Consider the following 114870-nt stretch of genomic DNA (forward strand, 5'->3'; position numbering starts at 1 on the left):
ATAGGCACGCGAGGTTTGTACTACGAAGTTCACAGCATGGCTTCCATATAGGTATGCCAGCTTGCTAAAAAGTGATGCGAACGATAGGGTTTTCATCCTCACACCAATCAAACATCGTCCGAATTAGGTCATGCATTGCTCTGTATGTGTTGCTTAAGATTCGTAATGCTTATTTTCTTTCTACTCCACAGTCGCTGGTATATATCTACCCCCACAGCTTATCACGCTTTCTCCGCTCAGCTATTAATATCAGACATGGCGGCACCATTAACTGCAATGTATTTTTTTATGTTTTTCAATCACGCAGGTAATAGTGCGTATGCGCGCTACAAGTCAGACACACATGAAACCTTTGCTTTCCTGCTTAGAAGGGACTCGACTCAAACAAACATCGGGTAAGCTGCCCGTCCATCTGACGTTCCTCGCATTCCAGATACCTCATATACGCGTCGCAAGGCGAAGTGAAACTGCCTGAGCGGCAGCGAAGGCACGGAAAGGACGCCAGTTTGGACGCGTCGGTGATCCGTGAACCTCTCCTTGACAATAGTGCAAACAATACTAGGTCGAAAAATACCAGAAGCTACACGTACAGCTCTGTGTGCGTGTGTGTCTTCCACATGCTCCTCGGTGCCTGTATGGTCCTCGTGCGCGCCTGTCACCAATTTTTTGTCTTCATCTGTTGCTTGCGCTATTGTCAAGTACAGGGATGGAAGGCTCGGAACCCAGATGCGCCAAAGTGCGCTAACGGGGACTTTCGGTTCCGACTCGCACAAAAGTACGCACGAGAACATGCGACTGCTGCACTGACGCGGCAAAGTAATGGTCATCACGAAAGAGTCGGTACCATGCCGTCCAGCTTGCACGGAGCAGTAATTTCCGTGCTCTATGCAGTAATCACCCCAAATGGCATCAAATCCTCGAAAAGTAGTATCCGATAACAAAGCGTCTGCACCCAGTGTCAACCGCCAATAACCAGCACGTCTTTCGTGAACCCAATAGTTACGTGTCCTGAATGTCGCGCTCGGTACGCGCATTTACAGTCACATTTCAAGCGCAAATGCGCTGTGTTGCTCCATGTAAACACATATTTATTTACGCACGCATATCAGGCGTCCACTGGCATTCCCTGATATCTGGGGCGAGGTCGGCCTATAAATGTGACGAAAGGAAGGACCGTATATAGCCACCGCAAACATCTGCTATGGGAAGTTTCTTTGGATCGCGTGAATCTGCCTTTCACGGCAGAGACAGCTTCGAGCTTGCGTGCAACGGGAGCGACACCATGAAGCCCAAGAAACCCTCATTGCGAGGCTGTAACTATGCCGAAATAACCCTCTATAACTAGCAGAAACACCACCCCCTTAATTACATGTACTCTCGCTCGATGTCCGTAGAGAGAGCTACATATACAACTAGGTGAAAAGTCAGATGGTGGCCAGCCCCGTAGCGGACAAACGCAACATGCGTCCGTCGCTTCATTGCGTTGTGGATGCGTGATTGGTCATGCGCAATGCCCAGCTGCGTGCGAACCGGAACCGAAAGGTGCTTGAAAACCACTGTGGGGGCAAACAGCTGTGACGCGAAAGTGGAATAGATAGAAAAAAAAAGAATAGAGAGAGAGAGAGAAAAAAAAAAGTCGCAGAAGATGTTTCTCCGGTCCCCAAATGATGTGACGGCCTGCTTCGCCCGATGTTCAGGCCTTTGCTGCGATGCCACGTCCTATGAACTTGTCCATGACCTCGAATCCGCCGAGACCCCGGGAGAGCGCCACAATCGCGCTGACCGGTAGTATCCTGCGAGCAGAGACCGAGAAGACACAGGTATGTGTGTGAATGGAAGAGCTTTACATATACGGCAAGGCCTCAATATAACAAAATCATCGGCATAAAAACCGAAGTACGTTATACGGAGTATTTCGCTAAACGCCAATAGGCAAGCCAGTAACGCGGTAAGCGTACTCTATAGCTGCGCCTGCACGCACGTAAAGCGTAGTACATCGAAACGAAGCAGTGCTCTATAGGGGCGACTCGATACGAGGGACGTTCCGACAGTAATTTTCGTCAGTTACTTTCACACGCAAACTTTATTGCAAAAAAGAAAACAAATACACCATGGCATTATGAACTATGCACCTTACACAATTATTCCACATAGACGCCACCGACATTGAGACATTTGTCGTAGCGTGCAATCAGTTTGAAAAAAAAAAAAACCGCTCTGGTAAAACTCGGTGCCCTGGGGTGCAAGGCTTGAGGCATGACCTCTACACCATACACGACCTGTAGGCCTTCAGGGATGACGGGCATATTAGTCCCACGTGCCTATTCATGCAGGAAAACAGCAAGCGCTTCCACCGGCGACCCAGCTGTCAGCGCACGTCTTTCTGCCACCGTGATTTGTACTCGAATAACCTCAGGCCACGCCAGTCTGCGGCCACTCTCTCTTCTTCGGCGCTCTGCGCGTGCGTCCTTCCTCATCCGCCGACGCTCCTTCCGTCGTTGAGCCAGCAACGGGTGTGGATTCCCATGGCGATTGTTTCACCTGGTCTACCATCTTCTCTTTAAAGGAAATTACGAAACTTACTATCGGAACATCCCTCGTAGCAGCCGGATTATGATGATTCCTGACACCTCGTAGAACTTGGAATAAAGCGATTTCATTATGACGAGGGTTTGCTGTAGTCGGCGTAAAGTGACATGACGTCAACTCCCATGCGCGCAAGTAAAAAAAAATTAACTTTCTGCGCATGCTTGGTGCCGCCACACACACACACACAAACCCGCCGTGGTTGCTCAGTGGCTATAGTGTTAGGCTGCTGAGCACGAGGTCGCGGGATCGAATCCCGGCCACGGCGGCCGCCTATCGATGGGGGCGAAATGCGAAAACATCCGTGTACTTAAATTTAGGTGCACGTTAAAGAACCCCAGGTGGTCAAAATTTCCGGAGTCCCCCCCTACGGCGTGCCTCATAAAGTGGTTTTGGCACGTAAAACCCCATATATTATTATTACACACACATATATATATATATATATATATATATATATATATATATATATATATATATATATATATATATATATATATATATATATATATATATATATATATATATATATATCATTACTAGCTTGATTTTCTTTATTGTCCGGTCGACGGCTGCTGGTGTTCTTGAATTATGTTCTGCTTGCAGTGGTATACGTGCAGAGCACCACAGAATGTTTAACGTGGCAGCAGGTCTCCCGCTGATACAAAAACGCCCGTCAATACATTTGCGCTCGCTCACAGGAGCGACATACGAGGCCTCGCCTCGAACTTTCTATGGGAAAAACACGGCACAGCTGCCAGCCGCTCCAATTAGAACCTTATCTGATGGATTATAAAACGCTCCGAAGGTGAACGTTCTCGTGACACGCGAACAAGAGTGACGCCAATCACTGGCTGCGGCGCTGTGCCTTATGAAAGCTGGTTTTTTTCGGAGGGGGGCAGCACAGGCAGGAGGCAATCGCGATTATATACTTTTTTTTTTGCGTCGCTCGAACATCTTAATCTTTTTTTTTTCCAGATTTTTTTTTCCAGATGATCAAAGATTTCCTAACCAATAGAGCAACAACTATCCGGATAGGAAATGAACGGTCAGAGCCTGTGGAGCTCGGAGACAGGGGTACCCCACAGGGGTCTGTCCTGTCGCCTCTGCTTTTCAACCTAGCACTCCTGCCCCTGCCCGAACTACTCAATCAGATCGAGGGCGTGGACCACGCGTTCTATGCCGACGATATAACGGTGTGGACGAACCGCGCGGGTTCCGATGCCTGGGTGGAGGAAGCCCTGCAGAGAGCGGCAACGACCGTCCACGAGTATGCCAGGACCTGTGGCCTGAGCTGCGCTCCACAGAAATCGGAGCTGCTCATGGTACAGCCCGGAAGACCGAAGAAAGAGCCGCCGCCAAACATAATCATCACCATCGACGGCACAGAGATCAAACCAACGCAGCAGATCCGGATACTGGGCCTGCTGTTGTGCAGCGACGGCAAGGCGCACGCAGCCGTCAACAAAATCAAGACCACATCCGAGCAAGTCCTCAGCATGATCCGGAGAGTCACCAACCGGAACAGAGGAATCAAAGAAGAAGACGCACTGCGCCTGGTGCAGGCATTCGTCGTGTCACGCGTAACGTACTCCGCCCCGTACCTCCAGCTTGCGAAGGTGAACCGCGAAACGCTGAACACGACGATAAGGAAAGCAGTAAAACTCGCCATGGGCATCCCAGTCTACTCGTCAACGCAGAAGCTGCTGGAAATGGGTGCCCACAACACGGTGGAAGAGCTGGTGGAAGCACACCTATCCCACCAGAGGGTAAGGCTGAGCCGGACAGAGCACGGTCGGGCCGTCCTACGCAAGATAGGATGGCAAATTGAACAGCTACCGACAACGGAGCCGCTCCCCACAACGTGGAGAGACATTATTAAGACCAAGCCCCTCCCCCGGAACATGCAGCCGGGGAGGAACAACGAGAGACGCTCTGCGCGGGCCAAGGCACTGGCTCGACAGCTGGAAGAGGACCCCGAGGTCCTCTACGCGGACGCCTCACTTCCCAAGCACGGAACCAGAGCAACGGCGGTCGTCACCACCATAGATAAACTTGTCACAGGCGCGTCGATACGGACGACGAATACAGCCGAAGCAGAAGAAGTGGCCGTGGCCCTCGCACTCGCACAACCGGGAGTGAGGACCGTTGTCACAGACTCCCAGACCGCCTACGCAAGCTACCGCAAGGGGAACATCTCTTCCGTGGCACTAGCGATCCTCAACAAATGCAAATCACCGGGGCGGGCCGTTGAGCTCGTGTGGGTCCCGGCTCACTCGCAAGTGGAAGGCAACGCACTCGCCGACCACTATGCCCGAGAACTATCGATCCGGGCCGAGGACGAGCCAGGGCTACCGCACCCCGTGACAAGCTACAAAGACATCACGCAAATGTACAGAAGCGGCAGATGTAGGCTTCCCCGTCCGCATCCGCAACTCAACCGAATTCAGCAAACGATCGTGCGACGCATGCAAGCGGGGTCGCTAGCGCATCCAGTGCTCTTGCATAAGATGTTCCCAACAGAGCATGACACTTCATGCCCTTTTTGCAGACGGTCAAAAGGCACTCTAGCACACATCCTTGCAGAGTGCACTAAGCTCAAGAACCCCCCACCACCCCTACCCCCCACCCTCCCCAGCCCCAACCCCCCCGAGCGATGGGAGACCTTGTTGTCCAGCCCCGACCTACCGACCCAGCTCGCGCTGGCGGCTAGGGGCCAGGAACTGCTGGACACATATGGGACCTGAGAATAAGGTTCCACCCCATCTGGTGCAAGCGCGCACCACCCGTCACTAAGGGCTCAGCACAAAAGTTGATTCTCTCTCTCCAGATCAATCGTTGCTACCTAAGTGTTCTCTTTTTCGGTTGCCGTTTGACCTGACTGTATAAATTCTGCGTACCTGATTATAATAAAACCTAAGTTGGATGTATAGGCGCGTGTCCTTGTCTCGTCTCTTTCCTTGCTCTCCCGTATTGCGCAGCAAGAACGCCAGACACACGACGGATCACCTGCGGTAGCCCAATCAGCCAACCCACAGATCAATAACTGGAAGACGTCACGCGCACGCATTTGCACAAGTAGCGACGGGCCTCTTCGCGGCCTCCACGAGAACGGGCGGTTGGTGGACGAGCAGATGAAGGAAGCGAACGGCTTCGGGGCCGCGCGCAATATGCACACGTGGCGCGCGCTTTCATCGCCTGGCACCCGTGTGCGATCATCGCGCGACGACCAGGAAATCGACGGCGATCGGGAGAACCTCGATCCATCGTTAAGAGAAGAAGGAACAGGGAGAGGCCGGTGCAGCCGGGGCCACGACGACGTCATCGGCCGCTGGCAGTGGCAACAACCATTCGCCCGCATGCATGCCTCCGCAGGGTCAGCCGTGGCACGCGTCCACTTCTTCCTCGTGGGATTTCGCTGGCATCCCTCGATAAACGCAGGCCAGGCAGGACTTTCACCAGAGAGGCTGTCGGTGGCGACCGTGTAGTATACGTCGAATTCGATTGGCGCGCCTATGTTTATTCACACTGATAGTGCAATTACCGTCCGTATTTCTCTCCCTTTCTTCTTGCTTCTCTTGTTTTTTGGGGGGGAACATGCCTGCACGATTATTGCAGCCGAGGTCGCGTGCTTAGAGTTAAGAAAAGGAACAGCGGCAGTGTGACAAGGTCACTCGTACTCTGTTTCACTCAAAGTCGGACACGACGTTTACTTCGGTCCACGCTGGATGTTCTTGAGTTCGCGTCGACATGGATTCTATAAAAGCTTCGCCATCGAAGCAGGAACTTTGTAGACGAAAGGAGACAGCGGCGTCTGCAAAATATATCGCAAACACGATAAAAACGCAACGCATTTCTACCGATACTGCTTCTCAACTAGAAGCTTCGCAAGTTTTAAATTAAATGTGTTACTTCTCTATCGCTGACTTCCTATTTTTTTCGCGATAAAGTATAGTACAGGTACTCACTCAAGACTTCTAAGCCTGATCGCCCGATTACAGTGATGCCGCCAATGACATCCGCTATGAACACCTCGTACTTCGTCCTTTTCTTCTACCGCCTATAGCTGACGTCATTGCACGATACATCGCTTCGCCAACTGGTGGAAACGTTGGAGTGGTTGGTGGAATCGCTACTATGCTACTCAGACAAGTGGTGTGTCGCACAACGACGTCAGCTATCGGCGGCTAGAAAAAAAAAAAAGACAAGTATGATGATATGTTCCAGCGAGTCGTGCGTGATGAGAGATGTTTAGTGGCTTGTAGTACTACACTGAGGAAGTTCTTATGCACTATATAGACTAAAGGTAAGCGACTAAAGACTGTAACATTTTCTCGAAAATCTGCTGTCGTACACCGGCTCAGCACCACGTGGAGAGCGCACAGCTGGCACCGCAAAGCTTACAAAAAAGCGTTGGCATAGACGTACATTGTGCATAGTATCGCGCATTACACTGGGCCGAATACATTCCAGAAGGTAAGTTTTGAAACAGCATTTTCGCAGTTTATAATATTGAGTTGATTTTTTTTTTATGCAGCTAAAGCTCTTACGACAATATGTAAAAGACGTCGAATTTCGAACTTTTCTCACTGTTGACTGCAATTCTACAAATTCCTTTTAACGGAGGAAGCATAGCGGAGATCAAATGATCGGGGATTCAATGCATGGGGGAAAACCAACGCGTAAGAAAAAGAAAGAAAAAAGAAAGAAAAAAATGCCTGGAAGTTGGCACTGCATACAGCTGGCGAATTGTCCGTCTGCTCGTCAAGCGGTTATTCTTTCCGCACCCTTGTGGTCGTTTTCCCGATTTGCCTCGCAAGTCACTGTAGATGGAATGTGCGACCGCTTGGGGAAGCTTGTATCCTCCCAGAGAAACGCGTTTGCAGTCTTTCACAGTGCAGCGAATTTGCTCGCAGTCAACGCAAGGACGTCTGCCGACGCAAACCAATCGTTTTACTCGAAGTACGTTTGAAGAGAAAGCGGTGGTGCTGCACCTGTCTCGCTGCTTGAAGTTGGACAGCGCTTTAGCGCAGGCCCATCTGGGGACAATAAGTATTTTGCCACAGTGCAGGTGCCATATTTTGAGCGTTTATTCTCTGGAAATTCGCACACTCATGTACCATGTGCTCGATTCGCCCATCACCTGTCCCCACCCCCACCGCTTCCACAACCCCGCTAGAAACGTCACCCTACCGTATACTTGTAAAGAGGCCTTCTCTGTTAAAGATAAAGAGAAGGCCTTTTTTTTACAAACAGTCTGCGAATTTACCCAGAATAAACGCTTGAAGCATGGCATATAGACATTATGGTGTCCGGGTCGTGTTCTTGTCCCTGTACGGGGCCTGCGTTAAAGCGCTTTGTGCATGCATTTACCAACCTGCCAGACACCCTGCTGTTCTGCATGACGTTTAGCTTGTCCCAGTATATTCGTCTCACATTTTATATCTGTGACATATCCACTGCTCCTATTTTGCAAGAATCGCGATTGAGCGTCGACGTCCGTGCAGAGAACTGTAACGTCAAATTAGTCGACAACTGATTGAGACAAAATTAGATAGACGCTCACAGGCTTCTTCGAGTGAGAAGACAAGAGAGGGGACACAAGCACACCTCACCGGCGAAAGGCGTAGCTCCTTTTCCATCCGGCAAGTAACGTGATTCGATTCACAACGTCAGCGCAAACTGCTTGACAAACATTTAATGCCATTCGTTCAGAATAAACAAAGCGCAACAAGTGTAAAGTGACGAGTCTGAAGTGAAAACAACAACAACAACAACAACAAAAGAAAGAAATGCCCTGGAGAAAGCGCTCTTCAGAGAAGAAAATAAGTACAATATCACTGGATACATACCGGGCGTCCTACGTAACTTGTGCCAAATTTGAGCCAAACTTTACACATATGCAAATGCCACGTAATTGGACAGAACCAAGGTGATGTTGTTTGCTGCCGCATGGAGATATTCAGATTATTTTTTGCATTACGCCTAATTACATAATTAGTCTTAATTAATTATTAAACTTCTCAAATATATTTCGATTAAAGGTGCCAATGAGAAAATTGTAGACCGACATGATAAACTCCAGCAAAGTGCCTCGAGCGGCCAGTCGCGCGGCAATTTTTCGTGCACTCGCGGACTTCTTTCATGCTTGTAAAAACACTTATGTCGCAAGTATTGAGTAACAGAAAGCTGTATCGGGAGCCTCTTCGTGTTGCTGTAAGACGTTTTTCGTTGAGAGAGAGAGAGAGAAAGGCAAAGGAAAGACAGGGAGGTTAACCAGAGATTATCTCCGGTTGGCTACCCTGTACTGGGGGAGGGGACTTTTCATGTAACTATAGTATTTGAGAAGTTGATTCATCATTTAAGACTAATTATGTAATTAGGCAGTATGCCAAAAAATAATAATCTGAGTATCTCTAAGCGACGGCAAACAACATTACCTTGGTTCTGACCACCTATGGGGCATTTGCATATACTTAAGGTTCGGTTCAAGTTACGTGGGACACCCTGTATGTGATATACAAAAATGCGTGGGAGTGTCTCGAGTGGCTTTCCAAAGCGTGCCCATCTTTCAAACTTTACACGCTTCGAGCAAACGTCGCTAGGCGAAGCAAGTCCAAAGCGGCAGAGGCTGGTTCCTTCTCCGAACACAGTGAATACAATGCGCGAGGCACTCCACAGGATCGACTCGTGCGTGTCAACACGTGCGTGAGCACAACAACAACAACAACAACAACAACAACAACAACAACAACAACAACAACAACAACAACAACAACAACAACAACAACAACAACAACAACAAAACATTGCCACCCAGATGTACGCACCGGTAACCATTGATCACTTTGTGCAACCGCGTGCATGTGTGAAGTGAAATTTGAGCAAGAAAGTGCCTTGTTTCTATGCAAGTACAACTATACGGGTGTCGCATGATACATGTTGAGCAGCAACACCGGTGGAAGACGCTTTGCGAAAGGAAGTGTTTCACTTGCAATTGCACTGTCGACATTCATACGCAAAACAAGACTCAATGCACTTCATCGCACCACCGTCCTGCAGTTTCCATTCCTCGTTAGCCGTAGCCCGTTAGCGAAAAAAGTACAACAACAACAACAACAACAACAACAACAACAACATTATGGCCAACAGCCATAGATACCTTTTTATGTATATCTTGGTCATCTTTATATCTAGATACTGCATCTACAAACGTTGATTACGGCTTCACGAGCAACTCGAATACTTCTAGCTTAGCAATGCCGTTCTAACGGTATACAGCTACCGCTTGCCCCCCTAACTGCGCATGGACAGTATAAGACCCGTGGATGTGCGCTTTTGACAGCGTCTGCAGCAACGGCAGCGGTGCAACGATAACGCTATACTCCTTAATATACCGTGGAATGTTGGCAGTGCGCCTTCCTCAGAGCGCGATATATGGTGCGGTGAAGTAACGAAGAAAGACGTGCCCTTATCACAGTGCTGCTTGACGCAAGTTGCAATGCGCGATCAGTTATGCGCAGATATATTATTATGGTTTAAAAGATTTCAAAAAGATACGTACATATATACAGCAGAGTGCAGACGTATTAAATGTACGCAAGTAAAGCCGGCGTGCCCCCATAAGGCAGTGAGTACAAAGTATGCGAAGCATGGATAAGCGAGGCAAATCACGTATCGGCAAGAGTTCGCTAATTCGTACGAGAAACGCTTTGATGTGTCCACATGTACTATCCTGGACAAAGATTTATCGTGGAAGTAGCCAAAGAGAGAGAGAAGCAATGGACGAGCACAAAATACTTTCTCTGGTAATGCTTCGCCCTCAAAACATGTAACGGCGGCACCCTTCAAATAGAGAGAAAAGGATGCATAGAAAAGCAGGGAGGTTAACCAGAGGCAGTTCCGGTTGGCTACCCTGCACGGGGGCAAGGGTGATAAAAAGAGAAAGAGAGCGGAAAGGGGAGATAGAGAGAAATAGAGAAGAGCACGACCAAACCGCGTAAACTACAAAGCGGTAGGGGGCGGCGATCTTACAGTCTATTGTGAAGCCCCACAGACCGCAGGAACCTTAATAAAGCGAGTAATGCCTTTAGCGTGGATGTCCGTGCGGGAGTACTGACCTAAATCTTTGGATTCTGATAGTGGACGATTGTCCAAATGATCCAGTACTCTGCACAGCACTTCTCTCTGGGCACTATATCGCGGGCAGACACAGATATTATGTGCGAGAGTCTCATCGATGTTGCATGTGGCGCGCGTGGGGCTGTTGGCCATTCCAATAAGGAAAGCATACGAGTTCGTAAATGCAACGCCCGGTAGTTAGCGAACGGAAGCTCACCGCATTCACTTTCTTTCTTTCTTTCTTTCTTTCTTTCTTTCTTTCTTTCTTTCTTTCTTTCTTTCTTTCTTTCTTTCTTTCTTTCTTCACAGGACACGAACGAGGTTACTTACAACAGCCAAACATTTATGACACACACTCGTCCACATTGGCAACCTGAAATCCCGAAGGGTGTTTCTGTTTCCCTGTAATCGGTATACTAACACTTTGCCTCCATAAATTCCTTGGTTCTAATTTAAATCGTTCACATTAAAAAAATAAAAGCTGTACATGAGGCTCATAGCGTCAACGCGTTCATGAAGACTTAAAGGTAAGCTTAAAGATAAATTTTAAAAATAAAATTGGAGGTTGAGAGTGCCAGAACCACGATCTGATTATGAGGCACGCCGTTGTGGCACACAACCTGGGGGTTCATCGACCTGCGCCTGAATCTAAGTACACGAGCATTCCCGCATTCGGCCTACATCGAAATGCGGCCGCCGCGGGGGCCCGGATTGAACCCAAGACCTCGACCTCAGCGCGCCAACGCCGTAGCCAGTGAGTCACAGCGGCGGGTGTTTTGCGAGCGGCTGACTCCGAGAGACGAACGGGCGAACATTTCGCAGACACAGTAATTATGGCACAGAACTTCACGGTGTCATTAAAGCAGGCAATGCGCCCGGCTGTCCGTTTTTTCGGCTGAATACCCCGGGACACCACCCAACAAGCGACCGCTTCGTATACCGTCCGTATACCGCATACCGGACGCACTCATCTGCTACCGCAGCTGTGAGAACAATGGACAAAGGGCCGCAGCGGACGCGTGCATTGCACGCTTCGTTCCAAGCCGGCTTGCTGTTCTTCGCCTCGCTTCCTTTCTGTACGTCCTTTCCTTTCATCTGCTTCATTGTGCTTTCGGGTAGCGACATATTTATTGGTTTCCGTTGATAGAGAGTTCCTTTGTTTTCCCTCCATCTACAACCTGCCTTCAGAAACTCGATGGCCATCAATTTTTGGTACCAATTTCAGCTACACGTTGTTCCCTTACGACAGCTGCAGTGTAGCTGCAATGGTGACTATCGGGTTCTGCTGCCGAGCACCGGGGTTGCGGATTCAACTTCCGGTCGCGGCGGCTGTGTTATCGCTGTAGCGAAATATCTTTTTTTTTTTAAAGATGTTTTGTTCGTGCACTTTTATTTGCGGCGGCTTAAAAAGAAGCCCCAGGCGGTAAAAACTAATCCGTAGCAGTAAACTAATCCGTAAACTAATCCGTAGTTGGTCGTGGTTCATAACGGCGGTGTTTGCGTATAGTTTACGACAGTACATAGAAAGGAAGCGCCCCTTCCACTGTTCCGTCACCACCTCAGCAAGGTTGCCTGCCTAGCACAGTGCGATCCTGGGCGCGTGAAGCGATTTGAGTTATCTATGATGTGCTGGTTCAGCGTATCCCTCCTTTACTCTGTGTGTTGTCCTGTTTGCAGCGCATACATATTATGCTCGTCCGCAAATAAATATCAGTTGGAGGTTTGCGCTCTTTACTCGTCTCTGTCCTTCCTTTCCTACTTTCGTGCGCTACTCGAAACACCGCCGCTGTACGAGAGCTTTGACACTCGAAACGCTGCCTATCGTTAGTACTCATTCGACACACATATAAGTTAGTGCTGCAAGTTCGTGCTTCGACAAATGGCGCGCACTGCGCTTCCGTCGGCCGAAAGCACGTGATCGTGAATGCCGCCGTCGCAGTTGTTACAACACATAACTTGAGGTGTTCGAAAGTACTTGTTGCAAGAAAGAGTCCTATATATAACGAACGTCGATTATCGCTCCCACGCGAGGCGCGCTGGCGTCCCACATTAGCTTTGCTAATGCGTTATGTTGCGTTATGAAAAGCGCGCATTCCCCATCAGAGCTCGAGATGTTTACAGTGCGGAGCGTCTCGGAGAAGGATAATGCCGATGAAATCTTTATTAGGCTCAAGAAAGAAGAAAAAAAAGCAGCACTGGTTTGCGACCTAAACGGGGAAGCGGGGCAACGCTATAAAAGAACATCGCTGACGGGAGCCCAGGTGCACGCGTGATGGACGAGTGACATTATATAGCTGTCTACTTGCACGCCGCATACACTGTCTCTTAAAGGCTAGTCATCTCGCAAAGTTTCTTTGTGACCGAGGTTACGTCACCACCGGCACACATTTAATTTTAAATTTAGAGCAGTTTAGTCAGACACTGCTTGGGCGGAGGAGCAGGGCATTGTCAGCTGTTGGCCCCTGCCCACTGCATTTCCACCTGTTCCTCCCACCTGTCTTCTGTGCCTGTGGAGCTCTTTCGTCACTGCCAGCGCTTTTCGACAGCTTCCCGCTGGTCATTCTTTCCATTTCAAAAGCTTTGTGCACTGAGCACCCCCCCCCCTTCCCCCCTCATGACCTTTTCTCAGAATCTGTAACGGAACAGAGGTAACCGCTCTATAGCAGACACTTGTACCTCCGTCTTCTTTCGCTTGTTTCAAATAAGATGAAAGCGAGTTGTCGTAAGAACGCTGTACAGGTGCGTAGCTTTAGCGCTCGCCTGCACTGATTCTGAAATATCAAATAGACACGCGCCTTCGCCTTTCCTTTGTCCTCAATTATATATATATATATATATATATATATATATATATATATATATATATATATATATATATATATATATATATATATATATATATATATATATATATATATATCGTGGCTGCTTGCCGTTGGAGCTAAGAACTTTGTACAAGAACAAAAAGAGTGTCTGATACGCTAAGCAAATCAATCACCTCGATTTCACCGGAACGTTCCACGTAGTAACTTTACGAGGTGTCAGCTCTACAACCGAATGATAAAGATACAACGAGAAAACAACAAACGGATATCACCAGAAGCAATGCGAAGGAATGACAGAACAATAAGAACGTTAGCAGTGTTCTATTCTTCCGCTTTGCCCCTCCTCAAGAGTAAGGTAAGCAACCGGGCACGTCCTTGGTTAAAGAGGCAGACAACCGTTCAGAACATGAATCGAAGTAACCCCACTGATGGAATGATTCCCTATCGTAGTGGCTAAAACGAGCCATTTTTTTTTTGCTTTTTCTCATTAAACATGGACTTATATTTTTAAACCATCACTAAAAGTAGCGAAAAATGACCTTTGGTGCTCCGCGCGGCAAAAACATGATGCTGCATAAGAGATCCCCCACGTGACCTTCTACTAGTGTACGCGGTAACTGGTCTCTTTATTAGTACTGAGATGCAGTATATTTGTTATTGTTATAAGTTGTTCCTGGCTTACAATGCGCAGATAAGCCTTCGTCTTATAGTGAGACGAAAAGTGGTGCTGTGCTGCCTTCGCCTTCGTTTTCACTGAGTTGGCTTGGCTCGTCTATCGACCTATCGACAGAACAACGACGACGGGGGCCAGCCAGTCATGACGTAGGCGTGCACTCTGTGGAAAACGCGGTACAATTACAAGAAATGTCTGTACGACAACGCGAACTTATTGCGCCAGCTTTTTATTTTCAAAAGCGGTTTGTAAAGGTCAGAATGTAGGTGGTTCACCAGTTACACTCACTCCTGTGAAAGCAGTGCGATCGGTGGCTTTGACAATTTGCGAGGCGGGCTATCGACATCGTTCTCACTTCTCAGCGTTGCTGGAGGAGCGACTCTTACTTCTTTAGAGGCTGCTAATCCTGCTTACTAAATACCCACGCGCTTTTGGAAGTAGCCGCTGCAGATGTGAACATTGCCGAGGATGAGCTTTGCGTTGCGCCATCGAAAACTAGGTCCTTAAAAATCGGTTGTCAATCGCTTTGACTTCCTATACCTTTTCCTTTTCGTTTCTCTCTCTCTCGCTCTATTTTAGCAGTGCTCAGCAAACTCGTGCTCAATCAGGCCGCTATGTCTGGCCTTCGAACATGTATCGCATAAGGCGATCACCGCTGTCGTGTGCACTCAGGCAATCCATGCACTCGGGATTTCTTGCAGGCATAAATGCGCGCCGAGGCATTGCGCCCGGTCAAGGTGAAACAAGGGGAACGACTCCTCGTCTTTTCCGAGTCACGCGTCACCAATTAATTACTTGCGACAGTCACCGAACATGTCGTTGACCAAGGTCGACGCAAGGAGGGTTCATTAGCATGTATCTACAAATCCATCGCGCCATATTCGCGTCCCTATATTATCCCATCCTTCGACCACTCTATTCGGAGATAAAAAAAAAGAAAGAAACGAGCGCTTTCGGAGGAAATTTGCACAGGGCATAACAGCCGACAGTCATTTATTCAAACTAAGTTTTTCTTTTCTTTCTCTTTTTTTCTGTTGGAGTAAATTAACGATTTTTTTTTTTTTTTGCTTCTGACGCAGCTAGCAGGGGCGCCATCGGAGACCGTTGTTCGAAATGCGCGTTCAGTTCGCATTCAGTTTCACCTCACGCGATTGGCCGCGTGAGGCAGCCAATCGCTTGAGGTGAAAGGGAGAGGCAGCCAATCGCTTGAAATGAAACTGAACGTAAACTGAACGCGCATTTCGAACAACGATCTCTGATCGCGCCCCTGGTCACAGATAAGGATGCGCAGCCGCAACATAGACGGGATTTGCGGTTGCTGCCGTCCTCGAAAAACGCGTTACAACAGAAAAGCACAAAATCGGAAATTCTCGCGCGCACACACACGGCACCGCAGTGCATGGTGAGAAGCGCGGTACAATGCTTTTGCAGGCGTGCGCACTGTAAAATAATTTACGCCTTTAAAAGTGAATGAGGGTGTTAATGTGGATTTACAAACGGATTTATACACTTACACAGTTTTAAGGGTCTAAGTTATACTACAGAGAATGATTCGACTCGTGGCGTGTTGGCAAGTTCGTTTCTCCTCTACACGGAGCCATTGTGCTAGCAAAGTGTTTCTCCGAAAGTGCAACCAGAAAATAGGAAAACCGGGATATATAGGCAACATGACTGAAGAAAAAAAAAAGAAAAGAAAAGAAGGACGCTTCGGGAAACTATGGGAAGCAGGCGTGTGTGGCGCAGAATCCACAGGAAAGAAAAACGCACACAGAAGCAAGCCGCGAAAATGCCCGTAGGTATGGTATAATGCCTGTTTCACATGTTTCACACATATTGCGCTGCGTTTTCTTTTTCTTTTTCATGGCTGCGATTTTCGCGAATGTGAACTTTGCGTGTTGCCAGTTTCACACGTACACGATCGCGGCGGTTATGAATTTCGCGTTCAGTCTTTCTCAAAACGTTTCGAAGCCACTGGGCAAATCACGAGATCTGTCATCCAAGCCACGTCGCAGGGCTCCCAACACGCCTCTCCGACGCTCAGAATGGTGAGTATATATATATATATATATATATATATATATATATATATATATATATATATATATATATAGCACTGTTTATCTCAACGCACCCCACCTTACTTTAAACGTAGGTACACGTTTAGCGCGCGATGACCTCCAGCTACCTGAGCCAGGTGAGAAAATCACGTCTACTGTCACATATCTATTCGAGCAAGAAAAATAAACAGGCACAGAACGCGTACCTCACAGGTCGGACCATGGCCGCTCGATGACCATCCGTGGTCGGACTAAAAGAATGACAGCCCCCTTGCCTTCTTCCTTCGTTCAACGTTTCGCACAACTAAAGAGAGAGCTCCCTTGTCTGAAGTAATAAAAGAATCTCGGTGTGTCCAGCGAGGTCGCTGCCCAGGTCGTGACGATGGTTTCTATTCCATTTAACGAAATTATCACCTGAAAATTTTCCGCATTCATTATTAATGAGGCTGATTTCTAGCTGCTATACATAGTGACGCAGGCTGACGCTGTTTCGTTTGTGTGTCTTTGCAGCCTAATAATACTGTAATGAATTCTGTTCCATTCCGGTCTCCGAGACTTCGGAGCAGCGAGAGTTCTTCAAACGACCCTGATTGGCACTCTGACGACAGGTCCGGTCTAGTCCAGGCGTATATAGGTCTCGGAACCTTTTACCAAGATTGCACTTCGGATCAAAAAGAAAGAAAAGAAGAAATAGTGTACGTCGAGTGATGAGGACAGGAGAAGAATGAGAAGTAAAAGAAAAAGGCGCACAAAAAGACGGGCATGCGTGTTTGGGGGTTCTAAGGCTCATGCGAGCGCAGCTCATCTTCTTGTAGAGTTCAGCGCGCAATATTGCCGAGAGCACAAAAAAGAAAAAGGAAAAATAAAAAGGAACGCACGGGCAGACGCGGCGAGCTTTTGTCTTTTGTCATTTGTGTGCGCTGAATTCTACAAGACGAAACCGTACCAACTCGCCCAAAGTTTATGTTCTGCATGCTCCACAAACTCAGCTCACCAATGCTGTTTTTTTTTTTCGCCTTCCAGTGCAGAAGGCCTTGCGAGCTACAATATTTTGTGTTTTTTTTTCCTTCTTTAAACTTCCTTGGTCTGCTCGTGCGCAAGGATGACAATGGCTACTTATCGGGCTGCCAGCGTTATAGACCGAAGCAACACAAACGCTTGAGTGCAGTGGGGTCGTGCGGGGGCCCGGGAGCCTGCTTGCCCCAAACTCCTCAGTCTGTACAATAAAGTTTTTCTGGTGATGATGATGACGAATCGCACGATGCCGGCTGGTTTGCGCGGGTAGGGCTCCTCGCAGAAGAGGGCGGTGACCACGTGACACAAGCGCGCATGCGCACGCGGACGGCCGCCGCCTCGTCGACGAGGCACGTGTGTGGGGTGCGTCGCAGCCGCCGCCGTTCTACGACCGGCCGTAGTAGTGGATCATGGCCTTTTGCGTGTTCATGAGTCGGGCCGCGATGAGCAGCACCCCCGCGGGAACAATTCTGCGAGAGGAGAACAGGCCGCGACACACACACACTCAGGCTCACACAGAGACACGACTCACGAAAAGCAACAAAAACATGCAACACGGCGCGGGCAGACAAAAAAAAAGGTGACCACGACCAGAAAGGAAGCGGATACAGAGAGAGAGAGGGGGGGGGGGGGGGGGGCATCAGGCGAGGCGTTTTCATTGTAAATGAACTTTTATATTAAATTATGGGGTTTTACGTGCCAAAACTAGTTTCTGATTATGAGGCACGCCGTAGTGAAGGACTCCGGAAATTTCGACCCCCTGGGGTTCTTTAAGGTGCGCGTAAATCTAAGTACACGGGTGTTTTCGCATTTCTCCCCGATCGAAATGCGGCCGCCGTGACCGGGATACGATATCGCGACTTCGTGCTCAGCAGCCTAACACCATAGCCACTGAGCAACCACGGCGGGTTAAATGAACTTTTAAAAGACTGTTTACGCGGCTCATACCAATGTCCTGTTTTTACTCATGCTTTCAAACAAGATCGCATGTTTATTTTGCCCGCATGTACCGCTAGCTGATTGCTCGATTGATTTCAACGCCCCAAAGCAACGCTGGGGCTCTGAAGGACGCCGTAGTGAGAAGGGGGAGGGGGGGGAAGGGGTGCTTGGATTAATTATAATCTAAGCACGCGAGCGTTATCTTCTTTTTCCTGTCTCCTTTCTTTTCTTTTTTTCTTACTGCTATTATGATTATTTTTTTCCAATTTTACGTTGATAGGATGGCGACCGCTGGAGCCGTGGAATAAAACCCGGGCCGCGGCGTTGTGATCAGCACCAGGAGTTCCAGGCCACTGAGCCAGCGCTGCGGACGGGCCCCCGGACGTTCACTAAAGCATTTGACATCTGTGCCTGCCTGCTCTGTATGGGGTGAGAAATACAGCGAGAAAACTGTCGTCATGTGCGCACCTCGTCGCCGGAGAAGCGTGCTGCTGTTACAGCGACGTCAGGTGGGTCTTGCTGACTGTCGGCAAATAAGAGCCCAGGTGAACCAGACTGGCAACGAGCCAAGTGCTTGAGTGACCGTGCCGGGTGTATTCAATGCGGAGCGAAAGGAAACGGCATCTTGGCGAAAATTACGAACGGGTACGAAACAGGCGGTAAGATTTAAATGTCCTATTTTTAAAGTTGTTAATGTAAAAAAGATTCAAACTGGTGTATAATATACAATATGGTCTACGTTGAAGCTACAGCGGACACAAGGCTGCGCCAATGATTTCCCAAGTGGCCGTCTTCTCAGCTGATGAGGGGGTGAGTGCGCTGTCCGAACGAGGAATGCCACATCAAAAAACAGTGTTTCGGGAACTTATTCCACCGTTCACCGATCACTAACAACTGTTTTCATATCTTTGTAGCCCTCGCGGTTCAAAACAAGCCGTGTTCTATATAAGCTGGAACTTTTCATCGCTCTGTGGCGTATTCAGTTGCTTAGGGACGTCGCCGGTGTCCAAAAAGCAAGCGCGACCACATAGACGCCCTAAATAAGAACATTTCATTAACTAATTAATTAATTAATTAATTCATAGCTTACACTTCGCACTACCGAACAACTGTTTGTCGGACTATTGTGTGTACACAGTTGAAAAAAGTTCGCGCTGCTACTCACGCACATCGTGTATGCCGAGGCGGAATCATAATGTAAAAAAAAAGTACTGTCAGCTCCCCACTCCCGAAGGTCAGGCCTTACTAAAAATCACCGGCCAAGCAATCCGTACAGATGGTTAACCAGCGAAGCTGACACGTGCGGTCCGCGTGTTTATCACTGGGTTAATCCCGACGGCTGAATAAACGACAGCTGGGCAGGCTGCCGGATCCTCGGTACGCAGCTGCTGCTTGCGCTCGGCTGCACGAGCCTGTTCTTGTGCACTGGCTGCAGCATCGGCACGTACGGCGTAGACGAGCTCGTTCCTGGTTCTACTCGCGGCGTTGCTGATCGAAGGCTGCTTGTCCTCAGGAGTACGTATGACGCGTGGCCTACCCATTTCGGAGCCGGAGAGAAACTGCTGCGCGCGCGCTCGGCTGCGACGGAGAACAATGACGTCATGATTGGTACAGCCAATCGCGCGTCTCTCCCTCTTTTTTTTTCTTCGCGCATGCGCATGGGGTTGCGCCGGAGGAGTTTTCGTACAGGCGACGGTCGACTTACAGGTGACAGATGGACGGACGAAGCGGCTAGCCATATACAGCTTAGCTGTAGAAGCTAAACCTTTCGTTTTGCAGACACAAAGCGCGTGTCTGCATGCCTATAGCTGACCTGAAAGAGTATGCGAAGTCTGCGATTGATTCGTCAAAAAAAAAAAACTGCAGAAACTTTCTGGCACTTCTGGCACCTTCAAAAGCTTTAACAGTCCGTGTATACGGCCTGTATGGTGTACGGACATGGTGAACGATGATATTGTTTTACACTTTTTAATAGACCGAAAATATTCAAGATAAAAGGCACGCGCTCAAAATGAAATGTTTGATGACCTTTCCTTGCGGGCTGCAATTCTAAAACATTATGAGGAATAATTCAGTCAAAAACTAAAGACCTGGACGTGGTTTGAGCAACTTTGTAGGTTTAATAGTATATATAGCATCTATCTTCCATATACATACACCTAAATATATGCCGAACATCGCGGTAACGCCGATGGCGAAAACTCGCCCGGGGTGTCGACGTACGTATTGGTATCGCAATAGCAAAAGGTGTACCGGCACCGAGATGAGCCGAAGAAAGCAGGAGAGAAGGCCGAGGCGCACACGTGATACTCGGAAGGAGGAGGAATAAACTTTTATTTTGGAAACAGTTTTGCAGGGTAAGCCCTGGTTCAACTCTCGGTGGGAGGTCTCCTCATTCCAGGAACCCTCTGGCCTTCGCTGCTTCCTTGGCCCTGGCAACGAGACGTCGTTGTTGTTCCAGGTCCTCGGAGACTAGCTTGGCCTCCCACGTTTCCATGAGGTCTTCGCTTTGTCTGGCGTTGCAACAGTCTCTCGGTGAAGGCAATGCGTCTTTGTCTATATGCCATGGACATTCGATGATCAGGTGCGCTAAGGTGTCCGGTACGCCGCACATTGGGCAGTGGTATCCTTGTAGCGTTGGGTACAGTCTATGCATGATGATTCCGTGGATATAAGTATTATCGAAAAAAAAAACTCTACTTCAGAAATCGTGGAGAGATTGATTTGATTTGGTTGATTGATTGCGTCTAACTTTCCAAAGCAACACTGGAGTTACGAACGACACCGTAGTATATACGCACGAAATAAGCGCGCAAATGGAAGACATCAACCGCACATGACGAACGGCTTTACTTTGGCGGATCGCTCTGGTTTATGCACACCGGCTCGCGTATTCATACATATACGCATCGATTCGAAGCGCATCGATGAGTTTACAGGCTAGGGCGTTTCGATTCGCTGTCCTCGGGAGCGCATCAGGGAATCCTATACTGCAGATTTATCGGCTGACGCAGTCACTGCAGTCCAGTAACGGTCTGCGACTCCTGTATGTTACCGGGGACATTCCCGCGATGACGAGTTTCTCAAGGAATTAAACTCCGCTCGATCCTTCCTAGGTAGACGCTGATGGAAGGAAGGAAAGTGTGGAGAAGGAAAGGAGGGGAGGTTAAGCAGTTTAGCTTAACCGGTTTGCTACCCTACACATGGGAGCGGGATGGGGGGGCATGAAGGATGGGGAAGGGAGAGAGAGAGCTGAAAGCGCCTCATAACGAAAGTGCAGCCCAGCAACCGTGCCGCAATGTCATCGAAGCGCACAAGACCGGACAGCGCTGCTCAGTTACTCGACACTACGTCTGCATGGTCGAGATACCTTGCAACTCGGAGAAATAGATTAGGGACTCTGAATCGAGGCTTATTTGTTAGCGCCATGGTGAGTTCCGCGTCTCATGTCTTGGGATTGCGTTCTAGGAGCACAAGCCCCTGTGCAGAAGTTTTTTTTTTTTTTCACTCAGACTCGTCGACGTCTATGCGGCGGCAGGACGGGAGACAAGAGAAGTTATTTTTTTACGGCATATTCTTGTCAGCTATAAAATTAGACAACATATTCAAACTGATTTTCTTACGAACAGAAACCCTTCTTTACGCGTCCCTTTGAAATACACTCTTACGATCCGCAGTTCAGCTGGCTAACAGTTTCAGTGTATAGCGTCATGTTATACTGCGTTATATATACGGTGCTGTCAGGTCAGGCCTCTACAAGCTGCCGTTGTGGTCCGTGCAAATAAGCGACACGACAGGGTGCAGGGTCGACATCTTTCAAAACACCTGCGGCTGCTAGCGATATCTCGCGTCTTTTCTTTCCTCTGCTGGACCTTCTCTGAGGGTGGTAGCATAAACTACGCGCCAGTACAACTCGCCGAACGAACTGTACGCGAACCTTGAACCACGCCTTGACCAGCTTAGCCTTTCGAGCCCGGATGACTCTCACAAAGGCAAAATGCAGCTCATATATAGAAAGCGGGTCACTGACTTCGCCGTATGCTCGGGTAACCACGTGTTCCAGCTCACGTCGTTAGCCTGCCACCAGAGCCGCCAAAGGAAGGACTGGCGCCTTGCACGGTGGCATAACGAAGTCCAAAAGCAAAGGCACTGGCCGCCTGGCTTAACCCGTTCGCATTGATGCGGTGTCGATAAGCGGCAGACCCGCAAGTAATGAGGTTAGAGTCACGCTTCGCACGGGCTGCTTTTTCTTGGCTCATTTTTCTTTACTGTATAATAATATCGGAATCACCAAGTCAATTCCTCCGTTCAATGCGCGCGCGCGCGCGCGCACACACACACACGCATACACACACACACACACACACACACACACACACACACACACACACACGCACACGCACGCACGCACGCACGCACACACACACACACACACACACACACACACACACACACACACACACACACACAGCGTAATGCTTGAAGGAGGCTGGTCGTCTAACTTCCACAAAGTTCTTCGGTTGTGTCCCTTTTATGCCGTCCTTTCTCACTCTTTTTTGCGGATTTCAGTAATTCCTTCTTTGGTCGATTTCCGACAACCGGTTGCGGCAAGCTGAAATGGAAACGTGACTTGCACGCGGATATGTTATTTTTCAGCTGCGCGCTACGCCCTCTGTCACTTGTATTTCATTCTGGACGCTAAGACCATCGGCTGGACATCTACATATAAGCTTGCGAATGCAAAGTCGACTGAAACGATTTACGCAGCCTCAGACTTGCTCTAACGCCACGTATCATCAAGGCAGAAGGATACAGCGCAAGATGGAGATATGTGGTTGGCTGTTCGCCCGCAGTTAGTTGGTCACACGCAATCGGAGAGATACGCGCATATTAGAGGAAGCACTCATGCATTTGTCTTCAAGGGTCCCGCTGTGACTTTTAATGGGAACCTTCTGTTCAGTACAGTGCCTGTTGGTGCAGAATGACGTGGCGGAGAAGCCCCAAAAGGCACGTTCCCGACACATTTCCCGAATAACCAGCTCGAGACTTATTTGGATATATTTACAGATGGCTGCCTTTTCTGCTACAAACCTCGAGGCCTGACACTGAGCTCAAACAACGGCAATTGCAGCGACGCCTCTGAGGTACTGACTCTCATGTACATCTTGAAAGCTATGGTGAGACAAATGAATAAAGCCCTGCAATACCTGCTTAAAAGCCTAAAGGCGTCTCTACAGAGCAGCCGTTTGAAATTATTAACGCTGCTAAGCTGCCTCACCGCAACGTATAGAGCTGTCATGCGCTATCCACCGAGAAGCACAGTGAAACATGTGCACATGTTGCGATCATCATCCTACACCGTGCCTCATCGACGTCCCCTGAGACGTCCAATCTCCATCGCCCAGACGCATATATAACGTGCTCCGAAAACTATAAAGTCCACCGAGGCCGGCCCCCTATACTTTCCTGGGCTAAAGTTTGCTGAACTTTTGACAAAGTGTAGCAGGCCCGACTGCCAGCGCTCTGAAGCTACATTACTGCGAGGAGTACAATGAACACTGGGCGCACGCGCCGTCCGGGCACAAAACTCGGCTGACCAGCTTGCCCGCGAGACTTGGACATGTAGGCCGCCGGTAATCCCCTGGCCCTCCCTGCCCATGGCGGATGAGGCACACGTTTATAATAAGATCGAGGATAGGCGGCGTACAGGGGGCAACGACACGGAAAATACGAGACGGGACGAAGCGCTGACCTCCAGTTAAGTTTAATGATAGGCGATGAAAATATATGCATGGACCAAGGGGCATGGGCAGGTGCAAAAAACCTCAAGGACACAAAAAACCGAATGAGCGCATGAGATAAGAAAAAGTAACAGAAACATCAAGCTGACCAAAAAAAAAAAAAACGTGTGAGTTTAGAAGTACGCGTCTCGTTTCTCTTTTTTTTTTCGTGTCGTTACCCCTGTGGATTACCATCATGGATTACCATCATGGATCACCATCAAAGCAAAAACGCGCTGCAGTGCTTGAGGTAAGACGAAGGACTGGCTATATATAGGCAACGAGAGGAAACACAGAAAAAGTGATGCTTAACTCAAGCAGAGCGCTTAGCCTCGGGGTCAAACCAATCATTCTCCGCAGCAGCCTTACGAAAATTGATTATCAACATGCCCACTCGCACATCCTTTCAGTTTATACAAGAACACCGCTAATCTGTAACATTACGCCCAACACCAAATTCAGACACAACTTCCGCGTTTCTTCCAGCTAACTGTATATCTCACAAAAAAAAAGCGCACACTAAAAGCCATTCAAATAAACACAGTACTGCACCTAAGCCTGTCGTCACAGCAACGAACTGCCTTTGTAGCAAAAGGCTTCTAAGGCCGAGGACCTACATATATACATACACCTAGCTCTGTCTTTCAGCTCCCGATTATTGCACATTTCCTTGCTAATTAATCCTGCAATCCTGTAATCCCATTATTGCTGTAATTGCAACTAATTGTTAAAATAAATCGGAGCCAGCCATTCTGTTTCTTGTATCTACATCAGACTCAAGGGACGGCCTGTTTGTTACTGGAGGAATGTTCATAAGAAAAAAGAAAAAAAGCGGCAAGGCAAGGGAAGGAGCAGACGCGTTTACGAAAGTAAACCGCAAAATAAAACATGCAGACGGTGAAGAGGAAAACTTCAGTCCTGCCGCACATGAACTACAGTAAGAAAAAAAAGAGAGAAAGAGAAAAATTTAGGAGGAAAGATGGCCGAAGGCCGGGTTCGGGGCAACGGCGGGACCAAATTAAACGCTGACCGACGCCGAAGCTATTATGTATAGTATCATTTTTTCCTTGACGCAGATCAAGCGCACGAAGACACGGACGTCGAAAAGAAGACAAACAAGGCGCTGTTTGTCGTCCGTGTCTCTGCGCGCTTGACCTGCCTTAAGGAAAATGATGCCGTACCAACAAGCTCGGATCCAGACCCTTGTTCATTACATGTATTCATGTGCACGAGCGAGCCGAAGGTGTCCATCACGCAGACGCAGTGTGACGAGCGATCGTCGCGTAGTTCGCGCGAAGCCTCAATCCAGCTAATGCTTCAGGTGTCGCTTTTGCCGCCTTCGCCTTCTCACCGTTGTCGAACGGGCCTGAGAAAGTGCGCGTCTGCAACTAACAGACCAACAAGGAGGGGGGCAAAAAGAAAGTACTGATTGTTGCTAAACATGCCGAAGCGTTTCTTGTTTACTGTGGTTTTGTTCATTTTTATTTTCATTTCTTACCCACCAAGGAAAATGAAAAGTAACACTAAAGAATAAGAAAACACGCGTCACCCTTCTCACTGCCGAGTATTCAACGAATATATATATATATATATATATATATATATATATATATATATATATATATATATATATTGACAACTGAGCTGCATATAAGCATGGTGATAAGGGTAGAATATATTGCCTGCGCTTACTTGCTCTGTCTATAAAGATTGTCAATAAACGTGCAGCGCAAAATTAACCTTGTACTGCGCCCTTCTGTCTCTCTTTTTACTTTTCTATTAATGAAATTTGTTGCATAAGGCTGACTCCACGAGCAGTTTATTTTATTCTCTGCAAATAGTCAGTCGACCGTTTAAAGACAGCCCGTCGAGCAATGATTAAAAAAAAGACCGTAATTGATAAAATGCGCGTCGGAGTCTGCTATCTCTGCAAAGCAATCAACACATATATAAAGTACACACGGACACAACACGAAAGGACGAATAGCAACAAGGTCACAGGCACGCATACACAGATGCATTATAACAAACGCTTTGGCCAGGGCAGTGCAAAGAAGCAATACAGAAACGAACAAAAAATGGGAGGACGCTTAAGCTTCGCCTTCAAGAGTGGAACGCGATAGCGTTCCCGTCGACCCGCCAATGGGTGTAAGACAATGGGCTACAGGGCAGCCATCACTTACGAGGCGCCCCGCATCAGACGCGGTGAGCGTCGAGCCATATGGTCGAGCAACGCGGCGTTCGGCGCAGCAACGAAACGTGCGCCTGAGCAAGCGGAGCGAACCAAAGAACTCGGTATCCCGGAGGGGGAAATGATGCACGCCAGCCAAACGCCGTGATCGGCACGGGCAGAGAGATAGAGAGACAGTGATCTAAAGAAAGGAAGGACGCTTGATTCTACAGAGGGAGCAAGGCGAAGCGTTGTCAGGGGAGAGAGTCCGAGCCGCGACTGCTCCAATGCGCGCGTGGCGCGCCATCTGTCGGGGCAGCGCCGTACATGGAGAGGAGGGGGTCTTCTGTGTTTGCCGCAAGATGGCTCTCCGTGTGCGGAAAGCGCAGAAGAAATGCAGCGAAACGCACTTCGCTACTCGTGTAATTGCGACTTCTGTAAGTTACATGTTCATAATTACCGATATACACCATAGTATAACTTTCCACGGCTCGTTTCGAAGGCAACACCGCATTCACTAGAGGCGCGTTTGTACCTTTTGGAAGCATCGAAATCGTGGCTGAGTGACAATACCGTGGCTAAAGGAAAAAGGGTTGTTGGTACCATGGTCGGTTGACTGTGTAATATGCAAAAGGCCTGAAACAATCGAGCACATGTTTCTCGATTGTTGGGATGCCGTATTCTTATGGGACATCTTGCAAAGAACCCTGAAAAAGGAACTGCCGCTTACACCCTACGGCATTCGATTTCTTCCCGTCGAAAGCGAAGGTGTGCCGTACGATATGCTAATGATTCTAGTAATGCACAGTGTTTGGAAAACCAGAATGTCAGTGCGTAATGCGGACGTCAACGCGAGGTCAGCCCGGGACAACTTCAACGAAAGCATCGCATATTTACGAGATGTGTACAAACAGAAGGAAGAAAAGCCAGATTGGTGTGTTTATCTGGACGAACTCCTGACCGTAAAGCGTTTTTTACCCACTTATGCTAGCCAGACACAAGCTAGCATTTTTAATGTGATGTTATGATGGTGTTTTTCACTGTATTGTGCCAAGTTGGCAATAAAGAAAAAAAAATCGTGGCTGAGTGGTAGCGTCTCCGTCTCACACTCCGGAGACCCTGGTTCGATTCCCACCCAGCCAATCTTGGAAGTTGCTTTTTATTTATGGAGTGCCTGCCGTGATTTATCGCTCACGGTCAACGCCGCAAAACGCCGACACCCGACGCCGACGCCGACGACACCGGCTTTTCTGCGACACGAGCTCCTTAACGCTATCGCGTTAAAAAGCACCCAGTCAAGCGGACGATCACACAAACAAACAAACAAACAAATGCGCATGGCAAAACGCAGTTTTCCGCGGTTCTACACAGAGGCATGCTTGTATCGCCGCCATCTGCTAAGATGCAAAGGCTACGCTGTCCTTGGTTATCCTCCCTACCTTTCCCTCTTCGTGTTTTTTTTTTCTCTCTCTCTGTTGTTGGCCGTTTACTTTGCGTTCGTGGTTTTGGAATGCAGCCTTGAAAGAGGAATATTAAAAGGAATAAACACGTGACAAAGCGGGTTTTTGTAGGAAGCCCAAACAAGCCGCTTGTTTCTATTCGATAAGGAGCCGTACTTAAAGTATGTAAGGAAGATTTCAGCTTGCAAAAACTACTGGGCAGTGTCCGGCTACGTTCCTGAATTTAGCACGGGCGATTTACTATATGCGGGCTCCTCACTACATACACCAGCGGCGTTGTTATTATTGTTTTTTTTTAAATAAAATATTTTCCTTTTTTACCGTCCTCTCGACAGATCACTGCTGCTCAAGACGCCCCACTACAGTGGAGACTACGCAAAACTGCGTCAAGCAGACAGTGGGCAAAGCAATAACAGTGCTGAAAAAAAAAAAAAAACACTTACGAAGGTGAGACGGAGGAAGGGAGGTGGAGCAATCTGTTCAATGCGTGACGTCACGAGGAAGCACAGGTAGGATTGGGCGCAGCTTCTGGGCGGACGCATCTCGTCGGCGACGTGGCTCGGCAAGACACAGTAAGCACAGTGCATGGTGTGGCTTATGCAGGGCGCATTCCCTATAAAGCTGGAATCCAAGCTGGTGTGCGAGGTATTGATAAGCGTGGGTATAAGCAAAGAAATACGCGCAAAAGCAGATTGACATGCATCTTCGTTGACTTATTCTTGTTCCCTAGGGAAATTATGCAAGCCACTCTTCAGGATCGGCCATGAATCGGGCGGTGAAGGAACTGTTATCGCTTTTTTTTTTCAACCCGAAACCTCGCTGCGATGATCACATGTGAACCTCTGTCGTGGGTCGCACCTACTAAGGGGGATAGGCTCAGAATCGGGCAGTTGGAGGCAGCTGAAGTAAATTCTTATTTGAAGATGATGAACGCAAAGTAAATAAAAAAAGGAGACGTTTCAATCACTAGACTAGTATGCGAGTGAGCAGTCAGACTAACTGAAAGGTGAATGTTAATATAGGCTACAATCAAAGCGAAATTAATGTTAGCAAAGAATTTAGAGAAACCACTTTATGTGAAGTGAATGCAAATTTGATATCTAGAATAAAGATACAATTTCTTTCATGTTCGTAAATTTTTGTTCATATTCTATCTCCTCTTTTGTCCCATGCACTGGGGGCACGTTAAAGATCCCCTGGTGGTCAAAATCAAATCCCCCCCAGTACCGTGTGCCTCATCGTCAGATCGTGGTTTTGGCACGTAAAACTCCAGAATTCAATTCAATTATACTCCTTCTTTGTTTTGTAAACGTCGATTGCATGTTTTTATTTCCCGGTATGACAAGAAGAAGCCGGCACCACTTTCCGATTCGAACATCTCCTACGTAATTAATTTAGTACATAAAAAAAAGTCACAATTGCAATGTCCCATGCCACTCTTTAGGGCTGCCTTTCCTGTTTCTTTCCTATCATCCGTATCGCGTTATTAATTACATGTTATCACCCTGACAATAACATCGCGTGAGTGACCATCAGTGAACCGGTTGCTCTACGGTTATCGTGTTCGTTTGTAAGCATCATTGCTGAAAGGATGTAACCACCGACTCGCACACCGTCAATGCAATGGACCAGTGGTAAGAAAAGAAAATGAATTACTAAAGAAAATAAAGATAATCAACCTGCCAGCTTATGTGTTTCCGGCTGAAAAAGAAGCGAGAACGCCGCGAAAGCTGGGCCATCACGATTTCACCGAAGACGCTGCGATTTGGGCTTGAAATTCAATTGAGGAATGTTTCGCACTTTATTTATTCAGCCGAAATGCAACGCAGAGGTACTTCTCAAAGCGCAGTTTCGCAAACTATTTTCGATTTAGCGTTTGTTCTGACATACTGTTCTGTTAGACGCCGTATCACCGGCGGTACACGAACTGCCTTTTACTGTGTGCGTCAGACTAATAAAGTGCTTGCACCTGATCGCATCCCTCATTCTGTGTGGCAAAGGGTTAAACGCAAGCATGCGTGTGCGCCAAATTAAGAAGGTACAAGCGAGCGTGCGGTGCAAAGGACGAGTGCAGTGTCGTCCAGTGAAGTGCAACGTACAGGCACACACACACAAAAAAAAAAAAGATGTTCAGATGCGCAGCGACTCCCTGCTTTCGAAGCGGTCACGTCCCCAGTGCTGTGTGAGGCTTAGGCCACCGTCGCAGTACAGGTACTCTTCGAGCGTCTCGCAAACGCAATGCGAAGAGTCTTACAGGCACATTCATTAAAAGTCCACCTTCCGAATGATGAAAGCTGGCAATCGGCCCACCGGCCTGCCCACAGATACACAGTTGCGCTGCGTTCCAGACCTCTGCTGGAAAATTGCGCAGCTTTACTTTGAAGCCTAGCCCTGAGGCGAAGCGTTCTTAGCGTTTGCGTAACACGTCCTCATGGCGACAACACTTCGCATTTCCCAACTGTTTCCTCAGTCTTCTCGTAAGGCGAGCTGCCGATATAAAGGCGGCGCATGTACGGCAGTTCTGACATCAGTATGCTGCAGCAATAAAAGGCATTGCGTACAATTCTGGAATTTACGTAAGCAGCGAATCACTGACTTCCAGTGCATATTATGAGTCGAATGTTAACGACGCGGCTCGCATAATTACATCACGTTCGACGGCAAATATTTAGCGCCCGCCGTTTACTTCGCCGTCTTCGTTTGGAATGTGAAAAAAAAAAAAACGGCTTGTAGAAATCAGTACTTGCGGCCCTTCCTTCTTTTTTTTTCGACTGCCGCAGACTGCGAATGCGTCTATTTTCGTCTGTTTTCTGAAGCGCCTGCTATGAAGCAATGTTCTCGGTGACCAACACTATGCCTGCGGTAAATGCACACTGCGTTCAACAGATTCGCATTGGCTGTCGCCGTCATAGTTTCGCAAGAGCGCTATACCGTGAGAGCACGGCTCTACAATTAGGAAAGGGAACCTACATCGGTCGTGCTTTCTTCGAGGGTGTGCCAATATAGAAAAAAAAGTAGACAGACATAAAAACCAAAGATGCTTTGCGGTGGCGCTGTAGGCGGGAACATGGCGACCGCGTGTCCTACACACCGCCTTCTCCAAATCTCTTTGAACCAAATCGTAGGTTAAAAGAAGTCGTTCCGGTATAGCTTTTAGAATAAATTGTTCTCAGCGCCGTGACCTCTACAGCTTCCAAGTTGTCGCGACGTTTCTGCATGCACGCTTCCACCTTTTTGGTGTCATGACCAATACCAGTTGATGGTTGAGCGCCAGTGGTGTTCTATGCCTTGTCCTTATCTCTTTTAATTTCTTAACTATACCAAGTAGTTCACCAGTGAACACATGCGGTCTTGTGAAACCGGCATGCATGAAATCCGAGCTATATAGAAGAAAGAGCGCGTGAATAAGTGCGCGTGACTCAAGTTTCCCCGGTCTAATAGACGAGAGAGCGCGCCGCGTCCGAGATTGTGCTGCCGGACACTCACGTCTTGAGCGCGACTAGCGAGTAGAAGATCCTGGGCATGATGAGGAGAGGCTTGTCCCTGAGCACCGCTTCGATCGTCTCGTCGGCCACGTACTCGGGCCGCAGGAAGCCGAACACGCCCGGCTCCACGCCGGCGAACATGCCCGTGTTGATGAAGAAGGGGCACACGGTGGTGAAGCGAATGCCAGTGCAGCCCTCGGTGGCCATCTCCATGGCAAGCGACTCCTGGAAGCCCACCGCGGCGAACTTGGAGCCGCAGTAGTCGGTCAGTCGGCACACACCGCCCAGTCCGGCCAGCGACGCGATCGACACGATGTGGCCGTGATTCGCGGCCATCATGTCCGGAAGGAACGCCTTCACCACCTGCGCAGACAAGGAGGAAAGGAAACGGCTTGAACAAGGGGATTGATTGATTGATTGATTGATTGATTGATTGATTGATTGATTGATTGATTGATTGATTGATTGATTTTAATGTCCAAAAGCACTTCGTGGTCCATGAGACAGGCCGTAGCAAATGGCTTCGGGTAAATTTTGACCACCTGAGGTTCTGTAACTTGCACTTAAATCTACGTGCACGAGCGCTTTTGCATTTCACCCCATCGAAATGCGGCCGCCGCTGCCAGGAATGGACCCCGCGACCTCGGGCTCAGCGCCAGGACGCCTCAGCCACTGAGTTACCGCGGCAGGTCGGTTTTCTATCGCGGTGGGGGAAAAAAAAAAAGATGTAGTCACGTATACAGCGACAACAATGTGGACATGCAATAAAGCACACAAAATCACCGTGTGAGGAACGGGGTTTCGGAGCTTCGGCCGACGCTTTTTCCCAAAGTGTCAGCAAGCTTGAGGGACACTTTGAGCGGCTCAAGGTGATGTGCATGTGGGTAGTTCGAGACGCACATCCCCTGATCACGACGTGACATGACGTATGTCGCATAGCGAAAGTGGCTAGGCACCTAGTGAAACCTGGCACATATATTGCAACCAAGCCACTATTTGTGGGGAAAAAAGGCTAATTGTATATTCATAAAAGATTTTTAGAAAAATTTCTAGAGCGCATAAAAGAAAAAGAGAATTGGGAAAGATGTAGAGGAGGACGGAATACTTTGAAGCAAGAAACTTTGGCGCGGTGCAGTTTCTTCGTCGATATCTGTGCTATCTGGTTCTTGGTCAATTTCTAAATGAGGTGCATGCCATTTTCGCACAGGAGACTACACTAAAAGTACACAACATAATTTCGTGAGGAACAAAGTGAAAAGGGGAACAGAAATATCCACAATATTACAGGCGGAGGCTCTCCAGAGTTGCACCATCCAGCTATCTTGGTCACTGCTTCGCGCCCTACTCGAGACTGCTCACAATTTTGTTTTACTGCACTGTGTTAGTAACGTTGCCTTCGACTAGCCAGCGAGCCTTGCGTTCGGCCTGTTTCGCGCCCTCCTCCCACGGCGAGCGCTCTCAGGAACTCCGAGCCCCACATTGTCGGAGGAGTCGCCCGGATGAGGGCGTTTCTGGTCACGGCCATAACAAAGCGTGCACGCGTCACCACTGTGGGCGGCGGTCCCTCGTAATCCAGGCGACCGCTATCCGGCGCACCGCGAACCCTCGTCCAGAGTCCTTCAATTTTTTTTTTTCAAAACATGGAAGGACTCTGGCTCTTCCCATAGGTGCCTCCGCAGCATTTTTCCCGGAAGAGTCACGAACATTGGTTGGGCTTCGGCGACAGCTTCGACGCGAAATTGGATTTTGCACTATAGTCACGTTATCTTGCCGCTGTCATTTGATACTCCACAGTGAGTCGCACGTTTGGCTTGCGTACTTGTTCTATGCCTCTGAGTTGGATCAACGCCACATCCGCCCGACTCGTAGGACGGACGCGACCAGTCGAGGATGTCGTAATGAAGACTGCTCACGGAGATCTCGAAAGGGACACCGGAGGCCGAGGTTCCCTTAGGCCATGCAGACATACTCGCGAGGACAAGTGTTGCGAAAGAAGGGACTGTATGTGAAACACGACGTGGACGCTTGGCATCCGACCTATCGCTGCAGGCACGGGACGCGTCATTTCTACCAGGCAGCGACGTCACCAAAAGCAGCAACATATGCACGCACTCTTTGGCGGCAAACACCGTTTATATAGAGAAATAGGCACGGGTTCTCCCATGCTTGCTATCTACAGAAACACATGCACGCACATTAGAAAAGCCGGCGAGTCGTTGCATAACGACGAGTCACTACATCCGACTCGCCTATCAATGCCTTCGCTCACGCCTCGTCCTCACCCACAACTGGGTGAGGATGAGTACCTATCTCTTCGTGCGCCTATCTCTTCATGCCATATGCGCCATTGCCGCCCAGAAATGCCTGAAATGTCGTCTCTTCAATGGCGCACGGTGTGCTCTTCTCCTCACAATTCAATAGGCACATTCCCTACAAGTTAGGTGCACCTCCTATCAACGGTGTTACATGGAACTCCCTATAATAGTATCTGAATAGCCAGTAAAATACATCGTAACTGTTTTGTGGTTATAAGGAAAGTCGTTCAATGAGGTGGAAAACAAAGTCTTATCGTAAATGACACCCCTTGGCTTATGTTTGTATCAGTAAGGCATTTAGCATCGTAAGGGTAGCAGAAAATAGCGCCCACTTCCTTTCTTCTGAACCACTATACGTATATGTTTAGCGTGGCTGCTACGGCGAAGCGCATGTATAACATGAAGTACATGGGCCGCAACACGTTGTTCCCAAACTCAGACGCATAAGAAAGTAGCCCAAGTTGAGGAAAAAGAAGTGCGGAAGTGCTGCATGCGTAGCAGCTACGGCTGAACATAAGAAAGACCCAGCCGCAGACATAAACGCCAAATGCAAGTTGTATATGACATTGTTAATGGCAGCTGAAAGAAACTAGTTATGTATATGGGGCTATGCCGCAATGCAAAAAAAAAGAAGACATCGTTATTCAGTACAAGTTTTCCCGACCTAATAAACCCGACCGAATATATATTTGAATGTTAGCTGACCATACCTAACTGGCGTTAGTCCAACCGGAGTCCTCGCGCTAAAATGCAATAAAGAAAGAACAAAAATTCTTTTGCATCGCTAGTTAAAACGTTTGCTTGCGAAACATAAAGGCGGTCATGCGAACAGAAAGACGGCAGCGCGTGTGTCTTGCATACGCTTCTACACGCTGAAAGCGAAAGGCCCTCTGGCGGCAATAAAGTTACTGGCACTGTGCACGAGACTATGCTTCGAGAATAGCGAAGACTCCGCAGCGTCCTCTCGATATTTTCATTAAAAAATCTATGGTCGATATTCTTTTTTTTCTGAACATGGTCTGTGTACGTAGAAAGCCTGCATACGCGAACTTACAATCTTTTTCCACTAAGTTCATTAAGCTGCTCGAGAAAATCAAAGAGAAAAAAAGAAAGAAAGGAAGAAGACGTTCGAAACTTTATTGATCAGAACGAATTCGAATAAAAAATAATGATATTACTATAAAAAAAGGAGTGGTTAACGACTTTTGTAGACTGTGCGCATACTTTGTCGGTGGCAGCAGGATACGCCTACACGATTGAGAATTTACCGTTTTGCCCGGGGCCTGGTCCTGGTCAAATTCACGATGAGTCTTGCTCTACAGAAAGCGAGAAAGAAACACACAAAGGAAAGGAACGCGCACTACTAAAGTTTCAATTGTATGCGTTTCAGTTGTATGCGTTTCTCATGCGTCGCCACACACAAGAAAGAGAACGAAAACGCACAGAACGAAGGCACCGACACAAACCGCCCTGAGATAACGAGCGGCAAGGCAGGAAATCATTCCTCACATAATCGCGTATCTGGTTTACGCATGTATAGTGTCGGTTAACGCGAGCGCTGTTCAAGCGAGAGAGAGAGAGAGAGAGAGAGAGGGAGGGAGGGAGGAAGGAATAACTGGGAGGTTAATCAGACTGAGTCCAGTTTGTTACCCTAAACGTGGGGAGGGGGAGTGAAAGAAAGAAAGAGAGAGAGAGAAGCGAAGGAGGAAAAATATGGAGGTTAATCAGACTGAGTCCAGTTTGTTACCCTAAACGTGGGGAAGGGGAGTGAAAGAAAGAAAGAAAGAGAGAGAGAGAGAGAAGACGAGCGTATATCGCCCTTTCACATGCACTAAGCTAGGCGCGGCATGTCTACAGTCGGGCACTCAAGTTTGTCGCCTTCAGGTACTGAAGAAGCGCTCGAATGGCTTTCTGAGCTGATGAACTGCGAGGTCAGGCTCCCAAGTCCGAGATATTTTCGCTGATGCGGTGCCAAGCGTAAACATGAATATCTAATGTGGCGGGCACCGACAAGAATCCATCGATTCGTTACGGCCCGTCGACCGGCGACTCGGGTATAGCAACCCGACCATTTACCGCACTCCTTGCGTGTATAAACGAGCAGGAGCTGTCTCGCTTCCTCCCTAGATACCGGCCATTAAGTATGCACCCGCGTCTGAGCGTGCGCTTCGGCGACGCCACTACTTCGCTAAACGGTGGAAGGATATGCGAGTTCCTTCATGGTTTTCCTGCTCGTGGCGGTGCGAATTCCTTTCCGAACGGGAAAGAAGCTCGGGGAAAAATATGTAACTAAAACGCCGTGCCTGATGGAGATAGAAGAGTAAGATACAGACGCGAGAACTACGCGGATAAGCTGGAATAAAAACAAATCGGGGGATATTTGTACACGCCACACTGCACACGGCGTGCCTAACTGGCTCACCGTGGAACGCTAGCAACACGAAAGCACTCCGTGAGCCGGGCTGTTAACCAAGGAATTTGGGAAAGAAAGTAACGGAACGTGACCCTCGCTCCTTTCATGTCTCTGTATACTCGAGTTACATTTGCTTATCTTTATTTTTGTCTGAGCGTGTAGGATAATGTCGTGGCAGAGACTTCTGTCATGCTTTGCCTCAGTTTGTCACCTGAGTCACCAGCCAATGAGTCAGAGATGCACTGGTGCATCGAAAAAAGTGTGCGTGTGTTCGCGTGTGTGTGTGACAGAGAGAGAGAGGGAGAGAGAGAAAGTGAGTGAGTGAGTGAGTGAGTGAGTGAGTGAGTGAGTGAGTGAGTGAGTGAGTGAGTGAGTGAGTGAGTGAGTGAGTGAGTGAGTGAGTGAGTGAGTGAGTGAGTGAGTGAGTGAGTGAGTGAGTGAGTGAGTGAGTGAGTGAGTGAGTGAGTGAAGGAAAGAAATGCAGAAATTCGAAAGCACGAGCAAGGAGTCAGCCCAGCGTGTCAAACACGCGTGAGACACGGCGGCGAACTAACCGATGTTTATGGAAGATACGCATCGCGCGAGTAGTTTCAATCGTGCGCCGTTAATCATTCCTTCTTCTTCCTCCCGCTCTCTCTTTCCACATGTAATCGACGGTCGCGAAGCATTCGTTAGCGGCACGGCTGAGGGAATCAAGTACACATTTGGGCGTGCCACGTGTCACGCAAGATCTGAGCCCTGTGAAAAAGAGCTAGTCGGCCCCGCCGAAACGTATACAGAACACCATCCGAGCGTTTCTTTTTTTCTCCGCAACCACCAAACGCTCGGAAAGAAGCCGGACTTATGATAAACTCTTGAAGTACAGCTCGCCTCAAAATCGTGCAGACCATTTAGCGCGCTAAATGTGGCACGCAGTCAATCGCTATATTTGCACTCAGCTCGAAAATAAAGGTGAGAGACAGAAAGAAAAGCACGCTGGTTAAGTATGCAGCTGTATGCCGACACGTTCGACTTGCTTCGAACCTGTCGTCAGGCACGTTGATTTGCTGGGGCTCGTTTTATCATGAGGCAAACCCTAATAAGGGACTTTAAAACTGATTGTAGCGATAAAACGGACGAACACACGGTGAAAAGACGGCACTACGATGAAGGAACGTTCCCTCGTCGCGTGTGTTCCACCGTGTGTTCGTCCCATTTTAGCGCTACCATCAGTTTTAAAGAATGCATCCCCAACTTGCCCAGCACCAATTTTTATTGAATAATAAGAGACGATCGTTTTCGTTCGATTCTGATTCGCTCGTATTGTCCCGCCGTTCACCCGCCCGCCAAAGCCATATTATCGTATCACCGTAGTTTTCTAAGCTAACGCGGGCGGTGCCACAGTTCAGTGGCGACGGCGTCCTATTGCTGAGCACGAGTTGGCGGGTTTCTTTTCTTTTTAGTCGCGACGATTTAGACGCGATGCTAAAACCGTTTGTTGCACACTAAAGAAACCCAGCTGGCAAAAAATATTGCCGGAACCTTCCACTAGGTCTTCCTTCGTGATAAAACGTGCGTGCCTTCGGGAAGTCGCAACACACCGATCGATTATGTCGGTGTCATCGAGCCTAATCACTGGCCGAATTCGCAAAACTCTTTCGTTCTTAAGTCCTGCTTTGTCATTGGCCGGCCACCTTCGCTAGTATGTCCAGCATCACGATTGGCTAGCATCCGCTCTTGCGCCCGGCTTCAGCGTAAGAACATTTTTTGTGAATACCGTGCCAAGTTTACAAAAGATATTCCTAAAGTGGCGAGTCAGAACGCTGGGACACCGTGAGAGAACCGCGTTTCACTCATTTGTCGGGGAACGTGTCACGTGGTACAGCTTTAATCCGCGGGTATGAAAAGACAGTGTTTTAGCGACATATAAAGCCGTATTCTACATAGAGCTCGCAACACCAAACTCTTTCGAGGAAAAAAAAAAAACAGAGGAACTCGAACGGAAGCCCCTCGATGCTATCCACACTTGTGTGGAACGATGCAGGAAAGCGAAGATGACCATGCGTCAAGGCTATGCACCGAGCTCCCGTGGCTGTCGCTCCAGCAGTTCACCCGAAATGACCGCGAGATGGTGTATTGACGACTCATACCTCACCGGTATACAGGCAGGAAATGGCACGCTGCAGGCCACGCGCGCGACTACTCATGGACAGTGACACGATGCCGCGGGAACACAAGCGATCGCCTAGCACGTCCAACTATATGCAAGTACATACGCGAGATACGCACAACGGTACTGATCGCTGCGCAGCAAACGATCGAAGTTGTCCGTTCGTGTATGTGAGGACGCTTATTATAATGTCATTATCGACTTCCTCCACCCGTGCGTGGAAGAGACAACATGCGTGATTATCGAAGGTGCACCGATTCCTGCAGCTCGTCCTGACATGAGTGAGTCCCTACATTCTGCTCGTCTAACCGAAGCTATGACCGACGGGACACGCAAGTCTGCTCGATCTCCTCCGTCTTTCCTCGATTCCGTCATCTCCATAAGCGAGGTAAGATTGCGTGAGGAAAAAAATGTAATAATAATAATAAGAAGAAAAACTAAGAGGTGCAATTTCGGCCCAACCGCAGAAGGAAAACAAAAGTGCACGCGAACGAAGCCATTAGCGGAGACTCGCGGCGGCTTCTAAAGTCGCAGAGGAAAAAAAAAAAAGGTAAAAACGCGCCGATGACGCACGAAATCGCAAGCGCAGCATGCGCAGTGACAGACAGAAACGCATATGGATGCAGTGACACACAAACGGAATATCAAAAAGCAATTAGAGGCATCCGCGTCCCCAAATTCCTGTAAATATTTCATATCATAAGAAGCCAACAGACACTGACGCCAAGGACAACATAGGGGAAATTGTGCTTAATAAATAAAATGAAGAAACGATAAATTTAATGGAAATGAAAGTGGATGAAGAAAAAAACAACTTGCCGCAGGTGGGGTAACGATCGCACAACCTTCGCATATTTCACTCATTCAATTATCCCTCTACATTCCCGAGTGTAAGACAGGTGGCTTAAAAATCTTATAAAGCTTTAGAAATAGCGGACAACAAGTTTGCAAATGCTGACAGCCTCGGGCACAAAAATAAAAAAAAAATAAAAGAAAGGAGGCAGAGTGTTGGCTTTGTGCAAGTGCAGCGTCGCTATCATCATCATCATCATCATCATCATCATCATCATCATCATCATCATCATCATCATCAGCCTAGTTACGCCCACTGCAGGGCAAAGGCCTCTCCCATACTTCTCCAACTACCCCGTTCATGTACTAACTGTGGCCATGTTGTCCCTGCAAACGTCTTAATGTCATCCGCCCACCTAACTTTCTGCCGCCCCCTGCTACGCTTCCCTTCCCTTGGAATCCAGTCCGTAACCCTTAATGACCATCGGTTATCTTCCCTCCTCATTACATGTCCGGCCCATGCCCATTTCTTTTTCTTGATTTCAACTAAGATGTCGTTTACCCGCGTTTGTTGCCTCACCCCATCTGCTCTTTTCTTATCCCTTAACGTTACACCCATCATTCTTTCCATAGCTCGTTGCGTCGTCCTCAATTTCAGCAGAACCCTTTTCGTAAGCCTCCAGGTTTCTGCCGCATATGTGAGTACTGGTAACACACAGCTGTTATACACTTTCCTTTTGAGGGATAGTGGCAACCTGCTGTTCATGATTTGAGAATGCCTGCCAAACGCACCCCAACCCATTCTTATTCTTCTGGCTATTTCAGTCTCATGATCCGGATCCGTGGTCACTACCTGCCCTAAGTAGATGTATTCCCTTACCACTTCCAGTGCTTCGCTACCTATCGTAAACTGCTGTTCTCTTCCGAGACTGTTAAACAATACTTTAGTTTTCTGCAGATTAATTTTCAGACCCACCCTTCTGCTTTGCCTCTCCAGGTCAGCGAGCATGCATTGCAATTGGTCTCCTGAGTTACTAAGCAAGGCAATATCATCAGCGAATCTCAAGTTGCTGAGGTATTCTCCATCAACTTTCATGCCCAATTCTTCCCACTCCAGGCCTCTGAATACCTCCTGTAAACATGCTGTGAATAGCATTGGGGATATCGTATCTCCCTGCCTGACGCCTTTCTTTATAGGGATTTTGTTGCTTTCTTTGTGGAGGACTACGATGGCTGTGGAGCCGCTATAGATATCTTCCAGTATTTTTACATATGGCTCATCTACACCCTGATTCCGTAATGCCTCCATGACTGCTGAGGTTTCGACTGAATCAAACGCTTTCTCGTAATCAATGAAAGCTATATATAAGGGTTGGTTATATTCTGCACATTTCTCTATCACTTGATTGATAGTGTGAATATGGTCTATTGTTGAGTAGCCTTTACGGAATCCTGCCTGGTCCTTTGGTTGACAGAAGTCTAAGGTGTTCCTGATTCTATTTGCGATTACCTTAGTAAATACTTTGTAGGCGACGGACAGTAAGCTGATCGGTCTATAATTTTTCAAGTCTTTGGCGTCCCCTTTCTTATGGATTAGGATTATGTTAGCGTTCTTCCAAGATTCCGGTACGCTCGAGGTTATGAGGCATTGCGTATACAGGGTGGCCAGTTTCTCTAGAACAATCTGACCACCATCCTTCAACAAATCTGCTGTTACCTGATCCTCCCCAGCTGCCTTCCCCCTTTGCATAGCTCCTAAGGCGTCGCTATAGAGGTACTTGAATATGCCCTGCAGCCGCTTGAGTCTCCTATTTCTGAAGCTATCTTGTGAGGGGACATCGTGCAGAGCATAGACGATAGCACTACTTTCTAAATACCACCCGGTTCTCAGGTAAACAAATTTCGTTTTTTTACCTTTCTTCTAAGACTTTTCTCTCTTTCTCTCTTTCGCTTCTTCTTTTTCTTTCTTTCTTTCTTTCTTTCTTTCTTTCTTTCTTTCTTTCTTTCTTTCTTTCTTTCTTTCTTTCTTTCTTTCATTTTCTCTTTTTTCCTCTTTTTTTTGTTACATTAGCGAATGATGTGCCGTGAGTGTTTCCAATCAGCGTCGTCTATCAGGGGAAAATCCACTTGGACAGACCGGTAGTTCGTCTATTTGCGAAAACAGGCAAAGCTGGTGCAACGAGGCGAACTTTCTTTTCCAGCTCTTTCGTTTTTTTCTAATTTTGTTTCTTGTTTTTTTTTTCCTTGCAGTGATTCATGACGATGTTCTGTAGACACAGCTGACGGCAATTGGGAGCCTGGGTAAGCACAGAGAGGTCGCATTCGTTCTTAGCAAATGATCTACGCCGACCTGCATACACAATAAGGTTGCAGAAATTAAAAAAAAACAGAAAAGCAGAACCATGCTCGTCGCGACGCTATTGAGAATAATGCGTTCACGAAAGATCACGAAGCGCTGCATGGATTCGGGAAGGCCGCTAAAGGAAGGCCTCTAAGCGCCAGCCGAGCTGGAAAAGTTGATGGAACAGCAGGCAAACGAAACGTATTAAAGATGCCGTCGTGACCACCGCGGCCATTTGGGTGCCGGTCTACCTTGAGAAGCGCGTGCTCATGCGTTTTCCTTTCCACTGCTTATTTTCCACCGTCGATCAAAACACAACGGCGATCCAGGTAATAGAACGCGTTCGATTACGGGACGCAAGTGGCCTGCGTCCGCAAAGCAGTGCTACGCAAGTCTGTTCGCGTCTTGAAGCGTAAAACTACTTGGGTAGGTTTCGCGCTATGTGGAAGCCGCGTGTGAACAGTACGCATAAGACGACGATGCTCGCGAGCACGGTAAAGAGCGATAACTTTATTTTTCGAGAGGAACGTTGCAAGGCGCTATTTCAAGACACATAGAACAGGAAGGATAAGAAACTAGAGATGCATAAACGGCAACAAATTCAAACGGCAAGTCCAGACTAGATATGCGATGGTGCTTATTTCAATTCCGAGAGTTTCCCATTCGAGGTTCAGGAGTTTCGAATTTGTTGAGTTCGCAAGCAAGCGGTATCGCTCCTCCAAGCGACCGTATTTGGTTTTCCTCTTATCGAACTTTCCCGTCTCTTTTCATACAATCAAACTGAGCTCTCTCTGGCTTGTTCACCTGCTTTCGCGCTGAGTAAACGTTCAATGCTTAATGTCCTATATCCTTACTAACATCATTATGGCGCTGCAAATATTTCAGGACATGTGACGCAGCACACGTTGCAGGCGACGCGCCATGAGCGCCCCTCTAACATGGTTGAAAACACGCTGTCTTTAACGGTGTGTCCCTCCTGACCATCCGAGCGCCACAAGCCCACGCCCATCACGCCATCACGACGTCGCCAACATTCGTGGGTCCTCTGTACCGGCGTAGTGCGTCTCATTCTACCCGTGCTTGAATGTAAAGCATACTAACTATGAATCCCTGCTTAGTGACATCGCCGTATGGGTTTATGCCCTCTGTAGACTGCTTCTCGAAAATTGTCATTCTATGGACTGGATGTAACTAAAGTTTGATGAACAGGATCTGCAGTCGTTCAGCACGTTTCAGCGTCAACAAAATTAGTGAACCACATATTCGCCGAAAAAGGAAAACCTGGTATACGTTTACACGCGAAATATTATTCGCCCGAGAAAATGCAGTGACAGCTTGATTTGACTGATCTGTTGGCGTCATCAAGGTGTGGGTATATTGACAAGTGGGCAGCATGTGTAGCAGTAGTAATTGGTTGTTTATGAAAAATTCGTTGTTTATTGAAATAAATAAAGAAAAAAGAGAAGGAAATTACTGTCGACCACACTGTAACTGTCGAGTGCCGTACGTACACATGAATGGCGATCAGCAGTTCGAATTTTCTTATGCAAGTTAATATGAAAAACAGTATGCCGAATTTAGAGAATATAAAAATTGAAAATTTATAATGGTATACTTACAGCACTTACAATTCTAGGCAGCGCCAACGGCGACACCGTGGTCAAATTGAAAGCCTTGCTTTCAGACAAGTCGCGGGATTCTGAGAACACTGCGTGGATTGAAGCTTTCGCTCCACAACACTACCCGAGGCGAGAGCTCTTCAAGCGCCCGTGTTTGCAATCTCGTGGGAATAACTCGGCGCAAACAAGGTCGACGGAAAAGAAGCAGAAGGCGCTCACAGGAAGAGACTATAGGGAGCTTTAGTACGCCGTCCTCCAGTCTTTCCTGCTCCTGCTCGCCCGTCCTTTCTCGCGCATTTCTCCTTCCTCGGACCACTGCCAGGAGTATGTCCTTGCTGGCGTTAATTTCCGTTTCAGTGAATCGTCAAACGACACCAAATGCAAAGTCTACAACGCGCGCTGCTGCTGCACCGTCTACGTTGACGACTGTGCCCGTCTGGCGCGGTCTGCGAAAAAGGGGAGAAAAGGAAGGACGACTCTAAACGCTTGCGTGGCTACAGACCGAGACGCGCCATAAGGTAACGAGAGTCGGTCAGTGCCGTCGGGCCGTCCATTGTATATGTACGCCGTGCCACACCACACGCACGCGCGCGAGACCTTAGCACATAAAGTGGTCGGCGCGCGGTAATGACATAACTGTCCCGCGAGCTGACCGACATTACAGGCGTTAATTTGCGCATGCGCACGCCCGCGAGCTGTACACGCGTGTGCGGGGAGGAGGCGGAGGAGGCAGCGATTGTCGAAAATGGACGAAGCGGCCGTGTATACGCATATGTATATATGATGGCGACAAGGCTGCGCGGAGAGGGCAACGCCGCGTGCCCGATGTGGGATAAGGACGACGGAAGTCCGAGCTTCCTTGGCATGGCGGCCGGCGGCGCGCGCTGTGTATACAGGCGACAATTAAGAGGACTGAGCATGCCTGCAGGTTGACACGCGCCTTCCGCGTGTTCGCGTCCTTGCGCCTCCATCGCGCCACTTCCTTGTTTAGCACGAGCAGGATCGAGGGAACTGACGGATGGGCTCTATATCTGGAGACTTTAACTACATTAAAAAGCCGGCAGGCATTGAATCAAAGGAGGAAGGGCGAGAACATTTAGACTTGTTTTGCTTGAATAAAGAGCCTCGTCATTACTTGGGAGATATTAAAGTTGCGCTTATCTTCATATTTAAAAAAAAAGTGACAGAGGCATAAAAAAATAAAGTCAGTCGGTACCGGCAAGAACTGCGTTAACAGCCACCGCGTGACGCGATAGGAGCACTATGGGCGATGGCCTTAGCAAGGGTCTCTAAACGCTTTTGTCGTTCCCTCATTCGCAGTTTCGCGTTGCAGTGAGGGTGAATGAAGAATCAGAAACGCTGTCAAAAGTGTGAGTTAAGAATATAACACTTTTCTTGTAGGGCGAAGTTGTACCTAGAAAGGCAGGTAACACCTCGATCACAATGATAGCAGCGAGCGAGCGGTCTTCCGTCATTGAATCTATAGCCTCACGGGTCGAGCTCATCGGTCACTTAAGCATTTCTCACCGTACATTCCAGATAACTTGCTGGTGCTTGCTTACATGGGAGATGGTAATTCACCGCTGTTCGCAACGCGCGCGTGCAGTGTGATAAGACACGCCATCTTCGATATAGAATGGTTAACAACATTCAAGAAATTTCGGATATACTGTATAGGTGCCTCTTTCGCCTGGGCGACAGCTTGACAACAGTGATAATCCGGTTTTAACAAACGTGAGCAAATGGGTATTTTAAAGAAAAACCTACTATCAATGTAGTATTCCCGCGACCACCGCATAAGTGAATTAGGTTTCGATGGGCAGGCGCGCTGTTAGGCTTTCTAGAGCGCAGTTCTTAATAGCCCGTTCCTGCGGCAAGCGTCGGCGGCCGCGAAGAATGAAAGCGAACGCGCAACGCAGCGGGAAATGAAAGAAAGCCGATAGCGAAGAGAGGAGGAGGAAAACGCGGGAGGATGGTGGCAGCGGAACCACGAGACGGAAGGCGGTGGAGGAAGAGCGAAGGGATGACGGGACTGCGCTATCACTGCTCCTGGAAGGAGCGATGGCGAGCGACGACGCTCCCTCGGGGGTGTTGTCGCTGTTAAAACTGGTGCCACGACTTCCCCGCGACGAAGGGCCGTTCTCGTCGTTCGCGCACGCGGAACTAAAGCGTGCGAAGAAAAGGGTATATAGTGCCGCGCAGGACGGGCTGTGCGGCGACGATGGCTATACGATATGGCGCCATAGTAGCGCGCGTCGTCTGTGTGGAAACAAAGCGCTGCATGAGCGGAGGTCCGCCTGCGGCGGTTGCTTTGAGTCGCAACCACGCGTCACCCACGCGCCGCCTCTCGCGATCTCCCGACTAGCGACGCAGACGCGCCCCACTTCGCTTCCTCTGGAACGCGCCGCACGTGACAGATTGTCCGGGCCAACCAATATATTGCGAAATAAAAACACGTATAGAGTTGCGCTCCATCTGATTATGAGGCGCACTGGAGAAAGTGAGTCCGGAAATTTGGACCTCCTGGGGTTCTTTAACGTGCACCTAAATCTAGTAAGTGTACGGGTGTAATCGCATTTTGGCCCCATCGAAATGCGGCCGCAGTGGCCAGGATTCGATCACGCGACCTCGGGCTCAGCAGCCGAACTACCAATAGTCACTATGTAACCACGGCGGTTACAACCTAAGCAGAAGACTTGCATGCTACAACGACGTTCCTCGCATGGGAGTTGGCATAAGCCAAGACACACAGCACAAAATATGACGTCAAAAAACAAAAAACAAGAAAAAAAAAATAAAGAGAACGGTTGAATGTTCTCGCAAGTGGGATTCTGCCAAACGAAACTTTGTCGTTCTCCGTCCTGCCTCGGGCGAAATGTTTCTCTGTGTGGCCAAGCGACCGCGCAGTTCCGTTTTCCTGCGCGAACCTTGGATGCACTGCGTTGAGCGTTCCGCTTTACTAATCGCATTAAACTTACGCAGGCTCGGTGGCCACCACCACTTGCTATCATGCATATTTCATGAAACCAGAATGTCGCCAGAATACAAAAGATGAGGGGGAGGGGGGAGGGAAGCGAAAGGAAGATAGGCAGTCATACTAGCACTCGTTATGGATCTCCAATGAAGCGTACATGCCGTATAAATAAGAAACGCGGTTGCCTTCCCAGCCCTGAATTAAGTTAAAGTGTATATATATATACGAAATGCAAGCATACTGCAGAATAGGACGGGGAAAGAAAGTGAGAGAGAGAAAGCGAAGCTACGTCGGGCAGCCATCGCGCATAAGTGCAGTGCCAGTTCCCGCGAAAAGGTTCAAGGACGCGGCACCCCACAGTTACTCTTGCGTCAGTTACGTAACGACGCCTCGACTGCCCTTCCTAGCAGAGCCGGTAACAGCCGCAACAGGGAGAGCGCGTAGATTACGCAAGCGCCCGTCTCGACGCCGAAGTGAACGAGCGACGTCCTTGGCCTCCGTTTAAAACACCGAGAGGCGTACCACGTAAAGATAACGCGCGGCCTAATGTCGAGCGGTTTACACCTGTTTACCTTTTTTTTTTTGCGACAGAACACAAGGTAAGTCGACTGGCACTCATTCAAGGTACATGCTTATCTACGCGTGAGCGCGTGTATTTCCGGGAACGCATACAATGTACTATGTTTAGCGTGCCCTCGTATGCAACTATTTAACACACACGTGCACATGCACGTGCACACACGCACGCGAATGTTCTTGCTGGCGTTCGAACATTAACGTCTGCTAGCAAGGAAGCTTTGCTGTAAAACCAAATCTACGTATAGGTGAAGTGAGTACAAGATTGGCAAGTGAACACTGATGGCGAGAATGCGCAGAGCACGAACATGCCGCATAAACGGAAACCGCATACGGAGGTCGTCACACGACGCACGCGTGCCTCGCCGGGGCACAGACGACGCCCGTTCAGCGAACGACCAGGTTTCGTGCCCGTCTGATGCGCAAGGTCCAATGAACGGTGCTGTGTCCGCCTGATCTGACCCGGCGCAGCTCGTCCGCCATTAGACGCTCTGTCGGCCTTGCGTGAAGGTGAAGCGGACGCGCATATGCAGACGAGCGCCAACAAAGGACCGGACGGGGGCGCCATGCAAACGATTCACGGCCGTCCACTGGTGTATAGTGTAGCGTTGCCTAGGAAGTTGTCCTCACTGACGAACCGACCAGTGGTTTTTGCGCGCTGTCTCATATGACGCGGAAAGAGGGGTGGTGGTTTCGTTGACAGAGAGATGTTTTTGTGGTGACGGCCACTGCTGTATAGATATCATTACTTAGTCCAGCATATGGGTGCAGAAAGAGCGAGGGAGAGAAGCCGCTGTCTAAGCCCCCTTCTCAGGATGAAAATTTGAGCAAAATTCTACAGGATGATGTAAAGAACTCTATCAACACAATTTAATTGTCTAGCACTCGATTACATGCTTCACTTAGGACTCCAACATGTGCGTTGAATCTACGCATCTTTCTTTCTTTCTGTTTTTGTCACAAGGTACACTTTAATATATGCATCGGCTGCGCCGCCAGCGATACAGCCTTCAGACGTTGCCGCGCAGACGGGCTTGCAGTGAACGGCTTACTGCGTTTCCCCGACATGCGCGCCACGAACACTTTCGATGCCGCGCAGGCAAACAGCCGTAAATGCAAGCGTTCGACGAAGGTTTCGTAATTGCGGGGACGGCCCGGCCGCGACCAACGCGTCGTATACATGCAGCAGCCCGAGCATTTATAGTGCAGCTGGAGGATTTACCCGTAGAACAGCCGCACGTGGTCAGGTATTGCAAAAGGCACATACCGCAACCTGTCAAGGCCGTTGCACGCATGCGTGTAATACTCCCGGCGACAATCGCAGTAAGAAAACCCAACCGCGTGTCATCCTCAGAACGTAGAATATGCAGCAATGGCCCCTTACTGTGCGTCTATATGCAGTACGAAACGGTAAGTGAGGAAGTGAGGAATAAATAAAAGAGTGGAGAGACAAAAGAAGCAGCAAGCTCGGTGAATAATTTCGCCCTGCATGCGCAGTCTGCAGTGATGTGAAGGTGATTAGTTGCGCGACAACCGATTCAGACCTACTATAATCTAACAGAGCTCTCTAGGAGCTTGGGTGGTTAGCTTTCCTGCGAAGGCCACTTGTGGCGTGGACGAACTAATGAGACCGTCAACCCTAACCCATATAGTTTAAATGTTCCCCGTTATCTGAAGCGTGCGTGTGTGTGCGCGCGTGTGCGTGTGTGTGTTTGAGTGAGTGAGTGCGTGCGTGCGTGCGCGCGCGCGTGTGTGTGTGTGTGTGTGTGTGTGTGTGTGTGTGTGTGTGTGGATCCACTCTTTGCTTACTTCTGCGAAAAAAGAAGGCGCGGAGGAAAAGCCAAGTTGCGCGCTATACCGCCATCAGTGACCAGTATGGAACAAAAAAGATATAATGGGAAATAAATTTTGCTCGAAGCAGCAAGGCCGTTGAGCAGCCGTGGCCAAATGGCCGATCAGTGTTCCGATCGTATACAATCAGGCACTCCCACTATAGATCGTCGCGTAACTTGTAAGCCACGCGTGAGCACGTCCGACTCCCGACTCGCCATGGACACTTGCGCGGCAATCACCTGTCTCTTCTCGCGCGTCGCTCTCACTGAAGGCCGTCACATTGATCTGCCCCGGGACGACCGCGCGGTAATACCGAAAATAGCAATGCGCAAGGTCTCTAAACGTGGACCGCCAGGGGCACGACGAGCGGCAATCACGCCGTGGCTCTCGCCAAGCGAAAGTGCCGTCACGCCGCATTTGGCCGCCGTCTCGACGACCTCGCGTGCACGAGCCGAGACCGTGGAAAACAAAAGCAGGCAAACGAGGCGAGCTGCCAATAACAGGGCGCCAACGCAGACGACTCGTGTATGCGTTATGCGTCGGCGAGCACGATTGAAAGTGACGCGCTGTGCTCCATGCATGAAATATTGCAAGCGGCTTTGGAATTATTGACCGGCTGTAACGTAGCAAGGTACCTGAGCTAATGCTCCCCATTAAAGCTGCATTGAAGAGCAATATTAGGCTGCTCTACTGTGTATATTTAATGTGGAGGTTAAGCGCAGGTAGATACGTGACAGCTGGCGAATGCTGACCTCCGTTCAGTTGTTGGCTGACTGACATACGAGTACATGCGGCGCGGTCGGCAGTGATTTCGTTCCCTTTCCTTCCTTTTTCGTTATCGTTATAATACACAAGCGGTTACTACTACATCAACAGTGTTATTGTGTATTTAATCGCTGATGAACTGGGCCTCGGCGTCGTGTCCGGTATCGATAAACCTACAACGCGCAGTAACACTGCCATTGTTTTCGTCATGGTCAATAACACTGGCGCTCGCATGCCTGCCCTCTGCAACGTTGTCATAGACTAGGTATCTGTTACCCATCCGTATACTGTATCGAGTCGGTGGTTGATTGCAACCAATAGGAGCGTGCGTGCGTATATGTCGCACCCGTGGTCGCCCGCATTGCCCTCTTTCCTCCTCCTCCGTGACTTCTGCGGAGAGTTGCTCCTGGTAAATTTCGGTCGAAAGTTGAACAAAAGGACTCCTCCTAAGCATGCAGCGAAGTTATCATGTGTTATACTTAGAACGGCGCGTACGGACTGATCACTGGTTTCCTGATTGACAGAGAGAGAGAGAGAGGGCCGCAAGCTACAGCGTAGCAAACGGAGCAAAGAGTATACGGAGCACTTCGGAGCAACCCATTGACAGCGCCCTGACTCACAGGTGTAGCTTAACTAGAGTCATTGTGAAGGCTGCAGTATAAATCGTGATGCCTATGTACAAACCACGCATATACCGAAACCGATTATACCCTTTTACCGAGCCTTATAGAGAAGGCCCTCAGCTGCACTACATTCAAACGCTAAGCGGCCTAGGTTCGAACGTGATGAAGCGGTCTCGAGTAAGCGGTAGATCACGTCGAGGGCGTCCAGTCTTTTTTCTTCTGTCTTGCCATGCCAGCCTTGGTACAGCGTGAGGCGTTCTCCCCGCAAATTACCGTACCCTATCCCACAGCCTTCCGGGCTGCTGGCCCTGAATTTCCGCATTAACTTACTGTCTTTCAAGTGCTCTTCATTCGTCTACCTGCGCTAAGAACAGCGTCCACACCAAGTCAGAGCCTTGGCTCGTCATCTCCAAGTAAAGACTCGCTGTATATTAGATGCCGCTGTCACGAAAGAACCAAGGATTTTTCTCTGAGTGAGTGATGCCGCTGCGTAAATTGCTTGTCTCTTCGAAAATCAGTACGCAACGCTACACGGCCTATTGGTGTGGTGCGAGGGAGCGGCCTCAAGGCTTCACCGTGTCATTGTTGCTCTTGTTTGTACAGGAGGCTAATGCTAACCTACGTATGTACACCATAACCTTCAGCAGCTGTAGAATATATTTTTGTTTATTTTCGGCCTTTTGTATTGAAATGTCATTGGCGAACAGTCAACAGAAGCCCTGAGACGTGAAATGGCAGCGCACACACACACGCGCGCACACACACACACACACACACACACACACACACACACACACACACACACACACACACACACACACACACACACACACACACACACACACACACACACACACACACACACACACACACACACACGTACACACACACGTACACACACACGTACACACACACGTACACACACACAAACCGCCACCACCACTGGCTGTAAGTGGTGGTGGTGGCTATAAGCATCGCGTAAGAACAGGCATCCATCAGCCGTGATATAACGAACGTATTGCATATATACAGGAGGGAGACAGTTATAAAAAACAGATACAAGCATGCATCCCTGTATGATGTGGGTACTGCTACAATGCAGTTGCTAAATAATTGCCATTGAACGAACTGGTATCGTTCTCCGGTGCAGAGTTCTGGCGCAGGGCTCGAGTTTGGCCCATTTCAGTTCTCGACGGGACTACTACGTCATGTTGCACTTGCCGAAGACGAGCGCGTACAGCAATGCCATTCGATGATACTTTTTGGACTTCCGCCAACTGCGACAGTTACAAGTGGTTAACCGCAGATCACGTGACTTGTACATGCAACGGAAGAAAGCACGGCGACTGAACTGGCCGGCATTGCATACGCTGGTTTTAGCGCCATTGTTATCGGGGCACGAGAATGCGCATATGTATACGCGACGCTCGCTGGCAGCTTGCATTGGGGTCACGCAAGATCGGCCGGCCTCAGAGGACGATTCGTGGCGATAGGGAGCGGTGCCCTCTTTCTCTCTCTCTCCATACGTGATCATGGCGTACATGGACCCTCGATAATGAGAATGGTATTACATTGACAGCTTAAGCGGAGATATGTCATGCAGTACGACCTGGGCCTGGGAGTTTCTTTGGGCAGCTGTTTGTCTGACGCTGCGGGCTTTTTCCTCAGCTTAATTGCCTGTCACTCTTTTTATGGTTCTTGATGACTTTTTAGTCATTTCCATGGGGGCGAAATGCAAGAACGCTCGTGTCCCGTGCATTGCAGGCACGTTAAATACCCCGGTGGTCAAAATTAATCCGGAGTCCCCCATTATGGTCTGCCTCATACTCATATCGTTGTTTTGGCACGTAAAACCCCAGAATTCAAGTCAATTCAAGCTATTTTGTTAACTTTTGTTAGTCTATGCATATACACGCTTCTATGTATAAGCCACGTGTAGAAAGTGTACACGTAGAGTTGTGCGCATAAATGATGTTTGTACATATGTAGCCTGCGTTTTCTTGTGCACTATAGTCATGGACACTGATCAAGTTTGACTGATTGGGCAGCCGGTGCTTCGGCACAAAGTACCTTTCCATCCTTCGTAATAGTATTTAAGAAGGCCGCCCGCTACCGCTCTAAAGTGTACGGGGTTTGTTTGTGTTCGTCTCTCTTTCTCTCTCCGCCCCCTTCCGCTCTATTTCTTTTTATCCCCTACTCCTTCCCCTCGTGTAGGCTAGCCAGCCGGCACTACCTCTGGTTAGCCTCCCTGCATTTCTCTGTCATTTCTCTCTCTCTATCATCACCATCATTCCCTGTCCTCCTCTACTTTACTGTTTTCCCCTTTCCCTTTACGCCCGTATAAAGTGGCAGGCCTGTGGCACGCTCCTCCCACCAAACTATTCACTTTTCCTGTCAGTAAATTTTTCTCTCTCTCTCTTGCTAGCAAATATGTTCGATAAGCTCTCGACCAAACATATATGTCCCACGGGGATTGCCGCATCAATGCACAGGAACCTAAACCTAAGGCGGTTGGCGCGGAGAGAGCACCCAGCACAAACACGCGCCACGACCTTGACAGCAACAGCAAAACGCGCAGTCCTCCTGCAGGTATGCTAATTAGATTGTCGCGTCTCGTAGCTGAAACCATGGCATGTAACTCGCTCCGATAACATCATAAAGTACATATATAAATTTATATTGAAGTATACAGCTTATAAGTAAATGAATATTGAAATGACTATATTACATGCACCGCAGTGGCACCCAGTAAGGCCGAAGACGCCAGCCTGTAAGCAACGAATCTACAAGCCGAGAGCGCGAAGGAAGGCTCTTCAAACTTTGTCCTGATCAATTCACGTGACAGTAATTGTGCTTTTCGCAGACCGACGGAGACGCACGAGCTCTCACGAGTAAGGTTGAACGCGTAAAGAACGTTACAACTGCGCTCACTGCGATGGTGCGTCCGTCACGCAAACTACGGCCACTCCTATACATACTGCGACAGCAGGCTTGGTATAAGACAGAAAAGTGGTCGTTCTATTGGTATGTATGTCAACCACGGGCATTAGACTCTAGTCTGTAGGAGGCAATTGCTCTCCCATTTCCTTTTCTCTCTTCGTTGTGTTTGTATATGTTTACGTGATCAATAATAATAATAATAATAATAATAATAATAATAATAATAATAATAATAATAATAATAATAATAATAATAATAATAATAATAATAATAATAATAATAATAATAATAATGCTGTCCTAACCACACTGCAACTGCCTAGTGCACTCTGCTAGTTCCAGAACGCCGGTCAACAGTGGGAGTATACGGCGGTCAGAGGAGCAAAAAGGGGAGAGGATTGAAGTATAGTTCTCGCACTATGTGACTTCCCGTGACGTGATGAATTTCGACAATGTTTACTCGGGCGTAGTGAATCGTTTATGTGTAAAGAAGCACTCTACTGCATGCTAAAGGAACCAACCCTATAATATGTATTCAGACCATTCCCTGTGCCAAAACGGCAGAAACATAGGGGAAAGTGCGTTGATGCGCGAATGTTTTTAAAACTGTTCGCAAATGCATTACGCATTCTTAGCATAAACTTAATGTGTTTTAAGCTTTTTTAATCCTTTCCTCTCTGTCCTCGTTCTAGCCCCCATCTCCCAACCCCAGTGTAGGGTAGCAAACCGGAAACTAATGTCTGGTTGACCTCCCTGCCTTAACTCTTCATCTCTATCTCTCCATCTCTCTCTCTGTCTTACTGCTGCAGCTGTAAGGGTGTCACGGCCCAGTAAGGCAACTGTTCGGCTTTAGCCATGCTACCCAAGCCATTTTGTAAGACTGTCTTGAATAAGGAAACCAACAAAAAGAAGAAGTGTGGCGTCACACTGGCGCACCGGCGATACCATTTAGGCCCGAAAATTAAATTTAAAAGAAATAGTAATAAGGCTGTCATATTTTGCTGTAGTGATCAACCTTTTTCTCCACAACTAATAACAAATTGCGGGGTATAAAGGTCCCCTCCCCAGGTCTGGCCATTTTGAGTTGACAAGCGCAGAGCATACAATGCGCGATAACGATCGTGTCTGCAAAGTATTACATCGCTATGCGCCGCGGAATAGTCTGAAATTTCAAATGGAACGCCGCTTTCCCTTCTCCCCGGGGCCACTGCGCTCCAAGCCATAGGATGACGTACACGTGCTAGCGCGCCTACGCACACGTGTTCGCGCTGTGACGTCGCTCGTGGCGACACGTGACTTCAAGAATTATTCAAGGCAACAACTGTTATTTGTGTATTATGTTGCTAGAATAGACGAATTAAAGCTTAGATAAATGATAAAACACACAAACCGAATGTGTGCGTATTCTTGTTTTACTTCGCACCGCAACAAAAGAGTTGTACTACCCTTTCGTCTGCTTGTTCCCACGTCATGCAGTCGCGCGCGCAGACACCGAAACTATGTTATTTTCTACCGTGTTCCAGCGCGGGATCGTACTCTGTGATCCGTTTGTGTCTGCCCCAGTATTCGTGCAGCACAAACTTATACCACTAATCAGGTGTCCTCCTGCACAGGGCGCAAAATCGTGCGTTGTGCGAACGAGACAACAGCTCGCGCGCGACGCCGTCAGCGGAAGTGCGCCACACCGCAAGAAACAAGGAGAAAAAAAATGAAGACGGGGCTTCTGACGTAGGCGTCACGCGATCCTCGAGGTCCGGCACATGAGAGCGTAGGGAAGGAAGTTCACTTGTGGAGGCTAGACGGGGCAAGTGGAGAGAGTGTGTCGCTTGGCAGTGGAGCTTGCCTCCTGAAGTCGTGGGTTCGCGGCACTGAATTATTTCTATCTCGGGTATTATAATAAGCCGATTTGAAAAATTTTTGCGGCAGAACGCTCGCTAGAGGACACGTAACAACTTCCAGCGTATAACCGAAGTTTGCTGTGGGGCCTGGTGAGGGTCCTTTTAACGCCCATGCACTGCTGTTATGAGAAACGTCGCAATGAAGAGCTCCTGATTAATTTTGACAGCGCGATCGCTTATTTTCTTTTCTTCAATTTTACGTATGTGTTGTGCCGACGCCTTCTTGTTGGATGCACTCGCTTTTATGGTGTACTTTATCTCTTCCTTCATCTTCCCCTTCTCATCTGTGGTGTATAGAGTAGCAAATCGGATACTCCCACCTGGATGATCTTCGTGCATTTGCCTCTTTCTCTTTCTCCCTCTGAGCAAAGCAGCTCCCTCGGATTGTGCTCATCGCGAGACGCCGTATGAAGGGAACAGGTGGTCAACAGCTCGCAAGTCGATGTTTACGACTGCGGGCGGGTCCTCGCGGAAAAAAAAAAAACCGACCGATCGAAAGAGAAAATCACGCCAGCGACAACGATACGGGGCGCCTCGTCGCTGCCAGCCGTAAGCGGCCGTTACAGCAGCCGGGTTCGGGTGCCCTTGAGCGCCCATATATGCGCTCGTCCCTATTCAGTACTTGTCCATTGGTTTGCTAAGTGAGTTTACGACATATCCATTGTGGCACGTCCGGCCAAGTGCGACTACGCGTTCCGCCGAGAAAGGCTGTCGCTCGTCAACGGAGCTTTTCGTGACGTGCTACGAGGAAGCGCGTTTACGCACGACACGGCGCAGACAAAGGGGAGAACCGCGCTTTGAATAAACGATGATCGCGGAAGGTGTCGCTGGAGTCCATTATTTAAATGTCTTTTTCGCGTTGATGCCGCGCAAAAAACAAAGTTGGAGGGACGCTTTACGTTTTGAACTTGACATTCTCTCTTTTGTCTTTCTTGTATAATGTTAACGCAATGGTCTAAAGCAAAGAGAAAAGCAGGAAGAAAGCCCAGCCCTTCAGTGGCTCATTTTCCCGCAATCTCATAATTTAATTAACAATCGCGACAGGACAAGGACATTAAAGAAGGTGGGAACTAACAGGATGTGCGCTGTTCGCACAACTAACCTTTTTATTGAAAAACCAATACGCTGAAATACAACAAAAACTGGCAAAAGCGATATTGCCGAAATCAGGTGACAACGATCATAGAAAGACAGAGGTTAACGGGAAGATGCAGGTTCAAAGTGATCAACAGGGGTTGAACGAGGACTGTCGCCGGAACGGACCTTTTGACGAGGGGACGTGTGAAAACCCTGGCTCTAGGGACGTTCCTTGTTCAACACTGTTCACTCAGCGATCGTACAGCAGGAACACGTAGCACAAACACAGCGAATGTCCTGCTTGTCCTTGTCGTGACGCGCTGCCCAAAGCAGCCGTGAACCCATGATTGGCCACATGGTTCGCCCGACATACCAGAAGGTTCGAAAGATTATTATCTCCGCCGCCTAGCAGCAGACCTTCTTCGAAGTCTCCAAACACGAAGGACATAGCAAATGTCCGGCAACACCCCGAATCGCCGGAATCATATTCTTCTAAGCATCGAACTCATCCGGAAAATAAGAAGGGAGGGACATTGAAGTGTGGTTGTCGCCTCTCAGACTGTCTCTCATAGCGTTGTCCACAGCGATTGTCATTTGAACGCAAGGTTACTGCAAAAAGACACGAAAGCAAATATGATATTCATTAAACATATACAGGCAGAAGTGAAAGTGGCCACGGAAAACTCCACGGACCGCGGTTTCTCCCAATATCAACATCTCTTTGAAGGGAACGACCTCTTAAGAAGTGAAATGTAGGAGCAAAAAGCAAGTATTTCTCAACCTATCCAGCTGATCTCCCGGTTAACTGTCCCTAGCTGCTTCGCGAAGCAAGGTTCAGGTGGAGGAATTTCTTCGTAAGTTGCATATTACATATACTGGCGGCGCACTGTGCAACCGTCACCGACTCAACGGCCTCAATTTTGTGGCAATCTCCCAAGACCTTGCGCTTTTTGTGCTTTCTTCTACGGCCAAATATGCCCCTTTCCTGAAAGATGACGTGTGACTCCAGTATAATACACCAACGCTTCCCCAGGCGTTATGCTTTCTTGGCGTTGACGCATTCTGTCTTTCACGCGTTACTCATTTGTCCTGAGGCTGCGCGGCAGGTTATGGCGGTTTTTGGCACCCCTTTCGCGTGTTTTACGTTTGTTGTTTTAGTATCTTCTTTCAATATATTCATCATATTCCGTCAGTACAACGCAGCCGAAAGGAATTCAGCTGTCCTCTTTTCTTCATGGAAAACACGGGGAAGGCGGGAGATCGAAATTCAAGACGATGAGCAAAACGAGAACAAGGTGAAAGCAGGAGCCAACGTTTCGACAAGTGGACTTGGGTTCTTCAAGACAAGTCCACTTGTCGAAACGTTGGCTCCTGCTTTCACCTTGTTCTCGTTTTTGCTCATCCTCTTTTCTTTATGTCTCTCCTGCCACAATTCAAATCAATTTGAAAACTTCCGTGATCTTATGTGAATTCGCGAATAAGTTATGACGCCCTTGTGCAGGCGAAAACAACACGCGTGCACGTCTGGGAGCTCCGCGAGCTTGTTGCTTTTGCGGAAGGCCTTATGAATGTATAGAATGACCCGGACGATTGTGTTATATGGTGCGAATTATTTTTGGAACAGTTCTTTATTTCCCTGTGCCGACAGCTCCAGTCACTGCGAAAGATAGTCATTTCTCCTCGCGGCGCCCCTTATAAAAGCTTATATGGATTTCATGTAGGAGACAGAGCTGTACAATTACGTGCAACAGACTTGATGCCGTAGGGCAAACTGACCTGAAAAAAATAGTTCCGGGCAGGTATTCCTGTCAGACCGGCGACAAAAACGCCGACAGTGGCGTAGATGAGAACGTCACAAATGCATTGGTCATCAATAAGGCGCCCACGCAGGCGAAGGCTTCTTCGCCTGCGTCGGCGCCTTAGCGACCGGCGCCTTTGCGACCGGCCGGCGGATCACAGCAGTGACCTGGAATGGTGACCAGGCATGTACTGCTGGAGACGGGTCTACAGCTCGGTGCTAGCTTCTGAGCCCGTGTCACTATAGATTGCCTTTCTTTACAACATATATGCCGCCGTTTCTTTTCTGCAAATAACGACCTTCAAGTTTCTCCTTGTGTATACTCCTGCGATCGCAGGACGCAGTGGCAATTAACGCCAAGCATGACACCGCGTCAAAGGCGAATCATTGCGGCGTATCGAGTGCGCAGCTGTGCTGCAGGGTCAACGGTGCCTTGCTAATACCGAGACATCCGCGCGTGTATTAATTCAGTGGCGCGCGTAAGCGCCTTTCACTCACGCGGTCCCCCAGAGCAGCGGACGGCGAAGGGCACCGACTGATGACGCGCGAGCCTTCGACCTTATACGTGGGTGCGCAGGTCGACACATTGGGCGGGGCTGACGATTGTGTTCGCTCTGTCCGCTTGATATGCAAGAAAAGTGACGGCATCCCGTCGTCTATACTGTACTCTGCTGTACTCTGTAGACAGATTGCACCGAGATCATTTACTATACTGTCCCTCGCAATAGATGTGGAGCGTACGCGCGCGCCATGTAGCCATTCGAGGTGCAACATGTCGCTCGTGCGAACTCTTGCTTGTATACGCAGACGAGACGACACGACGGACGGGAAGGTATTAAGCTCACCTAGATTAAATGCGCTGCTTCGAAGAACGCGTGATCACAGTGTCATGTCTGTACGAAACGAAACAGCAAATACGAGTATTAGCCTTTAAGCTACGCGCCCGACTACCACGCTAAAGAACCAGCCAATAGCAGGCTCTCACGATGTAAGGCGTTTCCTATCTTTCAGGCTGACTTATACGTGCTAGCCGAAGTGGTTGTATACCTTCTGGAGCAGTCAGGCTCCACTACATGCGTCAAGATCACTCACAGTTCGAGCCTCGAGGTCCGCGTAATCTACCATACCCTAACGCGTCATTTGAAAGTAATGTTAATTAGGCACGAAGTTCGTGGCCCAGCGGCGGTGAAATCGCCGGTGTACCCGAGATAACGACTCGAGCTATCCGTTGTGGCCGCGGCGGACAATGCCAAACTCGGAGCAACGGAATCAAACCGCTTATTTGGCAAACTAGGCCGCAACGGCAAGAATGAAACCACAGGCACAGCAGTGAACGCCAGCAGACACATGACACGCGCGCAGGCGCATCTGCACAGCGACGTCGCGTGGCTGACGCAAGAACGATTCTGAGATGGCAAGACACCATAATATGTTTACACGAATGCGACAGCGGCGTGTCGCCTTCTTTAGCGCAGCCGCGATAATTGCCACGCGACAGCGTTTACATGCGCCGCATCCAACCTCGTCCGAAACAAGCGGAAACCTGTTTCAGGCGATTTTCATTACGCCGGTGAGTGGAGGAGAGAGCCCGCGGCGGCAGCCGCCTCTGTCCCTCAACGCGACACGATAGCGTTCACATGCACCGCGCGAGACGACTCATACCATCCCGAACATACCTGGCGCATCAATGCGCGCTTCGCCTTCCTATAGCACAATGCCGCCGTTTAAATGAATGCGATGCGCTGAAAAAGCGATGCGATGCGCCATGTCGCATTCATGTAAACGCCGCTGGGCGTTGCGCCGACCGACGAGGAAAACGAGAGTGTCCGTTCTCCGGCGCAGGGGAAAGGGGCAGTCATGAAGGCCACGGTGAACGGCCTCTGCCTGCACCCATCACCACGTGGTCGCGCCAGATACGGATCTCTCGCATTCACGCCCATCGCTTCGATCGTCGAGAGCCATACACTCTCCGCGCGAGGAAGGCCTTCACGACGTCGCGTCACCGCGCGCTGTAGTCCGGGATTTTTCCTCGTGACACCGCTGCACGGAAGGAGAGGGAGGTGTGTTGCTTCGCGCGCCTCCGGCGACGCTTGCGCTTGAGAGTGAGTTGCATGCGGGGTTGCCGCCGCTGTCACATGCATAGCCCAACGTTTTAGCCGGAAAGCTATAAAGATACACCTCGTTAAGCCCCCTGAGGGCAACGTCGTATGCGTTCACGCTATCTAATATCGTGTAACAGACGCGCACATTACACATAGTGGATTTGTTGCGATCGATTCAGTTGTTTTTTTTTTCTTTTATGTTCGTATGAAGCTGTACGTCCAATTCCAGAACTGCAGAAAGTGCGTACGCTGCAGAAAAGCTATACTCGGGGACAACCTATTAGGACAACGATTATTAGAGTTCCTTGGCGCTATAAATTGGAACACTGGGCCTGTGGAAATAAAAGTAACCAGAAATTTTGATCTTGTATGCAAACGTTTCTTCTTGTCTAGCCAAATGTAATAACTCTTCCTTAAAAAAAGTACTTGTTCATGTAAATAATGTTCTTACTCATTGAGCAGATATGTACTTGGTTGACCTGTATATGTATTTTTGTTAATTGAACCAGCCACTAGCCACATAGGCTATTGGTCTAACTATCATTGAACGCATTCCTTGAATGGTTTAAATAAAGCTCACTTTTTGATTGATTGATTGATTGATTGATCGATCGATCGATCGATCGATCGACTGATTGATTGATTGATTGATTGATTGATTGATTGATTGATTGATTGATTGATTCACTACGAGCTTAACTCGCAAAACAGCAGTGCGCGTGCTTCTGCGCCCTTCAAAACATAGTTCCCGAGCAACTCCGATATTGAAGCAAGTTCGTTTGAGTCGTCACGGAAAGGGGGCGGACGTAGTCGGCTGGCGCATCTATACAAGTTCTTTCGCCTGGGCAGCGGTGCATTTGCCCCTGCATTCTTAGGTTGTTACCGACTGCAGTTGGTGTGTTGTTTCATTAGTTTTAAAATTATTATTGCATGTGATTGAGGAGATGCTCGAGCGCGACTGTATAGGAGGCGCCGGTTGTTCGTCTGCTCGGACAAGTGAAAAATGTGCATAAAAAACAATGCAAATGCGAGCAAGAAGAATAGACGTAAAACGAGATCATTTTTTTAAAAACTGTGCACGCATAACCACTTTGCGTATCGAGCGACGTCAACAGGCGTGCGAATCGCAGTCGTGCGCGCGTATTCCGAAACCAATATAACGCTGTGCAGCATTCCCATACCATGCACCAGGCCGGGGCCAAGGACCGTCCACATCCGTTGTCTGAATGATGTCATGGGCAGTTCAATAAATTATTTTTAAAAAAGTGAACAAAGAAATAGGCACAAGAATCTGAGGCCATACATGCTGCCATGCTGTCAGGCCATGACATGGTGTCAGGCCATACATACATGCTGTCTGCCTGTGACAGCGATGCTTTTACATAGGGCGAATTTGCAACCAGCGCTCGTACTTCGAAGTCAGCAGTGTCTCTGCTAAGAGACCATCTCCTTTAGTCAAAAAAGCTCTCTAACTTAGGCTGAAGAAGCTGAAAGAAAGAAGAAGAAGAAGAAAGAAGCTGAAATTAGAAGTCAATTCTAGGGCTGGTCAAAACACGTCGCAATCAGGAAGACAACAAAATAATGTTTTGGGCAGTCACTGCAGCACACGAAATTCAAAGAATATACGTGGAGTCGTTCAGACACAACTAATTCCTGTGCTCTTTCTTGGCCTCGGACTCCCGATCAACACCAGCATTTTAAAACTTCTTGTTGAAAGGCTTGTTTTCTCAAGAAGAACGCGTCGTAAAGCCTCGGCCTATATCCCTGCATTATAATGATAGTGATACGGCGCGGTCTACAGCTCTGATGAAATATCTGTTTCCTCGCATAATATATGAATATTATAACATTTAATTCTACTTTAACAGAACATTTCAACGAATACAGAACATTTCAAATAATTTCAACGAAAAGCAAATTGTAACGCACAAGAAATTTTTTTAAAAACTTGCATAACGACTTTTGTAAGGGTCACAGACACAACAAAAATCGTGCGCACAGGCCAAATATGGCGCGGCGAGTCTTTCTCCCGGCGAAGTTACAGCAGCACTTCGCGTAACGGGATACATCCTCGTTTCCATTCGGGTTGCTGGAGCAGCACTTCGCCAGGCGCGAGCACCAGGAATAAAACCGCCCAGCCACAACAAAATGACATTTAGTCAATAAACTTTGAAATTAGATGAACTCGCAACACCGAACCGTTCGGGCAAACGTTCAAACAGCCCGTCAACTATCCTCCATCTCGGCGCGACACACGCCTCGCTCACAGGCGCTACGATGGATCCATCGTTGCGCATGCGCGGTGATGCGCCCACTCTCGAATGAGGCAGGCGTCGGCCTCATTTGTAGCGTCATTCCGATCACGCGGTGGGAGCCGTCGGCGCGTGCAGTCCGTGAGACGCTGACGCGCTATCGCAGATCCCGACAAACAAAAAGTGCGCAAAGTACTTCCAGACACAGCGGTCACATGCTCATCGATGAGGTGAAAGAGAAAGGATGTAACGCGCCTGAGAAGTATGGGCGAAGCTATCTCCTCTTGCCCTCCCCCCAATCTATGCAGCAACCCTCTCTTCCGGTTAGCTTCCATCCATTGCTCGTCCAACTTTTCCTTCTTTCCTCTCTCTCTCTCTCCACAGCTATGCGATCGTCTGGCTTCCTGGTTAGCGACCGCACAGGAAAACGGTACATACATGGTTCTATCACCGGACCCGGACCTGGACACATTCTTCGTCAACTGCGACGCTTTGTTTCTGAGAAACCCGCATGGGGCTTCCTTTGTAAGTTCACGGTATTCTAAGGTGGACGACACTTTTTTTCTCTATCTTATGAAATAAGACAGAAAATCCGCCTTGCGGATTTCTGCAGTACATATTAGAAATCATATCTGTGAATGAAGTACTTGACCGAGTATTTGCAAACACAATCATGCCGAAGATGCCATCCGCCCCCTCCCCCTCCCCCCCCCCCTCCCTACAAACACACACACCACCCTGCGGCTTCGGACACCTCAGTGAGCTAATGTTGCCGTCAATCGTGCAGCGCTGTTTCCTTCACTGCACTGCTTTGCGGGTTTATAGCCGAATCGCCAGTCCCCCTGACGTACACTCTTTGTCATCTCTATACCAGCTTCTCAGCACGTAGATGTGCCCAAAATGTCCGGCGCGAATAGCTAGAAAGAGGTCAGAATGGATAAGTTCCACATCAGCAATGACTGTGCGCGTAGGCCTACGTACCGCTCGTCTGGACTCGCATCTGCCTCATGATTGAAATATGGCGCATTTCACTCCGAAAGGAATGAACGCAATTCAAGCACGGCAATCAGATTACTTGAGGAATAAAAGGCCTCCCTTTCCTTGGAATGTCCCCCTCCGTAATGGCGATCACGCGTCGCAACGCGAATCGACCTTCCGTATCCGAAGCGGGAAAGAAATGGAGAAACAATGCCGATTGAGCAATTCCAGACCTCCAGGAAAGCTCGGTACATGGGCGCCTTCGGCAAGCCAGAAACGGTTGCACCTTGCATCGTCACTTTCGCCGTTGACGTACGCCGCGTTCAGGCAAACCAAGCGGAAAACATGCAAAATAAAACGAACGAAGAGCTATACACGCCGCAGTGACCGAGTTGGCTCGAACCCGGCAACGGCGGTGATTGTGTATTAGCCCGAATCCACTTTGAAAGGAAGGAACGCGCGCTCACGGCGGAAAATGATCACATATAAAGGAGAGTTCCTCTTTCCTCGTCGTGCCTGTGTCCTAATGTTAGCGATGCGTGAAAACCTGAGTCGACCTTTTACGCTCATAATTCTAAAGCAAAAGTAAAACGCAAAGGTTGCACGTTTCCAGACCTCCAGGAAGACTATCTCTAAAGCGAGCGCCTTCGAGAACCAGGAACGACTGGTGTGCTGCCACTTTCCTTTAGTGTGGCGGTACTCGGAGCTTAAACAAATGTGGAAGTGTACAAACAAACAAACAAACAAACAAACAATCAAACAAACGACCACACCAACCGGCACTGCTTGGGAGGCTGGCTGCTCCTGCGGCGGCGGCGTCGAAATCAGGGACGCGTGGTGAACGGCCTCAAACGCGGCGGCCTAGCAGCAGACGACGGCAGCCGTGATCGTGACGTCACATCGAAGACCCGCCGATGTCGGCCTTCGCGAGCAGACGGTTGCGACAGCGAGGAAGTAAGCGGGCGCCCAATTACCAACACCAGCCGGACAATAGCAGATAACGGCTGCCCGTGACGTCATAATTGGGACCACGCACGGTGAGCAACTCTTTCGAGGCACGCTGGCAAAGCAGTCCTTTACCAGTGCACTTCATTGGCGTTCCGCTGATAGCCATACCCAGCTGTCGTGACGTCACGGTGGCAAGAACAGTAAGCTAGTTTCGACGCAAGAAGAAAGTGAGGAGTCGGGAGCCTGACTCAACGATTAGGTCGCACGGTGACCTCGAAGGATTAGGCAATCAAATAGCCATTGGTTCTCCAGCATTGCGAACGTGATGACGTCTGCGCAAACAATATTAAGCTTCTTTTGCACTAGCTTCGGCTTCATAACCTCGTCGTTACCGAAAGTATCCTCACGCTAATATTTCGGCTCCTCAAACGATGGCGGCGACATCGCGATGCCATGGCATCGCTCTACTCAACAACGTGATCAGCCCTACTATTAAGTTGGATGGTCGATAACGTGCACACACATTTATCACACAAGTTCCTGCACGCAAATATCCACCGCGTTTCTGTCAACTGTGCACGTGTACTTATGCTGCAAGAGACAAGGCCACGCGGACAACTAAAATGCTTTTACAACCTACGACGGTACAATAATACTCGACGTAAGTGCCGCATTTAAGTTTTGCTTTTTTTATTTTTTTTCTCAGGCTGGCTAGTTTTCGCACATACCACCATTGTCTAAGAGGTGGGAAGTTGCTGAGCGAAAAAAAATATTTTAAAAAAAGGGGAGGGGGGTGTTCGCGCAAAAGGAGCTGAGGCAGGGAAGTAATAGGCGGATTATTTTTGTTTTAATCGCACATCTTAGGGATAGAATACAGCGCCAGAAATCTGAAGACGCCCAAGTCTTGCGCTCGATGTGTAAGCCCACTCACATGATCTCCCTTGAACAGCCTTTTTAGGAAATACCACGCGAACTATACATCTCCCGGAGGTGCAACGTACGCCCGCTATCAGACAAAGCATGCATTCAATATCGGCATATATACTTTCCCAGAACGAAACACTTGATGGTGGTGGTGGTGGTGGTGGTGGTGGTGGTGGTGGTGGTGGTGAATTGTAGCAACAGGCGGGTTTAGCCTGGCGAACAAGGCCGGCAATTACTCCGCCCGAGCGTCTCGCACAATACCGCTGAAAGGTTTCACCATATGTCCATCAAACCAGTCTCTCTTAAGAATTCGATGAGGAGACGTGAAGTTTCTTTGCGGGCTATAACTGATCCCTCGGGAATTATAAGGTGTTGCAGGCGCGCATGCGGGAGGTCCTTATTTTGCAGATTTTTCAGGAGAGTGTCTCTTTCATCTTGGAATTGCTGGCAGGACCACAAAAAGTGCTCAATCAAGACATCCGGAGAGGGATTATCGCGCAGCGCTCTGATACACTTCATCTCGGTCAGTCGACGCCACACTGAAAGCTTATTATCAGAGTCCGAAGGTGCTCGTGCTCTACGATTGCCCCCGATCGCTTCGGGGGACAAATTGCGGAGCGCTTTTGCGCTTTCACGCGCGCAAGATACTTGTCCAGAGCACTTTCGATGCGAGCTCGCTCGAATCGAAAGAGCTCTGGTGGTCCCAGTGAGGTAGCCTTAATGAGGTTGCTCCAAAGATTTCGGGTCGAATTCACGATGCCTTTCTTTCGTAAGCGTTCGAATAAAATATATATATAGCGTCAGGATTGGCAGCAATTTGCTCTTACGAAAAATTCTCGCGCAAGAGCTTTTCTTTTTTCTCATCCGAATACGGGACCTGCATATTTAAATACAGAGCCCTTGGGACTTGAGTCCACACAGTAATGTTCCTTTCTTCTCCAACAAGATGACGTCTGTAAAGAGAGTTGTCCAATGCGACCCCTTGAATGAATGACAATTTTTCATACTTCCGTATGAGTCGCATCGCTTAACCTGCGGCAAAATGCATTGCCACTGTACTCATGGTGCTTCCTAAAATACATCAATGGAATATAGAAAACCATAATGTGAAACCCAAATGTATATATGGGAACGAATATCTATAGAAAGTAGTGATACTGTTACAGGTTTCCTGCCAAGTGGACATGCCTTTAGCACTGACTGAGTTTAATTACGCGATTGTACCATGTGCGATAGAGTCATCAGTTAAATGTACGTTAGCCACCAAGATTAATTGAAATAAAGAGTTTATTGGCGATTATTTGACCACTCGCGAGGTCCGCCGCGATCATGACGGGCGCGTCCGTCCCAGGCCACCGTCGAAGCTTGGCTTTTATGCACAATGACTTCCTATGGTGCCGCTGTAAATAGTGGGTAAATGGCCTATATATATATATATATATATATATATATATATATATATATATATATATATATATATATATATATATATATATATATATATATATATATATGCGAGTGTGTGTGTGAACGAGGACAAACGGGGTTAACCGAGGGGCTCGATTTTTACTGATAAGAAGCTAACAAACACTGACACCAAGAACAACACAGGGGAAATTCCTTGCACTTACTAAATGAAATAAAGAAATGAAAGTGGATGAAAAAACAACTTGCCGCAGGTGGGGAACGCTCCCACAACCTTCGCATTTATTTCATTTATTAAGCACAAGTAATCTCTCCCCTGTGTTGTCCTTGGTGTCAGTTATCAGATGACTCTCTCGCTCTCTCTCTCTCTCTCTCTCTCTCTCTCTATATATATATATATATATATATATATATATATATATATATATATATATATATATATATATAAGGGGACCGGGCTATATCTATATATCCAGTCGAATTAGGAAAGCGATATAGCAGGAATAATTCGAGGATTCAAGGCCTGCCCCATGTGTCTCCCAATAGCAGTAAAACGATAAAGCACTGTGTCTGCTACTACCGCATGCAGGCAATGTATTGCTCCCCATTGTGGGGCCTAATTAATATTTACCAAATGCTCTTTGCCGTAGGCAGGTCGATCGCCTTCGCTAGTAATACCTCCAGAATCGGTATTGGCGGGAACTTGCTCTCGCGAACAATTCGAGCTTGAGATCTATTTGCGAATATACGGGCCCCGATTCGCACCGATCCTGGTGGTTTAAAACCCGGTCATTTTCCGCACATTCGATTACCGAGGAATCCGATCCTCGCCAGCGAACCCCAGGCGACTTCCGCTTGCTGAACGGAACAGCTCGCGGTTCCGGAGTTGCAAATTCTATGCTTATATGAATAAAGGGAAATTCAGACATCCACCTGTTCGTAGCAATTGCTACAAGGGAAACCCATACGGGTTTCTCGAAAGAAAAGCCTTAGGGTTGAAGAAAAATTAGTCCTGGTCCGGGACTCGAACCCGGGACCACCGCCTTTCCGGGGCAGCCGCTCTACCATCTGAGCTAACCAGGCGGCTAGCAGATGGCAGGGCGAAGTCGAATTTGTCGACAACATGCTTATATATTTACGCTGCGTATCTTAGTGGAATACGCCACTGCTGGATCGGGTTTCCCGTACTGGTGCAACTCGCCGTGAGATCATTCTATTGCGAAGGAAGCTACGTTATAGCCACAACAATATGCAGTGACCTCCGATTGATGTATCAACCTTGGCGCCCACAGCAACATGCCGACACACGAACACGCACAAAAAAAAAAAAATGAATAAAGCTATAGACACAAGGTCGGGTGCGCGAACTCGTAGAATAACTCGGCATAATGCCAGGAGAGGACGTTGGGGCACGTGCGCATAAAGTAGTACGCTATAGCAAGCGCTACCGGAACGCCGAGGGAAATAGTTCGTTTGTTTTCTGGACTTTCGCACGTGCGAAGGACGGTGATGAAATGCGAGGACGCCGCACTTGTATATACGCGAACGGAGCGCCGTCGTGCAAGCATTATGCATGTTGAGCAAATAAACTGCTTCGAGGAGAAACGTTTACAGACCCCTGTCGAAATTCACGGAAGATCGACGCCCGGACTCGGCAAGCGTTCCCGGAAGGCTGGAACAACACATTTCTTTCGCCACTCTTCCGTCCGTAATACCAGTTTGCTGCTGGTGTATTTGATACTTTTTTCGAGATCTAACTATATCACATTAAGAATCGGGAGCATCGCTAAAATGAGGTATACGAGATGCTAAGCACAAAGATGCCAATCCTGAGGAAGTTCGCATTTTTCGGTGGCGTGAAGAGAGAATGTGTTTCCGGATGGGAACTGGTTGCGTAGGACTAGACTAGAACAGATAAAAAACAGCTTTACGCTCCAACCATGACGCGCACCTCGCGGTAGGAGGCGGCGCTGACATAATTTCCCCGAGACTCGTCTTTCCGGGATACCGATGAGGAACAGCGCCCGCAGACTAGCGCTGATTAAGCGTCAAAAAAGACAGAGGGGCATCGGGAGCGATCGAGAAGGTGAATATGTTGAAAGCCGGTTTTACCCCCGGCCACAACGCTCCCAACGTGTGACGTCATGGAAACATGACGTCACACTCCGCGCAAAGTGTGGACCACCGTGCCACGAAATCCCAACTAGTTTACTGCGACGACAACAGGGCCTCGCAGCGAATGTCCTTGTTTCGCTTGCTTTATTCTTCAAATAATGGGGTTGTCTTCTCAAAAAAAAAAAAAGAACCATTTTTTTTTTTTTAGGTTACGCTGGGGGGAAGTAGACGCGTGCAACGTCGACTTCGTCCGCTACCTTGTTTCACTTGCTATATTCCTCAAATAACGGGGTTGTCTTCTTGATAAAAGAAAAAGAAAAAAATTTTAGGTTACGCTGGAAGCACAAACGTGCAACGTCGACTTCGTCCGCTGGCTAAGTGTTCCCTAAGGAAATGCGTGAACAGACGCCACAAATCTCAAGAGCCTGCGAATGGTGCGTGATAACTGAGTGGTTATAGGGCAACTTGGCCCACATTCACAAAAAAGCTACCACGCTACGTTTGTTCGTAAGAGCTAATTCCAGCCAATCCTTATGCTGGACATCTCATTAGCGAAGGCAGTCGACCAATGGCAAAGAGCCCTTACGAACAAACAACTTTGTGAATTCTGCCCCCGGCTGCTATAGGTGCGCATTGCCGAAGGGGCGCGAGTTCTCCACAGTGGCTGTCGTGGACAAACGTTTGGGTTTTCTTCCGTCATATGATGAGAGTGCAGTAGAGGATGAGGAGGTGGCCTGACGACTCGACGACGTTGTAATAAAAAATACGGATACAAAAAAGAGAGAGAGAGGGAAAAAAAGATAAACTGAGTTTCGATATAACAGCTCCCGTTGCAGCAAAACAGCAAAAGTTACGAAGCACCACCAAAAAGCGCCGCTAAATCACATTTATGCCCTTCTCCCACTACTTTCTGCCCAGGTAGAAATAGACGTAAGGAGAAACTGAAAGCGAAGAAATAAGGAAAAAGAAACGGAGTCGCAGCTTAGGTCTGGTTACGGCGCGTAAGATTAAACCGGCCGCCGTGTTTCTTGTTATCGCGATGAGCCGCGAAACGCGAAGGCCCTTGCGCTGGGCGTCCGTGGCTCTTCCGACAACCGAAGCCGGCTCAGATCGGACTGCAGATGCTGGGAGGGTCAACGACCGCCGCGGCCTCCTGTGGCTTATCGTCAGTTGCTCCCATACACTCTACGCAGAAGCATCCACTATTCACTGGTCGAGCCGCAGTTATAGCTGTTCTGTTTTACGGGTACTGTTTTACAGTGGTTATGTCGCAAATCACATGAACTGGCTGGTCCGCTATTCACAAAAGTAGTTCATCGCAAATCGTGATGGCATATGATTGGTGAACGAGAAGCATTTGTTTGTAAGTTTTATTTGCCATGGACTGTCACCTGCCCTTACGAGCAGGTTTAGCGTAAGAACTTCTCTGTAAATACATCTTTGTAAACACTGGCCCGTATTCACAAAACAGTTCTAACGCCTAAATAAATTCGGCCTCGGTGACCCGTTCCATGTACGCGCAATCAAGACTAGCGATTACCTAACGACAGATTCCTATGGAGCATTTTTTTTTTTCTACGGGTGCACAACACACGCGTTGATTGATTGCATGCGAGTGGTACGATCAGTCGATCAGGGACATACGGCAGCCAGCACATCAAACTAAAGCGGCAGCGAATTGGCCAGTGGGATTCGCTGCGTGCCGCCGACGCCATGGAGCTGACAGCATGATCTGAAGCACGGGCCACTGTTCCAGCCAGCAGCAAGCGACAAAGACAGCCACGACTGTCCTTCCGACAGCGAACTGTTGCTACGGCAGGGAGGCCCAGGTCTTTCAAATTGATCCGCATAGCCGGCGGCCGCTTCCCGCTTCCTCAAGAGTGCCGCGTGGAATCCCTCCCCTTCCCTCTCTTCGCCCCCGGAGCTGGCGCCTTTTTATGGAAACTAAAACACGCGCCCCAAAACTATTCTGGGAGGCCGCCGTGCGGCCTCTTTGTAGGGTGTACGCAACAATGTCGTCCATATATCAGTACAGCCTCGTCGGCCGAAGAAATGCGACTGCTCCGCCGTCAACCCCAAAGGCCGCAGAACGCAAATCAGTTCGCGCGGCTTCGTCACGCTGTGTCAAAGAAAAGGACGCCACAAGGCCTCCTAATTTATCGCAGAGCGGCAGCTGCCGCAAGCCACTGCACGAATAGGCGAGAACTTCACGCCACTCACCGCGATCTCGCCTGACGCACTCGAAAAATGCGAGAGACTACTATACACGTCTTTCCGTCAACTTTCGCCGCCTAGCACCTCTTTCCCTCTCTTTTTTTTTTTTTTCCTGCTCATCGTAGCTGACCTGTGGCCTTTACCGGCGCGATGCTCTTCCGCAATGTCACCGCATCGTCGTGGCAATACGAAACCCGACCAGCCGTACGGCCCACAGCTTTCTGTTCCACTTTCGAAGGTTACGGCTGTATACCGGTCCGAAGAAGCGTCTGTATATATGTCTGCTTCAGGCAATCGCGTTCGCCTTTTCTCCGTTTCCATCCAGTTTGAACTTCCATCCACATCCACTTTGACATTTTGGAAATCTGCCATGCAATTCCAATCTCAGCGCAGCGAACCCGCGATTCTTAGTGCACGTACAGTCGGCGTCAAAAGTATGCGGACCGCGATGTCTCGAAAAAAAAAAAAAAAGAAACGTTGAAATTCGGAACAGTTTGTGACCGTATGGCCAGTAAAAATCGTACGGCCGCTATGTTGTCCTTGTATATTCTGGTGCAGGCTCGTAGTCCGATTACTAGCTGCGGAAGTGTTCAGCTTTTTCTCAGATCCCGCGGTCCGTAAGCTTTTGGCGCGGAGTGCTGCTTAATTGAATGCTTTGTCAGCGTGTGGCTGCTCCGAGTTCGCAATGCTTGGAATGTAAATCCAAAGGGTAAGCGCCGTCACCGACGACGGACATCGGGTGGAGAGGGGCCGCGATCCTTGCGGGACGTCCTTAGCGGAAAACAGACACGCTGCCTCCGTATAATTAGATGCAACCTCCTTCTACAGCAGAGGTCGCGCAGACTCGAACGGTTTCGGCAACCGGCGCAGTCAGGGCGCAACGTACCTTGGAAAGAATGTTCCAGCGAGGTCGAGTATTCGCGTCATCCCACCAACGTCCTTAATAAGCAAGGACAAGAGGAAACTGAACTAATAATAATAATAATAATAATAATAATAATAATAATAATAATAATAATAATAATAATAATAATAATAATAATAATAATAATAATAATAGAGAAAGCAAGGAGAAGGGGAAAGGCGGACATTTTCTAAGTCTTAGAAAAGTAGAGATAGATAGAGCGAGAATGATAAATGAAAGGCAGCGAGGTTAAACAGGACTTAGCCCGGTTGGCGATCCTGCACCGGGGGAAGGGGAATGTAGACAACGAAGTGTCCAGAATAACAAAGCCGTCAGACAAAGAGAAAGGTGCGAATCGCCAGCGCTCCTACGCAATAACGCCCAGTATTGAAATTCACGCAGGGTATTCCAGTCACTCCCCAAGGCCGCCAAGGAGCACTGCCGGGTTGGAGTGATAAGCGCGCGAACGCTCCAGTCCGGCCGGGGCAAGGAGGAACCGGGACGTGCGGGCGACTCCGACCCGCCGCCACACACTGGACAGCGCAAACACGGATCTTGTTTGCCCGGTCCGATGCCCACATCTATCAGCGCGTGAACGCGCTGGCTCCGCCACGGCTATCGGGGTGACGGCTCGCTGCCCTCCTTTGTACGTGCGACTTGCGGTGTAGCCAGCGAGTCTCCCACATTGCGGTCGTTTCTCCGGCGCTTGCATTTTCTTCTTTTTTTTCATCAAGTCATTGTGAATTCGCAGAGCAACGATCAACGTATTCGCGGACTTTGCTGCCGAACAGTAATCATAACGAACACGCGCACGCGCCATCACGTAAGTCCACGAATACGCGGCCGCCTTGTATAACTTGTATAACTGCGGCAGCCCTAATCCGGGCAAGGGCACGGACTATTGCCTAGTCGCCGTCGGGATATGGCTCACAACACGCGTCATCCTACAAACCGTGACTTCTTTCGAGCGAGCATCGAATACCGGGCAAACTGCCAACGCCTCAAGAGGGAATTAACACATGTAATAAACATCTACGGCCAAACTTTCACGAATTTTATCGTTCGTAAGTGCTATTTGCCATTCGCTGGCTGCCTCCCCTAAGTATGATCAAACTACGGATTTTAAATGGTAGTCTATCGTTTGCCTAAACACCAAACAATTCCTACCTACTAATGAAGGTCTACACTCACGTTCTCCAGTAACGTTTTACTAAACCTGGTGCATTGAACGTGCTGTTTTCGTTACTTAAGTTATTACTGGTTTCTCTTGCTGAAGAAGGCTGTCCTAACGCTTTGTAGTTTATGTGCATGCGTGTAGAAAAGTATGCGCATTTATTTGTAGCCTTTAAGCTGGCGCTGTAAACCACGGAAACGTGGAACTAGTAAAATTGTTATAATTGCAAAATTTATCCTTATATCCCTGTCACCTATGCGTAGCTATATGCACAAATCTAAGTAAACTTATGCTCATATGTATACGTCCAGCATCAGGATCGGGTGGAATTTGGTCTTGCGAACAATTCTAGCGTAAGTGCTCTCCATGAATACGAGCCCTCGTAACCCTGTCTTATACCACCGGGACGGCCTTCCTCTGGAATACCACTGTTTACTGGAAGATCACGGTAAGGCAGCTCAAGAGGAATGTGGGTCGAAGGGGGAGAGGTATTCTCGACAGTGAAACTTCAAGGTTCTGTTTGATGGCTGAGATTACGATTACGGCATCACTATACGCCGCACCTTGATCTGACTCTGCCGCTACTATGCACCATGCACCCCAAGGTTTCTTCACACGAACGGAAATAGCGCCCCCGTAAGCCCCCTTTTCTTTCTTTCTTTCTTTCTTTCTTTCTTTCTTTCTTTCTTTCTTTCTTTCTTTCTTTCTTTCTTTCTTTCTTTTTTTTCATTCGTCCAAACGCGGCTCGCAAGTTGTACTTTCGCAGAAGTTTATTCTTGAAGTTGTGGCTTCTTGGTAGTACCACGAAACTCACTGGCTTGATTTTGGTTTCTCCTGCAGAAACCACTGCCGTACCGGCCACAAAGAACAGAATGAAATCGTTCTAAGTTGCAAATTTGCGAGAACCACAACGGGCAACCAACCAGCATTACTTTTCCGTCGGTGGTGGGAGGCATACGCTTCGGGCTATAGCGTCGACGTAAACAGAGATGTTAAAGCGAAACAAAAACAAAAATTCGAGAAAAAAATACGCCAAGAAGCAAACACAGGTATGCACTAACCAATCAGCGACCACGAACGCGCAGCTGTCAGAAGCAGTCCTAACCAACGTTGTGAAATGGTGTAAAAGCTCTTTGACGTCAGGCATATCCCACGCGCCGAATAAGTGCACATTAATAACGACGGGAGAATCAGAGGAAGAAATTCGCTTCCATAAAATAATATGTGCGTAACGAACGCGGCAAATGATAATGAAACGTGCCTCACAAAAGTGTTTTGATAATCGTTTCGACCACAAGAAAGTTTAAAATAAGAACAGCGACACCTGTATCGCGTCTTAAATACAGTAGCTCGCTGACATTCTTAGGAGTTGCAATCAGGGTTTATTGTAGCTTGGTGGGCAAAACGGTCAATGACAATCACAGGGGAATAAGTAAGAGGAAAGTATTACATACATGGGGGGTATCGCATCTTAAATACAGTAGCTCGCTGACATTCGTAAGAGTTGCAATCAGGGTTTATTGTAGCTTGGTGGGCAAAACGGTCAATGACAATCACAGGGGAATCAGTAAGAGGAAAGTATTCCACAAAAGAATACGACTCGCACTTCTTTTTTCCTCTCGAAAGTGGATTGCTCGAGCCCAACTGCGTGCATTTACTCGCAACGAATACCGCAGTATATTTCGCCAGCTGTCACGGCACGCCTTCGCATCATTCTTTTTTAGATATTGCAATAGCCAGTCATACGGTTTCCTATTTTCCCATGGTTTCATTATTTAATAAACAGCAACATCGACGCTTTGTTGAGCATTGGGTCTAAGCAAGAGCGCTTGAATGGTGAAAACGTAAGACTGAGCTCGAAGATGAAGAAACATAGTCCTTAACCCATTAAATCCTATATTTACACAGGCCTGGTGATCCCATGAATGCGCCATTTTCTGTATTTTATAATTATTATTATTCATTTTTTGTTGTTCTTGTAAACAACCGACCACACGTACCACATCACCCCGCGTCTGATACTGAAAAACGGGACAATCATATTTATGGACAGAAATGTCCTGAAGCCAAATCACTGCACACAATAACGATTTTTCCCATACCCTCTTCACTCCGAGATTCAATACGCGCCCGTCGTGCATGTCTCGCGAGGGGAGACGCACAAGTGTCGCCCCGATCTGTACGCATGCCCAATATCGGCGTACGAGCGAGCCTGGGAGATTGGAGAAAGCGAGGGCAAGGCCTGCGTCCACTTCAAACATGTGAACAAAGGTGGGGACCCTACAAATTCGTGCATTTCACCGTCAACACAATGGCTTATATGTATATCCTGCGTACTAGGCCGAGCACGTGCCCTCACGTTGTTCACGTCCCGAGTAAATTGCCCCATTGGAAATAACCTGACATACGAAATAGTCCCCCTTCACTTCTTTTCTGGCTCTGTACTTCCTATTTTTCTGTTCCATCTTTAGTGCTGCTCCCCCCCCCCCCGCCCCCTTGCTGGCCGTTGTTCGGGTGTCATAATGCAGCCAGCAGAATGCTCCGTTTCCTGCCTTCCAATAACCACAAATGGTAGTTGCTTTTTCCGCAGTCAGGTTACAGGGTGCCTGACCATTGAGTGTACCAATTACTCAATTATTGGGTCGGTATAATATAAGGAATCGCCTTTCGCTTTTTTAAATTCTATTTCATCGTTCACCGTTCACACTCCACCGCTGTGAAAAGGAAAATCCCCAGAATCGAATAGTTACATTATACCGGCTCAGCTCTTCGGTTTATTCGTGCATACTGTTATTTGTGGGTTTGCTACAACTTCCGGTTCTTGGCGCACCACCCAGTGGGGCTGGGCGAGGCGAAGGGGAGGGGGGGTCGTGCTGATAGTCAGCATAACAACGTGTACTGGTGAACCCAGCGCAAACGTGTTAAGTCTCTGTCTTTTTACTGAAACACCGCAGCTCGTCACTTACATCGGGAACGATTCACTTCGCTTTCGTAAGCTCAGCCAAAAACCGACACCGCAGGGCCGCGTATAGGAACAGATATACAAGCCCACAGAGGTTCATGACAGATTTGGACACTTGTATCTGGCGTTGAACGGCAGAGTCCACTCATGGCATTCTCCTAAATAATCTTGAACGTGCACAACGTTAATTCAAAGGAGCTTTACGCGTTGGGGTCTCTTTTTAGATATTTGGCAGGGCGAAACGATTTCACTGCTTATACACAACGAGCTAATAAGTATACCCGAATTAATCGAAATGTATATACTTTTTAAAGCTTTCTCTGAGAGGAATATAATACTTGTGCAACAGCACCAAACCAACTCATTAAAAACACTGCCCTTGAAAGGGTAACACTGTGTTATCTCTTGCTCTTTAATGTCGCTGTCTCGCAACGGTTCACATTGGAGAGAGGCACAGGTGCTTTTCAGGCTGTTGCAAGTGGGCATAGAAAACGCATGTGTTGCCACAGCCCTTACGCTTTCGAACAGGTGCATATCTATACACCGGCCCGAAAGTTGTTTAACGGTCCCCGTTGTAGACGCTTGCTTCAGTTTCACGGACTCGCTAAAAGATAAGTACGAGTAACTATGAGCCAAATATTGCTATGTGGCTACGATCTCACTTTACGTCCAGGACGTTATAGTCCTGCCCGGGTCTTTTTGGCAGCTGACCGGATTAACGCACCGCCTATCACATGTGGGGACCGCGGCGAGCTCCCGATGCTCTGTACGTTGATAAAGTATCCACATCTCTCCACTGGCTTACATTGCGGAACGCTGAAATGGGCGCTTACTGGAAACGATCTGAGATCTGAGGCGGTGGTTGGTAGCGCTGGAGAAACTAGGTACAGATGGTCGTCCTGCCCAACACAGAGCGTTTCGCTAACCTTAGCGCTGGTAACGCTAAACGCTCAGAACGAAAGCACATGTGTGCGCAGCCCGTCACACCATCCACGGTATGCGCTCGCCGGCGCGTTTACAAAGATAGCAGCTATGACACGTACGTAGTGTTATACGACCTGCATAATTTATTTATATGTCTGGGCGATACGGAGATTAAGAACGCTGGCTTCAAGCGGTGAAAGGTTTTGCCTCGATTTGTGGACTGGTCGGGCCACGCAAAAAACATCCGCAATCGCGTATTTATTCGGCAGACACGAAAAAAGCGCGTGCTGAGTATTTTAGACGTGCCTCAAGAGCAGGCTTGGCGACACTGCCTACGACGTTGGCGCGATTGATGTGTCGGTGCGCATTCCCGGCTCTCATCAACGCGTATACAGTCAAATGGCAGCAGGTACGTACAACACGTGTCACTGCCTCTACCCGACATGCTCTTGATCAACAGCATTTGCCACGGCAGCTGCAGCCAGATCTGAGGCGATGCCAGATGCGTGCGCGACGAAGTCGTCACGGAAGGAATTCACGACTACTCGTAACGTGCTGCCGCGTTCTCAGGCTGCACGCGTTTTCGCGCACCTGCCCGTGCGCCCACGCACGCACGCACGCACTTACTTACCCAGTAGTGGGCCAGGGTGTTGATCTGGAATGTTCGCACGATCATCTCGTCGGGCAGGTCGAGAAGCCGCTTGCCAGACACGACGCCGGCGTTGTTGACGACGATGTCGACGCGGCCGACCTCCTCGCGGACCCGGGCCGCGGTCTCGTACACGGTCTTGCTCTCGGCCACGTTGCACACGTAGGGCCAGGCCTTGCCGCCGGCTTCGCGGATCAAGCGCGCCGTTTCCTCGTTGCCCGCCCGGTCAATGTCCCAGAGCACTAGGCGCGCCCCGCGCTGCGCGAACCGTAGCGAAAGCAGGCGCCCGATGCCGCTGCCGGCGCCCGTCACCAGCACCGTCTCGCAGGCCACGCTCTTGCGGTGCAGGTACTTGCGCGGCACGAACTTCAGCACGATCGCCTCGACGATGTAGTACAGCACGAGAAACAGATTGTACGCGATGTGCCACACCTTGTTGCCCGATTCCTCCATGGCGCTGTGGCTGATCCTCTTCGCTCTCCGACGAGACCGCTGTTGCTACACCACACCCCCCAAGTACGTACTCACTCGGACATGCAGAGAACGGCTCAACTCTGCAGCAAGCCCCGTCGGCGTTTGCCCCTCCGGTCTGTTCGTTCACGGCCCGACGCCGCGCACGCTGTGATAAACTTGGCAGCTGAGGGCCCCTTTCCGTCGAAATACGCTGTTTCCCTCTCACTCGCGTTCTTTCTCTCTCTCTCTCTCTGCACGTCACAACGGGTCCCGTACGGAGCAGGAAACTTTCTCGCCACTGTCGCCTCTCACCTTCCCTTTGTCACCTCCCTTCCCCCATCATTGGCAGCTGGAGGGAATGCTGTTTTGCCGTGGCCACCGAAAGAGTGAAACTCCTTTCTCCCTCCCTCTTTGACTACCAAACTCTTTCTCGTCCACTGGGCATTGCCTTCTCCCTCCGTACTACCGCTACTACGCTACTACGGTCTCCCAATCCTTCTCCCTTGGGGGACGAAGGTTGTTCACTCGTTCGCCGGGTTCTTGCAGTCGTTCCGTTGTCAAGTTCGGGGTGGCAGCTCGTGTGTTTCGCGCGTCTCGCTTCTCTGATTTCTTCGCCCTGTAGGCGATGGCAACAGCAGAGACCGTCACCAACGTTGCTACGTGCTTGTTGCTTCCCAAGTGGTTGCGAAAGTTCCGGGCACTTATCTGTCACTCTCTCACCTCTCCCCCTTTTCGACACTCCCACATTGCTATCTTTCCTTTGTCGTAACCGGCAGTTCTCTTCCTGTCTGTTCGGTGTGTACTTTCCTCCTCGGAACCACCAATTCGTCTCGCCCCCTGTCCCCGCCTTTATCGCTCCCTCCGCTCTTTCCTCGCACCGACTTTTTTTCGTTTTCGCAGCCGCGTCAAGCGACTTGCCGTCAGTGACAGCTCGCGCGGCTCTCCTGAGGTGACTTCCTCCGAGCATCGAAGTATTCAAAAAACCTCTCCGAGGAAATGCGCGTTCACTGTTACAGGCTTCCAAGTTCCAGCCTTTTTAGCTATCGGGGGAAAAAATGGTCTTTCCAAAATAGCGTGAGTCAGCTGTCCCTGGTAGGCATTTTCCTGTGTATGGTGTTCCAACACAGGGACGTACCGTTCCAAATAAAAAAGAAGGAACGAATCACCTACATTATTCTGAGCACGTGACAGGAAGGGGCCATAATTTCTCCGAAGCTCACTCATAGTTCTTTGGGTACAAGCACATTTTCTTATTCACCGGGAAAAGATCGATGGATGCTGCATAGTAAGAGAGTAATCTGTGGCAACATCCGATAATACAACGAGGCTTTGGTCGCCATTCTGTATTTCCTTTCCTAACGCATGAAATTCCAGGAGTCTTCTTTCCTCCCCTCCCTCCACTATTTTTTAATTTTATTTATGAAGAGCCAGCAGCCCTTGCCTAGAAACTCGGCCACGTTACTACCCGCAAAATATCGCGCACCCTCTGTCCTGAATAGAGAGAGAGTTCCTCACTTAATCAGTGCTGGTTACCATCGGTTCATTGTTTTGCTATTGGCAGATGGGGCTCAGTGCACACTTAGCAGCAAGGAATATATAGGTGCGGATCGTTTGCTTGGCGCACCCGCCGTGATCGCTTAGCGGCTATGGTGTTGCGCTGCTAATCACGAGGTCGCGGGATCAAATCCCGGCCTCGGCGACCGCGTATCGATGGGGCGAACTGCAAGAAACGCCCGTGCCCCGTGCATTGGGACCAGGGTCCGGCGCATTGTCCCCAGCTGGTCAAAATTATTACGGAGTCCCTCACTACGGCGTGCCTCATAATCAAATTGTGGTTTTGGCACGTAAAACCCCAGAAATTAGTTTAATTGTCTGGCGCTTGGCCAACAGAAGACATTAGCAGCAGTCACCGGGAAGGTGGCCTTTCGCCGTTGCAGATGTCAATCGACGCGTAGTAAGATAGATATCTACCCCCAACACCAAGTTATTTTTCTCTCGCTCTCTTTTTCTTACACGAGGGAACCTTGGCTTTCTAAAGTAATGTGTCGTTAGACGCTGATAGGCCAGACAGCTAATGCCCGGCATAAACAAAATGTTTATGTTCTTACTTTGATTTCTATCACTTGTATTAAGTCCCTCTTACTCAATACCCCGCAAAGTGACCCCGTCAGGCATTTTGAAATAAATAAATAAATAAATAAATAAATAAATAAATAAATAAATAAATAAATAAATAAATAAATGTCTACGCACTTATACGAATCACCTGGTCTGACTGTGTCCCTGCTTCATTCACTGTGCCTCCATTATGGCCCCGTCATCCCATAACGTAGCCTCCTTACTATGGTTGGCAGTTCTGTGAGCTGTTCGCTAATGAGGCGCCAGCGTTACGTATAGCTCTCGGATTACGAAGGGGGGTGGCGCTATTATTTCTAGGCAAAAAGGTTCTGAAACCGAGGGCGCTTCGTACAATAAATGCTTTCCCTCTCTCCTCAGTCGACGCGTCTCACCAGAGGAGACGTGCAGGCGACGTCCAGATTCGTACCTGCCAGATATCGGCGAGCGCGCCTCGGAAGTTGGGGGAGGCGAAGGCCAGTTGCATGTCCACATTAACAACACCTCCGCACGGTCCAGGAAACAGAAGTGGGGACCCCGTAAATATTTCGCATATTCGCTCTATCGACAACGGCTAGTGGGCACGATGGGCACAACGGCCCATCGTGCCCACTGGGCAGCTGGCATGGACGCATGATGTATCCTGCGCGAGAGGCGAAATCTTGCGAGTGAATTGTCGTACTAGTCGCTATTGTATATTCTGTAAATGCACCAAGTAGTACTTTATGGAATAGCACATATTTATAAATAGTAAATCTAAAACAGCAGGCTTATAGTTTTCGGATAATTTACTTTCAACTACACTTTCTCCTTCATTTACTTTTTTACCCTTCTATTGTGGCTGCTCAGTTGCATGTCCTCGCAGGTGCAACCAGCACCTCCCATTCTTCCTTTGCAACAGCCACAAACAGTAGCGGCTTTTTCCAGACTCAGATACAAGATGGCGCCGACGTCGCGGCTCATACGTGTAGTTCCCGCTTAAATCTTTAAACACGTCTTTTTTTTTTTTTTCACGGTATACATATTCAAAATAGTTCGCGTCAGTATATGTTTTCCCTTCATTTGCTCCACCCCATCATATTCATTTATGTTCCCCCATTTCGCCTCAAAACTCAAGCCCTCCGGCAGGCTATATATGAGTCCACATATATTTCGCGACGGAACTATGTTTTGGGACCGCAGGAGGAAAGAGCGATGCGGGGATTTGCTGGGTAACAACCTCTCCTTCGTTCTTGAATTGTCAATTAAAATCTACCTGTCCAGTTCAGGTATACCGTAACCTTGCTCTTTTCAATTACTATCTATGTAAACTACGTGTATTTGCAAACAAAGAAATATTACTGTGAAGGTGAGACGGTGTCGTCGTGAAGAATCAATCAACGCACCTAAGGATCACTCAACTTACTAAATGCTCTTGACGTGTGACGACAAGCTCTCAATCTGACTACCAAAAATCACGCAAAGGATCATTTGCGAAAATATTCTGCGCATGCGTTAGAACAGTATTTCCAACAATAATACCCTGTCCCACCAGACTAGTACAACACGGTATTGTTCCCATTCAACAGCTAGCTTCGTAGTTTGCTACCACCAAACCACTCTGCGAGGGTTAGGCTACTATCCAATGGCAACAATACATTCCCTCACAGTGGCGGTATGTGTTGGGGCTGGGGAAACTATGACGACATGAAAATTTCGGAGGTATTCTTGGAGAGCTTTGTGAACTTTATGCCTTTTTATTTTTTGTGATAGCACTTTTAGAGAGAGAAATATAGTCTATGGACCGAAGTTTTTCGTTGAAAAGCGGCCTTGCCGGGCAGTAGACTTACAAATGCTCCGTTGCGCTCAGAAAAATCCACTATCCACCCTGTTTCCGTAAATGGAGCGGGATTGGTGTCTACTTCAGCCATTACTTCGCGCAGAACAATAAATGATAATAAGTAAGAGGGGGAGGGGGGGAGGAGGGGTGCTGGAAGACAAGGTAAAGCACGAAGAGAGACCTGATGCAACACAGATAACAGCGTCGCCTTGTTTTCCAACAGCCATGCCGAAGAGAAGTGCTCCTGTCGAAATGTTGGCTTCAGCTACATTCTTTGTTCTGCCACTGAAAATCGCTTCGTCCCCCTGGGAACAGCTCCGCTGTTACGGCTTTCCAACTAGATTTTTTAGTGGGTGATTCGGCCGCTACATGAAAGAGGGCGCGTGCCATACGGGTTGCGCTTCTTTTGAAGTCAGAGAAGCGCAGATCTAGATAAAAAAATAAAGCTAAGGAAGATGGATGAAAAGAAATGAACAACTGAAGAGTACAAATATGTGTACCTCGAAAGCGTGGACACGGAATATAGGAACAGGTGAAGGAAGATGAGAAAAAAATACAGGGTAGTTGAAAGTGGATATAGACAACCATGCAGGAGTCATCAAAAGAAAGTGAGAGAAATTGAGAAGGTAAATTGGATGCAGAGGGTGAAAAAAAAATTGATATTTACATAAATCTCACGAAAGAAATCACGATGGATAATCTGTATAGTAACGCAAAGGGGAGTGCCTTGTTATTTAAGACCCGAGCTGGCTACCTGAAGACAAAGGGCACACCGAAGCCAATATGCGCCAGAGAATGAGGCATGTCTGTGCTGCAAAAACGTCTCGGAGCGACTCGTAATAAAGTGCGAAGATATTCACCCAGCGAGACCCAAAGGGAGTGTCCACATTCAAAAGCGTTGGCATTCACTGAATACGGAAATATTAACCGGTCAGCAGTCAGAATAAGTAAGAGACAGTCATGAGTATTGGTGGAAGAAAAGCAGAGGAGGGAGTGATGGAAATGGAGTCATTGCAAATGCAGGTATAATGGTACAGTATAGGGATAGAGATCTTAAATACGAAAGTTAAAATCGATATCAGATAGGCAAAAGGCTATAGATAGCGACAGATGTAGTAAAACCTGATGAATTCAAGCAGGTTAGGGGACCATTTGTACCCGCACCGTTTCAAAGGGAATGTCAATAAATATCCTCATCGAGAGCATAGGCGGAGGGCTATGAAAATCTGCGTGGTGGCAGGCAATCTATTACAGCCACTCCCAGGGGCATTAGTTGGCGGTTACAGCACACGAAACTTCCTCGCCTCGTCTTCGAAGGCACGTCTTCGAAGCGATTTCCTTTATTCTTCATTTGTCTCTTCTGACATCGCTCTCAGCATTGCCACTGGTTAGGCTTATCGTTGCCCCCTTACCCCTGAAATATTGCAATGTACAGGGGGCAATACTGTAAGATAAAGTACGTGAGCCTACGCGCATATTGTCGGTATGCGGCCCGAAGAAAAAGTAAGCAATGTGCGCTGGCGCCGAACCTTACATTGTTGACAGACAAACGTCATTAGCGCGTCTATTTCCTTCAGTCTATTGTGGTTCATAGAACGTTTACAGCAAGTCTGTAGACATTAGCTCACAAATAGTGTAAGGAAAACGAAGGTACAGACTGTATTCATAGACGACCTACGGACGTTTTCAAATTTCTTTATACCGTAAACTTTGCTCAGGCTCATACCGGAAGTAGGTACGGATGCAGTGTTATGGCAGTGTAGAAAATTCCAATACAGTTTGTAATGAAAAGGTAAAGTGCAGAAAAAAAACAACGTTGGAAACGTATACGGGTGCATACGACAAGAAAAGCCATCAATCATGAAGCAGACTATGAAAACAATGTCATTGATCAAGCAGCGATTAAAGAAATAATTCAACTTCGCGAAGAAACACATCAGCATTAGTGGAACTGACAACAGTATTTCGCAGTCTTTTCCACATTTCTATCGTTTTAGGGAAGCAAGAACCCTTGAAAGTGTAACAGCGTGCGATAAACGATCGAATGCCTTTGTCGTGGTTATTTCTACCGGAATATCGGTACGGGGGCTTCGGGTGGTTGTCCTTGTAAATCTTTATGTTCCCGTAATAAAGTACAAAAATAAGCTCCATTGTAGCGGCATTCCGCCGAACGAACACAGTCATGGTGCGTGCCTTGGTGAGCAATGCAGTTGCATTGACGTGACGGGAATATTTAACCTCGACAGATCTGAGCGCTTCATTGTGTACATTTAGAGCTTTCCGATAATATAGCCTTGGCTGGTATCCCAAAGGATATATAGATGTATACTTTGAAAATAAGCCCGTAACGTGCAAGAATTGTAACAATGCTCGAAGTATATTTTCTTCTGCTGCGAATAAGATGTGTCGGTTCGACAGCTTTTTATTATTCATATTGTTTTTCTTTACATTAGGATTGCAGGAAATGAAGTAAAAAAAAAACACACAGAGTTTGAGTGGAAAATCACGGATAACCAGTCATATAGAGTTAAAAGGAAATGTAATAACAGCCTGGGGCTTCTATACAACCGAGCCTGTGGTTTCGTAGCCAAACAAGCTATTTTGGCTTTCTATACATCGAGGCTGGTAAGCAGCAAAGGCGGAGAGCAATTAGCCGTGAAACAATAGAATCGCTTTTTCGAGAGAATAACACGCAGAAACAGAAACAACGCCACGCTTGTTTCGGTAGCTGCCGCTGCATGTTCCTCAACTATACCGCGTGTCCCGCCGACCGAAACGGCCCCGGAGCAACATGCCTTACGTAGTACGTTGGCCTTACGTTGGCACGCAAGTGGGAACGGTGGGAAGGCGCCCTTGAACCATCCCACGAGGGCCTGGCGAGAAACGAAACGATGTCAGCGTTTAGGTCTCGCGCGATCGACATCGTTCACATGATGCAAGAAAGCTGCACTGCGCTATGTGCATTCAACCGGCTGCCTTCCGCTGATAGCGCTGATTGCACGAGCGTCGCGCGTACACTCGTAATAGCGTTTTCGATTAACAGCTGTGTGCATACTCTATATACGGTCTGAGCAGGAATGAATATACTAAACGTTTATAGCTAAATACAATCCTTTCCTTGGGCGCTGACAAATTTCGACGTTTTTTTCTCCGTCGGTGTGATTTCGTAAAACACCGAGATGAGACCCCTGGAAGCTGCACTGTAGAATAATTCATGCCCTCGCAAGTGGAAAAAGGGCGTAAATATTTCTATAACTTACATCTTTAACCATTTCTGGGCGTGAGGTTGGAAGTTTTAAACATATTTACACCATTATTCACTTTGAACGGTGTAAATTATTTTTACAGAGTGCCGTGGCGCGGCGTCTGCTGTGCAACACCAGTGGCGTCGCGTCACGCGCTGCCTCGCGCCAACATGCCACCCAGTGTGTTAATGCTAAACTACACGTATATACGCTTGCCGGCGCGCGAAAGCTCGCGCATGCGCAGACGGTGCGGGACAGATCGTACGCGTCGAAGCGCGGCGCGAGCGCAGATACCTTCTTCGGAGAAATACTGGTGCTCTGCTGGCTAGCGACTCGCAAAAATACGAAACGATGTCTGCCTAGGCGGAAACAATGAGCGAAGCGGGAGCGCGCTGGCGCGCGTCTTGTAGGTTCAAATCGCCATTCTTCGCGAGGCACGGCAAATGCAAAGCGCGCTGGCAAGCGCGCGTCTGGTCCGGCCTTTTAGAACCCTGGCCAAGGAGCTCCAGCTCAATGCTAAACCTTGTAGTCGCTGCCAATTGATTCGGGCGAAAATGCTAACTTAGTTTTTTGGCGACGTGTGGCAATTATAAGATGCTTTTAAATTGGGACACGCAAACGGCCTCCGTTACTGAATCTAAAGATCTGTATTATATAAGTATTACGAAGCTGCTAAGCTTACCGTTTCTGTTAAAGGACAACCAACCCAAGACGACGACACCTACAAGCGCTATAGGTACCCGTCGTACCGTCTCTCGTGTATATATATATAAGTTGTTCCAGCTAAATTTAGCCAAGCTGTTGAACGAAAAAAAAAAGGAATTAAGAGAACACGCTGCAAGATAGGTTTCCAAGACCTACGATGTTCGGTTGCCGGACCTCTGACGACCGAACACCGTAAGTCTCATGATTGCACCTTGCACCGTGTTTTTTAACCCCCCCTCCCTTTTTTTTTCTTTCGTTGAACAGCTTGGCTATAGTTAACGTTAGCTGGGACACACGGTATAGGAAGAACGCAATTCGGAATCGGCGCAGGGGGTACGCCGTCGGAGCGCATCACGTCCAGGTGCACAAACTCAGCCGGCAAGGTGAAGGCCGACATAATGGGATGGCGTTTTTTCCTCCGACTCCCGGTGATTGCCGGATCACTTCTTGAATCGCGCTCAATGCCATTTCCTCGTATGCGTTTCTCTCTCTCGTTTCCTCGCGCCAGTGAATGCTTTAATATCTCGGTCCATTCCCCATTGTATGATACGAGAGTTCCACGCAAGCCTTTCTAACCAACTCTTTCCTCCTCTATGGCAAAAAAAGAGAAGGATTACAGATTTCTTAAAAGGGATTGATATGCGTGAAAAGTGTAATGTCGTGACGGAGCTCACTCGGATGAAACTCGCGTTTGGTGCAGCTATGTAGTTACGGTTGATCAGTAAAGCACGGCCTCTGCCGAAAAGGATAAAAAAGAAGTCCAAAGCACATTGGGCACGGAACGAGCACGGCGAAGCCTAATTACGGGCAGCGCATGTTGCGTAGACAGAGCGGAACGCCGGTCTTGTGGGGTGTACTTAAGGCGAGGACGCAATCAAACTTTTGATTCTTGCACGCCTCAGCAACTTAGAGAACAGCAGTTCCTTATACGTCAACGTTGCGTGATGGTCACTTGCCTAAAAAAAAAAAAAATGAAAAAAATATGCAACTTCATGACCACATCAAGGAAAGTCCTGAGAGTTACGTATTTTACTATATATTTTCCTGAGACTTCTACATTGTGGTGCACATCGTATTTGATATGCTTTTAAAGGTTACCTCGGAAACAATGACGTAAAATATCTATCCCCATTTATAAAGCTAGATGCATGCTGAACTGTGCGCATTCGGTTTAATCATACTATTATCATCTTCTTTCGAGAAAGTTTACCCTAATGTCGCCTAAACCACTGTGTAATCGCAAGCGCGACGAAAAGACACCGTGATGTGTTTTTTAGAATTTCGCGATATGGCATGACGACCTAGGATGTACGATCAAAACCCCAATACACCACACAAGGTTACATCTTCATGTCTTTGCTTAGGCAAAGAAAAAATGGCTGTGGCTTAGGTAAGGTTAAGCCCAGGATGCGAAGCATACTAGCCTTTATTTTAGTTGTTGAACCACTGTTTAGCCTGGTGAACTGCTGTTGCTTGGCTATATTTGGTTCGGCTAGACGAAGAAACAACTCATGCATTACTTCTTCGCCTTCAAGAGTGGAACGCGACAGCGTTCCCGTCGACCCGCCAAGGGGTGTAAGACAATGGGCTACAGGGCAGCGACTACGCGCCCCGCATTGGACGCGGTGAGCGTCGAGCAAAGCAGCGTTCGGCGCGGCAACGAAATGTGCGCCTGAGCAAGAGACGCACGCCTTAGAAACAGCGCGTTTCTAAGGCAACACCGCATTCACTAGAGGCGCTTTTGTACCGCTTTGAAGCATCGTACTCGTGGCTCAGTGGTAGCGTCTCCGTCCCACACTCCGGAGACCCTGGTTCGATTCCCACCCAGCCCGTCTTGCAAGAGTTGAGCCAAAGCCACTTCTCCTCTGTCGTGACGTCACGGTGTCACGTGATTTCATGGTCACCGCCGCGCCTGAGGAGCTGGGTTGAGCCCTCGTAATATGCTTCGCATAAAACACTTTTTTTACGACAGCAAACATTCTAGGATATGGCAACTTGGTACATGCGCCTGGCGATGCTGCTTTTGGAGCATAACTGTTATATGTGTTATTCAATTGTTGTTCATGTTTCTGACACACCAGCAGATAAGAAGGACCGACTTGAAAAGCATTTGTGTCCCTTAGCTGTAATTAGGTCACAGGAGGAGGCAGCGACTGAGGTACGCTATCACTCCTGTAATACTTATGATGGCCAGCTGTGCACGGAGCTATGAATTACCACACATGCCTGTTAATCTTGTAACTCATTCTTTTTTTACGAGTTCCGCAATATCAATGTAATCATATACGTAGTAGAGATTAGAACGTCAATCCTCTGGTGACCCAAACAAATAACTAGATTATGAGACATTCACAGAGGACCGTGAAACATAGCCGCATCCATATAAAGCTAATAAAAATTTATACGGAGGCCAAAGAAAAAAAATAGCAAGAGAGACTAACTTGACAAGAGAAACTCGTCTTCGTTTTAAGTACGATTATAAAATTACGTACCAGCGTTTGTCAAAGTTGTGTACGTAGTGCACCGCGTCCGACCATTCCTTCCGCGGCTTCTTCGGTGTCGGAAGTGCCTCAAGATAGGCTCGCTGTGTGCCGAGATCAGGTGACCTGCCAGCGTTGCGGTGGGCAGCGCATTACACCGTCGACTGTGAGGCGCCTTCATTGACATGTCCCAACTGTCCTGGCACTCACGAAGTAACGTCGAAGGATTGCCCGAAGTTGCAATAGGAAATTCGTAGTCTCCGAAAAAATGACAAGAGACAAATATTCCCATAGGGAGGCAGCTCAATCGGTTCGCCGAGGCAGACAATGCTCGCGTAAGAAGATCCATCGAGCGATTTCAAGAGATCTGCATAGCGGGGCGCAGGGGCCACGACAACCTCTGCCTGTGCCCGCCTCGAGCACGGTAAGCGCGCCTTCTGCCAATTCAGGATCGCCGAGAACACACAGGGCGAATCATTCGTCGCCCGTGGATGGCATAGACACGGAGTGGCCTTTGCTGCCCTGTATATAGACCCACGGGCACGACGCCATGCCGTAGTGTTCCTCTACATCATGGAGTTGATGCTAAGGCTATAGTAATGCCGACGACACTATACAGGCAAGAAGCCGAAAATAATGACAAGGAAAGCGTAAAAATAAAAAATAAAGCTGAAGCACTTGTTAGAATCAATTCGCGCGATTCTCTGTGGTCTCCAGACTCCAGCCGCTAAAAGCGCCCTGCATGTACTCGAAGTATTGGAGCCGCTTATCGCTGCTCTTTACATAACTTAAATACCTTTCATGGCACCTGCGCTGCTCATGTAGGAGAAGCCCACACACAAGCTTCTTCGTTGTGCTTTTTTGTTTCAATTAGATTCGTGACTCAAGCCGTGCTCTAGAAGGCAGATAGATTACACTTCTGAATTACTTTTTTTTTTACTTTGCTGACAACCATGAGAATGCTGAACTTGCCTGCATGGTTGTGCCATCATCATCCCTCATCGAGCCTTTAACGTCCCCGTTCCCTCCTCCCCCTGGGCAGAGTAGAGGGCTATAGCTGCACACTAGCTCAGGGCGACCTCTGTGCCTTCCTTCATATAATTTCTCTCTTTCTCTCTACGTTCTATTTGATGTAGTTCTCAAGTTTTACACAACATATAAATTCGTTTTTGTCTTAAATAAAAAGAACAGCCCGTTATTTTCAGATATAGAGAGAGTGAGCATACGAAGTGATCGGTCAGTGAAGGATTCACGGAGTCACGAACTTAATCACGAAGAAAACCTCAGCCACGTCCCACCCGTATAGCTAAGCCAGCTAGAGAACGCCGGACTTGAGCTATGTAGTCATCACTATGCAAGGATTCTCATAGCACGCATAAGAAGCACTCGCTGGTTCCGCGGGAACACACAGAATTATAACTGCGCACCCCCTATCGTCAAACAGAATCAGTCTTCGCACATGCAAACGAGGCATCAATATGTTTAGATAAACCTATTTGTTTCCACAAGGTTATACATGTACACGAAGTGCTGATGCCCACATACCATTTCTCTCTTATTGTATTTTTTTTTCTTTGAGAAATAAACTTCGGACTTTGTTCTTTGTTCTTTTGTCTTAATGGCCCCGAGAATGGATGTAACCAGCGCGTGCTGAAGAACAAAGGCGTCTACCTCCTGCACTGATCAGTCAAATTCCCATCGGCTTACGCCTGCCTGCATTACATATATATACTATATATATACGCCTTGGGTTATAAGCCACTAAGCCACCGCGGTGGGTACACTTTTTTGTTGGACGCGAACACCTCAGCCACGTTAGCGCCTATTGCCACGCTAAGCACAGGGGCTAAAGGCGCAGAACACGCTGCGTGTAGGCGACCCTTTCCGCGACCATAAAATGCAGTAGGAACCCCACACTACCCGCCTTGACTATTTGTCACGTGATGGTAAAATTTGTGCACGAATGATTCAGTCACAGGCTTCTGCAGGCATTAAGCTGAGGACTCCTTCTGAGGTGGTGTAACTGCACCTCCCATATATGACTCAACCTTCTATTGTTCTATCACTGCTAGGGTACCGAAAGAAAGCAAATGTGTCACACTGGGAGAGTGAACATGCTCCCCTGCAGGGTGTATAAAAGTCTCCATCTGAAAGTATATATAATCAGGGCCACTTTGGTCGTGATATATAACACACGAAAATGCAAGTAGTGCTGTTACTCCCATTTTTGAATCATTATCGTCTACTCGCTGCGTGTTCCACACTTTTGGTCTCGGTGCTTAGCGTGACAATACATGCTGACGACATGGTTTAGAGATATGGCGTATCCATAGCTACAGATTAGGTTTTGCCATCCGGTGTTTATCGACGTTCAGGTCCCACATGTCAGATAGCTGCACGCTTATATCACACCCGTTCGGCTTTTCTGAAGTGTAGTTGTAAGTCTGTGTCTGTTCTATATATATATATATATATATATATATATATATATATATATATATATATATATGTTATGGCAAAGAAGTCCGACACGGCTGTGGACGACACGAAGGACGTGGACAAGAAGACGCAACAGTGTAGGCTTAGCCGGTACAAAACCAGGAACAGCGTCTAGCCCAAGCCCCACTTCAGAGGCATTGGCGATCCGGCTGCGGAGCTCTGCACGGCGCACTTCTTCTTCCTTATTTATTTATACACACTTCTGAATTTGACCCAACTAGCCCGAACCAAAACTTTTGTGTTAGTGTTACTCCAACGATAGGTGACCCCTGTTTTCCTAGAGCGTGGCCCCTTGATGAGAGACGAGTCCGAAAATTTACATAACGTGCAGGCGATGTCCGGCGAAAATGGCAGTCTTACACCATATATAACTAAAGGCGAATGTTATAATTGAATGTGCCAGAGCAATATATTACTACACTGTAAACGGAAATAACTCCGAGGTGGGAGTATACTGCTTGTCCTCTAGAGACCCCCCTGTTCGGAGCTTATTATGCTCCGTATGATCGGAGTAGAATTTTTACTCCGTGCGAGCGGAATTCTCGCGTGGAATTATGGGAGTTTTTTTCTGTCTTTTCTTTATTTTTTTTGCTTTGCAATTGACGGAGTTTTTTCGAGGTGCAACGGGAGTATAAAAAGAGGCATTGCGTGAGTTTGCGCGAACATGTTTACATGCAGAGGCTGCTGGTCCAATTTCGAAATATGCACACGAGACCGCGTCAAATTCGGCGAAACAAGTCAATGAAAGCACATATATCAAGACATACATAAACATTTCAGAAACGCTCAAAGCAGAAATTTGGAACATATCCCACGTACACGCGATACTCTAGAAGCAACGGTGCCAGTATATATAGCCACGATACTGTGTGCCTCGAAACCGCCTAGGGAGCAGCTGTGCTGTTTTCAGAATTACGACTCACATGCTTGTTCATACGAGATCTGCTTCACTGAAAGTAACAGAATACCTTAATCAACACAAAACTGTTAATTCAGAATAGTCAGAAAAAAAGTTAGTGACGTAATTTTGCAAAATTATCATGCCATTCTGTGAGTGCTGAAGCGACTTCGCACACTGCCGGCGTTCGCGGCCAAAAAGTAGTGCGTTAGTTACAGAAAGCAAGAAAAGTGTAAGTGCGTGTGCTACATAGCAAAATTAAATTTTTGCAATATAGTGGTAGCGTAGCAAGAAATTATTACGTGTGAGCATGACCCGCAGCAGCCAACGTAACGCCGAAAAATGCGCAGTCATACATTTTATACACCGCACTATTTTCTATGCGTCCAAGCAATCTCTCTCGGTTGTGAAAAGGAGCTACATCGCTGATCTGTCAAGGGAATCCTTAAACTCGGAGCCAGCAGGCATGCGTCTAAATCAGTGTCTCGAATAGAGCGTAATGTTAATGCAATATCGGAAGCAACGACGTGACCAAAACCTATATGCGCGATAACAATTCGATTCACATCGCTCAATAAGAAGCTTTATTTTTAGTACGCATATTTATGTCCTACCGTTTTTCTTCGGGCGAGGATATCCGTTCACAGATACATAAAAACAGTTGCTTGCACTCCGGTCTTTCTCACTGGCAACACAGCACCGCAATGAACTTGGGGTACGCCATTCATACACGACTAGCACGGATGTCGTCACTCGAACAGTGGCTGCTGTTGCCATTGCTACGCGGTCCTTTCAAACACTACACTGGACGTTGTCAGCATGTAGCCAAAAGGACACAGAAGTCGCATTTCACGTACTGAAGAACACAAGCCAGGGTCACGCAGCACGAAAACACAGTCAGAACCTGAACCGACATCACGAGCCAGTGAGCAGCTTCGAGGTATACCTAAGCCTTTTTCTGCACTTGAAAACGTTTCTCTTGCAATCATCGTTGTCAGCAAAGTGATCACAGCTAATGTACTTGAAGCTGAGATACAGTGAGCGTCAGGCATACCGATAACACTCTCTGGAAGGAAATACGGGAAACAAATTGACGAAACGCTGTCACGGAACGACACTTCACAGACGTAAACAAACCGTCAGCCATGAGCACTGCCGGCTCCGCCGAACGCGCCCGGTCGCTGGCGAGGCGCACAGCCTCATGGGAAGCGCCACGTGACCAACCTTTTTCGGCGGAGGGGAGTTTTTTAAAACTCCCTGTCGGAGTTTCACGGGAGAACAAGATTTTGAAGCGGAGTAAAATCGCGTCATTTCGCCTTAATACTCCCGCAGCTAGCCAGCGGAGTGAAACGAGGGAATGGCGCTGTTTTGCTCCCATACATCGGAGTAAATATTTGAGGAGGGGAGGTTTTAGGGCACATCACCTCTTAAAAACTCCCAGGTGGGTTTATTTTCGTTTACAGTGTAGTTGACCTACCAGCGTTTGAACTTCCTCAAAGAGAAATCTAGCGCTTGCACTGTAAAGCGTTTTACTGAATCCGTAACTACCAACTTTACACCTTAGAAAAAGCGTATTTCAGTTGTTCTTACTGCCCATAACACCCTTAGCGTCAGAAAGGCGTTGATGGCGAACAATACATCCTGGCGGAAACGTAATTGTTTTGATAATCAAAACACCCCACACCCCCGATTTTTTTGCTAATTTCTGTTTGGAAAAAAGGGCGTGTTTGGTGCTCGCTACCCTCTTAAAGGTAAGGCGGGTTGCAATGTACCGCGCTTACTCAGATTTAGCAACAAGATTGTATTTTCCAGCTAGCATCGTTTAATAATAAAGTTATTTGCGTCCAGACTTCCTTGCCACAAGCAGCCAAGCCAGTTCGTGTCTCTGCTGCAACTAGCTTCTCCAATGGTGAAGTTCGCATACGACGGCGTTTAAAAAAAAAGATTATGTCTCACCGAAAAACCAGTCAATTAAATATGTCATATATTTTACTGAATGCTTCGAACCAAAAGCAAAAAAGAACAGTGCGATCCTTTAGCGAAATTTGAATAAAAACTAAGTAGCGGTGACAGCAAAAACTTCCTTTAAAAGTTGTCATATAATACAAACTTGTGTGCAGGCAGTGACGAATGCATGGAATATGGAATATCAGTCTTAACTGTAGACCACACGAAGCAGATTTCGGGTATAGGATTGGGGGCAGTTTTCTGCATTAGGTCGAAAAAAATAAACGCGCTGCATATATATTTTGCTTCTATGACGGTTCAGCCAAAATGCAATTAAATATGTGTGATGTCGTTGCATCGCAACGCAACACGTGGAAGAAATTAAGGTTGCTAACGCATTCGCTTTCTGCTGCATTAACGTGCACATCAATTACCACGACTACCACACGAATCACCTGCTTGCAACTACGTCATAAATTTCATCGAGCCTATAATCATCACACACCAGAATGGCCGATTTGCTATGCTGCCGTCTTGGTCGTTGTAGTAATAACAACCATTTTGTCAGATGTGTCTCTGTTGCATCCATTGCATGCATAGTAATAATCTTGTGGCGACAAAGCCTGCTCGTAGAAAAAAAAAATGAAATAGCTTGCAAAAGTTAATCCTAATTGCATCGTGCAGCCCCATTGCGGGAAGCTCGGGCAATTATAGGCCCCGCGACTTAATATGCACGGACGGGCGTGTCAGTCGCGCCGCTGATGGTTCCGAGTTTTGCATTTAGCCGATCAATAGATAACTGTTCATCGCCTCTCGGAAGTGTCGATACAAGGTCGCGCCTCGAAATTAAACGGCAGTCGCGCAGAAAGTGCCTTTCCGGTGTATTTACGTCGTTGCCGCCGGTATTTCCTGGCGCGAGATACATAGCCGCCATAATCTGGGAGGCCACGAGTGACGTGACTTCCTGTTTTTTTTTTTCGGACTTTTTAAATTCCGGAAGTGATTAATAAGTCGTGCGCTTTTATTTCCCGAAACTGCACGCAGTGGGTTATGAACGACGCCGAATGCATGCAGGGGTCCGGGTTTATTTTGGCCACCTGTGGTTGTTTGTACCGGCAGTTTGAACTAAGTAAACGTGCGTTCTTGCATGTTGTCCCTCGTCGCAGTAAAGAAACTGCCGCATACATTGTGACAGTGCTCACATTTGTCCCATTGCGAACAACCTGACCCTTATGGCTGAAATTTTTGATTTTGTTGTACACGACAGCGAGCTCTAAATATATACACCTGTGAGCAGAGAAGCTGCAGGTAAAAAAATACTGTGTACTAAATCTGAGCAGCTGGTATACTTACCGAAATATTTGATACGAGAGTTTGACGGCTGTTGAAGTTTAATCCATGCGGCTTTTGTGTCGTCTGTCGCGTAGCCATGATCATAATTACTGTAGTCAGGAAACGTCGCCAAAAAAGAAAACTTCGTTTTACCCCGTCAACGATCCTATCTTAGCCTTTAAAGGTAAGGGTGTTAGCCCTATATGGGGCAAACCAAACACCCTTTAAAGGTTTAAACTTGACTTTTTTTTAGTGGTCCGTGCGCTGTATATCTGCGGCTCGCCGCAGCTCGTGTGCACCTTGCTAGAAATGTCGGTGCGTGCTATCCAGGTGCAGATATAAAGATACATAACATAGAGTTGGAGCCTATTGGGATGCGAGAGGCCGAAAAACACTGTCGTGCTTGTTTTGCGAATGCACGCAAAATTGCCGCGCGACCATTGCCGCTCGAGGCGCTTTGCGTCTATTCGCGGGCTTGTTTCACGCTTGGTAAAACGCTTTCCCACACACACACACACACACACACACACACACACACACACACACACACACACACACACACATATATATATATATATATATGTATATATATATATGACGTATTTAGAAACAGGAAGCTGTACAGGGAGTTTTTTCATGTGGCTCTACAATTTTCTCATTAACCCGTTGAATCGAATTATAATGCTTGAGAAGTTGTGTAATTAATTAAGGCACATTACATAGTTAGACGAAATGCAAAAAATAATCTGAGTGTCTCCAAGCGACGGCAAAGAAGATTACCTTGGTTCTGTCCGGCTGCGTGGCATTTGCATATCTTTAACGTTTGGCACAAGTTACGCGGGACACTTTACATAGAAACGACACGGAAAGGCGCGTGTCGTCCGTGTCCGCATCGCTGCGCCACGATTTCTGATCTAAAACGAGCGCCAACCAGTCCGACAACGTACTTTTATAATGCGAATACCATTCTCGGCATTTTCAGACCAGTTTCATTTCCGGCTATCTATAGCTATAAAGCGATCCCACCAAAAATGTAGGCCAATCCCGAGGGCAGCACAGTCCAAAACGTGGGCCGTTCACGTGGGTATGTGCCGACGCTGATTATGCACGGACTTCACGGCATGTCCAAAAGTAAGAGGCGATTGGAAGATTGGTGGAAGAAAAGTAAGGAAACGACAAAAAAAAACGGAGACGTACAAAAGCAAAGTTCGCAATAGAGGGTCAGAAAATATGGTTGTGGGAGTTGATAGTGTTTTTTTTTTTAACTTGGGTAGGATATTAGGCAGTGTAATAGCAAGAGCCTGGTGGCGCAACCCACCATCCCGTTCCAAAGGGTACGCTCATAACATCCATCCAAGCCCGAGACAGGACCCCGCTGCAGTATACGCGCCTCAGCACATGACGCGTTTCGGCTATCCACGTACTTGGGTAGTATGCGGATAGCCGAAATGCGGAAACATGGCTTATAGGGCCGATTAAGGGCCGATTTACGCTCGAGCCGCCCATCGCCGCAAGCCGCACCGCACGCTTGCGGTTGCGCGAAAAATTGCACGTATCCAGCACTTGTGCACAAATTACCGTTTACATTGTGTACACAGTGTATACCTTACACATTGTAAACCGAAATTTGTGCAAAAGTGTTTGATACGTGCAATCTTTCGCGCGACCGCACGCGTGCGGTGCGGCTTGCGGCGATGGGCGGCTCGAGCGTAAATCGGCCCTTACTCGCCGAGTGCCATCACGGGTACACGAAAAATCGGTCTGCCGCTTTAAGTATGCAAAAGGATCTTATCCTTGAGGACACTGAAAAAAATATTCTGGCTTTAGCGTCATACTTAGATTTCAGCGAAGCATTTGATAGAGTCAACCTTAAATTCCTGCTTCTGAAACTGGAAAAATATGGCTTCCGAGGAACGACGCCCGAACTTATCCGATCTTGCTTAGAAAGCCGACATCAATTTGTTGAAATTAATGAGAACAGGTCGCAGATAAAACCTTTGACAGCGAGTGTGCCGCAGGGTAGCTTCCTTGGCCCGATACTCTTCCGGTGTTACATTAATGACATTGTGCAAATTAGTTCTATGTGCAAATTTTTCGCGAATGCTGATGACTGTTCTGTTTTCTTTACATGTAAAGATTTAAAAGAAAAGCCTGAGCCATTCCACTCTGTGAAGGTGATTGACCAGTGAAGCTGTTCAGCACACGACACGGAGGTGACACATAATTTTGAACAAAGGTATATACGAACTCATTTCCTGTCTTGATGGGTGGTAGTCGTGACAAAGGGTACGCACACTAATTTATTGTCTTGATCGATGAACATTATTTCACTTTCAACTGCAATCAAATTCTTTGATAATGTCAAATCGATGCACGTACGCTACTGGATGGTCGGTTGGCCCGGATTGATGTGGCATCGCAAGGGATATGCCTGCAACGCGGAACGCGTAAACCACACCCTTTTCGGTACCTTCACATCCACATTGACATCAACAACAATGACAACAGGGGACATGTCATCGCAGCTAATTCACGCAAAGTGAGTAGTCATGAACCTTACGGGACTATGAGTCATTGCATTTCTTGCTTGCTTACGAGGCTATGAGCCATTGCTTATGGGGGAATGAGCCATTGCTCACGGGGGTATGAACCATTGATGATGACATGCTTTTCCGTATTTTGTATGCGTGATTAGACTGTTCACTTCACTTCGCTGAGTTCTCGTAGCCTCTACCTTACGGGGCTATGAGCCATTGAATGTTTTGCTTGCTTGCGGGAGCATGAATGATTGCGGGGGTATGAGCCATTGATGATAATAGTTTTTGTGCTTCGAGAACAAAAAACGCACGGAACCCTAACCATATACAGCTTCGCTGTAGAATAACGCTTGTAGCAAATTTCGTTTGAATAAGATGCACTCCGTCTATCTTTACCGTTAAATATATCAACTGGGCTCGAGCAGACGACGTAAAAATCTATGACGTCACGGCGAGCTGCAATGTAAGAACTTCAAGGCGGCGTCGGGTCACTCGTCGTTTGGCGTGTATTTTCTGCCTTATCAAACCTTTTCTTGTAGTAAGAGTCACTTTTCTTCTGGTATTATGAAAGGGTAAGTTATTAATGCAGCTTATTTTTCCTCTTTAGCGTCCCTTTAACGAGCACCTAAACCTCGATGCGCGAGTTTTCATTCCGCACCAATCGAAACGCGGCCACTATAGTGGCCGCGTTTCGATTTTCAAGCGGCCCGTATACGGGCCGCTTGAAATTGAACCTGTGCCCTCGCGCGTGGCAGCACGATGTCGAGACACTGAGGTATGTATACCGCGGCGGGTTTAATCTACAGAGAAAACGTCGCAGCTATATTATAATAACCAGTTTGTCAACGTCTGATGTTGCACGGTGCCGATGAAGTCGCATATACAGAGCGATGGCCGCAGAGATATATATGCATACTATAGGTGCCCCTACACAGCCAGGGGCGGTTCCGACGTCCTCGCCAAATCAAGGACTGAAGTCTGTGCGCTGCTAGCAATGCATCTGCTTCGTAGTGACTGCAGAGCTGCCTTCCGAACTTCCTTGAGTGCTTTATCCGTCCCTGGAGCGACACGGCGTGGAGCGAAGACAAATGAACTAGCCACGATCTCGTATACGGAGTATCATAACGCCATTAAAAAAGCGCTCGCCTCTAGATGCACAAGTTACGGTAGATGACGCCAGCGGAGATCGTATAAATACGAGAGCCTCTAATACGTATACAGAAGCGACAAGAATGGTCGCAGTGATGACCGCGTACATGTGAGAAACGCCGGCCGTGATCTCTTCCACTTATTCGGTGGAAGATTGCACGTTTCGCTAGCGGTTATTGAGGCAAAGCAAAACAAAGTCTCGCGCCGATCCTTCTCCGCATGGTAGGTTCAAGTTGACCGTATCGACACGCGTACATTGTTTATCCTTCACCCGATGAGTGCTTTTTCGCCTGCTAACTGTTCAACTTATCGCTCGGCGCAAGGAGGGCCAGTGCGTGTATCGGAACATTCTCGATCGTTATCGCCGATCCTATTTTTTGTCTATATATATGTTTTTGACCGAACCTTGCGTACAGATTGCATGCGGGACACGAACAGCATCGTACGCTTTGGAAGGCACCCGAGCACCAGCGGTTATGCTCGAATCTTCGACGAGTCATGCATATAAGCAGTGGACGCGCTTTTTTTCTCAAATTTCGGTGACCGACGCATGCGGCCGTCCCTAAATCGTTCTGCCTGAGTGTAACTTGCTTTATGTGGGCACAGGTCCGCCTAATGAAGAGATAGTTCTGGCACTCGCCGCTATTCCACGGTATGGTACTTCACCGCTTCACGACAGCGCGACAATATCAACGCACGAGATCTCGCACCGGTTCTATAAAAATTAGCATCTTTCTCACACCCATGACAACAGTAAACCGCAAGATCCGACGAGTGGGATTCGCCATGTGATTGGTTTGTTTGTGTTCGAGGGAACATTAAAGCTCGCACGCATTTGGAATCGCATGTGTCCCCGTCGCCGTTTTACAGTTTGCAGAGGGCGATGTTGGTATACGTGTCTCTCTATATGTACCCGTGTAAGTCGTTATGCAGCCTGTATATAGAGACCGGCTATAAGTGATTAATACAGCCGTGCCCGCATTACGGCCAGAGAACATATCCACCCTTCCGGCTTACATGTCGAAACCAGGGCATTCGGGTGCACTTCTCAGGCGGAACACCCCAAACACTACCGGGTGCCGGGTTCGGGAGCGCCTGTACCCTTATTTTTCCCCCTCTTTTTGCGGTGGGGTATACCGGCAGTGGGTTTCGAACTGTCCACCTACCGCAGCCGCGGCGGATGCCCTGTACACTAGGCTACATCGACTACAAGGAAACCGATGTCTCGTGCACTGTTTGGCACGAGGATGACAGAAACGTTGGCTCCCTTTGCATGCAGCGGTCGCTGTTGGCGACAGGGGACTAGCTGTGTGTTGTCATCCAGACGGAAAGAGTGCAACATGGCTTAGCGAGCGAATGTGTCACGGTAACTGATAATTTACTTGAGATTAAGAGGAAGAAATCGAGTTTGGCGAGTCATGCAATGCGCATGCAGCGTCATCATCGCCACCGCGCGTCAACACCAGCCGTCATCGCGTCGCGCATATCGGGTGGCTCGGCTCACGAGTCGCGAGCATCGAACAACGTGCTGTGGTTCTGGACCGGACTGGTCGCCGCAGCCGCCGCGTGCGCTTCGCCATCGTTCATTCGAATAAATGTAGGGACGCCTCGTCGGCCGCCGTCACGCCTCCCTACACGTGGAGCAGGTAACCTGTGGTCTATTAGGGCAACAGGTCGGGTAGCAAGGGAAATAAAGCCCAGTCGAGGACGACAGAAGATCATAGGTGTTGCGCTAGTTGAGGTTAGGAAATTTCCAGGCACAGGGCGGAGTCAGGTGGCGAAAGACATGGTCAATTATAGATCGCTGGGAGAGCTTTTCGTCCTGTATAGAATACATATAGTGGTGTAACTGATGATAATGATCACTGTCTTGGGTTCTACTCCATCTTTACACAACTGAATGCTGGCAAACTCTATACGGCATAAAAGAGAGGGAGTTGGGATGAGGGCATGCACTGTACTCGGGCATGTTCAGAGGCTTTCAAGTCATTGGGCAAGATGCGCCGATTGAGTAAGGTGTCTTCGTATGCGCATAGATATTACCTCTTCTATCAATACTTCAAAAACATTTGCACCCTTTGGGGTGTATATTTGCCGCACAGCGATAATCGTCGTCTATCTTGCTGGCGTTTCCTTTCTTGAAAACGCTGCACTAGTTACTTGCCGGTCGAGAATTTTCTGCGATGCTGATAACGCGCATGCCGTTCGTCACTTGGAAGTACCGGGCTCGCAGCATTAAAGAAAGGAAATGCGGGCAAGAGAGATGACGATTATCGTTTTGTGGCAAATATACACCCGAAGGGTGCAACTCTTTTTAGACTGAAGAGCAGGAGCGCCGCGTCGACAGCTCCGATTGGCAAAATTTTCCCATTACTTGCACTGAGCTCAAAGCAGAGAAAGCGTTGCCCAGCTGACTGAGAATTAGCCTTATAGTGTTATATTATTTATTAAGTCCTCCCCATTAATTAAAATGCGTGTTGTAGTGCGGGCGCCACTTAACTATCATGAGAGGTGGTGCAAGAAACATAGTTAGAAAAGTAAAAACTGTTTACATGAATGAAGACGTTATGGAGCTTAGGATGCAATTTCGCAATCGAGTGATTTGATGCGGCGTGGCCGATGCTTAGGATTACCAAATCATATCTAACGCCAGTTTAGCCAGGGTTAATGTCGCTGTGCCACCTAGTTGAATTTCCGTCCCGCAGGGTCTGGATGACTACCGCAATTCCTAGAGCGACCCTGTCACGAGGCGCGGATAAGGCAGTATCTTTTCCTTATAGAGCGACGTCGCATTGGAACTCTCAAAGACCGGTTCCTGTAGTTCACAACGCGACCACTAGACGCGGTATCTTGCAAAAAATGGTATAGATTCATTATTTTTCGGTAGTTACTGCTTGGGAACAAGGTTGTGTCAACCATTTTCAGCATCCAAGCTTTCATTTGGGCTAAAAAATATCGGCGGCAAAAGTGTTGTTCAGTATCCCTTTAACTGATCCATCAACATAATTTACAGACTGATGATGTGAGACACGCAGTGCTTTCCTTGAGGCTCAGCCGTAAGCTTTATAATATGCCAGCCATGGATACTCTACATTTAAATCGTTGTGGTTTTGAACCACTGCCTCCATTACGCGTGCCACGACCTGGTTAACTGGAAATAACATATGAGCAAATATTATTGAAGGTACTCCACACGGGACGAGAAGTGCTGGCTAGAATAAATGTTGACACTGTAGACTAGTTGAGAGTTCAAAAATGTTATTAGGTCAAAGATGACGCGCTTTCTTCGCGATCTATAGTTAACTTACGCATAAATATATACTCTCTAATCCTGAGTATAAGATAGGAAACATAGGAATAAAAATTGGCGGGACAAAGATACACACTTACAATATATTTTGTTGACACTACTTCAGTAGCAGAAAATATGAGTAACTTGGAAAACCTTTTTCTTACAAAGTTAACGAAAAGAGTGAAAAGGCTAGCCGGTTTCTGAGCGTACATAAAGCTAAACAAGTCTTCTGCAAAACTCGATTGATGTTTAAAATGTCGCAATCGGTTTTGCAGACAACTGTCTTCTGGGAACGGGGGCATATGTAAAGGCGGAAGCTGTGCGAAAGAAAATTCAGAAAATAAGAATACTATAGGAAAGAGAACAACGAGCGGACTTTAAGAGATTACGAAAGTCCGTCTGGTTGCAATGAAACATTGCATACGGTAACGAAATGGATGTTTTACGCCGACCAGACTGCGAACAGTGCAACATACAGCGCAGTTTAAACTTTCCTTTTTCTTTTTGTGATGCATGGCTGTGAACCACAGACGCTGTGGAAATACGAAGGGAAGCAAAAAACTGTACCCACGAGAAAATTTTGCAGGTGTAGTTTTTAGACTTCCATGGATGATTAAAGGATCCATACCGTTAAACTGAAATTAAACTGAAATGTTCAGTTAAGACCGATAGTTCTGTAACTAGAATTTCCTCCCTTTGGCCATATCAAGTAAACTGCCGATTCACTCGATAAGAAATTAATGCTCGCCAACGTTTAAGGTACGAGGAAACAAAACGACGACGCCAGTGGCCCATGTGTGTCTGGATTGAATTTTTCAACCCACAAACAAACGTTTTAGTGAGCTTTGAAAGTTGCTTTTCATATGTCTCACTGGAGGCCGATTGTTAGTAGCATCACCGCAAGTCAAACACGACTCAAAGTCAAGATTGTAACTAACAACAAATACTTTATAGCATGTTGAGGCTTACGCGACGTGTGAAGCCAGGAAAAAGAAAAGTGTCCGACGATTACGATAGCTCCCTAATGCGAAATTTGAGCTCAGATCAATACGTGTTTTTGTTTCGCCATATATTGAGGGAAATAATTTGAGACCGAAATCACCGCACCTACTGGCAGTAGGCCAGGGCCGTCAGCGCATTTGCAGAGGTGTGTGTGTGTGTGGGGGGGGGGGGGGGGCAGCATGGGAGCGCTGGCATGATGAGCGGCATCAGAGCTAACTGTGGAAGAAGAGGACGAACGTGTAATTATGGTCGTACAATTTTTTTTGATTTGATTAACACTTATTCATTCACCATTTTAGACTTGAATTGATTTATCGCTTTCACTGCAGAATTTTTGATCGATGAATTGATTAATCGAAATTTTTGCCCGCTACATTAGAAAAGGTTGAAACACAGTTATCTACTTTTGTAGGATCCTATTTTAAGGTTTGAGAGGTGGCACCATGTTTGAAGCACAAGTATATAAACGTTTGACGAAGTATAACCTTTAACTTCCTAAAAACGAAATATAGTTGGCACAAGTGGCTTTTGAAAAGATAGGCAATATGTGTTATAACATCGCGGTTAGTTCAGAATTAAAAATGGTAGGTGATCTTAATCTTTGACTTCGATGTCTCTTAGTGGCACTCGCACCTCTACGTTTGTGTCCTACAGGTGGAGCGAGCGAGGGAACGTTTGTCCCCTTGCACGATATGCGGGCGAGGAGTGAGCGAGGGCGAGGAGGAGTGCGCCGGCAGAGGAGAAGCGAGAGAGGATGGAGTGACGTCACATCCGCTCTTAGGCAGTGGCACGACTATCAACAACTGGGTTGCTATGGTGTGCCTTGAATTTCGGGGGCATTTCAAGCCTCCTGCTTCGGCTGGCGGGGTTGTGCGTGGGAGAGGAGAGGGGAAACTCTCGGCTCTGCATCACTAGGGGCTCGGAAAAACAATCGACAGTCGCTCTATGACAGCCGTGCAACATTCACTGCTCTTGTGCCGCCGCTGCAGTGCGATTTCAAAATTTTCGCGCCACTCCTGTGAAACTCTCGAAAACGATTAAGAGAACGAGGCTAATCGATCAGGTCGATCAAACGAAAGATGGACATCGCTGAATATTAATCAATTTGCGGGATATATTTATTCAACTAATCGATTAGTCATTCATCGATATTACCAACCCTACGAACGCGTAAGCATGTGGCACGAGCGCGTTCACGCAGTTACGCCGAGGGACGCCGACGCTCAACACAGGAACGGGCGCCTAAAGGCTGCGCTCCAAAAATTGCTGCACGCTACCGCAATGGACAACTTCGCAGCAACAGCCACTATACTGAACGATCACTTGCAAGTCGCTGTCAGTTTTGCAGCTCTTACAGTACAGACAGCTGCAGATAATGATAGTGAAAGTAACAAACTCTCGTGTACATCACAATCTCGAGCATAGAACAAAGCTTATACATATACAAGCTTATACAAGCGGAAGCGACACTGCTGAGTAAATTTATAGCTAAAGGTGTCTCGAAATCCACGACGGCTGCCGCTTATCCTTTATACTACTACTACTACAAATCAAGCAGTAAAGTTCTGAAATCCATTGTATCAGTACGAAATGGGGAAACTCAGATGAACTTGGCTTAAGTGTACTGAAACAAACCAAGCCCCTAAAAAAATGAAGATAAAAGAAAGAAAGGCAGAAAACAGAGAAAGAAACTGATTGAAACTTCGGATTTCTTGTAGGTCAAGTCGTCACTTACTCGTTGCTGGTTTATTTATTTATTTATTTATTTATTTATTTATTTATTTATTTATTTATTTATTTATTTATTTATTTATTTATTTATTTAACCATACTGCAGGCCAATCCTTTGGCCCTAGCAGGAGGGGCATCTTCGGAATGACAAACAATAAATAACAGCAATAAACTCGCAAACAGCAAAAGGGGCAAAAACCAACAACGCTAACACAATGGAAAAGCAATTTTCAACAAAACAAAAGGAACCAAAACAGACAGAACAGAACTAAACCAGCAGCAAATACGTACATTTATACAATTGCAAATATCTATTGCTCACAAAAGAAATGTTCCGTCTCTGCCGAAAAGTCTTCGGCCTTGATAACACTTGGCGGCAACTCATTTCACTCTTCAACTGTTCTAGGGGAAGAAGAAAAAAAACTGTATTTGCAGAAATTAGTTTTCGCAGAAAACTAATTTCTGCAAATACAGTTTTCACCTCAGTGAATGTTCTCCTGTGTGCCTTGTTTTCCTAGTAGCAGCAGGTTGAGCGTAACTTGGTTCAGATAGGGTGATTTTTCCTGACATACAACTGTAAAGTAACAAAAGTCTGTTTATTTTTCTACGTATCTCCAATGTTGTAATCTTATTACGTTTCATCAGTGACGATGGTGAATCCGTCCTTCTATATTTTCCGAATATAAACCATACAGCCTTTCTTTGAACACCCTCAAGTCTTACTATATCTTTCTTAACATGTGGATCCCACAGTGCAGACGCGTACTCTAACTTCGACCTAACACATGCGTTATAAGCTAGAAGCCGAGCAGTTACAGGAGCATTTCTAAGTTTCCTCTTAAGAAAACATAGCTTTTGAAAAGCTGACGCACAGATATCTGATATGTGCACACCCCATGAAAGATTACTGGTAAGAGTTAGCCCTAGCTATTTATATTTATCAACCTCCTTTATAGTGCTGCCGTTAATGGGGTAAGTGAAAGTACTCGGACATTTTTTTCCTTGTTACACGTAGAAGAACAGTTTTATTCCTATTCAGTTCCATGCCCCAGTTCTCGCACCAGTCGTGAATTGCCAGAACAGTTGCTTGTAAAAAGGCGTGGTCATTTGCATTCGATATTGTTTTAAACACCACACAATCATCAGCAAATAATCTGATTGAGACATCCTTTGGTATTACCTCCGTTAAATCATTTATATAAATTAAAAACAACAATGGCCCTAACACTCTTCCCTGTGGAACCCCCGAGGTAACTGGCAGCACACTGGAAGAAAAATTCTGCACTTGTACAGACTGTAGCCGATGATTAAGGTACGCAGAAATCCACCTAGCAACAAAGAGTGGAAGTCCAATGCTCTCCAACTTATACAATAAGTTAACATGCGGTACCTTGTCAAATGCCTTTATAAAAGTCCATAAACAATACATCTACTTGGCCAGTCATGTCAAGAACACTAAACAAATTATGCAATGTCGATACCAGCTGTGTAACTGTAGACATACCCTTTCTAAACCCGCGCTGATGAACCGACAAAACTTTATGTTCGGAGAGGAAGTCTTGTATGCGCTGAGCAATCTCATGCTCTAACATCTTACAGCATTGACTGGTCATTGAATGAGGGCGGTAGTTAGAAGGCAGAAGACGGCTGCCCTTTTTGTGTATGGGAACTACACGCGCCAGACGCCAATCATCAGGTATTTCGCCCATTTCCAGTGAAAAGTTAAAGGGCTCTGTTAGGTACCAAGAAATTTGTTCGGCGTATTCTCCTCGAAAATAGGTTCGGGAGCCCGTCCGGCCCAGTAGCTTTACGCGTATCAACACCTAAAATCAACGCCAAAATCCCTTCACGCGTTACCCGAATGTCCTGCGGGAGGTCCGATGCGGTGGTTCGTGGCTCATATTCTTCATACTCAGAAAATACACTTTGATAGTACTCGTTAAAGGTCTCCACTATGCTGGAATGATCTGTCTGAATGATACCATCTACATTAAATTTGGACACTTCGACTTCTGCATTCCCTAAGTAGCGCCAGAACTTAGAAGGAACCTTTTTAATGAACTCCGCAAGGCTGTTGTTGAAAAAAATATTCCTAGCTTGCCTAACTTTTCATAACAAATCGTCTTTAATGTCTGTGACAATATATATTGAAAAAAAAAAGAGCGATGAACCAAAATAACAGTCCACATAAGAATATGTGTCGGTTCGCCTCGTACAACACTAATTAATCTTATTAGCGAAATCAAGAAGATGTATTCACGTTTATTTTACGTGAAATGTTTCACGTTTCAGATGACGTTCTCCCCCCCCCCGCCCCACCTAACGTGTCATTGCCAGAGTTTTATCAGCCACATCACTTGAGGTTTCTTTTGACTTGCCTCGAACTTTTCACTGAAACGTTTATTGTGGCTAATAGCTTGCTGCATCTTTGTAGGCGCGAACGCGCACGGATTTTAATTCATACCTTAAAAAGAAATACCTCTACACTTTAGTGAACCCTTCGGCAGTCTTTTATCAACGGCGTGTAAAATGCACGGGAATGATATATATGTGTCTCAGTATCACTTCTTTCCTGTAAGCAAAGCTAACGACTCATTAAAAGAACACTTCTAATAATTTACAACAAATATTGGGGATGGAAACATCGCCACTTGCATCCAGAAGTCATAAATATATACAGGGTGTCTCAATTAACTATCATGCTTGAAGATTTAAAAAGAAAAGGCAATGCGTTACTTGAAGAAAAGTTAGTGCATGTTGTTTCTAGTAGAGTGGAGTAGCTGCCAGTAATTTTTTCGTTACAGAGATTTAATTAGGTAATCGTAAATAACTATCTAGCTCGAGGTCGCACTATCATAATTATCAAAGTGTCAATGAGCACTTGTAGGCTCAGCCAAGGGACATCTAACTGCGGTATTTTGAGCGACGTACTAACTGTGTACTAATTCGGTCCGACCGAAAAGTAAACCCTGTGAAATATGTCGAATACCACGTGTCTGCGCTCCCACCCGCATCATAAAGCAGCGCCCTCGAACAGGCTCCTTCTGAGTTAGCCAGTACGAAATGAAGAAAATAACGAAAAAAATCACCGCCCAAGCGCTCCGCACAGATGGTTAACCAGCGAAGCAGAACCGTGTGGCCTTGATGTTTATCACTGGGTTAATCCCGACGGTTCATTGAACGACGGCTTGGTAGGCTGCCGTATCCTCGGTAAACAGTTGCTGCTTGCGCTCGGCTGCACGAGCCTGTTCTTGTACCAGGGCTGCAGCATCGGCACTGCTTACCTCCTCTAAGCAGCAGCTGGTGTTCATAGATAATAAGGGCACACTGAAATCTGATGCATTTTGTTTGTTTGTTTGTTTTCTTGCGCAGGCGTCCCGATTGCCAATTCGGCTCATTTAGATGTGGTTATTTACTTTCTTGAGCGCTTCGGATTTGCCTACAGTGTTAAATAATATATTTACCGGCTAAAAGAAGAATAAAAGGGCCTTAATGGGAGTTAACTTTTCTGTATTTTTGCCGGTGCATTGGTTTCCAAGTGGAACGCGCGCTGCACTGGTTCTGGGGTGATGTATATTTATTCTTCTGAATGCAAGGTCACGTGTTCGATTTCTACCAGTAGCGGCCGCATTCCGGTGGAGGCAGAACGCGAGAACGCTCATGTATGCGCATTAACCATGGAATTAACCGGGGAGAGTAAACTTGAACGGGATCCTTCCACTACAGCGCCTCTGGTTGCACCTGTGCTGCTTCCGCGGGACGTTAAACCTCAAAATCAGGCAACATCTGTCAAATAATATGCGTAAATGCAGGAATAAGAGGAAACAAAGAACGGACGTTGTGTCGATGTCCAAACGCACATAAGACAGACGCATTCTGTCGGGAAATAGCCCCTCGCGAAATCATGCATCAGAATTGGCAAATAGGGATTTGCGAATAGCCCGATTCGCGACATTCCGCCGGCCAGGCGGGCTTTCAGAGCGGCTGGGCGTCAAATTCCTTTTGCGAAAGCAAGTCGCAAAATTGTCGCGACGAGCCGAAGCAGCCGAATCTGTCATCGCCACACAACTTGTGGCGAAGAAGACGAAGAAAATGCCCGCGGGGAAATCGACAACGGCGATTTCGAAGGTCACGCGAAGAGCTTGAAGGCATCAGGCGAATGTATTCGGAGGAATTTCACAAGAACCTTCGATGAAGTTGTCGGATGGGTTCTATTTCCTGTCTCATGCCTTCGCCCACATGAGTCCTTCGTCGGTTTGCGTGGTTTGAATACCGCTGACTACTTTCGTTAGTCTAGTTAGATGGTGCAAAAGAACTTCGTGACAGGAATCGAAGCATCGCGGTGGTTTTTTTTTTTTAATGCAAAAGTGTAGTATGTTGTCGCCTACCTTCCAATGATTCGAGTCATCGCTGGCGCACAGTATGGCGACTGCTGAGCCCTGCAGTGCATAGCACTCACTTCATAACTTGCTCAATAGTAGATATTCTGAATGGGGATCAGGAAAGAAAACTTATTTACACCTTTTCATTTTCTCCAGGAAACGCTGGGATGTCACCCTTGGGCAGATTGTTCATTCGAGCCACTCTTCGTGAGTTTTTAGGAACGGACGTAAGGACAAGGAAGAAGATTTCAATGGCTTACAATGAAGACGAAGAGCATATATTATAGCAGATGGTCAATTGCTACTTAGTGCTGGCATTGCTGTTGCTGAGAAGCAAACGTAATGATGGGCATTCCGATTCATTCTGGCAACACTTTTCTCCCATCACCTTGATGCATGCATTACAACGGTTATGGCGACGCAGCTTCAATTTACATTTACTTCGACTTACGATGGCTTTTTCTGCATTTCAGAGAAGCGCATCCCTCTTAAGAGTCTACGAAAGAAAGAAAGAAAGAAAGAAAGAAAGAAAGAAAGAAAGAAAGAAAGAAAGAAAGAAAGAAAGAAAGAAAGAAAGAAAGAAAGAAAGAAAGAAAGAAAGAAAGAAATGAGCTGGATGATTGCGACAAGTGCAGGCTTCGCAACGACGTTGCCTAACACCGGGAATAGGCTAGTACCTCGGTGGCCTTGATAGGCTCGTGATTGGTTGTGCCACCGCTTTAACCGGTAGCCATAAAGTGGCTCATGGTTTTACCCAATGCTAACGGCTGCACAGAAAAAAGGACTTCGCGCGGGTGGCTAGCTGTGTAGCCGAGTATGCTCACATATGCATGCGATACTCACACTCCTTCTGTATACTCACATATCCATGTATTTGTACACATTATATGAATGAACGATTGATTGATTGATTGATTGATTGATTGATTGATTGATTGATTGATTGATTGATTGATTGATTGATTGATTGACTGACTGATTGATTGATTGATCTGAACCGATCCGCGAAGACAGTGTAATCAGTTTGGTCGGTCCCGAACACTGTGTAATAATAATAAAAAAAAAACATTGGGCTCCAATCAACATTCTGAATGTGGTTGGCCAGCGAAGCTGTGGTACTACCTGATCCGGTAGACCAACGTTACGTAGCCTTGAACGATTAAGCAATGCATGCACTACATTACGTGGCTTGCTTTGAGCTTGAACCGCTGCGTCCTGTGTAGCCTGAGCACGACGCCATTGTGCATATTGACGTTGCTGTTCCCCTCGCCGCTCATAATGTTAACGCTGCTCTTCGGGAGTCCTAACTAAGCGTAGCCTTCTCGTAGTGCTGTCACAACACAAATGAAATCAGTTGCTTGGCGGGTTCTGCGCTTATACGTGAAAGTGTGCTGACGTCCCTCCCTAAATTTCTTCTTTATTGAGACGAATAGTGGAATGTGTCTTGTATGCGTGATTCCAATGGAGATAGGCACTTTTCGCTTAGATTCGTGTAATGGTTTTGTTGACCGAGACGAAGAAATCCTTGGATCCGAGGCATATAAAGCTTCGCTGTAAAAGCGGTGACTTGGTGAGCCGATTCTGATACCAGTGTGTGCCCGATATGCGTCTCCTCAAGGGTTTTAACGTGTTTTGTAACGCGGGCCGATCCTAGAGGCCGTGCAACGTCGCACTATAGGACCTACACGCCTCATAGCATTGATGAATAGAGCTATCCGAAAAGTGTCCCCAGTAGCTTATCTCAGCAGTTCTACTGGGAAGTTATCGTTTGATTCGGAGACAAGCGCTGACAGATATGTATATTTCTGTTGTTGTTACCGAAAAAAGACAAACATTCGCCGATGTATGCAGATCCGAGCAACTCGTATATCAGAGACAGAAAAGTTATGTAAGGGAGTCATCACGCCCTTCGAAAGTCCATTGGTTTGCCACTGTAGAATGATTTTATTGATATCATCCATTTCATTGAATATCCTGCTCGGAAAGCATTCTACCACTGGCAGAAGGGAAAGAAAGAAGGCGTAGGCACCACGATGCACTAGCCTTAACCGTTTATTCTCTGGAAAATCCTACTTATATATTGTGTTCATTCGCCCAACACTCCTGCCAGAGATGAACACATGGAGGAACACACCATTCCTGCTAGAAATGAGCACGCGGTGGGCGAATGAACACTTTATATAGAAGCGTGTGATTATCCAGAGCATAAACTGTTGAAGTTAGCGCACCGTGGTGTCTACGCCTTCCTCTGTCTGCCTGCGCTAAAAGGCTTTCCAAGTACAAGTAACACTGAAATCTTAGCCGAATGATCGCTCGGAGGTGGCATTTTTGACGATTAAGACTTTAAGGACGTCGGCGTTACTATAACAAGTTTTTTTTTTGCGATGATCCAAATTTATTTGCATTTTATTTTATTCTAGTCCATAAAAATCATAAATAAATCGGAAGCGCCGCACTTGGTTATTATAACGAGAGATCACTATTATCAGGAGTTACTACAATGACATCCTCGTTGTCAGCACATGTTAATGCTGAACATGCACGCGCGGGCACCACCTGGTCGTTTCTTCAGCAGCGTTGGTGTCTTACAAGCACACTTTGCCTCAATGCTTCAGAATATACAGTGAAACTTTTGCGCAGGAGAACGTAGACGAAGTGTTTTTCCTGGGTGTCACATATAGCAAGCTTATAATTATATCATGCTGATGTCTGACATCTTCAATAATTAGGGGGTTAAACCCAGGATTGGAACTATTAACACACTCACCCACCCCCCTCCCTGTGGTAGAGCTCAATTCTGACGCTTTCAACAGCCTCCTAATTGCCCCCGACTGCGTTTGACTCATCTTCGACAACATCAGTATTATGTTCGACATCCCTGAGAATCACCTCCGTACTTTAGACAAATTTCATGTTTGCCTATATACGGGGCTTACACGTTATCGCTCCGCCCTTCATATCTTCGATACGGACCATTTGTAACCTCACTACGTATAGACATTGACGCTGCGGCCACCATCAGCGCTCGGGATGCGGAGCGATTAATGCGAGCAGTGTCGCGAGAGATGAGGTACTTATTGCCATGCTACGTCCTCAATACTTCTACGTACGCTCACCATAAGCACTCCCAGCTCCAACGTACGTCCCCTCTTGGAGAGAAGGAGCTTACAGGAGCAAGCTTCTCCACAAGAAGCATCTTATTGAGGAAAAACCAGACTTGCAGGCGCCCGCTGCATACGTTCAGACACATTTGCAGCCGCATCGTCAGGTTGACAGGGATGTACGAGATGCGAAGCATGCGCTCGGCGTAGGGCCATATTCACACAACTTTTTTTCGATTTGAGAAGCTGCCTGTCATTGGCTGGCCGCCTCCGCTAATGACGCGCGGCCCATTATGATTGGCCGGAGCCTCTGCTAGCGAACCGCTCAGTGCGAACTCGCTTGTGAAAATGGAAACGGAAAGGGAGTTTTGCCCGTCACCTTGCCTACCGCGTCTGATGCTTGCACTAAAGAACGCGGCGCCCGTGCTCACAAATCGGTGGCTAGAGCGGTTTTAAAGAGCGGGCGCCGAGCGACTCTTTGTAGAGGACATAACAACAGCGAAGACGGCCGGCCAATGACAACCAATCCGCAAAATCTCTGCGAATTTGTTTTCTGAGCATGATCAAATGGGAAACCGTCTAGCGTTGCCGCTTTCACTCTGCATGGCGGCGACGACCAATGGCAGCGGCCAGTTACAGGGTCGATACTGGGAGCGACGCCCAGCTCTGCGGCGAATGCCCGCCTTCCGGCATTGCTCGCTTCTCGACGAGAAGAGCCGAACAGCAATCATGTTGCTTGAGTAGCAGGTCAGAGGTATGATGGTGGTGGTGTTCTTTTATTAATATTTTTTTCCCCAAGATGAGTGCGGAGTAAGGACACCTGTATTTTGTGCTCCCGGTCTTTTTTTTTTTCGGCAAACGGCAATTTTTTCGCTGTGTTTTTTTGTGGAAAACGTGCACACGCGAAGTGTGTTGCGTGTCTGGACAACGACCTCGAGCCGTTGAAGTCGGGTGAGCAGGCATTCACTCGTAACTTGCGCTAGAAGGCCGACATTTCTGCGGTTAGGCTTAGCGGTGTCAACACGCTAGCCTCCCCATCTGTGGCCGCGTCTCCCGACGTGACAAATTCCGATACGATCGTTGACCTGACCACCCTCTGCGGCTCCGAGGGGGTCGTTGACCTGACCACCCTTCGCGGCCTTCTTCAGGTGCTTGAAGAAATACCCTACCTCAGCGATGCAGTGGTGCAGCTGCGAAATGATAACACATGGTGGCACAGGGAAAGCGAGCAGGCATCCGCACAGCACGCCGAAGCTATAGGCGCTCTTCGAGCCGAGGTGCGGGTTCTACGAGACAAGCTTGCCAAAGAGCGCAAGCCGTCATCGCTCACTTCTGCTGCTGTGCCACCGGCACACTCGTCCAAGGCAACGATGTATGCTGTGCGGACGGCTTCGCCGAAGACCGCCGACCATTTCCCGCACGTACCTCCGGCACTGGATCGGCCCGCTTTGTCGAAGGCTCCTGCTGCTCACCAGTTGCCGTGCCTACCTGCCTCAGCAGACCTGTCACCTGTCAACCAGCCAACGTTGAAGCTAAAATCAACACTGAGTGCTGGCTGCTCTGACATCGCTGGGACTGCTGCTGCTTTTCGCTCTGTGCGCCCTCGATCGGGCTATCTTTGTGACAAAGCTTGCGCCTGACGCCCATCCCTTACAGCTCGCCGCCCACCTATCAGCAGTTGGTGCAGGGTCCCTGTCCTGCACTCGACTGAAAAGCAAGTACGATTTCTACGCGTCATTTCATGTGTCTGATAATGACTGCTATCAGTATCTAAGAGATCCTTCACTGTGGCCGTGCTCTTGCATCTACAAGCCCTTCAGAGGTGAACTTTACCATACTATGATATTGAAAAATGTTCAGCAAGATGAAAAGAAGCATCACGATGTGAGAGTTTTCTATCAGAATGTTCGTGGATTACTCACAAGAGTGAATGAATTTTTCTCCAACGTCATTTCATCTTGTTTCTCCATCATTGTCTTAACAGAGACTTGATTGTGCCCTGAAATACCATCTAGTTCATACTTACTGTCCACTTATCAAGTTTTCCGATGAGACCGCGATCCTTCTTCACCGAAATCAAACGGTGGTGAGGCCATGACTGTGATCAACCAATCATTCAGATCCGTTCGGTGCCCTGATTTAGAATGTTCAACAGAATGTGTCTGGGAGGAGATTTTTGGTGCTGGTAGTAATAGACTATTAGTATGGAATTTCCATGTTGCACCTGATATCAATATTGAGGTGTACATGACTATTCTAGCCACTACTGAAAATGTTATGTCGGCCCATGCTAACCATAAAATACTCATAACTGGTGAAATTTCAACCCGTTCTTTTTACTTATCTGCCAAGTGCAACTCGCTACTTGATATCATATCTGTTACATAGCTACGCTAATTTAACATTATTGTGAACTCTTGTGGCAATGTACTAGACATACTGCCTTGCAGAATAATGCAGAAGCTGTGAATATGTCCTGTGGGGACATTTCCCTTGTTAAGACAGGTAAATATCATCCCCCGCTTCATATTTCATTGCAATTCCCTATACCAAGTTGCAGGAGATTAAAGGATACAGCAACACCTCGGTCGTTTAATTGCTCAAGCGAAGATTACGGGGGCCTTTACCACTATCTTAATAATGTGGACTGGTCTTCAGTAGTATAATTAAGAGATGTTAATGACCAAGCCATGGCATTCACGAATATTATTCACGGCGGAATGAAGAACCTTATACCGCTGGAAGGTACTAAACGCTCTAAATTTCCCCACTGGTTTTCTGTTGAACGGAAACCAACTTTGAAGCTAAAAGACCGTGCTCGCAGGAAGGCACAGCGTACAAATCAGGAACACTGGCATATATATTTTAAAAGGTACAGGGCACTCTCTAAACATCTTTACATGCATGATCATTACATATATATAGCACATGTGGAAGCTAGTACTTCTAAATATCCAAAGTGCTTTTGGAGACACGTTCGTGAACAGTCATCCAACAATACGAAACAAGATATCTACTTAGTGGCGACAACCAACCTGCCCCAAATGCCGCGGGCGCCTTCGCCATTCACTTCGGGTTTGTTTACGGTGAATGGTCTAGTGACGGAGTTAGTGAGTTTTCCAATCACCCTTTGCTGGATTCAAGTCTATCGGCCTCGAAGGAACTTGCCTTTAAGAGCTAGCATCAAACGCTTAAAACTGTCTTTTTTCGTGTGGCCCTGATGACATTCCACCTGCTGTGATTAAGATGTACGGGTCCTTGCTTGTTCCAGTGCTTACTTATATTTTAATTCTGCTTTAAAGACGAACACATTCCCAATGGCTTGGAAAACAGCGCAGGTTGTTCCTGTCAGGGGTAAAAACTGCTGCGAGTAACTACAGGCGTATGTC

The 114870-nt window shown here is 47.7% G+C and overlaps 1 protein-coding gene across 2 annotated transcripts; it reads right to left on the bottom strand.

The window, feature by feature from the left end:
- Nucleotides 1-464: 464 nt before the first annotated feature.
- On the bottom strand, nt 465-77429 carry LOC135898889 (epidermal retinol dehydrogenase 2-like). 2 transcript variants are annotated; one of them, XM_065428083.2, is made up of 3 exons: nt 76777-77428; nt 31112-31473; nt 465-1793 (listed from the first exon to the last, which is right to left on the bottom strand). In XM_065428083.2, the coding sequence occupies exons 1-3, from the start codon at nt 77245-77247 to the stop codon at nt 1694-1696; spliced, it is 933 nt and encodes a 310-aa protein (XP_065284155.1). In that variant the 5' UTR covers nt 77248-77428; the 3' UTR covers nt 465-1693. The 2 variants fall into 2 exon arrangements, with proteins under 2 accessions (XP_065284155.1, XP_065284157.1); XM_065428085.2 differs by lacking the exon at nt 465-1793 and adding an exon at nt 16322-17746 and having other exon boundaries at nt 76777-77429.
- Nucleotides 77430-114870: the final 37441 nt, after the last annotated feature.

Source organism: Dermacentor albipictus, unplaced genomic scaffold, assembly GCF_038994185.2.
Source record: "Dermacentor albipictus isolate Rhodes 1998 colony unplaced genomic scaffold, USDA_Dalb.pri_finalv2 scaffold_23, whole genome shotgun sequence".
Classification (NCBI taxonomy): Eukaryota; Metazoa; Arthropoda; class Arachnida; order Ixodida; family Ixodidae; genus Dermacentor; species Dermacentor albipictus.

Bases quoted from the DNA above. Each gene is read 5' to 3' on its own strand.
- LOC135898889 (XM_065428083.2), bottom strand. From the start codon at position 77,247: ATGGAGGAATCGGGCAACAAGGTGTGGCACATCGCGTACAATCTGTTT. The intron at 31,474-76,776 runs GTAAGTAAGTGC...TTGTCTGCGCAG, and splicing joins ACACCCTGGCCCACTACTGG to GTGGTGAAGGCGTTCCTTCC. The intron at 1,794-31,111 runs GTGAGTGTCCGG...CTCTGCTCGCAG, and splicing joins TCGCTAGTCGCGCTCAAGAC to GATACTACCGGTCAGCGCGA.